Here is a 144,179-nt window from a genome sequence, read left to right as displayed (position 1 = left end):
ATCTTGTGATCTGCAAATAGTATCAGTTTTACTTCTTCCTTTCCAATATGGATGCCTCTTATTTCTTTTTCTTTTTTAATTGCTGTGGTTACAACCACCAATTCTACGTTGACTGAAAGTGAGGAGAGGAGGTATCCTTGTCTCTTTCCTGATCTTAGAGGAAAAGCTTTCAGGTTTTCATCATTGAGTATGATGTTAAATGTGGGTTTGTCACATAGGTCTTTATTATGTAGCAGTACGTTTCCTCTATACTCACTTAACTGAGAGTTTTTAATCATAAATTGGTGTTGAATTTTGTCAAATGATTTTTCTGCATATTGAGATGATCATATGAGTTTTCTCCTTTTTCTTGTTAATGTGGTATATGATGTTGATTGATTTGCAGATCTAGAACTATCCCTGAATCCCTGAAATAAGGTCCACTTGATCATGGTGTGTGATTCTTTTAATGTATTGTTGGATTTGATTTGCTAATATTTAGTTGAGGATTTTTGCAGACTAGATTTTCAATTGGATATTTTAAAGTTAACCTCCAGAACTTTAAGAAACATGGAAGAATGACTCACTGCAATTTCGTAAAGTATTAATTAAGATTGTGAAGAAATCAGTGTCACACAGAGCTGATGGCAGTAAAAGTGGGCACAAACTACTGGAAGGCTAATAAACAATATTTACAAAAGCCTTAATGCAAATACCCTTTGATGTGGCAATTCCATTTTTCAGAATTTATCCCAAAAAAAACCCATGGGATTATCCTATGAATTTGGTTCAAAGACACTCAATGCAACAGTATTTAGGATGGCAGGAAATCTTAAAATTCTAAATGTTCAGTATGGTTTGTAAATAGCTAATGGAAGAAATGATGTTTATTAAAAATGGGTATGATGAGCATTTAAGGGAGATATAACATGTACCATGAGGTATTAGAGATTGAGATGCCTCGTCTTAGTGGAAAGAGATAGTATATCTAAATATCTACAGGCCACCAAATATGATTTCCTAGAAAATATATCCATAGACATACATGCATGTGCACGCATACATATTTGAAAAAATACACATTAAATTGTTAAGAATAGTTATTTTGGGATCACTATCATTTTCCTCTTTTTGTTTGTCCATATTTTATAAATTTTCTAACATAAGTGTTAATTATATTCACAAATACTCACAAAAAGAAAGTAATGTTGACATTAAAGAGTAAAAAAATGGAGAAGTCATAAAAGGTGCCACTCTTATCTGCCAGAGATTTAAAATTGTCTGAAAAAAAATCAAATTAGGAAGGTATTATCAGTTTACTATAAAAAAAATGTCTAGGTCTGGCAACTTTTGTAAGCAGTTATCTTCAAAGAAAACTGTTTCCACCTCTATTATATATATAGGTCAATAAACATTTAACTGAGTCAATATTGGTTACATAGTTTCTGTTTTTGCATTTTAGTTTTTATATACAGCAGGTTCTTATTACTTACCTTTTTAATATATATTAATGTATATATGTCAAGCCCAAAATCCCAGTTCATACCACCACCACCACCACCCCACCCCCACTTTCTCCGCTGATGTCCATGAGTTTGTTCTCCACATCTGTGTCTCTATTTCTGCCTTGCAAACCGGTTCATCTGTAAAAATTTTCTAGTTTCCACATATATGCGTTAATATTCGATATTTGTTTTTCTCTTTCTGACTTACTTCACTCTATATCAAAGTCTCTAGGTCCATCCACATCTCTACAAATGACCCAATTTCGTTCGTTTTCATGGCTGAGTAATATTCCATTGTATATATGTACCACATCTTTATCCACTCATCTGTTGATGGGAATTTAGGTTGCTTCCATGGCTTGGCTATTGTAAATGGTGCTGCAATGAACACTGGGGTGCATGTGTCTTTTTGAATTAGGGTTTGCTCTGGGTATATGACCAGTAGTGGGATTGCTGGGTCATATGGTAATTCTATTTTTAGTTTTTAAAGGAACCTCCATACTGTTCTCCATAGTGGCTGTACCAATTTACATTCCCACCAACTGTGCAAGAGGATTCCCTTTTCTTCACACCCTCTCCAGAATTTGATGTTTATAGATTTTGTGATGATGCCCATTCTAACTGGCGTGAGGTGATACCTCATTGTAGTTTTGATTTGCATTTCTCTAATAATTAGTGATGTTGAGCAGCTTTTCTTGTGCTTCTTGGCCATCTGTCTGTCTTCTTTGGAGAAATGTCTATTTAGGTCTTCTGCCCATTTTTGGATTGGGTTGTTTGTTTTTTTAATATTGAGCTGCATGAGCAGTTTATATATTGAGGAGATTAATCCTTTGTCAGTTGTTTCGTCTGCAAATATTCTCTCCCATTCTGAGGGTTCTCTTTATGTCTTGTTTGTAGTTTCCTTTGCTTTGCAAAAGCTTTTAAGTTTCATTAGGTCCCATTTGTTTATTTTAGTTTTTATTTCCATTACTCTAGGAGGTGGATCAAAAAAGATCTTGCCATGATTTATGTCAAAGAGTGTTCTTCCTATGTTTTCCTCTAAGAGTTTTATAGTGTCTTGTCTTACATTTAGGTCTCTAATCCATTTTGAGTTTATTTTTGTGTATGGTGTTAGGGAGTGTTCTAATTTCATTCTTTTACATGTAGCTGTCCAGCTTTCCCAGGACTATTTATTAAACAGACTGTCTTTACTCCATTGTATATCCTTGCCTCCTTTGTCATAGATTAGCTGACCATAGGTGCATGGGTTTATCTACGGGCTTTCCATCCTGTTCCATTGATCTATATTTCTGTGTTTGTGCCAGAACCATATTGTCTTGATTACTGTAGCTTTGTAGTACAGTATGAAGTCAGGGAGTCTGATCCTTCCAGCTCCGTTTTTCCCCTCAAGACCAGCTATTCAGAGTCTTTTGTGTCTCCATACAAATTTTAAGATTTTTTGTTTTAGTTCTTTAAAACATGCCATTGGTAATTTGATATGGATTGCATTGAATCTGTAGATTCCTTTGGTTAGTATAGTCATTTTCGCAATATTGATTTTTGCAGTCCTAGAACATGGTATATCTCTCCATCGGTTTGTGTCATCGTTGATTTCTTTCAACAATGTCCTATAGTTTTCTGTGTACTAGTCTTTTACGTCCTTAGGTAGATTTATTCCTGGGTATTTTATTCTTTTTGTTGCAATGGTAAATGGGAGTGCTTCCTTAATTTCCCTTTCAGATTTTTCATCATTAGTGTATAGGAATGCAAGAGATTTCTGTGCATTAATTTTGTAACCTGCAACTTTACCAACTTCATTGATTAGCTCTAGTAGTTTTCTGGTGGCATCTTTAGGATTCCCTATGTATAGTATGTCATCTGCAAACAGTGACAGTTTTACTTCTATTGTTCCAATTTGTATTCCATTTTTTTTCTTTTTCTTCTCTGATTGCCATGGCCAGGACTTCCAAAACTGTGTTGAATAATAGTGGTGAGAGTGGACATCCTTGTCTTCTTCTTGATCTTAGAGGAAATGCTTTCAGTTTTTCAACATTGAGAACGATGTTTCCTCTGAGTTTGTCGTATATGGCCCTTATTATATGAGGTAGGTTCCCTCTATGCCCACTTTCTGTAGAGTTTTTATCATAAATGGGGGTTGAATTTTTCATTTATTTCTGATCTGATCTTTATGATTTCTTTCCTTCTGCTAACTTTGGAGGTTTTTTTGTTCTTCTTTCTCTAATTGCTCTAGGTGTAAGGATAGGTTGTTTATTTGAGATGTTTCTTGTTTCCTAAGGTAGGCTTGTATAGCTATAAACTTCCCTCTTAGAACTGCTTTTGCTGCATCCCATAGGTTTTGGGTTGTTGTGTTTTCATTGTCATTTGTTTCTAGGTATTTTTTGATTTCCTATTTGATTTCTTCATTGATCTCTTGGTTATTAAGTAGTGTGTTGTTTAGCCTCCATGTGTTTGTATTTCTTACAGATTTTTTCCTGTAATTGATATCTAGTCTCATAGTGTTGTGGTCAGAAAAGATACTTGATACGATTTCAATTTTCTTAAATTTACCAAGGCTTGATCTGTGACCCAAGATGTGATCTATCCTGGAGAATGTTCCGTGCGCACTTGAGAAGTGAGTGTAATCTGCTGGTTTTGGATGGAATGTCCTATAAATATCAATTAAATCTATCTGGTCTAGTGTGTCATTTATAGCTTGTGTTTCCTTATTAATTTTCTGTCTGGATGATCTGTCCACTGGTGTTACTGAGGTGTTAAAGTCTCCCACTATTTTTGTATTACTGTCTATTTCCTCTTTTAGAGCTGTTAGCAGTTGCCTTATGTATTGAGGTGCTCCTATGTTGGGTGCATATATATTTATAATTGTTCTATCTTCTTCTTGGATTGATCCCTTCATCGTTATGTAGTGTCCTTCCTTGTCTCTTGTAACATTCTTTATTTTAAAGTCTGTTTAATCTGATACGAGTATTGCTCCTCCAGCTTTCTTTTGATTTCCATTTGCATGGAATATCTTTTTCCATCCCTTCACTTTCAGTCTGTATGTGTCCCTAGGTCTGAAGTGTGTCTCTTGTAGACAGCATATATATGGATCTTGTTTTTGTATCCATTCAGTGAGCCTGTGTCTTTTGGTTGGAGCATTTAATCCATTCACATTTAGGTAATTATCGATATGTATGTTCCTATTATCATTTTCTTAATTGTTTCGTGTTTGTTTTTGTAGGTCCTTTTCTTCTCTTGTGTTTCCCACTTAGAGAAGTTCCTTTAGCATTTGTTATAGTGCTGGTTTGGTGGTGCTGAATTCTCTTAGCCTTTGCTTGTCTGTACAGCTTTTGATTTCTCCATCGAATCTGAATGAGATCCTTGCCAGGTAGAGAAATCTTGGTTGTAGGTTGTTCCCTTTCATCACTTTAAATAAGTCATGCCACTCCCTTCTGGCATGTAGAGTTTCTGCTGAGAAATGAGCTGTTAACCTTATGGGAGTTCCCTCGTATGTTATTTGTCATTTTTCCCTTGCTGTTTTAAATAATTTTTCTTTGGCTTTAATTTTTGCCACTTTGATTACTATGTGTCTCGGCGTTTTTCTCCTTGGGTTTATCCTGTATGGGACTCTCTGTGCTTCCTAGACTTGGGTGGCTATTTCCTTTCCCATGTTAGGGAAGTTTTCAACTATAATCTCTTCAAATATTTTCTCAGGAACTTTCTCTCTCTCTTCTCCTTCTGGGACCCCTATAATTTGAATGTTGTTGCGTTTACTGTTGTCCCAGAAGTCTCTTAGGCTGTCTTCATTTCTTCTCATTCTTTTTTCTTTATTCTGTTCTGCAGCAGTGAATTCCACCATTCTGTGTTCCAGGTCACTTCTCCGTTCTTCTGCCTCAGTTATTCTGCTATTGATTCCTTCTAGTGTAGTTTTCATTTCAGTTATTGTATTGTTCATCTCTGTTTGTTCGTTCTTTAATTCTTCTTGATCTCTGTTATACATTTCTTGCATCTTCTCGCTCTTTGCCTCCATTCTTTTTCCAAAGTCCTGGATCATCTTCACTATCATTATCCTGAATTCTTTTTCAGGAAGGTTGCCTATCTCCACTTCATTTAGTTGTTCTTCTGGGGTTTTATCTTGCTCCTTCATCTTGTACATAGCCAGCCTTTTCATCTGGTCTATCTTTCTGTGAATGTAACCTTTGTTCCACAGGCTGCAGGATAGTAGTTCTTCTTGCTTCTGCTGTCTGCCCTCTGGTGGATGAGGTTATCTAAGAGGCTTGTGCAAGTTTCCTGATGGGAGGGACTGGTGGTGGGCAGAGCTGGCTGTTGCTCTGGTGGGCAGAGCTCAGTAAAACTTTAATCTGCTTTTCTGCTGATGGATGGGGCTCGGTTCCCTCCCCATTGGTTGTTTGCCCTGAGGCGACCCAACACTGGAGTCTACCCTGGCTCTTTGGTGGGGCTAATGGAGGACGCTGGGAGGTCTCACTCCAAGGAGTACTTCCCGGAACTTCTGTTGCCAGTGTCCTTGTCCTCACAGTGAGACACAGCCACCCCCCGCCTCTGCAGGAGACCCTCCAACACTAGCAGGTAGGTCTGCTTCAGTCTCCTATGGAGTCACTGCTCCTTGCCCTGGGTCCCAATGTGCACACTACTTTGTGTGTGCCCTCCAAGAGTGGAGTCTCTGTTTCCCCCAGTCCTGTCAAAGTCCTGAAATAAAATCTCACTAGCTTTCAAAGTCTGATTCTCTAGGAATTCCTCCTCCCATTGCCGGACCCCCAGGTTGGTAAGCCTGACCAGGCATTCAGAACCTTCACTCCAGTGGGTGGACTTCTGTGTTATAAGTGTTCTCCAGTTTGTGAATCACCCACCCAGCAGTTATGGGATTTGATTTTATTGTGATTGTGCCCATCTTACTGTCTCACTGTGGCTTCTCTTTTGTCTTTGGATGTGGGGTATCTTTTTTGGTGAGTTCCAGTGTCTTCCTGTTGATGATTGTTCAGCAGTTAGTTGTGCTTCCAGTGCTCTCCAAAGAGGGAGTGAGAGCACGTCCTTCTATTCCATCATCCTGAACCAATCTCTGCATGTGTCTTTTTGAATTATCGTTTTCTCTGGGCCCAGTAGTGGGATTGCTGGGTCAAATGGTAATTCTATTTTTAGTTTTTTAAGGAACCTACATACTGTTCTCCATAGTGGCTATATCAATTTACTTTCCCACCAACAGTGCCAGAGTGTTCCCTTTTCTCCACACCCTCTCCAGCATTTGTTGTTTGTAGATTTTCTCATGATTCTCATTCTGACTGGTGTGAGGTGATACCTCATTGCAGTTTTGATTTGCATTTCTGTAATAATTAGTGATGTTGAGCAGCTTTTCATGTGCCTTTTGCCCATCTGTATGTCTTCTTTGGAGAAATCTCTATTTAGGTCTCCTGTCCATTTTTTGATTGGGTTGTTTGTTTTTTTAATATTGAGCTGCATTAGTTGTTTATATATTTTGGGTATTAATCATTTGTCCATTGGTTCATCTGCAACTATTTCCTCCATTCTGAGGGTTGTCTTTTTGTCTTTTTTATAGTTTCCTTTGTTGTGCAAAAGTTTTTAACTTTCATTAGGTCCTATTTATTTATTTTTGGTTTTAATTCCATTACTCTATGTGGTGAGTCAAAAAAGATCTTGCTGTGATTTATGTCAAAGAGTGTTCTTCCTATGTTTTCCTCTAAGAGTTTTATAGTGTCCGGTCTTACATTTAGGCCTTTAATGCATTTTGAGGGTATTTTTGTGTATGGTGTTAGGGAGTGTTCTAATTTCATTCTTTGACATGTAGCTGTCCAGTTTTCCCAGCACCATTTATTAAACAGACTGTCTTTTCTCCATTGTATATCCTTGCCTCCTTTGTCATAGATTAGTTGACCATATGTGTGTGGGTATATCTCTGGGTTTCTATCCTGTTGCATTGATCTATATTTCTGTTTTTGTGCCAGTACCATACTGTCTTGATTACTGTAGCTTTGTAGTATAGTCTGAAGTCAAAGAGTCTAATTCCTCCAGCTCCGTTTTTTTCCCTGAAGATTGCTTTGGCTGTTCGGGGTCTTTTGTATCTCGATACAAATTTTAAGATTTTTTGTTTTAGTTCTGTATAAAATGCCATTGGTAATTTGATAAGGGTTTCATTGAATCTGTAGATTGCTCTGGGTAGTATAGTCATTTTCACAATATTGATTCTTCCAGTCCAACAACATGGTATATCTCTCCATCTGTTTGTGTCATCTTTGATTTCTTTCATCATTGTCTTATAGTTTTCTGAGTACAAGTCTTTTACCTCCTTAGGTAGATTTATTCCTAGGTATTTTATTCTTTTTGTTGCAATGGTAAATGAGAGTGTTTCCTTAATTCTTCTTTTTGATGTTTCATTGTTAATGTATAAGAATGCTAGAGATTTTTGTGCATTAATTTTGTATCCTGCAACTTTACAAATTCATTGATTAGCTCTAGTAATTTTCTGGTGGCATCTTTAGGATTATCTATGTATAGCATCATGTCATCTGCAAACAGTGACAGTTTTACTTCTTCTGTTCCAATTTGTATTGCTTTTATTTTTTTTTTCTTCTCTGATTACCTTGGTAGGACTTCCAAAACTATCTTGAACAATAGTGGTGAGAGTGGACATCCTTGTGTTGTTCCTGATCTTAGAGGAAATGCTTTCAGTTTTTCACCATTGAGAATGATGTTTGTTTTGGGTTTGTCTTATATGGCCTTCATTATGTTGAGGTAGGTTCCTTCTATTTCCACTTTCTGGAGAGTTTTTATCATAATAGGGTGTTGAATTTTGTCAAAAGCTTTTTCTGCATCTATGAGATGATCATACGCTTTTTATCCTTCAGTTTGTTAATATGGTGTATCACATTCATTCATTTGTGTATATTGAAGAATCCTTGCATTCCTGGGATAAATCCCACTTGCTCATGGTGAATGATCCTTTTAATGTGTTGTTGGATTCTGCTTGCTAGTACTTTGTTGAGGTATTTGCATCTATATTCATCAGTGATATTAGTCTGTAATTTTCTTTTTTTTTTGTAGTATATTTGTCTGGTTTTGGTTTCGGGGTGATGGTGGCCTCACAGAATGAGTTTGGGAGTGTTCCTTCCTCTGCATTTTTTTGGAATAGTTTGAGAAAGATGGGTGTTAACTCTTCTCTAAATATTTGATAGAATTCACCCTGTGAAGCCATCTGGTCCTGGACTTTTGTTTGTTGGAAGATTTTTAATCACAGTTTCAATTCCATTACTTGTGATTGGTCTGTTCATATTTTCTATTTCTTCCTGGTTCATTCTTGGAAGGTTATACTTTTCTAAGAATTTGTCCATTTCTTCCAGGTTGTCCATTTTATTGGCATAGAGTTGCTTGTAGAAGTCTCTTATGATGTTTTGTATTTCTGCAGTGTCCATTGTAACTTCTCCTTTTTCATTTCTAATTTTATTGATTTGAGTCTTCTCTCTCTTTTTCTTGATGAGTCTGGCCAAAGGTTTATCAATTTTGTTTATCTTCTCAAATAACCAGCTTTTAATTTCATTGATCTTTGCTATTGTTTTCTTTGTTTCTATTTCATTTATTTCTGCTCTGATATTTATGATTTCTTTTCTTCTACAACTTTCGGTTGTGTTTGTTCTTCTTTCTCTAGTTTCTTGAGGTGTAAGGGTAGATTGTTTATTTGAGATTTTTCTTATTTCTTGAAGTAGGATTGTATTCCTATAAACTTCGTTCTTAGAACTGCTTTTGCTGCATCCCATAAGTTTTGGATCGTCGTGTTTTCATTGTCATTTGTCTCTAGGTATTTTTTGATTTCCTCTTCGATTTCTTCAGTGATCTCTTGGTTATTTAGTAATGTATTATTTAGCTTCCATGTATTTGGGTTTTTTTACGTTTTTTCCATGCAATTTATTTCTAATCTCATAATGTTGTGGTGAGAAAAGATGCTTGATATGATTTCAATTTTCGTAAATTTACTGAGGCTTGATTAGTGACCCAAGATGTGATCTATCCTGGAGAATGTTCCGTGCACACTTGAGAAGTGAGTGTAATCTGCTGTTTTTGGATGGAATGTCCTATAAATATCAGTTAAATCTATCTGGTCAGTTGTGTCATTTAAAGCTTGTGTTTCCTGATTAATTTTCTTTCTGGATGATCTGTCCATTGGTGTAAGTGTGGTGTTAAAATCTCCCACTATTTTTGTTTACTTTCGATTTCCTCTTTTATAGCTGTTAGCATTTGCCTTATGTATTGTGGAGCTCCTATGTTATGTGAATATATATTTATAATTGTTCTATCTTCTTCTTGGATTGATCCCTTCATCATTATGTAGTGTCCTTCCTTGTCTCTTGTAACATTCTTTATTTTAAAGTGTGTTTTATCTGATATGAGTATTGCTACTCCAGCTTTCTTTTGATTTCCATTTGCATGGAATATCTTTTTCCATCCCCTCACTTTCAGTGTGTATGTGTCCCTAGGTCTGAAGTGGGTCTCTTGTAGACAGCATATAGATGGGTCTTGTTCTTGTATCCATTCAATGAGCCTGTGTCTTTTGGTTGGAGCATATAATCCATTCACGTTTGAGGTAATTTTTGATATGTATGTTCCTATTACCATTTTCTTAATTGTTTTGGGTTTGTTTTTGTAGGTTCTTTTCTTCTCTTTTGTTTCCCACTTAGAGAAGTTCCTTTGCATTTGTTGTAGAGCTGGTTGCATGGTGCTGTATTGTCTTAGCTTTTGCTTGTCTGTAAAACTTTTGATTTCTCTGTCAAATCTGAATGAGACCCTTGGCGTGTAGAGTAATCTTGGTTTTAGGTTCTTCCCTTTCCACACTATAAATATATCATACCACTCCCTTCTGTCTTGTAGAGGTTCTGCTGAGAAATCAGATGTTAACCTTTTGGGAGTTCCCTTGTATGTTATTTGTCATTTTTCTCTTGTTGCTTTTAATAATTTTTCTTTGTCTTTAATTTTTGTGAATTTGATTGCTATGTGTCTCAGCGTGTTTCTCCTTGGGATTCTGCTTGGGACTCTCTGCACTTCCTGGACTTGGGTGGCTATTTCCTTTCCCATGTTATGGAAGTTTTCGACTATAATCTCTTCAAATATTCTCTCGGGTCCTTTCTCTCTCTTCTCCTTCTGGGACCCCTGTTATGTGAATGTTGTTGCGTTTAATATTGTCCCAGAGTTCTCTTAGGCTGTCTTCATTTTTTTTCATTCTTTTTCTTTTTCTGTTCTGCAGCAGTGAATTACACCATTCTGTCTTCCAGGTCACTTATCCATACTTCTGCTTCAGTTATTCTGGTATTGATCCCTTCTCATACATTTTTCATTTCAGTTATTGTATTGTTCATCTCTGTTTGTTTTTTCTTTAATTCTTCTAGGTCTTTGTTAAACACTTCTTGCATCTTCTCGATCTTTGACTCCATTCATTTTCCGAGGTCCTGGATCATCTCCACTATCATTATTCTGAATTGTTTTTCTGGAAGATTGCCTATCTCCAGTTCATTTAGTTGTTCTTCTGGGGTTTTATCTTTTCCTTCATCTGGTACATAGCCCTCTGCATTTTCATTTTGTCTATCTTTCTGTGAATGTGGTTTTGGTTCCACAGGCTGCAGAATTGTAGTTCTTCTTGCTTCAGCTGTCTGCCGTCTGTTGGATGAGGTTATCTAAGAGGCTTGTGCAAGCTTCCTGTTGGGAGGGACTGGTGGTTGGTAGAGCTGGGTGTTGCTCTGTTGGGCAGAGCTCAGTAAAACTTTAATCCGCTTGTCTGCTGTTGGGTGGGGCTGAGTTCCCTTCCTGTTGGTTGTTTGGCCTGAGGGGACCCAGCACTGGAGCCTACAGGCTCTCTGGTCAGGCTAATTGCAGACTCTGGGAGGGCTCATGACCAGGTGTACTTCCCAGAACTTCTGCTGCCCGTGTCCTTGTCCCTGCAGTGAGTCACAGCCACCCCCCGTCTCTGCAGGAGATGCTCCACCACTAGTAGGTAGGTCTGGTTCAGTCTCCTATGGGGTCACTGCTCCTTCCCCCTGGGTCCTGATGAGCATACTACTCTGTGTGTGCCCTCCAAGAGTGGATTATCTGTTTCCCCTAGTCCTGTCAAAGTCCTGCAATCAAATCCCACTAGCATTCAAAGTCTGATTCTCTGGGGATTCCTCCTCCTGTTGCCGGACCCCCAAGTTGTGAAGCCTTACGTGGGGCTCAGAAACTTCACTGCAGTCACCGGACTTCTGTGGTATAATTGTTCTCCAGTTTGTGAGTCACAAACCCAGCGGTTATGGGATTTGATTTTATTGTGATTATGCCCCTCCTACCATCTCATTTTGCCTTCTCCTTTGTCTTTGGATGCGGGGTATCTTTTTTGGTGAGTTCCAGTGTCTTCCTGTCGATAATTGTTCAGCAGTTATTTGTGATTCCAGTGCTTTCACAAGAGGGAGTGACTTCATGTCCTTCTACTCTGCCATCTTGAACCCAACTCCTTGGTTGCATATGTTCAGGTGAACATACATGTAGTAAGTTATACCAATATTTAAATTTATTATGTTATGATAGAAAAGTTTTCATTATAATTTTATTACCCCTGATTCTGATTATTTCATTTCTCATGGCTTCTCTTTTATATTTTTTTCTGTTTTCTTGATGAGTAGTGCCAGAGGTAGTATATTTATCCTGCTGTTAGTAAATAATCAATAGAAAATATAGTCCAGCAGTAATAATAATCTATGGTAAAATCTCAGAGATCATCCACTTAAAATCACAAACATGTAAACCATAGTAATACATAGATATTTTTACACAAAATAATTATTATGTACAGAACCGAATCACACACAACTAAGTTTCAACTATGTAAACAACATGTCTGATTACTATCAAATATTACAAGAACAGTATTTTAATTAGCTGTATTTTAGGAAGTCTTTGATTCTTTTTATTTGTTATTTAAATTCATAGTGAAATCATTCATAGTTAAAAAAATAATTCTAGAAAAGGCAAAACTATGGAGACGATAAAAACATCAGTGATTGCCAGGGGTTGGGTAGGAGGTGGGATTAATATGCAGAGCACTGAGAAATTTTAGGGAAATGAAAGTACTCTGCATGATACCATAATGATGGGTACATGTCATTATATATTTGTGAAAACCCATAAAATTTGCAAACCAAGAGTGAACCCTCATGTAAACTATAACTGAGTGATTATGATGTGTCATTGCAGGTTCATCAATTATAACAAATGTAACTCCCTGGTAAGGGATATTGATAATTGGGGAGACTATGCTTTTATAGGGGCATCAGGTATATGAGGAATCTCTGAACATTCCCTTCAATTTTGCTCTGAGCCTAAACTGCTCTAAAAAACTTATCTTAAAAAAATTTTTAAATTAAGCTATTGTTTACCACTCTCTCTTTTATCCCAGGTATATCTTTCTTTGTGGTTTGATGAATTTCTTTGTGGTATCCTTAAATTTCCTCTCTATCTTTTGTGTATTTACTATAGGTGTTTGTTTTGTGGTTACCATGAAGCTTATGTATAACAACTTATATCTGTAACAGTTTATTTTAAGCTGATAACAACTTAAGTTTGATCCCATTGTTAAACTCAGCATTTTTACTCTCTCCTCCCACAATTTATGTTTTGATGGCACATTTTACATCTTCTTATCTTGAGTATTCTTTGAGTAATTGTTGTAATCATAGTTGTTTTTACTAATTTTATCTCTTAAACTTCATACAAGATTTGTAAGTGATTAACTCACTACCTTTACTATTTACCTTTCCCATGAGATTTATCCTTTCATGCATGTTCTTATTACTAATTAGCTCCCTTTCTTTCAGCTTGAAGAAGTCCTTTCAACATTTCTTGTAAGACTGATCTGGTGGCTTTTGCTTGTCTGGGAAACTTTCTCTCTCCTTCATTTCTGAGTGATAACATTACTGGGTAGAATATTATTGGTTGGAAGTTTTTTCCTTTCATCACTTGAATATATTGTGCCATTCCCTTTTGGTCTGCAAAGTTTGTGCTGAAAAACCTGCTGCTGGTCTTATGGAGTTTTCTTGTATGTAATAAGTCCCCACCCTCCAGGTGTGTTAATATTCTCTCATCTTTAAATTTTGACATTTAATTACAATGTGTATTGGTGTGGGTGTCTTTGGGTTCCTCTTATTTGGAACTCTCTGAGCTCCATGGATCTGGATGTCTGTTTCCTTCCCCAGGTTAAGGAAGTTTTCAGGCATTATACTTTCTAATAATATTTCTGTCCCTTTCTCTCTTTCTTCTCCTTCTGGGAGCCCTATGATGTGAATGCTATTCTGCTTGATATGGTCCCATTGGTCCCTTAAGCTATTGTTGTAATCATAGTTATTTTTACTAATTTTATCTCTTAAACTTCATACAAGATTTATGAGCAATTAACTCACTACCTTTACTATATGTTTACCTTTCCAATGACATTTATCCTTTCATGTGTGTTCTTGTTACTAATTAGCTCCCTTTCTTTCACCTTGAAGAAGTCCTATTAACATTTCTTGTAAGACTAAAAGAAAAGCATTTTAGAATGCTTTTTTCTTTTTGTTGCACTGTTTTAGTGAGTTCCACTGCCCTGTGTTCCAACACACTGATTCTTTCTTTGCTTCATCTAGTCTGTGGTTGAGTCCTTCTATTGTAGTTTTCAGATCAGTTATTCTATTCTTTAGCTCTGTAGCTTCTATTTTGTACTTTCTTGTATTTTCCATCTCTTTGTTGGTCTTCTCAATAGGTTCATCCATTCTTCTCCCCAGTTTGGTGAGCATCTTTATGACCATTACTTTGAATTCTTTATCAGGTAAACAACTTACCTTAATTTCATTATTTCCTGAGGTTTCCTCTTGTTCTTTCATTTGAATGCATTCCACTGTTTCTTCATTTTGTTTGACTCTCGGTTTTGATTCTTTACAGCAGATGAAACAACCACATCTCTCAGTATTGAAGGAGTAGTTTCATGTTGGAAATAAACCTTGTTCAACTCTGCCTCAGCTCCTCATTGTCTCTCAAACCTCTGTGCTTGGCCAGAATATCTATTATATTTTGAATAGTTCTCAGTAGTTAAGGATGTACCAAGACATGCCAGTGACCCAAAGGGAAGGATCTCAGCACCTAGATTCAGGCTGACTGGAAGCCAGACTGTCAGGCATCAGCTTTTAAGAGTATGTAAATACATACAGTCCTATGGTACCACAAGCATAAGTTCCACTGTTCGCCAGTGCCAGGCCAACTGGAGGTGTCCCCTGAGTAGCTGTCACAGAAATTGGTGCTCCAGATGTATGTATAAACTCTGTTCTGGGTGATACCAGCAAGCTGAAGCAAGGCAGAAGGGGAGCACCAAGATGATGTATACTGCCTATATTCCCTGAGAGCAGCTCCATAGGCCACTAGATGTGTGCCGAACCTGAAGACTGTTCCTCAGACCAGAGCTCCAGGACAGGCACAGAGGGCTTCTTCACAGGAAGTCTGGGGAGAGTGCCCCAATCCACTGTCTGTGCAGTGCCTTGGGAGTGGTAGCCTGCCAGAACCGTCTCTCCAGTTGCCACAGTGCTGTGGGACCCAGGATGCAAGACCCCCAGCCATCAGAGCCAGGTCTTCAAGGGGCATCCCCTGGGAAGCAGCCACAAAAACTGGGCCTCTAGACAAAAAGCACGGCACCAGTCACACATAAAGCTTCCCTCCAGGAGACACTGGTGCACTGGAGCGTGGCAGAGGGTGACCCTAAAGCTAGTGTCCACCCTCTAAATTCTCTGGAAAGGATTACAATAAGCCCCAAGAGCCTGCCTAATCAGAAGCCCACCCCTCGGGCTGCAGTCAGGATGATCAGTTAAAAAACCTTCACAGAAAAACCAAGCTCCTGAGCCTGTTTCCTCTTGCCATGCCCAGGGGATGGTAGCTGTTTAAAACTCTCTCTCCATTGGTTACAGTCATGTGATACCCACAAGTGTAAGTCCCACTGGTCCCCAGAGCCAGATGATGTAGAAGTGGCCCCTGGCAGCAGTCTAAAAAATTGGGGCACCAGAGAGTGGTATAAGATCCTTTCTGGGTGACACCAATTTTTAAAGAATCATGGGAACAGGAATACAAGATCCCCTGGTATCCAGAGCCATGGATGAAGAGGTGTCCACTAGGAAGAAGCCACAAAAAGTTGGGGCACTAGACACATGCAGAAGTTCCCCTCCAGGAGACAACAGTGCTCTGAAGCATGACAATAGAAGAGTGTGAAGATGGCATGCACCAGTCTATGTCCCCAAGTGTTTGAGCAGGCTCCAAATGTGTGTTAAATAAGATGCTTCCCCCTCAGGCCAAGGCTTTAATCTAAGCAGATGAGCCTCTTTCACTTTATGTCTGAGCACTACTGGCTGCCTCTGAGCTGGGCCCTGGGGTGGGCAAGTCTGAGCAGGAGCCCTTTAAGAGTGGTCTCTCAGATCGCTATCATCTTGTGGGTCTTGGGAAGTGATCCCATTGGTTTTCAAGGCCAGATGTTTAGGGGTTTCTCTCTCAAGTGTATGTCCCCAAAGTTAAAATGTCTGGTGTGGGGTCTGAAACCCTTGCTCTTCAGGGAGAATCTCTGGGTTCAGAGTTCCCTCCTAGTTGTGGGACATCATGGTGGGATAGGGTTTATGGCGAGATAGTTTCCCAGGTTCTGCTACCCACCTCGATGTCATTTACATCTTGTTTGGACAATGTGCAGTTCTCACTCAGCCAGGCTTTCAAACGATTTAAGAGGAAATTGTTCCATACGTAGCTGTAGATTCAAGGGTGTCCATGGGAAGAGCTGAGTTCAGGACTTTGTATGTTTCCATCTTAAAATAGAACCTACTTCTTATTCATTTTTAATACATTGTATATCGTTCAGATTGAGGCTCAAATGTGTTCTGATGCCCTGAGAACACACCAATTGGGCTGTGAATGGAGGCAGCCAAAATCTGAGTCACAATATGCTCTACACAATATATTCTCTAAGTCTATACCTTTTACTTTTATGGGGATTTTGTTCTTGATGGTTTCTCTTGTCTTCTTATGCTGAAATGGCTGGCTTAGCAGTGGAATGGGAAGAATCCAGGCTGGCACATAGGGACCAAGCAGAGGCTTATAGTTCTGGAGGAGGAGTTGGGAGAAAAGATGAAGGGGGATGGGTGACTAACTGTACTGTAAGCTAGGTGAGGGGTCTGTTGGATGACACTTGGGCAAAGCTATTCCTTGTTGAAGCCAGAAAGGATAGCTTTCTAGGAAGTGTAAGAGTGCAACAGTCCACCAGCGCTCACAGCCCTGTACTGGATGGCCAGTCCTGGAAAGCAAAGGAACATTCTGCTTGTAGTCTTAGGAATGTTTTAGTAGAAAAAACACAGACAAGGTGTTGAAGAGACGTTTATTCTACTCACAGCTCTGCCCTGTGGCCTTAGTTTGCTTACCAGTAAAACGTGGGTACTGAACTAGCACATCTTTTAAAATCCACACTCTCTTCAGTAGGATTTTTAAGCTCCCTGGCAAGCACAAGGTATAGCAGAAGATATTTCCTCCTAACCGACAGGTACTTTGTTGTTTTTTCCTCAGTATGTCAACCACCTCCAGAAATCCTGCATGGTAAGCACGCCCCAAGGCACAAGGATGACTTTTCCGCTGGGCATGAAGTGTTCTACAGCTGTGAGCCCATATATGATCTCAGAGGGGCTTGTTTCCCTGCCCTGTACACCCGAGGGAGACTGGAGCCTGGCAGCTCCCAGATGTGCAGGTGCCTATATTCTTATCTGGTCTGAGGATCAATTTCTTTGTCCCTCACATGGACATCTAACTCCTGTGGTTTTTTTCCTAGTGAAATCATGTGCTGACTTCCTGAACCCACTCCCTAATGGACATGTGCTCTTTCCACTTAATTTCCAACTTGCGATAAAAGCATCCTTTTTTGTGATGAGGGGCTGAGGGACCCTAGAAGAGAGACCAGGGACTCTGTGATGGATAGTGACTCCCTTGGGTTCAGGGGTTAATCCACAAAGGGAAGCTGACCTATGGAATAGAAGTACCCAGAGAGACTAACTGCTGGGCAGTTTTGAAATAAGTGCCACGACTCGGGAGCACCACTATCAAGGAGATGAAGAAAATGGCATATGTAATTCAGTGTCAAATACAAACATAAATATAGACAGTGATCTTGAATTCATGGTTAGAACTTGAAGTAAATGGGGAAATAGTTGTTTGGAGGCAGGAAAATGTAACTTTCTAGGGAAATCTGCTAGTAAAAGGCTTGACATATAAGACAAAAATTGTTTGCAATATGATAGATCAGGCAAAGGTTGTTTCAGAAAAGTAAAAACCAATCAAGAGTGGAATTTGTAATACTGTATGGATAAGAATTAATTCAATCATATATCTTTGCATCTGTAATATCTTGGTCTTTGGGATCATAATGGCCAATGTTATTGTTTCAGGAAGTATTATTAATGGTTCATGTGGATCTAGTACTCTCAGTAGAATGCACTGTCTGTGGGAGGTAACAAGACTGGGTAATATAGTAGTTACTTTAAACAATTTCCAAGGAATCTTTGATGTTTACAAAGTCTGCCACCCAATAATGATGAGCAGATTTCATAAGGACCATAGGATCTAACAATAATCTGGGCATTTCAGTGGCAGAGGCCTCTGTGAGCCTCTTCTGGCCATTACAGCTCTGGTGGCAAGAAGAACAATGTCGGTTCTATTTCCAGATGTTCCCTGCTTTGATTCCCCAAGTCAGGAGCCGATCTTGCTCAGGACCTACTAATTAGGATAAGAGGAATGTCAGAGGACTGTCAGTGAGAAATGCAGAATGGGTCTAGGGCACTGGGGAGAGTCCAGCTCTGTGTTCAGGGACTTCTGAGGTGACACTGGGCTATGATGTCTGTTTGACTATTAAGTGTACAAATTCTGATTGCTTTGTCTGTCACAGGACACCGCGATACTTTAGAATAATTTGGCTTCTGAATTTCTGCCAGCTACTGAATGCAAATCCTTAATGAAATGAGACTTCTGGCTTGTTCTGAACCTAAGGAACAAATGGTATTTAGGCTGAAGTGAAAAAGCTGAGCATCTATCAATGAAGAGATGAAGGGAGAAATGGGAATTGCTCACCTATTTGCTACCCTTTTTTCCCTTAGGTTCTGATTAAAAGACAGCTCTGCTAGTCATTGTGTCTTAGTTGGAATGAAAACCCCTTGAAGAGCAGTATTACTGTGTGTGAACGTGAGTACAAATAATTCTGCAGCCTGGATATATCCCCTTATTTTTTTCCTAGTGTGTTTCACCTCATTGAATCACCTGTTGTCTGGATCTTTATTTAACTAAATTACTGGTAAAATACTTCTTTGTTGTAAGAATTTTTACAAGGTCTGGCAGGACTTATACATCATGTGTTCACGTTACTAATCTGTAAGTAACTAGTTTAATGTTGGTGTTGAATTTTGTGGGGAATATGTGGGGAGAAAGTAGGTGACATAAAAGTATGCCAAAATTTATTTATTCATTTACTTTTTAAGTTTCACCACTGAGGACTAATCTCTCTTAAATTTGTATGTGCTTTTATCCCTCACATAGGTGAACTATTTTTTCAGCCTCTCATTTAGTCCATAGTATTTACGAGGAAGGCTTCCCATGTGCCAGGACTTTCCATGTAAGGGGGGTGCTGAATAGGAAAGCCTTATCCCTGCTCTCATGGAGTTCATTTTCTATTTGGGGTGGCAGACAATAAACAGGAAAATAAGTCAGTAAACAAATTAAAAATAGAATATATAAAATAGTATGTTAAAAAGTGATGTGCCATGGGACTTCCCAGGTGGCGCAGTGGTTAACAATCCACCTGCCAATGCAGGGGTCACGGGTTCGAGCCCTGGTCCGGGAAGATCCCATGTGCTGTGGAGCAACTAAGCCCGTGTGCCACAACTACTGAGCCTGCGCTCTAGAGCCCACAAGTCACAACTACTGAGCCCGCAAGCCGCAACTACTGAAGCCCACGCGCCTATAGCCCTTCCTCTGCAACAAGAGAAGCCACCGCAATGAGAAGCCCGTGCACCACAACGAAGAGTAGCCCCCACTCACCACAACTAGAGAAAGCCTGCATGCAGCAACGAAGACCCAACACAGCCAAAAAAACAAAAAGGGATGTGCTATAGAGAACAAAAACAGATTTATATGATAAATTAGTATGGTTCAGGGAGGTGAGTCAATATTTGAAATGTTGATCTGAAGTGCCTTAAATTTCCAAACGACCTGTTTAAACAAAACATACCAAAGACTCAGAAATTAATAAATAGGTAAAAATATTTTATATACCAAGACATTACTGATGTATCCTACTCTGTTTACTAAAACAAGGCAAGATTTTTTTAAATTCCTTCTTGATGATTAGAAAATGTTTTGTTTTGGATTTCATTAAAGTACTTTGCTCGAAATCTATTTGGACATCTTATGGGATTATGATGGAACTTTTAAGAACACTGGATACATATAAAATTCATATATACAACAAACAACCTTCCTGAAACACAAAAAGCTGAAAATAAGTTAGGTAAGCTTTAGAGAAACATAAACACACAGATAAGAGTCCAGATACGAGGAGTCAATCATTGTTTGATGCACTGAGGCCCTCATCTGGAGACATTCCCTATGGAAAAGAAGTACAGTGGACCAACTGTATCTACAGGTCCTGCATCCGTGGATTTAATCAACTGAGGATTCAACTAACTTTTTTTACTGAAAAGTAAAACTTGACTTTCCCCCATACTAGCAACTATTTACATGGTATTTACATTGTATTAGCTATTATAAGTAATCTAGAGATGACTTAAAGTATACAGGAGGGGGTACTTAGGTTATATGCAAATGCTACGTTAAGCCATTTTATATAAGGGACTTGAGCATCCATGGACTTTGGAATCCATGAGGATTCTGGAACCAATCCCATGTGGATACTGAGGGCAACTTTATCTTACAAATGTGACCTCCCCCTCCAAGACAGAAAGATGACCTTCAGCCTCACTGGGGACAGCACCACCCAGTGCACAAGTGACAGTAAAGGGACGGGGTTTGGAGCAGCGCCGCCCCTCACTGTGAACTTTCTGGTCCAACTGGTCAGTGCACTTTTCCCCATGATCCAGAAGGATCAGTGTATCTAGATGAAACCTCCATGTTTCTATAGTGACAATCGTTTTTGCTTGTGATATAGCTTTGTTATGAATGTCAGAGGCAGAATTACCTGCAAGATGAATAACAGATGTTTTAGATGTGCTACAATCTGTCCCAGTTGGTGGTATTCTGATGACCCTTCCCTCTGGAGTGAGGAGTATAGGATGGTGAGGAGAGGTGGGAGTAGAGAGAATAAGTAAAGGCCAGATTTTATAGGGAATATTTTCAAAGCACTGAAAACAAATGCCAAAGAAATACTCTGTTATGCCATCTCTACTGAGTTGTCCTTATACTAGATAGATGGGTGCGCAGAGCAAAAAGCACATGTTGATGTCAGTAATTTACTTCAGAACTGATGATGTTACTGAGTATAGGAGATGGCAGAGTAGGAAGACCCTGAGCTTACCTCCTCTCATGGGACATCAAAATTATAACTATTTACAGAGAAACTAATTGATGAGGATGACCAGAACCTACTAGAAAAGAGCTTCTACAACTAAAGATATAAAGAAGGAATCACAACAAGATGGCTAGGAGGGGCAGAGTCAAGGTAAATCGAAGACCCATACCCCTGGGTGGTGACTCCCACAAATGGAAGAGTAACTACAATTGCACAGGTTCTCTCCAAGGAGTGAGGGGTCTGAGCCCCACATTGGGCTCCCCAGCCTGGGGGTCCTGTGCCAGGAGAGTGAGCACCCAGAATGTTTGGCTTTGAAGGCCACTGGGACTCTAGGAAATAGAGACTCCACTCTTAAAGGGCGCACACAAAATCTCACATGCTCCAGGACCCAGAGCAGAAGCAGTAATTTGAAAGGAGCCTGGGTGACCCATGTACTGATCTTGGAGAGTCTCCCAGAGAGGTAGGAAGCAACTGGAGCTCATCCTGAGGACAAAGACACTGGCGGCAGCCATTTTGGGGAGCTCCTTCTATCATGTGGATATTGGTGCTGGCAAGTGCCATTTTGGAATCCCCCCATTAGCTTTTTAGCCTCAGGACCCAGGCCTGCATCTACCCACCAGCCTGTAGGCACCAGTACTGAGCACAGCTCTACCCACCAGCAGGCTGCCTTAAGACCTCCTATATCCAAAGATACCCCTGGACACAACCCTGTATGGCAGAGGGCTCAAGACCCAGCACCACACAGGGTGTAGTCACTAGACTTGGGACTCCCAGGGTCCTTGTGGCCAGAGACCCTAGGACCCAGCTTCACCCACCAGTGGGTGGACACCAGCCCTATAATAACTGCAGGTCCACAGCCTGCCATGTCAGGACACAGCCTACCCATCAACAGGCTGGCACCAGTCCCAGGAACCACTGGGCTCCAGGCCCACCCACCAGCAGGCCAGCATCAGCTCTGAAACACTTTTAGCCTCTCAGCCAACCTCAGTGGATCTGGCCCCACTCACCAGCTAGTCAACACAAGCTTCAGGACAACCCAGACCCCACAGGCAGCTGTGTCAGGACCTGGCCCCACCTACCAGCAGTTCGACACCAGCTCTGGGACCACAGTCAGAGACCACAGATCCCAGTTCTGCACACCAGTAGGCTGGCACTAACCCCAGGACCTGGTTTCACCTACTGGACCTACTGGTGGGCAGGTACCAGTTCCAGGATCTCCTGGGCCCCACCCCACCCACCAGACACTGGTCCCAGGACCACCACAGCCCACAGCCTGCCTTGTAAGGACCCAGCCAATGTACCAGCAGGCTAGCAACAGTCCCAAAACTGCCCAGGCTCTAGCTCAGCCCAGCAGCAGGCCAACGCCACCTCAGGGACACTATGTGACCCTCAGCCAATGGCCCTGGATTCTGGCCCTATGCACCAGCGAGCTATAACAAGCTTCAGGATTCCCAGGGTGCTCTGGCCAGAGTCCCCAGGAAATGGGTCCACTCACCACTGAGCCAGCACTAGTCCTGGGAACCCATGGGCCCTGGACCCACCCATCATCATGGCATCAGCAGTTATGAGACACCTTAGTCACTTTAGCCAGCCACCCCAGGATCCAGCCCCACTCACCAGTGGGCCAGCACTAGCTTTCGGACACCACAGGACCTGCAGCCAGCCATGTCAGGAATCAGTCCCACCCACCAGAAGCCCAACACTAGATCCAGGAACCCCAACCCTGCAACCACCCACCCTGGAACCCAGCCAACTCTGCCAGTTCTACCAGTGAGCCAGCACTAGACCTGGGACCCACTGCAAAGCCAGCCAAGTCATAACCTAGCCCCACAAACCAGTGACTAACAGCCTCCACACAAGGCAGGGCCTGGCAACAAACTGAACTGGGGGCCAGCCATGACTACCAGGCCACCCACAGTAGTCAGTCCACCACAAAAGAAGGACTCATGCAACTCACATAAGGGGCAGCCCTAGAGCATATACGCTCTGGTGACCAGAGGGGAGTGTGCTACAGGAACACATAGGATGTCTCCAATGAAAGGCCACTTCTCCAATATCAGGAAACTTAAACAACCTACCAGATATATAGAAATAAAGACAGCAAATTAGGCAAAAATGAGGCTAGAGAGGCATGTGTCCCACACAAAGAAACAAGATAAAACCCCAGGAAAAGAACTAAATGAAGTGGAGATAGGCAATCTACCCAAGAAAGGGTTCAAAGTAATGACTGTAACAATGATCAAAGAACTCCAGAGAAGAATGGATAAATAGCACAAGAAGTTAGATGCTTTTAACAAAGAGGTATAAAATAGGAAGACTCAGACATGAAAAACGCAATAACTGAAATGAAAATTACACTACAAGGAATCAATAGTAGATTAAATGATACAGAGGAATGGACCAGTGAAATGAAAGACAGACTAGTGGAAATCACTAATGCTGAACAGAAAAAAGGAAAAAGAGTAAAAAGAAATGAGGACAGTTTAGGACACCTCTGGGACAACATAAAACATACTAACATTCACTTATAGAGGTCCCAAAAAGAGAAGAGAGAGAGAAAGGGGCAGTAAACATATTTGAACTCATAATAGCTGAAAACTTCCCTAACCTGGGAACAGAAATAGACATCCAAATCCAGGGAGCATAGGGAGTCCAAAGCAGGACTGACCCAAAGAAGACCACACCAAGAAGCACTGTAATTAAAATGGCAAAAATAAAGAGAGATTAAAAACAGCAAGTAAAAAGCAACAGGTTGAGTGCAAGGAACTCCCATAAGACTATCAGCTGGCTTTTCAGCAGAAACTCTGCAGGCCAGAAGGGAGAGTCATGATATATTTAGAGTGATGAAAGGGAAAAACCTACAACCAGGAATACTCAACCTGGGAAGGGTTTCATTGAGATTTGATGGAGAGATCAAAAGTTTTACAGATAAGTTAAAGCTTTAGTACCAACAAACCTGGTTTACAAAAATATTAAAAAGACTTCTCCAAGTGAAAAAGAAGAGGCCACAACTAGAAACATGAAAATTATGAAAGGAAAAAGCTCATTGGTAAAGGCGAATATACAGTAAGGGAAATAAATTAACCACATACAAAGCTAGTAGGAAAGTTAAAAGACAAAAAGGAGTAAAATTATCTGTATCTACAATAATCATTTAAGGGCTACACAAAACAAGTAGATGTAAAATACAAGGTCAAAACCAGTAATGATAAGAGGAGGAAAATACAAATGCAAGGTTGTTAAAATGCATCAGCAACTTTAAATAATCATGTAAATATATACAGATTGCTATATATAAATCATATGGTAACCACAAACCAAAAATAGATACACACACAAAAAAGAGAAAGGAATCCAAACATAACACCAAAGACAGTCATCAAATCACAAGAGAAGAGAGCAAAGAAAAAGAAAGGAATGAAAAAGAACTACAATAACAACCCCAAAACAATTAATAAAATGGCAATAAGTACATACCTATCCATAACTACTTTAAATGTAAATGGCTTAAATGCTCCAGTCAAATGTTATAGACTGGTTGAATGGATACAAAAACAAGACCCATATATATGTTGCCTACAAAAGACTCACTTCAGATCTAAAGATTCACAGAGACTGAAAGTTAGGATATGGAAAAATGTATTCCATCCAAATGGAAATCAAAAGAAAGTCAGGGTAGTAATGCTTATATCAGACAAAATAGACTTTAAAACAAAGAGATAAAGAAGGACTTTACATAAAGATCAAGGGGTCAATCTAAGAAGATATAACAACTGTAAATATATATGCATCCAACGTAGATTTAGGAGCACCTAAATACATAAAGCAAATATTAACAGACATAAAAGGAGAAATCAACCGCAACACAATAATAATAGGGGATTTTAACACCCCACTTACATCAATGGACAGATCATCCAGACAGAAAATCAATAAGGAAACACTGGTCTAAGTGATCCATTATACCAGGTGGACTTAATAATATATACAGAATATTCCATCCAAAAAGCAGAATACACATTCTTTTCAAGTGCACATGGAACAGTCTCCAGGATAGATCACATGCTAGACTGCAAAACAAACCATGGTAAATTTAAGAAAAGTGAAATCAAATCAAGCATCATTTCCAACAATAATGCTATGAGACCGGAAATCAACTACAACAGAAAAACTGCAAAAACACAAACAAAAGGAGGCTAAACAATATGCCACTAAACAACCAATGGATCACTGAAGAAATCAAAGAAGAAATTTTAAAAATATTTGGGGACAAATGAAAATAAAAACACAACAATCTAAAATTTGTGGGACACAGCAAAAGTAGTTGTAGGAGGGAAGTATAGTAATATGAACTTACCTCAGGAAGCATGAAAAATTTCAAATAAGCAACCTAATCTTACACCTAAATAGCAAGAAAAAGAACAGAACAAAACCCAAAGTTAGGAGAAGGAAAGAAATCATAAAGATCAGAGGAGAAATAAATGAAAGAAAAACTAAAAAGACAACAGAAAACATCAATGAAACAAAGAGCTGGTTCTCTGAAAAGATAAACAAAATTGATAAACCTTTAGCAAGACTCATCAAGAAAAAAAGGGAGAGGGCCCAAATCAATAAAATCAGAAATGAAAAAGGAGAAGTTAGAACTGACATCACAGAAATACAAAGGATAATAAGAGACTACTACAAACAACTACATGCCAATAAAGTGGACAACCTAGAAGAAATGGACAAATTCCTAGAAACGTACAATCTCCCAAGACTGAACCTTGAAGAAATAGAAAATATGAACAGACCAATTACCAGTGATGAAATTGAATCAGTAATTTAAATAAAAAACTCCCAACAAACAAAGGCCAGGACCAGATGGCTTCACATGTAAATTCTACCGAACGTTTAACTGTGCTGTCTCCAAAACTAACAGCATAGTATTGCTTGACAGCTTAATGTAAAAACTAAGAGACAACTTTATTGGAATCTCTCAAAGAGGCTCAAAGAAAGATTACACTATGTGATGCTCATAAAAATGTCCTAAAATCCACTTTACCCATTTATGTCCCCCAGGGTTCCATTCCTTAAAGCAACTGCTTTCCTAAAACCTAGTTTCTCTCTCTTCCACTCAGACTCTCTCTCAAAAGCGCCAGCTAAAGTTGGCTTATCTGTCTTCTACTATGCCCTTACCATCTGAATCTTCTAGTTTATCAAAGTCTCCATGACATTTCTAAGGTAAATTGTGTTTCTTCTCTACAGCTCAACAAAACACAACACTGAAAGGGGTGCAGGGAAGTGCAGAAAATATCTTAGAATGTGGGGTTGGGAGAAAGGATGCAAATATATGTTTATGCTGGCACATAAATATCGGGAAACTGTTTAACCTCACTAAAACTGAAAGAACTGCAAAAGAAAAGAACAAGGTACCATTTCTTTGCCCATTAACTTGTCAACAACAAAATGTTCTTATGTGACCCCCAGTAAAAAGCAAAATGTGATGAAACTGATATCCTCATATGTTGAAGGTACAATTATAATTGGCAAAAACCCTACGAAAAACAGGTATGCAATATATGTAGACAGTAACACAAATACTCATGCCAATTAGCCCTCCTAGAAATCCGATCTAATGAAATAATGTAAAATACAAAAATATTTCGTGCATTTTTATCAAGGATTTCATTACAAAACTAAAACTTGAAACAGCTTAACTCTACAATAGAAATCTTGGACTACACTATGATACATTCACTAGAAAAGTTTATATTACTTTGCCTCTGTCATAATATTCATTCCTATTGTATAACTATGTAAACTTTAAATGCATGGAAAAATTTACCGGAAAGGAATGTACCACAACATTTCAGGGTAGTAGGATTATGGATGATATTTTTCTTTTGCTCTGTTTTATAAATCTTCTGCTGTAGTTATATTATTTTTATGACAAAACAATATTACATTAAAAAGAAAAAAACAGACTTCTCTTAGTACACAAAATGAGATTGTGCGAGTAAAACCAATGGCTTTTTATATCATAAAAAGCTTTTTATATCAGAAAATATTAAGACTATGTACTGAAAAAACATCAGGATGAATTATAACTGACTGAGAGTTCCTGTTTGATCATATTGTGTGCCAGACAGACTTTTTTTGTGGCTTTTGCTTCCTTTTAGACACAAGTGATAATCTCATAGTTGGTAAGTTTTATGAAGAGTTTCAAGGAAACCTAGCATCCTTAACAGTAAGTGTCCACTTATAATAAATGAAATGTAAAAAGAGAGATCAAAATATCCTAGACTGCAATTTTAATTAGAAAGAAAAGAATAATGAATTCAGGCCATAGTGTAGCAAAACTGGTATCCTTATATGCATGTAGGGTGAGTGTCCTTTATCAAAGTTTCTATACTATCTTTGAACCATTATAAAAAAGAATCGTTCTTCCTATTTTAATGTGTCTGGAGAAGACAACTTGCTCTTTGGTTTATAACCTAGGAATAGTCTTCAGGATGGTAGTCGTGCCCATTTGCACAAATTGAAAGCCACAAAGACCAATTTTCTAAGCCCATTTCTGTGATCTGCCTATGTGAGAGGAATAGTTTTGTGGTAGAATTTCTAAGAGAGTCAGTAGAGTCTGCTGCATAGAGTAACTCACGCCTTGTGCCTCACACAAGAGATGTGTGCAGGGTCATGGCGAGCTGAGCAGAGGCGCTCCAGTGCTTGTTCTCACCCACTTGTTGAAAGGCTGCTGTTGGACAAAGGTCACAAACTGCTCTCTCACAGCTTATCTGTAACCCTGTGGTAATAAGACTAATATGCTAGATTAAACCAGGAGCAGAGGAGAGTTCTTAAAGATAAGTCTGTGCGGGATGTTTTTAGTAGCAGAATTTGCAGTTACATTTTTTTTAAACATCTTTATTGGAGTATAATTGCTTTACAATGGTGTGTTATGTAGTTATATTTTAAAAATTCTTTGGCAATCTCTAATGGGACTAGATATTAAGATAGAGTTTAAAACCTGCAGGTTAGGGACTTCCCTTGTGGCGCAGTGGTTGAGAGTCCACCTGCCAGTGCAGGGAATGTGGGTTCGAGCCCTGGTCCAGGAAGATCCCACATGCCGCAGAGCAACTAAGCCCGTGTGCCACAACTACTGGGCCTGTGCCCTGGAGCCCTTGGGCCACAACTGCTGAGCCTGTGTGCTGCAACTGCTGAGGCCCATGCGCCTGGAGCCCGTGCTCTGCAGCAAGAGAGGCCACTGCAATGAGAGGCCCATGCACTGCGATGTGGACTGGCCCCCGCTTGCTGAAACTAGAGGGAGCCTACACGCAGCGACATAGACCCAATGCAGCGAAAAAAAACAAAAACAAAAACCAAAAAACTCCTGCAGGTTAAAATATGTCATGACCCCTAAAACTCCTATAAGAGTACATCGGCAAAACACTCTCTGACATAAATCGCACTAATGTTTTCTTAGGCCAGCTCCTAAGGCAATGGAAATAAAAGCCAAAATAAACAAATGGGACCTAATCAAACTTATAAGCTTTTGTACAGCAAAGGAAACCATAAACAAAACAAAAAGACAACCTATGGACTAGGAGAAAATATTTGCAAATGATGCGACCAACAAGGGCTTAATTTCCAAAATATACAAACAGCTCATACAACTCAACATCAAAAAAACAAACAACTCAATCGAAAAATGGGCAGAAGACCTAAATAGACATTTCTCCAAAGAAGACATACAGATGGCCAATAGGCACATGAAAAGATCCTCAAGCATTGCTAATTATTAGAGAAATGCAAGTCAAAACTCCAGTGAGGTACCATCTCACACCAGTCAGAATGGCCATCATTAAAAAGTCTACAAATAACAAATGCTGGAGAGAGTGTGGAGAAAAGGGAACCCTCCTACACTGTTCATGGGAATGTATATTGGTGCAGCCACTATGGAGAACACTATGGAGGTTCCTCAAAAAACTAAAAATAGAGTTACTATATGATCCAACCATCCCACTCCTGGGCATATACCCAGATGAAACTATAATTCAAAAAGATACACACACCCCCTATGTTCATAGCAGCACTATTTACAATAGCCAAGACATGGAAACAACCTAAATGTCATCAACAGATGAATGGATAAAGAAGATGTGGTATACATATACAATGGAATATTACTCAGCCATAAAAAAGAATAATGCCATTTGCAGCAACATGGATGCAACTAGAGATTATCATACTAAGTGAAGTAAGTCAGAAAGAAAAAGATAAATACTATATGATATCACTTATATCACTTAAAATATGACATAAATGAACTTGTCTATGAACCAGAAACAGAGTCACAGACATAGAGAACAGACTTGTGTTTGCCAAGGCGGAGTGGGGGTGGAGGAATGTTGGATTGGGAGTTTGGGACTAGCAGACACAAACTATTATATAGAGAATGGATAAACAACAAGGTCCTACTGTGTAGCACAGGGAACTCTATTCAATATCCTGTAATAAACCATAACAGAAAAGAATAAGAAAAAATATATATATATGTGTGTGTGTGTGTGTATGTATGTATATGTGTGTGTGTGTATATATATATATATATATATATATATATATATATATATATATATATATATATATCTGAATCCCTTTGCTGTACACCAGAAAGAAATATAACATTATAAATCAACTATACTCCAATTAAGAAAAAAAACCGTTCGGAGCCACGGAGGAGAGCGCAGCAACAGGGGTGCGGAGGGCAAAGCGGAGAGATTCCCGCACAGAGGCTCAGCGCCGAGCAGCACTCACCAGCCCGAGAGGCTTGTCTGCTCACCTGCCAGGGCGGGCAGGGTTGGGAGCTGAGGCTCGGGCTTCGGTTGGATCGCAGGGAGAGGACTGGGGTCGGCGGCGTGAACACAGCCTGAAGGGGTTAGCGCACCACAGCTGGCTGGGAGGGAGACCGGGAAAAAGTCTGCAGCTGCCGAAGAGGCAAGAGACTTTTTCTGGCTTTTTTGTTTCACGGCGGGCAAGGAGAGGGGATTCAGAGCGCCGCCTAAACGAACTCCAGAGAAGGGCGCGAGCCACGGGGATCAGCGCGGGCCCCAGAGACAGTCGTGAGACACTAAGGCTGCTGCTGCCGCCACCAAGAAGCCTGTGTGTGAGCACAGGTCACTCTCCACACCGCCCCTCCCGGGAGCCTGTGCAGCCCGCCACTGCCAGAGTCCTGTGATCCAGGGACAACTTCCCCGGGAGAACGCACAGCACGCCTCAGGCTGGTGCAACGTCACGCTGGCCTCTGCCGCTGCAGGCTCGCCCCACCTCCTCCGTACCGCTCCCTCCCCCCGGCCTGAGTGAGCCAGAGCCCCCGAAGCAGCTGCTCCTTTAACCCCGTTCTGTCTGGGCAGGGAACAGAAGCCCTCAGGCGACCTACACGCAGAGGCGGGTACAAATCCAAAGCTGAACCCCGGGAACTGTGCGAACAAAGAAGAGAAGGGGAAATCTCTCCCAGCAGCCTCAGAAGCAACGGATTGAAACTCCACAAACAACTTGATGTGCCTGCATCTGTTGAATACCTGAATAGACAACGAATCATCCCAAATTCAGGAGGTGGACTTTGGGAGCAGGATATATTAATTTTTCCCCTTTTCCTTTTTTTGTGAGAAGTATATGTATATGCTTCTGGGTGAGATTTTGTCTGTATAGCTTTGCTTTATAATAGCTTTATTTTATTTCACTATATTATAGCATCTTTCTTTCTATACTTTCTCCCTTTTACTCTGAGCCGTGTGGATGAAAGGCTCTTGGTGCTCCAGCCAGGCATCAGGGCCGTGCCTCTGAGGTGGGAGAGCCAACTTCAGGACACTGGTCCATAAGAGACCTCCCAGCTCCACGTAATACCAAATGGCAAAAATCTCTCAGAGATCTCCATCTCAACATCAAGACCCAGCTTCACTCAACGACCAGCAAGCTACAGTGCTGGACACTCTATGCCAAACAACTAGCAAGACAGGAACACAGCCCCATCCATTAGCAGAGAGGCTGCCTAAAATAATAATAAGGCCACAGACACCCCAAAATACACCACCAGATGTGGACGTGCCCACCAGAAAGACAAGATCCAGCCTCATCCACCAGAACTCAGGCACTAGTTCCCTCCACCAGGAAGCCTACACAACCCACTGAACCAACCTTAGCCACTGGGGACAGATACCAAAAACAAGGGGAACTAAGAACATGCAGCCTGTGAAAAGGAGACCCCAAACACAGTAAGATACGCAAAATGAGACGACAGAAAAACACACAGCAGATGAAGGAGCAGGGTCAAAACACACCAGACTTAACAAATGAAGAGGAAATAGGTAGTCTACCTGAAAAAGAATTCAGAATAATGATAGTAAGGATGATCCAAAATCTTAGAAATAGAATAGACAGAATGCAAGAAGCATTTAACAAGGACGTAGAAGAACTAAAGAGGAACCAAGCAATGATGAAAAACACAATAAATGAAATGAAAAATACTCTAGATGGGATCAATAGCAGAATAACTGAGGCAGAAGAACGGATAGGTGACCTGGAAGATAAAATGGTGGAAATAACTACTGCAGAGCAGGATAAAGAAAAAAGAATGAAAAGAACTGAGGACAGTCTCAGAGACCTCTGGGACAACATTAAACACACCAACATTCAAATTATAGGGGTCCCAGAAGAAGAAGAGAAAAAGAAAGGGACTGAGAAAATATTTAAAGAGATTATAGTTGAAAACTTCCCTAATATGGGAAAGGAAATAGTTAATCAAGTCCTGGAAGCACAGAGAGTCCCATACAGGATAAACCCAAGGAGAAACACACCAAGACACATATTAATCAAACTGTCAAAAATTAAATATAAGGAAAACATATTAAAGGCAGCAAGGGAAAAACAACAAATAACACACAAGGGAATCCCCATAAGGTTAACATCTGATCTTTCAGCAGAAACTCTGCAAGCCAGAAGGGAGTGGCAGGATATACTTAAAGTGATGAAGGAGAAAAACCTACAGCCAAGATTACTCTACCCAGCAAGGATCTCATTCAGATTTGATGGAGAAATTAAAACCTTTACAGACAAGCAAAAGCTGAGAGAGTTCAGCACCACCAAACCAGCTTTACAACAAATGCTAAAGGAACTTCTCTAGGCAAGAAACACAAGAGAAGGAAAACACCTACAATAACAAACCCAAAACATTTAAGAAAATGGGAATAGGAACATACATATCGATAATTACCTTGAATGTAAATGGATTAAATGCTCCCACCAAAAGACACAGGCTGGCGGAATGGATACAAAAACAAGACCCATATATATGCTGTCTACAAGAGACCCACTTCAGACCTAGAGACACATACAGACTGAAAGTGAGGGGATGGAAAAAGATATTCCATGCAAATGGAAATCAAAAGAAAGCTGGAGTAGCAATTCTTATATCAGACAAAATAGACTTTAAAATAAAGACTATTACAAGAGACAAAGAAGGACACTATATAATGATCAAGGGATCGATCCAAGAGGAAGGTATAACAATTGTAAATATTTATGCACCCAACATAGGAGAACCTCAATACATAAGGCAAATACTAACAGCCATAAAAGGGGAAATCGACAGCAACACAATCATAGTAGGGGACTTTAACACCCCACTTTCACCAATGGACAAATCATCCAAAATGAAAATAAATAAGGAAACACAAACTTTAAAGGATACATTAAACAAGATGGACTTAATTGATATTTATAGGACATTCCACCCAAAAACAACAGAATACACATTTTCTCAAGTGCTCATGGAACATTCTCCAGGATAGATCATATCTTGGGTCACAAATCAAGCCTTGGTAAATTTAAGAAAATTGAAATCGTATCAAGTATCTTTTCCGACCACAACGCTATGAGACTAGATATCAATTACAGGAAAAGATCTGTAAAAAATACAAACACATGGAGGCTACACAATACACTACTTAATAACGAAGTGATCACTGAAGAAATCAAAGGGGAAATCAAAAAATACCTAGAAACAAATGACAATGGAGACACAACGACCCAAAACCTATGGGACGCAGCAAAAGCAGTGCTAAGAGGGATAAACCCAAGGAGATTGTATTGTATAGCAATACAAGCGTACCTCAAGAAACAGGAAACATCTCGAATAAACAACCTAACCTTGCACCTAAAGCAATTAGAGAAAGAAGAACAAAAAAACCCCAAAGCTACCAGAAGGAAAGAAATCATAAAGATCAGGTCAGAAATAAATGAAAAAGAAATGAAGGAAACAATAGCAAAAATCAATGAAACTAAAAGCTGGTTCTTTGAGAAGATAAACAAAATTGATAAACCATTAGCTAGACTCATCAAGAGAAAAAGGGAGAAGACTCAAATCAATAGAATTAGAAATGAAAAAGGAGAAGTAACCACTGACACTGAAGAAATACAAAAGATCATGAGAGATTACTACAAGCAACTCTATGCCAATAAAATGGACAACCTGGAAGAAATGGACAGATTCTTAGAAATGCACAACTTGCCGAGACTGAACCAGGAAGAAATAGAAAATATGAACAGACCAATCACAAGCACTGAAATTGAAACTGTGATTAAAAACCTTCCAACAAACAAAAGCCCAGGACCAGATGGCTTCACAGGTGAATTCTATCAAACATTTAGAGACGAGCTAACACCTATCCTTCTCAAACTCTTCCAAAATATTGCAGAGGGAGGAACACTCCCAAACTCATTCTACGAGGCCACCATCACCCTGATACCAAAATCAGACAAAGATGTCACAAAGAAAGAAAACTACAGGCCAATATCACTGATGAACATAGATGCAAAAATCCTCAACAAAATACTAGCAAACAGAATCCAACAGCACATTAAAAGGATCATACACCATGATCAAGTGGGGTTTATCCCAGGAATGCAAGGATTCTTCAATATACGCAAATCAATCAGTGTGATACACCATATCAACAAATTGAAGGAGAAAAACCATATGATCATCTCAATAGATGCAGAGAAAGCTTTCGACAAAATTCAACACCCATTTATGATAAAAGCCCTGCAGAAAGTAGGCATAGAGGGAACTTTCCTCAACATAATAAAGGCCATATATGACAAACCCACAGCCAACATTGTCCTCAATGGTGAAAAACTGAAACCATTTCCACTAAGATCAGGAACAAGACAAGGTTGCCCACTCTCACCACTATTATTCAACATAGTTTTGGAAGTGTTAGCCACAGCAATCAGAGAAGACAAAGAAATAAAAGGAATCCAAATCGGAAAAGAAGAAGTAAAACTGTCACTATTTGCAGATGACATGATACTATACATAGAGAATCCTAAAGATGCTACCAGAAAACTCCTAGAGCTAATCAATGAATTTGGTAAAGTAGCAGGATACAAAATTAATGCACAGAAATCTCTTGCATTTCTATACACTAATGACGAAAAATCTGAAAGTGAAATTAAGAAAACACTCCCGTTTACCATTGCAACAAAAAGAATAAAATATCTAGGAATAAACCTACCTAAGGAGACAAAAGACCTGTATGCAGAAAATTATAAGACACTGATGAAAGAAATTAAAGATGATACAAAGAGATGAAGAGATATACCATGTTCTTGGATTGGAAGAATCAACATTGTGAAAATGACTCTACTACCCAAAGCAATCTACAGATTCAATGCAATCCCTATCAAACTACCACTGGCATTTTTCACAGAACTAGAACAAAAAATTTCACAATTTGTATGGAAACACAAAAGACCCCGAATAGCCAAAGCAATCTTGAGAGCGAAAAATGGAGCTGGGGGAATCAGGCTCCCTGACTTCAGACTATATTACAAAGCTACAGTAATCAAGACAGTTTGGTACTGGCACAAAAACAGAAATATAGATCAATGGAACAGGATAGAAAGCCCAGAGATAAACCCACGCACATATGGTCACCTTATCTTTGATAAAGGAGGCAAGCATAAACAGTGGAGAAAAGACAGCCTCTTCAATAAGTGGTGCTGGGAAAATTGGACAGATACATGTAAAAGTATGAAATTAGAACACTCCCTGACACCATGCACAAAAATAAACTCAAAATGGATTAAAGACCTAAGTGTAAGGCCAGACACTATCAAACTCTTAGAGGAAAACATAGGCAGAACACTCTATGACATACATCACAGCAAGATTCTTTTTGACCCAGCTCCTAGAGAAATGGAAATAAGAACACAAATAAACAAATGGGACCTAATGAAACTTAAAAGCTTTTGCACAGCAAAGGAAACCATAAACAAGACCAAAAGACAACCATCAGAATGGGAGAAAATATTTGCAAATGAAGCAACTGACAAAGGATTAATCTCCAAGATTTACAAGCAGCTCATGCAGCTCAATAACAAAAAAACGAACAACCCAATCCAAAAATGGGCAGAAGACCTAAATAGACATTTCTCTAAAGAAGATATACAGATTGCCAACGGACACATGAAAGAATGCTCAGCATCATTAATCATTAGAGAAATGCAAATCAAAACTACAATGAGATATCATCTCACACCGGTCAGAATGGTCATCATCAAAAAATCTAGAAACAATAAATGCTGGAGAGGGTGTGGAGGAAAGGGAACACTCTTGCACTGTTGGTGGGAATGTAAATTGATACAGCCACTATGGAGAACAGTATGGAGGTTCCTGAAAAAACTACAAATAGAACTACCATACGACCCAGCAATCCCACTACTGGGCATATACCCTGAGAAAACCATAATTCAAAAAGAGTCATGTACCAAAATGTTCATTGCAGCTCTATTTACAATAGCCAGGACATGGAAGCAACCTAAATGTCCATCAACAGATGAATGGATAAAGAAGACGTGGCACATATATACAATGGAATATTACTCAGCCATAAAAAGAAATGAAATGGAGGTATTTGTAATGAGGTGGATGGAGTTAGAGTCTGTCATACAGAGTGAAGTAAGTCAGAAAGAGAAAAACAAATACACTATGCTAACACATATATATGGAATCTAAGGGGAAAAAAAAAAAAAGGCCATGAAGAACCTAGTGGCAAGACAGGAATAAAGACACAGACCTACTAGAGAATGGACTTGAGGATATGGGGAGGGAGAGGGGTGAGATGTGACAGGGTGAGTGAGTGTCATGGACATATATACACTACCAAATGTAAAATAGATAGCTAGTGGGAAGCAGCCGCATAGCACAGGGAGATCAGCTCGGTGCTTTGTGACCACCTAGAGGGGTGGGATGGGGAGGGTGGGAGGGAGGGAGATGCAAGAGGGAAGGGATATGGGAACATATGTATGTGTATAACTGATTCATTTTGTTATAAAGCAGAAACTAACACACCATTGTAAACCAATTATACTTCAATAAAGATGTTTAAAAAAAAAAAGAAAAAAAAGAAAAAAGAAAAAAATCCTGCGGGTTATATTTTCCATGCATTCAGTTACCTCTTGCTGCCTAGGCATGTTCTTTGTTATGATCTTCTTTATTTTGCCCATCATTGTTTCCTGTTGCATAATTCTAAAGCACAAAAAAAAGGGTAAGTACAGCCATAATCTCCGAGAAAATGTTTAAAACTGTACTTGCCTCTTCTTGTGAGCCAAAGAGAGGTAAGAGAAAGCCTCAAAACAAAAACAAAAACAAAAACCTACATAAACAGACGCAGTCATTCTTATAAAGAAGACCTTTGACACACATTGTGGATAGAGAAGTATTTACATTAAAATAAATATGTATGACATTAAGAATACTTTTTTTAAAAAAGTTTAGAATTTTAAGGACTCGAGTTTTACAAAAGAAAAAGGACGTGTAAGGGATTTTTCCAAAGGTGTTGACGAGAACGTTGGTATCTCAGTCTTACTGAGACACTTCAGTCTCTGACCTCTGTACAAAGACCCGATCAGGGCACTAGAAGTTAGATCGTGTGTCTCACTGACATATATACCCAGGCTGCCAGTGTGAAATAGTTGATGTTTTGCTTTGGGTATTAAATAAATAATAAACCTTTTATAAACACCATTTACTAAATAAACATTTTCACTGGGAAGAGAACATATATAAGCTTTTGTACTAGTTGATTTAATTATAACGAAATCAGTGAGGTCAAAGTCAATGAGATCAATTTTATAAGCTTGATGGGCAAACTCTATAACCATGAGAAAGTTTTTAACTTCAAATTAACAGTTTTCTATAGCAAACATGCTCAGCACATGCAGTCTCCTAGGGAAGCTTTACAGAAATTGAAGTTTTGATATTTCACAGAGGATGCCAATATAAACTTTTAATAAGGAATATCACAGCAGGACTTCTTACAAACAATCTAGTCAGGAACTCAATTTCAAGATAGAATAATTAGTAGAGATTTAAATTTAAGTTAAATCTTTATCCTTCCTAACTAACATCCTCTATATTCTGGCTTGACATGTAAATATACTTTGCTGTTCTTCACTACAAAAAGAAAGTGAAAGTAGCCCGATGCTTTACATTAGCAAAAGTCCTTGTGCCAATAAGCTTTTCCCCTTAAAGTTCCTCATTTAATACCACTATAATTAATGAGGTTTTAAAAATTTTAGGCTTTAGAAAAATTAAGGCTGAATTAAAGTAGTTAAGACTTTTAACTTTCTATTTCTGTACCAGTCTGAAGTTAATACAATCTAGGGCAAATGATTCTCTCTTTCTCTTAGAGATAAATGATCCTCTCACCTCCTCCCTTCCAACTACTTCATTCCTCATCCCTATACCTTACTCATCAACTGGAGGGTAAAATTCCCAAGTCTAACTATTGATTTGTTTCACCCAGGTAACTTAAGATCGTATGCTCATATTAGTCATCCACAAGCATAAATAAGATTCAATAACCATTTCATAAAAAAACATTTCTTTAGAAATCATTATCTTGTCTAATCTAAACAATCTTAGATCACACACCATTTCTTCGTGTATTCCATCTCTTAAAACCTGCCTGCTGTTTTTCTTCCACGTTCCATAAATGTGTAATGTCCATGGCAGGAGCATTCTCTCTCTGACCAATGGCAAACCAGATGGTGGCAGGGGAAAAGATCATGGTCCTCTTTAATCTTAAAGGTCAGGGAGCAAACCTCCCAAACATGTAAGCAACTCATAATAAAACCTATTGTGTGTAATTTATCAAAATTTCAAAACATTTTAAAAACGTGTATTTTTCGCTTGATTCACTTCTTGGAATAACAAGCTACTCACAATGAAACCTATTAGGTGTAATTTACGAAAATTTCAAAACATTTTAAAAACTTTTATTTTTGGCCTGATTCACACCTTGGGATAACAAAATGCCATTTATTTTCATCTTAGAAATAATGTATAACTATAATTAGAAAAGGAAGTTCTAAGCTTAAGTAATCAGAATGCAGAAGTCCCTTCTCTGCCTGGAAGGAATTTGCATTCCAGTGGAGGAAGAGACGACGATAAACCAGACACTCAATGAATTACAGGGGATAAAGGCTATGATTTTCTTTGTCCATTTCTGAATCTGATTTTGTGTCACTGAAATTCCGTATCCGGAACTGTATAGTACAAAGCTGAATTAATTCCTTTTTTTCTTTCAATATTCCTTTTTTTCTTCCCTCTATTTTATTGGATTTGTATTAGCTTTCTGGTAGATTGAACCAGTGTCTTTCTGGAGAACAGTATGCAATCTTTCCTCTTTCACTCTATTCTGAGTTATTAGCCTATAAGAAAATTACAGTATTTCTATAAGGGTATCTGTCCATATTAAGGTTTTGTGAAAACTTTCCTGTTTGTTTGCACAGACTTGCAAATTCTTTGTGATTTAACCTCACTGGCTTGACATTTCACTAGTGAAAAGAATACTATTATCAGCACATTTGATATTTTACTGTGTATTTACTACATCAATAATTTGTAACAAATGTTAAACAAGATAAGTCATGCACCGATCACTGAGAAACAATATTGTTAGACTGCTCCACAGAGCCCATTTATCCCTGCCTCTCTGTTTCTGTCTCTAATCCACTCCCGTTTCTATACAAAAAACCTTCTTGTCCACAGTCAGATAAAGCCTTAAATTTTCATTAGTATTATGCGTAGTTCAAAACTATTAAGGCCACTCTCTGGAAAGGCTTGCTGCATTACCCTGTATTCACATTAGCCACCATCAACCACCTGCACAGCCATTCTTTGAACACGTACTCACTAAGATTGTACCCTCTCATGCCCCATGTACCACTCAGCATCCAAGACCACTTTCAGGCCATTACTCACCTAACCACCTAGTCACTGCTCCTTGGACGCCCATCCAGCGTGGCTGTCCCGCCCTCTACGCTTCCTCATGCATGAATCTCAAGTTGCCCTTCCTCATCCTGTGGACACTTTGCTCCTGACTCACAGTCTCCTCTTTGTCTCAAGTGGTGCCGTCATCTAACCTCCATGAGAGGGTAAAGAGGACCTGAATAATGAGGAAGTACTGGGAAGTGGTGGAGTGACTGAACTCTTTGTGCTTCCATTCTTAAATCCCTAATACCAACCTAGACTTGAAATCTAAAGGTAATGGTATTGTATGATTCATCATTTCATTTATGTAAAGTGAAGTGCTTATTAAATGACCCACAAAGAGGCAAAGGAGCATACCCGGTAAGACCCTGGGCTTTGCAATGGGTAAGACCTGTGTTCACACTCACTTACTACTATGAGATCCTCAACAAGATACTTATCCTGTCTAAACTGTACTTTCCTTCCCTGTAAAATAGGGAAAATAAGAGCTTCTACCTCACTTAACACAGTGCCTCACTTATGATGAATGCCAGAAAATTTTAACGATTGTTATATATGCATGATTATTATTACTGACATTTAAAAGTCATTAAATACTTCTATTTACTGTCAGTTCTCATATACCTTCATGACAACTACCGCTGCTCTCCTAACTGTGGGTATTAATTGTACAGAAAACAGAACTTATATCTTCACTACAGGGGAGGAAGGAAGTCTTGCATAAGATTGCAGTGCAAAGACATTCACATTGTGAAGCCTAAATGTCACAATGTTGTGGTGAACAATAGTCAGTAATCAAAATTACTTTGGGAATGGTGAAATGTGTTGTTTTAAGGCATGGGCCCTTGTCTAATAGGCAATTTAGATTCTTCTGACATGATGGATAGGATGGTTTTATTATTATTTCCTAATAAGTTTTTACTTAGTCTTGAAAGTTGGGATTTAGTTATGTTTTTCCTTTTAGATACCTTGCAAACATTTCAAAAACTTGAGGCAAATTATGCTCTAAATTTCAAAATTAAAGCAACTAGTTTCTTTCAATACTGAAACATATAACTGAGATACTTTCCCTATTTTTTCCCCATTGCCAATTAGCAATAATACAGATGAAAAATCTAAAAAAGTGATTATCCATTTATATTCCCAAGAAGGCAATGGTGTTCATCCTCAAAATCTGCACACAAATCAAGAAAATAACAAGTACCTAACACACATACTGAATTAAAATTTTTTTCAACAACTCAAATGTTGAAAGTGGAAAAAGAATTTGAGTATGGTACTTCACTAGTTGGATCACTGGTACCAAAGAAGTTGGAATGTACTTCAGGAGGTGGAAACACCTTTGTTGTTGTTGTTGTTTTTGGATTATTGTTGCTTCTAGTGATTTGGGGTGATGACTCTGTCAGGGCTGTGCACAGGCACTGTCTTTTTCAAAGCAAAGACTAAGGCTTCTCCCAGAAGAAGGAATTGAGCCCCAAGACTGCAACATAGAAACCTTGCCTAGTTTCCAGCCTGCGTGTCTTGCCCAGTGGAGTTCAGACTCAAGACTGCAATATCATCTCTAACCTGAATCCCCAGCCTTCTGTTCTGCCCCGAAGATTTCAGACTTGTCTGCCCAACAACCTCATGAGCCAATTGCTTAAAATAAATCTCTCTCTCTATATGTAGATATCATATTGCTTCTGTTTTCTCTGGAGAACCCTAGTAGAGTTGCCATTGGTCAAAATAAATAAATAAAGTAGTCTTACCCAAGCTGTTGTATAATAAACGTGTAGCTGTTTGCATAAGGTTTGGGGTGAAAAGGAAAATTATGCTACAGCCAAAAGTGGCACACGACCTAGACTGAATAGTAGAAGTCACTGAACCAAACATAACTGTTTCGTAAATAGTTATACTGGAACACAGGCACACCCATTCCTTACATAATGTCTATGGCTCTTTCATATTACAACAGCACACTTGAGTGCATGCCACAGAGACCCAGAGACTGCATGGCACACAAAGCCAAATATTTACTACTGGCCCATTAAAGGACGAGTTTGCTGACCCCTGAACTACATCAGACTGTGAGGATTTTCTCACAGGCTGGTCCCCCTTTAAGTTTTGCTTTCCACCCTTTTTTCAGGCCTCTCTCCCATTAGACACTCAACCCTTCAAATCTTTACTGCAATCTCAGGGTGCCTCATTTCAACTCAGGGTTTTCTTGCAAATTCAAAACTTCAGTTTTTCGTACAAAGTCATTCACCTGGTCCTTGCTTACCCTGGCTATGTCCAGGAGTCCTAAAATTTCCTATCCATAATATCCTTAGGGCATTTTCAGAAACACCACCACCAAAAGCACTAGAAAGGTATTAGGCCATTCCTGTAGAAGCAGAAGCAAAATCATCACATTTTTTAGAAAATTTCTTTTGTTTCTGACCTATCTCTTTCCCTTATCAATGTGCATTAATCTAAATCTGGCATTTTATATCTACATACATGTCAGAAGTTACAAATTTAATAGAGAACAGTGGAAGGGGCCACAGGAAAAGGTAAGGAAGTGGGAGAGGCATTTTATAGTTAATTAAGTTATATGCAATTCAAATTTTTCTAAACAAAAATATACAGGATAAGGTCAATCTTCTCCTAAATAGAAATGAATTTGCAAAGCCCTATGTTTATTATCTGGCTTCTACTCACTTTGCTTCTGTCAAACAGCTTGTTTTTCATGACTGTTAATGGAAGCAAATGAAATGTGCATTGCTTTTTAAAAATTCAGAATTGGTAATTTATTTTTTGAAGCTTTAATGATCATCTAGCCTGATGCTTCTCCAATGGGCATTTGCATATGCCCTGGGGATGCTTGGCTGGTATATCAATAGGATATAGAAGTCATGAGATAAAAATAGCAAGGCTTCCTAGGAGAACATTTTTCCTAATGTTATTCCAATAGTTCAAATGGAAAATAGCATTATATTAACACAAATACATATGTAAGAGAACAGAAGACAAATAAGGCAGGATATTTTAAGATGAATAAGACAGAGAATATTGTACTTTCAGGGATGATTTAAGGCCTCCAAGGCTCATGGGTGATGCATACTTTTTCTTTGCTATTGGGGTACTGGGATGGAAAAGTTGTGAAAAAACTGTTCCATAGCCAGCCATGTTGCCTCCAAATATAAACAGCAGACACAATGGTTGTTTTTTCAAGAGTTCATTTAAAACATAGTCCATAAGAGTGCTTAAAATATCATTTTATTTGGTCTCATTCCTGCCAGGTTACCTGTCTAAAACACGTTTCACCTTTCTTCCCATCTAAGTTGCATTAACCTAGCTCAGAATTCACTCACCCAACAAGCTCTCCCAAACAACTCCAATCCAAAGTGATGTTTTTCTTTGGAACTCCAGCACTTCCTTTCTATACCGTTTTAAAATAATCTAGTTTCTTTAAAAGTAATGTGTGTTCACTATTGAAAACATATAAAACACAGAAAAATATAAAGAATATTAAAATTGCCTATAAGAGCCTCCACCCAGTGGTTAGTGTTTTTAAGCTTCTTTCATAATATTTTACATTTGCAAGGTTATACCTTGAGATTATATTGATGGTATACTATTTTTTTTCACCAAATGACAACCATTTCTCCCATCATTTCCCCCAAGCTTTATCTAAACACATCCCATAGTATTAGACATTTCATGTCTTGTTTTTTACCTATTAACTCTATTACAGTCATTCACCTGCTCATGCATTCATTCTTGTAACACTCAGTAGTCAACTATAATGTACCAAACTTTGTGCTTACATGTTTTCTTTCCCATACTAAATTAACTTATGGATAATGACCACTTTTTAAATTGTCCCCATATTTCTGAGTATAGATTTAATCAAATGAGAAGTATACAGTATGTATTTGAGAATGAGCTTACCAAAATTTCATTTATCCTCAACTTTTTGGAAACATTCTTTTACATCAAGGTGCATCTCAAATTGTGCATGTTGACTACTGACCACCTTTTAATAAAAAGGTAGGAAGTCCTTAAAGAATTGTCTCAAATGTTTCCTTTTAAGCTTGCAATTTAAAAAAAAATACATTTATTTATTTATTTTTGGCTGCGTTGGGTCTTTGTTGCTGCATGCGGGCTTTCTCTAGTTGCGGTGAGCGGGGGCTACTCTTTGTTGTGGTGCGCGGGCTTCTCATTGTGGTGGCTTCTCTTGCTGCGAGGCACAGGCTCTAGGCACGCAGGCTTCAGTACTTGTGGCACATGGGCTCAGTTGTTGTGGCTCACAGGCTCTAGAGCACAGGCTCAGTAGTTGTGGTGCACGGGCTTAGTTGCTCCGTGGCATGTGGGATCTTCCTAGACCAGAGATGGAACCCACGTCTCCTGCTAAGAATCCGGGAAGCAGATTCTTAACCACTGTGCCACCAGGGAAGTCCCTAAGCTTGCAATTTTGATCACTGTCTATCAAGGGATCAAGGTTAATCATTTGTGGCAACATATGGTAGACAAGGAGTCAAAGTCTGTACCAAGCTTAACACCTGTGCACCCAGGCCAGGTGCAGGAGCAGAGAGGGCAATAAAATTAATGAAGTAGACTCCAAAGAAACCGCTGTGTTTTGAAGGCCATGACAATCTTCAAAGATTATGCAGGTAACACATGATGTTGGGAAATCTTGTGAGGTAGAAGGAGAACAACGATGAGGAATCAGTAGTAACTGGGGGTGTCAGGTAAACTGACAGGCCTCATCAGGGATTTGTCCACTGGTGGAAGGACAGTGTTCCTGGCCTTATGAAACAGGAGAGGCTTCAGCATGTCCAAGGGAACATTCTGATATCTTGTATTATACAATAACTTCTTTCAATCCTGACTATGAGTAGGGGAGGAGGACGTGCTATCTGAAGCTGACCCTCCTCCAAACTACCAGCTCTTGTTTATTTCCTCTAACAAAATCATCGTTCAGAAAAAAGAGACTCAGGAAATATTTTTTGTATTAAGAGGGGCCTGTATGTGTTCTGGAATGGGGCTTTTTTTATTTAGTTGCTCAACTCTGAGAACAAAAGGAGCAATGTGAAAAGGTCAAGTTACTCATTACCCTCTCTTATCTACTCAGTGTCTCAATTTATGCCATACTTTCTTGTGCCCAAAATAGCAACCACCACAGAAGGCAATAAGCACTTCCTTTGAACTTGTAATCTATGTGTAATGCTTGCGTCATGATTATCAGCATATAAATTCTGGGTAGTCCAGTTGTCGACCATGCTGTCATCTAAATAAAAATATTTTGTTATTTCAGTGTCCTTCCTTGACAAAGTACTATAAAGCTAGAGAACACCTCAAATTAAAATGTTGATTGGAAAAGAGCCAATTCATTTCAACAGAATAAGATCTGAGACTCATAAAATCTTTTAAGTGACTTCACAGAGATGCAGACATGTGCACTTGAAGATGCTGAAGCTCTCCCAGTACCTACTGAAGCACCCTCTTCTTAGCTTGGATTACGGTCACCCCCTCACTCTCCTCTCTTGTGCTGAAAGCACACATTACCTAGTCAGGGGAAAACTACACTTAGGATTTATAAGTAGTCTCAATTACTTAAAGAAAGAAACGTCACCCAGCATTTCTGTTTACATGTTTGTCATTTTTCTTTCTTATTATCAAATGTATATAATATGGAATAGGCTCATTGAGGAGAATTTGGAAAATGCAGGAGGAAGATATGAAAAACTGATCAGTCACATAAAAATATATTACCTAGTGATAACCACTGTTAACATTTCAATTCATTTTCTGCTAATCTTTCTTCAAGTATATTTCTTTATACACACAGATAGCTTTCTTTTTTAAATACCTTCTTTTGCTTTTATAGAGCAGAACCCAATCCTTATAGATAGACTGTGGTAAAATGTATGCTATACCAGTTTTCACTTTCTCTAGAAAAAAACTAATTTCTGTTTAGTAAAAAGGCATTAAATGATTACAGAGAGAGGGGTCAAGGGAAATATCTGGAACAAAATAAGGAAATTAATATTTCCTAAGCTCTAGTTCAAAAGTACTTTGTACTATGTTCTATATAAAAAACACTAAAATTTAAATAAAAGAATAATTTTTATTACAAAAGTAGCTAGATTATTTTTTATGGATTCAGAATAAACTAAATTCACTAAGAAAGCATGACTTTTAAGAATTTATCAAATTAATAAACATGTATTGATACTTTCTAAATAAGTGGCCCTGGAGTCTCAACTGGTCCACATCTTTATAGATCAAAAATTTATTTGGGGCACTTCCCTGGTAGTCCAGTGGTAAAGAATCCACTTTACAATGCAGGGGATGCAGGTTCAATCCCTGTTAAGGGAACTAAGATCCCACATGCTGCAGGGCAACTAAGCCTATGCCCCACAACTACTGAGCTCATGCACCTCAACTAGAGAGCCTGCATGCCATAAACTACAGAGCCCATGGGCCCTGGAGACTGCGCACCACAACTAGAGAAGAGAAAACCTGCACGCCACAGCTAGTGAAAAGCCCACGTACCACAACTAACACCTGACGCAGCCAAAATAAATAAAATTAAATAAATAAATAAATAAATAATAAATAAATCTTTAAAAAATTTGTTACGATATTATGAGTCTTGCTAATGATCTCTAGAAAACATCAGGATACTTCTGAATATTTAATAATAGATTCGCATATGACTACTGCTAACTTCTGTGTAATTATGGGTTTTAATAGTTGCTTTTAGAGTGTATTCTGCCATATATACTTTGATAAATATAAAGAGTGAGCTGGACATCAACCTGAATTTCAATTTAAAATTAATCAATACAGAAAAACAAAAAAACAGCATAAGCAAAGTCAACTGACAAACTGTGACCAAAAAATTGCAACTTCTATCACAAATGAAGGGTAACTGGCTTCTTTAGAGAGTTAAAAATTCAAAGACCAACCCTCCCCCAACTTCCCAAAGTATGGGTAAAGGACATACACCCAGGTCACCCAAAAAAGAAAAGCAAATAGTCCACGGATATATGAAAAGATGCTCAATGGCTTTGCTTAGTTGAACCTCTATTATTATTTGCATTATTTCTTGGGTTTCTGGAGAAGAAACTTTTAAAGGAAAAGACCCCGAATAGCCAAAGCAATCTTGAGAAAGAAAAACGGAGCTGGAGGAATCAGGTTCCCTGACTTCAGACTATACTACAAAGCTACAGTAATCAAGGCAGTATGGTACTGGCACAGAAACAGAAATATAGCTCAGTGGAACAGGATAGAAAGCCCAGAGATAAACTGATGCACTTATGGTCACCTAATCCATGACAAAGGAGGCAAGAATATACAATGGGGAAAAGACAGTCTCTTCAATAAGTGGTGCTGGGAAAACTGAAAAGCTACTTGTAAAAGAATGAAATCAGGACACTCCCTAACACCATACACAAAAATAAACTCAAAATGGATTAAAGATCTAAATGTAAGACCGGACACTATAAAACTCTTAGAGGAAAACATAGGCAGAACACCCTTTGACATAAATCAGAGCAAGATTTTTTTTTTGACCCACCTCCTAGCGTAATGAAAATAAAAACAAAAATAAACAAATGGGACCAGTTAAACTTAAAAGCTTTTGCACAGCAAAGAAAACCATAAACAAGACGAAAAGAAAACCCTCAGAATGGGAAAAAATACTTGCAAATGAAGCAACTTACAAGGGATTAATCTCCAAAACATACAAACAGCTCATGCAACTCAATATCAAAAAAACAAACAACCCAATCAAAAACTGGGCAGGAGACCTAAATAGACATTTCTCCAAAGAAGACATACAGATGGCCAAGAGGCACATGAAAAGATGCTCAACATCACTAATTATTAGAGAAATGCAAATCAAAACTACAATGAGCTATCACCTCACACCCATCAGAGTGGCCATCATCAGAAAATCTACAAACAATAAATGCTGGAGAGGGTGTGGAGAAAAGGGAACTCTCTTGCACTGTTGGTGGGAATGTAAATTGAAACAGCCACTATGGAGAACAGTATGGACGTTCCTTATAAAACTAAAAATAGAATTACCATATGACCCAGCAATCCCACTACTGGGCATATACCTTGAGAAAACCATAATTCAAAAAGAGTCATGTACCACAATGTTCACTGCAGCACTATTTACAATAGCCAGGGCATGGAAGCAACCTAAATGCCCATCGGCAGATGAATAGATAAAGAGGATGTGGTAAATATATACAATAGAATATTACTCAGCCATAAAAAGGAACAAAACTGGGTCATTTGTAGAGACATGGGTGGACCTAGAGTCTGTCATACAGAGTGAAGGAAGTCAGAAACAGAAAAACAAATATCATGTATTAACACATATATGTGGAATCTAGAAAAATGGTACAGATGAACCTATTTGCAGGGCAGGAATAGAAATGCAGTCGTAGAGAACGGACGTGTGGACACAGTTGGCGGAAGAGAGGATGGGATGAATTGGGAGATTGGGATTGACACATATACATTACCATGTGTAAAACAGACAGCTAGTGGGAACGTGCTGTATAGTGCAGGGAGCTCAGCTCGGTGCTCTGGGGTGATCTAGATGGGTGGGATGGTTCGGGGTGGGAGGGAGGCCCAAGGGGGAGGCGATATATGTATACATATAGCTGATTCACTTCGTTGTACAGCAGAAACTAACACAACATTGTAAAGCAACTATACCCCAATTAAAAAAAAAAAAAGGAAGTAGATATTAAATGCTTGGAAATAGGCCTTTCTTAGAATTAAAATTCTCCATCACAAGAAAAAATGTGGTTTTTTTCCGGTAATGGAGTTGGTAGGTCACTGAGCAATATGATTAACAAATATCTGATGCCTGTGACTTTTTAATTACAAGAAATCTGTGAGATTTTTTTCTATCACATCAGTTATCTATGGGAAATAGTGTATATATTAATGATGTCTAAAACATTATATAGCCTAACTTGTATTATTGAGCAATTCTTTTCACCCCTGGCCTTACATTTTTCAGCTGAAAAGCAGGGACTGGAACAACTGGTCTCCAAAGCTATTCCTAGTGCTAACATTCTAATTTTGTTTTGTTTTGCTTGACTTTCTGTACAGTTAAGTGTGAGATGTAAGTTAGTTTAAGTCTGTGATGTTTAAATGTACTGTCTCCACCATTATAATGAAAGGAATAAAAAATTTTATCTTTGCAAATGTACTTTTGGAATATGGTTTGTAATATATTTACTTTTTAAAGCCTTGAAAAGCCAGGAGGAAACAAAATGAATATGTGATCCTTATGAGAAATGCCCTCCTTTCTGTACCTGACTGGGTTCAGAATACCTGTGTTGGATGTGGCACCACAGTAATGCTCTTGAGGTTAACAGCCAAGTAAGAAGGTCAATTTGCTGGCAGGTGCCCACCAGGTGCAAGTAGAGGTGGCAGAGCTCCCAGGACCAGCATCAAAAAGGTGGCTTAACTATCCTCTGTTTAGCCATTCTCTTTCAGGTTTTCACAAATAACTAACCTGTAAAGCAGCATGACAGGGGAAAGCCTCTTCTGAGAGCATTCACAGGCCCCTTCATGCTGCTACCCTCACCTCTGAAAAGCATAATGTAAATATACCAATTTAGGAGGCAAAGGATCATCTAACATTGTTTTATTTAATGAAGTCTCCCTTGGGTTAATGACATCCACAGACACCTCCCTCCACCTTACCCCCATTCCTAAAGCTTACAGGAGAGCTACTACATAGCTCAAAACCTGGTCTACAGTCATATTCTTCATTCTCTCCCTATTTTCCTGTTGGCAGTTTTACAAAATCTTTAGGGGGAGTTGGAGGAACCACTAGGGTTTAAGCCCCTACTTCACTCAAAGCCTCGACTCTTGAGTTCTATTCCTCTCAGCACCTTAGGAAGTTCACAGTCAATACTCTCCCTTTGAACTCAGTCACTAAAATGATCTCAAGGCTAAGGGTTAGACAGTAGATCCACTTCATAGGTTAGCTTGCCATGCCTGATTTAGGAAAGTTTTCTTGGCATACAGTTGTAGGTCATTCCTTTCAGAGACAAATTCTGCTTTCTCCCAGTGCCTAACATTACTAAAATCAAAATTTCTCAGAACTTTTCCAGCATTTGGTACATCCATGCTGGGGAGGATTGGCAGAGACACGTTAAATGCACTTGACAGCAATGCCCATTTATTTCATTCAGTATTTAATGGGTATTTGTTATGCACCTGGTATAGGTCTAGAACTGTTTCAGCACTGGAGATACAGCAAGAAAACTATCTCTGCCCCATGGAGCTAGTCCAGAAAAATAGGAAATAAGGCTCAAAACCTTTCAAATGGAGCCTCAGTTGGGTCGAATCAAAGTAAGTTAAAGAAATCTATGTGAAAGTCTTCAATTATATTAAGAATGGCTTGATAAAACACAGGTATAGAAATTTCACTGATTGAAATAAAATTCCAGTAAAGCCCCAGTTCTTGAATCTAATCTAGCATTTGTAACTAGGAAACCAAATGCTAGTCATATTTTTTTCCCTTTTAAATGTTCTCATGAGAAATAAAAACTTACTTCCAAGACTAGAAATAGATGGGAAAGTTTTTTTCAACTTTATTCAGATATAACTGACATATAACATCATGTACCAATAGTTACAGAGAACATAAATAGATCCGTTTTAAGTGCCAACATTGAACCACAGAACATTTCTGTTATATCACTGTTTTACAACTATAAGAAATAACAGAAATGATAAGTCTCCCTCATTGAGTTTTCTATTCACTGTCTCCTTAATTGTACCTCCTTTAATTGTCATCATGGAGTGTCTGGATTTCATAATCCAAGACACTAAGGTGTTTATTTTATACATCACCTCCACACCTAGTATCTTGTATGCTAGATACAAGAATCCAAACATTGTGTCGGTCTGGGAGGAAACGGAAATTCCATAGTTTGTTGAACCCAGAAAATCTTTAGTACATCTCAGATATAAAGTTGTTTAAATACATATAAAGTTCTATAATTGCAGAAGATGCATTTGAGGTTTACACGAAGAGCTTCCATTTCCTTACCATCCTCTCATACCTTAACCCTATGTGATACAGGTTCTATTCCCACCATTCTATGAACAAAAGAGCAGGTGATATACAAGCTGACTTTTAAAAAAAATGTTTCTTTACCTGATTCCAAATGTAACAAAGGTCAATACAGAAAAAAAAAGCACACAAAAATGAAATATAGATAAGCCTATGAACTGTTAGTTAATTTTGACTTATTTCCAACTAATGTCTTTTTAAGTGTATCAATATACTATTTTAATAAAAGTAATGACAAAAGGCATACATCAATTTGGAGTTTGCTTTTTCTACTTACGAATATACCATAATTTCTCATATTTTTTTTTACACTGCTTGCTGCATAGAAATTCATTCCATAAAGCTGCCTATCAAAAACTCTTATACTTCTGCTAGACATTTAAGAGTTTATATTTTGTCCAAAATTATACATCTTTGCTCACAGCTCTGATGATATCTTTGGGATAAACTCTACATGAAACTAGTGGTTTAAAAGTCAGGTCCATTTAAAATTGTAACGCATGAAAAAGTTATGTAAACTAAAACTTTGAGGGTGCTGCCCCCCACCCCACCCCGTCCCCAATATGTTTACACACTGGTTGATGTTTTTATTCTTTGCCAGCTAATACGAAGAGAATGTCAGCTCCTTTGTTTGCTGTTTAATACCGATCATGTTACTTTTCTTTCCTTTTACTAGTCATACAGGTTTACTCACAACTCTACAAATAAATCTTACTCATTCTTAATTTTCCAGCATTGAGAGATTGGTTCACCAGAAAAGTTGTCACTCATCAATTCCTACCCATCCCAACTCTAACGACATTCATTGCTTCCAGAAATATGGTACTTAATGCACCCTTGTCCTTACCCTTTTCATGCATGTATATGTCATCGTCAATAAAACATTTAGTCGTTCGAAGGCAAGGCCGTAGAGTTGAGGCCCAATATGCTAATGGCCCGGTGTTGTTTAATAATTTACCTTCCCAGGGGTGCTCTCCTGGGAATACAGGTGACACTAATTGACTTTAGCAGTTGGGAGAGCAACAGCCAAACCTTACATGTTTTTGAAATCTATCAGGCCATGAGAGGCTTCAGTAGCAGAGGCTCAACCACGGAAATCTCAACTATTGTCCCGAATTATGCCTGACTAATGCCAAAGATTGAGCAAGGGCCCAGGTATCCGGACAGTCTGGAGTGCCCCAGGTCCAGACTGGAGTCCTGAGGGTGTCTGCCCAACAGTGACCAACTGCCTGGGCTCTAGGTTTCTATCTTCAGCTCGATGCGTTTTATTCTTTAATCTAGCGTTCCGGAAAACTGACAATGCTGACCTCGCCAACCCTTGCTTCCTTTCCACCCTTCCTGCATAGGGTGGTAACAGTCTTTACGAACAGGCGGTGAACAAGCCGTTTCTCGCAAACCGCAGCTGTGCTTCCGTGTAGGTCTGCAGAAGGAGGAGCCAGCTACAGCCAGGGTCCAAGAGTGAGGCGTAAAGCGGCCCGCGCACAGGGACTGTTAGACCCTGGCAAGCGCCACGCCCCGCCTGTCCAGGCCTAAGGGCCACCCCCGACACCGAGGCCCCGCCTTACAGCCCGCCTATTGGCCCGGCAGGCCCCGTCCGAAGAGTCACTTCCGCCCTGGGCACGGCCCAGGCCATACCCAGCTGCGTGACCGCGGTTGACGGTTTGTGAGTGTGCGGATTCTTATCTCTGGTAACTGGACTCAGGAAGATCTCTGCTGAGCTGTTTCAGGTTTCTCGCTGATCTCCCGAAAATGACGGCGTCTTGCTCCTGTCGCAAGGCACCCCCCTACCGCTGCGAGGGTCCCTTTTCTTCTAGGTGCTTCTTTGGGATTCTTTTGGTGGCGCTACTGCTCCTGCTTCCCATATCCTCCGGTAAGAGCCTGGAGAGGGTGTCCGCACAGGCGGCGAACTGGAGCGGGTGGGGGGGGGGCAGGCCGGGTCGGGGGGCAGGCCCACTGGAGCCGAGGGTCGGGGGAGCTTTGCTTGGTGGCTCGGGGCGGAGGCGCGGGGCTGAGTCCACCCGAGGTCGTAAGGAGTTAGGGTAGAAGGCGTGGCCCCGGCTCGTACCGTGAGGGGACCCCGGGGGGTGGGGAGCACGTAGTGGCCGCAGAGAAGGCTTGCTTGGTGGCGTGGCTGGAGTTTACCCGGGGCCAAGCTGGGTCTCTAGCAAAAGCTTGCAGGGTGTTTCCGGGACTGATCAAGTCGATAAGGGAGCGCCAACCCGGGGCTGGTGGTGACGGCTTGCTCTTGAGTTGCCCAGGTGCCTGGGGTTGTTGCTAGGCTGGTGCTGTGCTCGTGGGGAGAGTTTGCCCTGTGTTCCCTGGCCGGGATGATGCCTTGTGCCCTGCTGGGCGTGGTTAGGGGAGCCCAGGCCAGGTGTACGCAAGTGTGTGCTTTGAGGAAATGGCCAGCGCAGCCGAGCCGAGTGTGGAACAGGGAAGCTTACTACTTGCTTTAAGTGGGCCTGCGGAGCAGATGTTGTGCCTGTAGCACTCCGGTGAGAGCAGGCTCTGGGAGCCTGGGGTTTAGAGGGTTTGGAAGCGGGCAAGGTGCTTTTGGTAAATAAAGTTAACAGGAAACTTGGTACTCGAGAGCGTATTGATATTGATTTGCAGGTTCTTCTTTTTTTCTTTTTTTTTGCAATAGAGTTATCTTCCTGTTCTCATCCAATACACAGTATTCAGTTCTATTACCGAATGGCTTTTTGGCATTGCTTTCCTTCTTTCTGAAGGTTGGGTCATGTTTGAGGGGATATCCGAAGCAACCTAAAAAACAATGGTAGCCAAATCTACCGAAAAATGAGTATCCTAAGAAATGAACCAGAAATGGTGGTAATCTGGTTTTCTCCTATAGCTCATAAACTAAACCTGAAGGCCCAACCACTAAGTTTGTTTCATGTTTCACAGAAAGCACTTTGAAATACATATATTCTAAAAAAGCATGCTTATTGTATAAAACTTAGGACAACCATTTTTAATACTTTGGTAGATTTCCTTTTGTCTTTATATGTACATATGTTTTCATGCCCAAGTTAATTTTAGGATCCTATTACATATACGGTTTCATTAGCAGCATTCATTCAACAAATACTTGCCTTCTATATGCCAGGTCCTGTACTGGTCCTGAGGATGCACTGGTGAGCAATAACACACCATTCCTATTTTCATGATCGTTATTTCACTATTTGTCTGTCTGCCTACACACCTGAGTATATGCAGGGACTGTGTTTTGCTCACTGTTATACCCCCAGTGCCAGGCACACATCAGGAAATCAAATATTTGCTACAATTTATTGGGAGTGGTAGACAGTAGCCAAAACATAATACTAATGAATATGTTATAACCCAAGAGAAGTACCCAGGAGGAAAGGAGCATGATTCTCTGACAGCGTTTAACAAATGACTGGTGGAAGGGAAGACTTTTCTGCTCATCAAACAGGCCAAACTCTGCCACTTTGCCTTCTGTACTTGCTGTTCCCTTGGCCTTGGGACATTCTCCTGCCTCTAGCATAGTTGGCTCCTTCTTATTCTTCAAATTCACTTGTGATATTATCTTCTCAGAGGGACCTTCTCTGATCCACGATTTCCAGTAGACATACATATTCCAGCTCAATTCCCCCCCTAACTGGTAGTCACTCTCCCAAACTGTTTTCTGTTCTCTCCTCACTAGAATGCAGAGATCTTGGCTGTCTTGTCACACTTGTGATTCCAAGTGCCCAAGTTTTTGCCTAAGTGTCAACACTCTTGTATAACTCTCAAGTACCAGAAAATTAAAGGTAACATTCGGCTGGGGCTTAGAGCCCAGGAAAAACTTCTCTTGCTTCCAGGAGGAAACAAGGGAGCCATGCTTAGGATGGCCTTTCTTTGGTGCCTAAAAAGCTAAGGCAGGAGCAGCTGGGGGTCAATCTATCTTCTCCTGATAGTAGACTCCTCAGGTCTCACCATACTCGTCTTGCTTATTACGGATCATTTTAAGAGTTTATTTCTGTGCCGGAGAGGTGTGGGGAATGGAACAGCAGCGCTAACAAGAAATTAAAAGGAATTTTTTAAAAAGAATAATAATGTTTACAATAGACTTAAAGCTAGAAGTTGAAGGATATGATGAGAACTATTTAAAATAGAGGAAAATAGAGGGACTTCCCTGGTGGTGCAATGGTTAAGAATCTGGGACATGGGTTCAATCCCTGGTCTGGGAAGATCCCACATGCCACGGAGCAACTAAGCCCGTGAGCCACAACTACTGAGCCCGTGTGCCACAACTACTGAAGCCCGTGCACCTAGAGCCTGTGCTCCTCAGCAAGAGAAGCCACCGCAATGAGAAGCCCACACACTGCAATGAAGAGTAGCTTCTGCTCGCTGCAACTAGAGAAAGCCTGTGCGCAGCAACGAAGACCCAGTGCAACCAAAAATAAATGAAAATAAAATAAAAATTTAAAAAATAAAATAGAGGAAAATAGATAAATAAAATGAATAGGACGGGGGCTTCCCTGGTGGCGCAGTGGTTGAGAATCTGCCTGCTAATGCAGGGGACACGGGTTCGAGCCCTGGTCTGGGAAGATCCCACATGCCGCGGAGCAACTAGGCCCGTGAGCCACAACTACTGAGCCTGCGCGTCTGGAGCCTGTGCTCCGCAACAAGAGAGGCCGCGCTAGTGAAAAGGCCCGCGCACCGCGATGAAGAGTGGCCCCCGCTTGCCGCAACTAGAGGAAGCCCTCGTACAGAAACGAAGACCCAACACAGCCAAAAATAAATATAAAAATAAATAAATAAATAAAAGAGCCTTCCCTAAATTAAAAAAAAAGAAAGAAAGAAAGAAAGAAAAGCAGCTTCAGTATAAAAAAAAAAAAAATGAATAGGACGTATTGTGGAAGGTAACAAAACTAGAAATGGAGGAAAAACAAGGTGAAGTTTAAGGCTGAAAGGTAAAATCAGTATAGGTGGGAAACATAGATGAGGTACAAATGAGAACTTACTATACTGGGCAGGGAAAGTATGTGGATAAAATAAATATTTCACTGAAGCAGCTCATGAGGAGAAGGTTTTGTAAGTGGGCAGTGTGTGCTTGGGAGGCTTGCCATCTCAGAGGTAGTTGCCAAATGGTAGGGGATCACAGAAGGGACCAGTCTCATTCCTCCAGAATGGGTCTGCTTTTTGGAACAAAACCTACAATTTCCTTTTATGGGTGGTCTCTTCTGCCTGTTTTAGGTCTTTTCTTTGTTCCTAATGAAAGAAGCCAAGATCAATAAGTGCTTACACAGTAGTTTCTTACTCTACATATTACAGTGCAGGGAGAACAGTCCTTATCTGGTCAGTTGCTAGGTTACATATACTGGGAGATATGAGACAAAAGAAATTAGGTGGTCAAATATTTCTCCAGTGCATAATGCTTTAAGATGATTATTTTCAATATTAGATTCATTATACTATATTCTTTACCATTGGTTTGTTTGACAGCAGTGGTTCTTTGAGAACCAAAGTTTTTTGAATAGCAGCTATGAGGGACATACTGTGTGAGGTGTTGTGGCCACATGGATGGCTGGAGTCCACTGGTGAGCTGAGAGATCCATGCAGAGGAGAGTCCAAGAGAAGGAGACTGGTCACTGCCTCCCCAGGAGAAGCAGAAAGTACTTCCCAGAGGAGATGTTGAGTGGATTAAGTCAAGGAAGACAAGAGTTGAACAGGAGTTGCTCCTGAGCAGGAGGAAGGGTGTTCAGAGCAGAGGGAGCATTGTGAGCAAAGGCTCAGAGATGTGGCACAGCTCAGGGCAGTCATGGACTGCCTAGTTACCCTGTGTGGCAGCAGTAGAGCAAAGGAGGCAAGAGGAAGGCAGTGGTGTAGATCACAGAGTGAATCATTGTGAAAAGAACAGGATAGGTAGCAATGAACAACCATCATAATAAAAATCACCTGTTGTTTTTGGGCACCTTGACTTGACTTAGCAGAATGCAAATCTAAACTAGGGTTGCTTTAATTTCTCTAGGCTCAGTATAAGACCATTTCTTGAGGACTAAATTGCAGACAGAGTGTATTGGTGTAACCATGCAAGGGTTCCAGTTTAGAGACAGTGATGGGAAATGGTGTTGGCAGTAGAACTAGGCTGCCTGGCTTCACTCCTGGGTCTGGTACTTTCTGGGAATGTATTCTTAAGCAAGTTACTTCATGGCTCAGATTGCTCATCTTAAAGAGGGTGAAATAGTACCTAACTCATAGGATGTTTATGAAGAGTAAGTTAGTTAAAAAGGACTTAAAATATAGTTGGTACAGGTAGTGCTTAAATGTGCTATTTCCAAAATAATTAATATCATCTCTTTTGTTGTTAGAAACAAGTTCTGGGATCTTTCATACCATACTTTAGGAGAAAAATGTAACCCACAGTATTTGGAGTTCTCCTTTGAGAAAGTTAAAATGCCATTTCTAGTCATAGCAGTAGTGGAGAATGGGTTCAAATAAATAAAGCACAAATATTTTGACTTAAAAAAAAACTCTGATAACGGGAAACATCTGTAACTAAACCAATGGAAAAAATTTGAGGAAAGGCATACAAAAGCAAAGAAAAATGATGATTTGTAGATATCTCTGGAACAGGTTGGCTGAACAGTACAAAGAATTTGAATTTTGATCCAAGAGTTTATGGAACTGATAACAGTGCTCCTTCAGCTCTGGCACTAGGAACTAGAAATGCAGTGAAGAATGAGACATGGTCCTTAAGGTTACAGTCTCCTAGGGAGTGTAAACAATGAACAATCACAGTATGAAAATTGCTACGAAAGAAGTAAATTGGGGCTCATGAGGACACTTAACTGACTTTTTGGGTGAGAGATGTTAAGAGCCTCCAGGAAGAAGTGGAATCTGAGATAAAACTGAAGGATGAGTGGGTGGGAGGAATGGCAGGGTCTCTGGTCAAAGCTGAAGTAATATGATGCATGGAAGTCTAGAGCGCTACAGTAAGTTGAGTAATTTAATGGGCACTACTAGTGGAATTGAATGTGGCTTAGAAGAGTGTGCAAGAGTGAGCAGATATTAAAGCTCTGTTAGCCATGTCATGGAGTCTTAGACATTATCATGAGGGAAACAGGGAGCCATTGAAACGTATCTGACTTGGAAGGGCCTTGGTCCTAATATCATATCAGTATTACTCTGGTGGCAGTGTGAAAATGAACCGAATGAAAGGTGGCAAGACCAGTAAGGAGACCTATTCAGAAACTCTTGTAGCAATCCAGATAAGAAATGATAGTGGCTTGAATTAGAAGTAAAGGTGGAAACAGAGAGAGGGAACAGGCATTTCAGTTGTGGAAACCATGTATCTTGTTTGCTGGCTTCATTATGTTATTTGAGATAGGGTGACACATTCCAAGTAGAGCTGTGGGGAGGAAGTTGAACACATAGACTTGGCACCCCAGCTAAGATCTAGGATGGAGAGAGGGATTTGGGAGGCAGCTCTCATCAGTTGTAATGATGTCATGAGAGTATACATTCTGACCCAGGGGGATTTGCAGAATGAAAATAAGGAGAGCTCGTAGAATAACCCATGAGGAACATCACATTATGCAATCAGACAGAGAAGGAAGAGCAGCCAGAGGACAGGCTGAAAACCAGGCTGGTTTGCTACCTGGAAACCAAGGAAAAGAGCTTTTTAGGCACAAGAGAGCAAAGAGAGAATGAACAATAGCTCCAGATGTTATAGACAGGGTAATTAAAATTACTGAGGGAAAGAGTGTTAGGATGAATTTACTTAGAAGGAGGCTACTTAATTACTTCGAACATGATTTGTGTGATTTTTTTATAGGCCTAGAAATGAGTGGAATGTGAGAAATAAAATTGACAGGTATAGATGTTAGAGCCTCCATTTTGAGGAAGCAAAGAAAATTTAAAAATAGGTTGTGTAGAGTGAGAAAAGGGGAAGATTCGTCAGGTTTCATTGAGGTTCCGGTTTGGGTCAGAGACCATGATTTTCTAAAGGTACCACCTGGGCAGGGGTGTGGATGTGTGCTTATGTCAGAGAGTTATTTTTAATTTTTGCAAGCAGGTAGAGAGTGCTTGCATAATTTTTGTAAGTGTAGAGAAGGTGAACAGTTTTCTTGATCCATATTAGAGACTATTTCACCTTCCTGAAACTCATCTGGAAAATTGGGGAATTTTCTGAATGCAGCCTATCATATAATATAATGGCATCTGTTATTAAAGTATAGCATTGCAGCCTAATAATAATTATATTGTAAACTCTCTAGAAAAAAACTCAGTCCAGATACTATTTTTCTGATGCTGGGAATGTTTAGTTTGAAAATCCTCATAGGAAAAAAGAATTCAGTATTCTGAGCAAGAGAAGAAGATATTTGATTATAAAACAAGTATGATATTGGACCCAGTTATTACAGTGTATAAAGCTTGTAATCAACTGATTGCCAAAGCAAATGTTCTAAACTGCACATTGTTGAAGGCATGTCTTTCGTGATGCATGTTATTGGGAAGAAATACTTCAAGTTAGTTGAATAGATTGAACCATCCAGTTGACATTTCTTTTTCATACACAGCACTGTATGTGAGAGTCATATTAGGAATTCTCTCTTCTTTTTATACCTTCAAGATAGTTACTGAGGGCTTCCCTGGTGGCGCAGTGGTTAAGAATCCGCCTGCCATTGCAGGGGACATAGGTTCGAGCCCTGGTCCAGGAAGATCCCACGTGCCACGGATCAACTAAGCCCCTGCGCCACAACTACTGAGCCTGCGCTCTAGAGCCCATGAGCCACAGCTACTGAGCCCACGTGCCGCAACTACTGAAGCCAGCACGCTTAGAGCCTGTGCTCTGCAACAAGAGAAGCCACCGCAATGAGAAGCCTGCGCACTCCAATGACGAGTAGCCCCCACTTGCTGCAACTAGAGAAAGCCTGTGTGCAGCCATGAAGACCCAAAACAGCCAGAAATAAAAAAATAAATAAAGTAAATAAATTTATTTTAAAAAAAGACCGTTACTGAAATTGAATGCATAAAACAAAGAACCCTTGCATAATTTAATCACATGCATGCTGTTACTTGATTTCTTTCTTGGTGCTTCCAGGATATTCTAGAATGATACGTGTTTTTACCTAAAATGGAATTATATAGCATTTCTAGCCCATTTTCTTTCCTAATGTAAAATGAGAATGTATGGCTCAGGGTATTCAGTAAATTTAATGTTATTAATAAAATTCAACTCTTTACTAATATTTTAAAAAATGCTTTTAATAACTCTGGCTTTTTGTTTGTTTTTTGCTTTTGCCTTGTTTTGGGCAGTTGATTGAGGAGCATTCAGGTAACAAGATCAGCATAGTGGAAATGTTCAAAACATTTGCTAAATGCTGAAACAATTTCAGCACATGATGTAAATGGAATTTTGGACAGTGTATTGAGACAGGAGTTTAGAATATAGAATAAGATGTAAAATATTTCACTTGTTTAGATTTCTCTCTTGACCAGTCTCAATCTGAAGACCAAGATCCAGGGAGTTAGAAAGAAAAAGTTCCTCAGGGACCAGAATAGGTCTCTCTCGTTTCTCCTTAGGTTCTTTTTATTTTTTATTTTTTTAACAACTTTATTAGAGTATAGTTGCTTTACAATGGTGTGTTACTTTCTGCTTTATAACAAAATGAATCAGCTGTACATATACATATATCCCCATATGTCCTCCGTCTTGCGTCTCCCTCCCACCCTCCCTATCCCACCCCTCTAGATGGTCACAAAGCACCGAGCTGATCTCCCTGTGCTATGCGGCTGCTTCCCACTAGCTATCTGTTTTACATTTGGTAGAGTATATATGTCCGTGCCACTCTCTCACTTCATCCCAGCTTACCCTTCCCCCTCCCCGTGTCCTCAAAGCCATTCTCTACATCTGCGTCTTTATTCCTTTCCTGCCCCTAGGTTCTTCAGAACCATTTTTTTTTCTTTAGATTCCATATATGTGTTAGCATACGGTATTTGTTTTTCTCTTTCTGACTTACTTCACTCTGTATGACAGTCTCTAGGTCCATCCAGCTCAGTACAAGTAACTCAGTTTTGTTTCATTTTATGGCTGAGTAATATTCCATTGTATATATGTGCCACATCTTCTTTATCCATTCATCTGTCAATGGGCACTTAGGTTGCTTCCATGTCCTGGCTATTGTAAATAGAGCTGCAATGAACATGTGGTATATGACTCTTTTTGAATTATGGTTTTCTCAGGGTATATGCCCAGTAGTGGGATTGCTGGGTTGTATGGTAGTTATATTTTTAGTTTTTTAAGGAACCTCCATACTGTTCTCCATAGTGGCTGTATCAATTTACATGCCCACCAACAGTGCAAGAGGGTTCCCTTTTCAACACACCCTCTCCAGCATTTATTGTTTGTAGATTTTTTTGATGATGGCCATTCTGACTGATGTGAGGTGATACCTCATTGTAGTTTTGATTTGCATTTCTCTAATGATTAGTGACGTTGAGCATCCTTTCATGTGTTTGTTGGCAATCTGTATATCTTCTTTGGAGAAGTGTCTATTTAGGTCTTCTGCCCATTTTTGGATTGGGTTGTTTGTTTTTTTTATGTTGAGCTGCATGAGCTGCTTGTAAATTTTGGAGATTAATCCTTTGTCAGTTGCTTCATTTGCAAATATTTTCTCCCATTCTTAGGGTTGTCTTTTCGTCTTCTTTATGGTTTCCTTTGCTGTGAAAAAGCTCTTAAGTTCAATTAGGTCCCATTTGTTTATTTTTGTTTTTATTTCCATTACTCTAGGAGGTGGGTCAAAAAGGATCTTGCTGTGATTTATGTCATAGAGTGTTCTGCCTATGTTTTCCTCAAGAGTTTTATAGTGTGTGGCCTTACATTTAAGTCTTTAATTCATTTTGTGTTTATTTTTGTGTATGGTGTTAGGGAGTGACCTAATTTCATTCTTTTCCATGTAGCGGTCCAGTTTTCCCAGCACCACTTATTGAAGAGGGTGTCTTTTCTCCATTGTATAGTCTTGCCTCCTTTATCAAAGATAAGGTGACCATATGTGAGTGGGTTTATCTCTGGGCTTTCTATCCTGTTCCATTGATCTATATTTCTGTTTCTGTGCCAGTAATATACTGTCTTGATTACTGTAGCTTTGTAGTATAGTCTGAAGTCCAGAAGCCGGATTCCTCCAGCTCTGTTTTTCTTTCTCAAGATTGGCTGGCTATTTGGGGTGTTTTGTGTTTCCATACAAATTGTGAAATTTTTTGTTCTAGTTCTGTGAAAGAGGCCAATGGTAGTTTGATAGGGATTGCATTAAATCTGTAGATCGCTTTAGGTAGTAGAGTCATTTTCACAATGTTGATTCTTCCAATCCAAGAACATGGTATATCTCTCCATCTGTTTGTATCATCTTTAATTTCTTTCATCAGTGTCTTATAGTTTTCTGCATACAGGTCTTTTGTCTCCTTAGGTAGGTTTATTCCTAGGTATTTTATTCTTTTTGTTGCAACGGTAAATGGGAGTGTTTCCTTAATTTCTCTTCCAGATTTTTCATCATTAGTGTATAGAAATGCCAGAGATTTCTGTGCATTAGTCTTGTATCCTGCTACTTAACCAAATTCATTGATTAGCTCTACTAGTTTTCTGGTCTCATCTTTAGGATTCTCTATGTATAGTGTCATCTGAAAACAGTGACAGCTTTAATTCTTTTCCAATTTGGATTCCTTTTATTTCTTTTTCTTCTCTGATTGCTGTGGTTAAAACTTCCAAAACTATGTTGAATAATAGTGGTGAGAATGGGCAACCTTGTCTTGTTCCTGATCTTAGTGGAAATGGTTTCAGTTTTTCACCATTGAGAACGATGTTGGCTGTGGGTGTGTCCTATATGACCTTTATTATGTTGAGGTAAGTTCCCTCTATGCCTACTTTCTGGAGGGTTTTTATCATAAATGGGTGTTGAATTTTCTCAAAAGCTTTTTCTGCATCTATTGAGATGATCATATGGTTTTTCTCCTTCAATTTGTTAATATGGTTTATCACATTGATTGATTTGCATATATTGAAGAATCCTTGCATTCCTGGGATAAACCCCACTTGATCATGGTGTATGATCCTTTTAATGTGCTGTTGGATTCTGTTTGCTAGTATTTTGTTGAGGATTTTTGCATCTATGTTCATCAGTGATATTGGCCAGTAGTTTTCTTTCTTTGTGACATCTTTGTCTGATTTTGGTATCAGGGTGATGGTGGCTTGGTAGAATGAGTTTGGGAGTGTTCCTCCCTCTGCAATATTTTGGAAGAGTTTGAGAAGGATAGGTGTTAGCTCTTCTCTAAATGTTTGATAGAATTCGCCTGTGAAGCCGTCTGCTCCTGGGCTTTTGTTTGTTGGAAGATTTTTACTCACCATCTCAATTTCAGTGCTTGTGATTGGTCTGTTTATATTTTGTATTTCTGGTTCAGTCTCGGAAGGTTGTGCTTATCTAAGAATTTGTCCATTTCTTCCAGGTTGTCCATTTTATTGGCATATAGTTGCTTGTAGTAATCTCTCATGATCCTTTGTATTTCTTCAGTGTCAGTTGTTACTTCTCCTTTTTCATTTCTAATTATGTTGATTTGAGCCTTCTCCCTTTTTTTCTTGATGACTCTGTCTAATGGTTTCTCAATTTTGTTTATCTTCTGAAAGAACAAGCTTTTAGTTTTATTGATCTTTGCTATCTTTTCCTTCATTTCTTTTTCATTTATTTCTGATCTGATCTTTATGATTTCTTTCCTTCTGCTAACTTTGGGGGTTTTTTTGTTCTTCTTTCTCTAATTGCTTTAGGTGTAAGGTGAAGTTGTTTATTTGAGATGTTTCTTGTTTCTTGAGGTCGGATTGTATTGCTATAAACTTCCCTCTTAGCTCTGCTTTTGCTGCATCCCATAGGTTTTGGGTCATCGTGTTTTCATTGTGATTTTTTTTTTTTATTTTGGCTGTGTTGGGTGTTCGTTTCGTGTGAGGGCTTTCTCTAATTGTGGCAAGCAGGGGCCACTCTTCATCGCGGTGCGTGGGCCTTTCACTATTGCGGCCTCTCTTGTTGCGGGGCACAGGCTCCAGACGCACAGGTCAGTAGTTGTGTCTCACGGGCCTAGTTGCTCCGCGGCCTGTGGGATCTTCCCAGACCAGGGTTCAAACCCGTGTCCCCTGCATTGGGAGGCAGATTCTCAACCACTGCGCCACCAGGGAAGCCCCTTCATTGTGATTTTTTTCTAAGAATTTTTTTTCCCCAGGAAGATTTTTTTTTTAACATCTTTATTGGAGTATAATTGCTTTACAATGGTGTGTTAGTTTCTGCTTTATAACAAAGTGAATCAGTTATACATATACGTATGTTCCCATATCTCTTCCCTCTTGCGTCTCTTTGCATCCCTCCCTCCCACCCTCCCTATCCCACCCCTCTAGGTGGTCACAAAGCACCGAGCTGATCTCCCTGTGCTATGCGGCTGCTTCCCACTAGCTATCTATTTTACGTTTGGTAGTGTATATATGTCCATGCCACTCTCTCACTTTGTCCCAGCTTACCCTTCCCCCTCCCCATATCCTCTAGTCCATTCTCTAGTAGGTCTGTGTCTTTATTCCCGTCTTGCCCCTAGGTTCTTCATGACCTTTTTTTTTTCTTAGATTCCATATATATGTGTTCCATATGGTATTTGTTTTTCTCTTTCTGACTTACTTCACTCTGTATGACAGACTCTAGGTCCATCCACCTCACTACAAATAACTCAATTTCGTTTCATTTTATGGCTGAGTAATATTCCACTGTATATGTGTGCCACATCTTCTTTATCCATTCATCTGTTGATGGACACTTAGGTTGCTTCTATGTCCTGGCTATTGTGAATAGAGCTGCAATGAACATGTGGTATATGACTCTTTTTGAATTATGGTTTTCTCAGGGTATATGCCCAGTGGTGGGATTGCTGGGTCGTATGGTAGTTCTATTTTTAGTTTTTTAAGGAACCTCCATACTGTTCTCCATATTAGCTGTGTCAATTTACATTCCTACAAACAGTGCAAGAGGGTTCCCTTTTCTCCACACCGTCTCCAGCATTTATTGTTTCTAGATTTTTTGATGATGGCCATTCTGACCGGTGTGAGGTGATTTCTCATTATAGTTTTGATTTGCATTTCTCTAATGATTAATGATGTTAAGCATTCTTTCATGTGTTTGTTGGAAATCTGTATATCTTCTCTGGAGAAGTGTCTATTTAGGTCTTCTGCCCATTTTTGGATTGGGTTGTTTGTTTTATTATATTGAGCTGCATGAGCTGCTTGTAAATTTTGGAGATTAATCCTTTGTCAGTTGCTTCATTTGCAAATATTTTCTCCCATTCTGAGGGTTGTCTTTTGGTCTTGTTTATGGTTTCCTTTGCTGTGCAAAAGCTTTTAAGTTTAATTAGGTCCCATTTGTTTATTTTTGTTTTTATTTCCTTTTCTCTAGGAGGTGGGTCTAAAAGGATCTTGCTGTGATTTATGTCATAGAATGTTCTGCCTATGTTTTCCTCTAAGAGTTTGATAGTGTCTGCTCTTACATTTAGATCTTTAATCCATTTTGAGTTTATTTTTGTGTATGGTGTTAGGGAGTGTTCTAATTTCATACTTTTACGTGTAGCTGTCCTATTGAAGAGGCTGTCTTTATTGAAGAGGCTTATTGAAGAGGCTGTCTTTTCTCCACTGTGTATTCTTGCCTCCTTTATCAAAGATAAGGTGACCATATGTGCATGGGTTTATCTCTGGGCTTTCTATCCTGTTCCATTGATGTATATTTTTTTGTGTGTGCCAGTACCATACTGTCTTGATTACTGTAGCTTTGTAGTATAGTCTGAAGTCAGGGAGCCTGATTCCTCCAGCTCCATTTTTTGTTCTCAAGATTGCTTTGGCTATTCGGGGTCTTTTGTGTTTCCATACAAATTGTGAATTTTTTTGTTCTAGTTCTGTGAAAAATGCCAGTGGTAGTTTGATAGGGATTGCATTAAATCTGTAGATTGCTTTGGGTAGTATAGTCATTTTCACAATGTGGTTTCTTCCAATCCAAGAACATGGTATATCTCTCCATCTGTTTGTATCATCTTTAATTTCTTTCATCGGTGTCTTATAATTTTCTGCATACAGGTCTTTTATCTCCTTAGTTAGGTTTATTCCTAGATTTTTTATTCTTTTTGTTGCAATGGTAAATGGGAGTGTTTTCTTAATTTCACTCAGATTTTTCATCATTAGTGTATAGGAATGCCAGAGATTTCTGTGCATTAATTTTGTATCCTGCAACTTTACCAAATTCATTGATTAGCTCTAGTAGTGTTCTGATAGCATCTTTAGGATTCTCTGTGTTTAGTATCGTGTCATCTGCAAACAGTGACAGCTTTACTTCTTCTTTTCCAATTTGGATTACTTTTATTTATTTTTCTTCTCTGATTGCTGTGGCTAAAACTTCCAAAACTATGTTGAATAATAGTGGTGAGAGTGGGCAACCTTGTCTTGTTCCTGATCTTAGTGGAAATGGTTTCAGTATTTCACTATTGAGGACAGTGTTGGCTGTGGGTTTGTCATATATGGCCTTTATTATGTTGAGGAAAGTTCCCTCTATGCCTACTTTCTTCAGGGTTTTTATCATAAATGGGTGCTGAATTTTGTCGAAAGCTTTCTCTGCATCGATTGAGATGATCATATGGTTTTTCTCCTTCAATTTGTTAATATGGTGTATTACATTGATGATTTGCGTATATTGAAGAATCTTTGCATTCCTGGAATAAACCCCACTTGGTCATGGTGTATGATCCTTTTAATATGCTGCTGGATTCTGTTTGCTAGTATTTTGTTGAGGATTTTTGCATCTATGTTCATCAGTGATATTGGCCAGTAGTTTTCTATCTTTGTGACATCTTTGTCTGATTTTGGTATCAGGGTGATGGTGGCCTCATAGAATGAGTTTGGGAGTGTTCCTCCCTCTGCTATATTTTGGAAGAGTTTGAGAAGGGTAGGTGTCAGCTCTTCTCTAAATGTTTGATACAATGCGCCTGTGAAGCCATGTGGTCCTGGGCTTTTGTTTGTTGGAAGATTTTTAATCACAGTTTCAATTTTAGTGCTTGTGATTGGTGTATTCATATTTTCTCTTTCTTCCTGGTTCAGTCTCGGCAGGTTGTGCTTATCTAAGAATTTGTCCATTTCTTCCAGGTTGTCCATTTTATTGGCATAGAGTTGTTTGTAATAATCTCTCATGATCCTTTGTATTTCTCCAGTGTCAGTTGTTACTTCTCCTTTTTCATTTCTAATTCTATTGTTTTGAGTCTTCTCCCTTTTTTTCTTGATGTGTCTGGCTAATGGTTTATCAATTTTATTTATCTTCTCAAAGAACCAGCTTTTAGTTTTATTGATCTTTGCTATCGTTTCCTTCATTTCTTTTTCATTTATTTCTGATCTGATATTTAAGATTTCTTTCCTTCTGCTAACTTTGGGGGTTTTTTGTTCTTCTTTCTCTAATTGCTTTAGGTGCAAGGTGAGGTTGTTTATTTGAGATGTTTCCTGTTTCTTAAGGTAGGATTGTATTGCTATAGACTTCCAACTTAGAACTGCTTTTGCTGCATCCCATAGATTTTGGGTCGTCGAGTCTCCCTTGTCATTTGTTTCTAGGTTGTTTTGATTTTCTCTTTCATTTCTTCAGTGATAACTTGGTTATTAAGTAGTGTATTATTTCACCTCCCTGTGTTTGTATTTTTTACTGATCTTTTCCTGTAATTGATATCTAGTCTCATAACATTGTGGTCAGAAAAGATACTTGATACGATTTCAATTTTCTTAAATTTACCAAGGCTTGATTTGTGACCCAAGATATGATGTATCCTGGAGAATGTTCCAGGAGCACTTGAGAAAAAAGTGTATTCTGGTTTTTTTGGATGGAATGTCCAATAAATATCAATGAAGTCCATCTTGTTTAATGTATCCTTTAAAGCTTGTGTTTCCTTATTTATTTTCATTTTGGATGATCTGTCCATTGGTGAAAGTGGGGTGTTAAAAGTCCCCTGCTATGATTGTGTTACTGTCGATTTCCCCTTTTATGGCTGTTAGTATTTGCCTTATGTATTGAGGTGCTCCTATGTTGGGTGCATAAATATTTACAATTGTTATATCTTCTTCTTGGATTGATCCCTTGATCATTATGTAGTGTCCTTCTTTGTCTCTTGAAATAATCTTTATTTTAAAGTCTATTTTGTCTGATATGAGAATTGCTACTCCAGCTTTCTTTAGATTTCCATTTGCATGGAATATCTTTTTCCATCCCCTCACTTTCAGTCTGTATGCGTCCCTCGGTCTGAAGTGGGTCTCTTGTAGACAACATATATACAGGTCTTGTTTTTGTATCCATTCAGCGAGTCTATGTCTTTTGGTTGGAGCATTTAATCCATTTACATTTAAGGTAATTATCAATATGTATGTTCCTATTCCCATTTTCTTAATAGTTTTGGTTTTGTTATTGTAGGTCTCTTCCTTCTCTTTTGTTTCCTGCCTAGAGAAGTTCCTTTAACATTTGTTGTAAAGCTGGTTTGGTGGTGCTGAACTCTCTTAGCTTTTGCTTGTCTTTAAAGGTTTTAATTTCTCCATCAAATCTGAATGAGATCCTTGTTGGGTAGAGTAATCTTGGTTGTAGGTTTTTCTCCTTCATCACTTTAAATATGTCCTGCCACTCCCTTCTGGCTTGCAGAGTTTCTGCTGAAAGATCAGCTGTTAACCTTATGGGGATTCCCTTGTGTGTTATTTGTTGTTTTTCCCTTGCTGCTTTTAATGTGTTTTCTTTGTATTTAATTTTTGATAGTTTGATTAATATGTGTCTTGGCGTGTTTCTCCTTGAATTTCTCCTGTATGGGACTCTCTGCACTTCCTGGAGTTAACTATTTCCTTTCCCATAATAGGGGAGTTTTCAACTATAATCTCTTCAAATATTTTCTCAGTCCCTTTCTTTTTCTCTTCTTCTTCTGAGACCCCTATAATTCGAATGTTGGTGCGTTTAATGTTGTCCCAGAGGTCTCTGCGACTCTTCTCAGTTCTTTTCATTCTTTTTTCTTTATTCTGCTCTGCAGTATTTATTTCCACTATTTTATCTTCCAGGTCACTTATCCGTTCTTTTGCCTCAGTTATTCTGCTTTTGGTCCCTTCTAGAGAATTTTACATTTCATTTATTGTGTCGTTCATCATTGTTTGTTTGCTCTTTAGTTCTTCTACATCCTTGTTAAACGTTTCTTGTATTTTCTCTATTCTATTTCCAAGATTTTGGATCATCGTTGCTATCATTACTCTGAATTCTTTTTCAGGTAGACTGCCTATTTCCTCTTCATTTATTAGGTCTGGTGGGTTTTTACCTTGCTCCTTCATCTGCTGTGTGTTTTTCTGTCTTCTCATTTTTTGGGGTCTGTGTGTTTGGGGTCCCCTTTTCACAGGCTGCAGGTTCGTAGTTCCCGTTGTTTTTGGTGTCTGTCTCCAGTGGCTAAGGTTGGTTCAGTGGGTTGTGTAGGCTTCCTGGTGGAGGGGACGAGTGCCTGTGTTCTGGTGGATGAGGCTGGATCTTGTCTTTCTGTTGGGGAGGTCCACGTCTGGTGGTGTGTTTTGGGGTGTCTGTGGTCTTATTATGATTTTAGGCAGCCTCTCTGCTAATGGATGGAGCTGTGTTCCTGTCTTGCTAGTTGTTTGGCATAGGGTGTCCAGCACTGTAGCTTGCTGGTCGTTGAGTGAAGCTGGCTCTTGGCATTGAGATGGAGAACTCTGGGAAATTTTTGCCATTTGATATTACGTGGAGCTGGGAGGTCTCGTGTGGACCAGTGTCCTGAAGTTGGCTCTCCCACCTCAGAGGCACAGCACTGACTTCTGGCTGGAGCACCAAGAGCCTTTCATCCACACAGCTCAGAATAAAAGAAAAAATAGAAAGAAAGAAAGAAAGAGGGTAAAATAAAATAAAATAAAATAAAATAAAAAAGTTATTAAAATAAGAAATGAAAAATAATTATTAAGAAAAAAAATTTTTAAGTTAAAAAAAAAATCAGCGGACAGAACCCTAGGACAAATGGTGAAAGCAAAGCTATACAGACAAAATAACACACAGAAGCATACATATACACACTCACAAAAAGAGAGAAAGGGGGAAAAGTATATATATCATTGCTCCCAAAGTCCACCTCCTCAATTTGGGATGATTCGTTGTCTATTCAGGTATTCCACAGATGCAGGGTACATCGAGTTGATTGTGGAGATTTAATCCTCTGCTCCTGAGGCTGCTGGGAGAAATTTCCTTTCCTCTTCTTTGTTCACACAGCTCCTGAGGTTCAGGTTTGGATTTGGACCCGCCTCTACCTGTAGGTCGCCTGAGGGCATCTGTTCTTTGCTCAGACAGGACAGGGTTAAAGGTTAAAGGAGCAGCTGCTTCGGGGGCTCTGGCTCACTCAGGCCAGGGGTAAGGAGGGGTACGGATGCGGGGCGAGCCTGCGGCATCAGAGGCTGGCGTGACATTGCAGCAGCCTGAGGCGCGCCGTGCGTTCTCCCGGGGAAGTTGTCCCTGGATCACGGGACCTTGGCAGTGGCGGGCTGCACAGGCTCCCAGGAGGGGCGGTGTGGAGAGTGACCTGTGTTTGCTCACAGGCTTCTTGGTGGCAGCAGCAGCAGCCTTAGCGTCTCATGCCCGCCTCTGGGGTCCGTGCTGATAGCCATGGCTCACACCTGTCTCTGGAGCTCCTTTAAGCAGCGCTCTTAATACCCTCTCTTCACGCACCAGGAAACAAAGAGGGAAGAAAAAGTCTCTTGCCTCTTCGGCAAGTCCAAACTTTTCCCCGGACTCCCTCCCGGCTAGCCGTTGCGCACTAGCCTCCTTCAGGCTGTGTTCACGCCACAACCCCAGTCCTCTCCCTGGGATCCGACCTCCGAAGCCCGAGCCTCAGCTCCCAGCCCCCGCCCACCCCGGTGGGTGAGCACACAAGCCTCTCGGGCTGGTGAGTGCTGGTTGGCACCTATCCTCTGTGCGGGAATATCTCTGCTTTGCTCTCCGCACCCCTGTGGCTGCGCTCTCCTCCATGGCTCCGAAGCTCCCCCACTCCACCACCCACAGTCTCTGCCCACGAAGGGGCTTCCTAGTGTGTGGAAACCTTTCCTCCTTCACAGCTTCCTCCCACTGGTGCAGGTCCCGTCCCTATTCTTTGTCTCTGTTTTTTCTTTTTTCTTTTGCCCTACCCAGGTACGTGGGGAGTTTCTTGCCTTTTGGGAGGTCTGAGGTCTTCTGCCAGCATTCAGTAGGTGTTTTATCGGAGCAGTTCCACATGTAGATGTATTTCTGATGTATCTGTGGGTAGGAAGGTGATATCCGCATCTTACTCTTCCACCATCTTATCCTAATCTTCTAAGTATTTTTTGATTTTCTCTTTGATTTCTTCAGTGATCTCTTAGTTAGTTAGTAGTATATTGTTTAGCCTCCGTGTGTTTGTATTTTTTACAGATCTTTTTCCTGTAATTGATATCTAGTCTCATAGTGTTGTGGTCAGAAAAGATACTTGATATGTGATACGATTTCAATTTTCTTAAATTTACCAAGGCTTGATTTGTGACCCAAGATATGATCTATGCTGGAGAACGTTCCAGGAGCACTTGAGAAGAAAGTGTATTCTGTTGTTTTTGGATGGAATGTCCAATAAATAACAATGAGGTCCATCTTGTTTAATGTATCATTGAAAGCTTGTGTTTCGTTATTTATTTTCATTTTGGATGATCTGTCCATTGGTGAAAGTGAGGTGTTAAAGTCCCGTATTATGATTGTGTTACTCTCGATTTCCCCATTTATGGCTGTTAGCATTTGCCTTATATACTGAGGTGCTCCACTGTTGGGTGCATAAATATTTACAATTATTATATCTTCTTGGATTGATCCCTTGATCATTATGTAGTGTCCTTCCTTGTCTCTTATAGCATTCTTTATTTTAAAGTCTATTTTATCTGATACAAGTATTGCTACTCCAGCTTTCTTTAGATATCCATTTGCATGGAATATCTTTTTCCATCCCCTCACTTTCAGTCTGTATGTGTCCCTAGGTCTGAAGTGGGTCTCTTGTAGACAGCATGTATATGGGTCTTATATTTGTATCCATTCAGCCAGTCTTTGTCTTTTGGTTGGAGCATTTAATCCATTTACATTTAAGGTAATTATCGATATGTATGTTCCTATTACCATTTTCTTAATTGTTTTCATTTCTTATTGCAGTTCTTTTTCTTCTCTTGTGTTTCCTGCCTAGAGAAGTTCCTTTAGCATTTGTTGTAAAGATGGTTTGGTGGTGCTGAATTCTCGTAGCTTTTGCTTGTGTGTCCAGGTTTTAATTTCTCTATCGAACCTGAATGAGATCCTTGCTGGATAGAGTAATCTTGGTTGTAGGTTCTTCCCTTTCATCACTTTAAATATGTCCTGCCACTCCCTTCTGGGTTACAGAGTTTCTGCTGGAAGATCAGCTGTTACCCTTTTGGGGATTCCCTTGTATGTTATTTGTTGTTTTTCCCTTGCTGCTTTTAATATTTTTTCCTTGTATGTAACTTTTGATAGTTTGATTAATATGTGTCTTGGCATGTTTCTCCTTGGATTTATCCTGTATGGGACTCTCTGTGCTTCCTGTACTTGATTGACCATTTCCTTTCCCATATTAGGGAAGTTTTCAACTATAATCTCTTCAAATATTATTTCAGTCCCTTTCTTCCTCTCTTCTTCTTCTGGGACCCCTATAATTCGAATGTTGGTGCATTTAATGTTGTCCCAGAGGTCTCTGAGACTGTCCTCAACTCTTTTCATTCTTTTTGCTTTATTCTGCTCTGTAGTAGTTATTTCCACTATTTTATCTTCCAGGTCAATTATCCGTTCTTCTGCCTCAGTTATTCAGCTATTGATTCCTTCTAGAGAATTATTAATTTCGTTTATTGTGTTGTTCATCATTGTCTGTTTGCTCTTTAGTTCTTCTAGGTCCTTGTTAAACGTTTCTTGTATTTTCTCCATTCTATTTCCAAGATTTTGGATCATCTTTGCTATCATTACTCTGAATTCTTTTTCAGGTAGACTGCCTATTTCCTCTTCATTTGTTTGGTCTGGTGGGTCTTTACCTTGCTCCTTCATCTGCTGTGTTTCTCTGTTTTCTCATTTTGCTTAACTTACTGTGTTTGGGGTCTCCTTTTCACAGGCTGCAGGTTCGTAGTTCCCATTGTTTTTCATGTCTGACCCCAGTGGGTGAGGTTGGTTCAGTGGGTTGTGTAGGCTTCCTGGTGGAGGGGACTAGTGCCTGTGTTCTGGTCGATGAGGCTGGATCTTGTCTTTCTGGTGGGCAGGACCGCATCCAGTGGTGTGTTTTGGGGTGTCTGTTGCCTTATTATTATTTTAGGCAGCCTCTGTGCTAATGGGTGGGGTTGTGTTGCTGTCTTGCTAGTTGTTTGGCATATGGTGTCCAGCACTGTAGCTTGCTGGTGATTGAGGGGAGCTGGGTCTTAGGGTTGAGGTGGACATCTCTGGGAGAGCTTTCACTGTTTGATATTACGTGCACCGGGAGGTCTCTGGTGGACCAATGTCCTGAACTTGGCTCTCCCACCTAGAGGCACAGGCCTGACACCTGGCCGGAGCACCAAGACCCTGTCAGCCACACGGCTCAGAAGAAAAGGGAGAAAAAAAGAAATAAATAAATAAAATAAAATAAAGTTATTAAAATAAAAAATAAAAAAAATTATTAAGAATTTAAAAAATTTTAAAGTAATAAAAGAAAGAAAAAAAAGAGAAAGAAAGAAAGAAGAGAGCAACCAAACCAAAAAACTAATCCACCAATGATAACAAGTGCTATAAACTATACTAAAAAAAAAAAAAAAAATGGACAAGCACAACCCCAGGATAAATTGTAAAAGCAAAGCTATATAGACAAAATCACATAAAGAAGCATACACATACACACTCAGAAAAAGATAAAAAGGAGGAAAATATATATTTTTTTTTTTCATAAAAAAAGGGAAGAGAGCAACCAAATGTATAAACAAATCTACCAATGATAATAAACCCTAAATACTAAACCAAGATAAACATGAAACCAGAAACAAATCAGATGTAGAAAGCAAATCCCAAGTCTACAGTTGCTCCCAAAGTCCACCACCTCAATTTTGGTATGATTTGTTGTCTATTCAGGTATTTCATAGATGCAGGGTACATCAAGTTGATTGTGGAGATTTAATCCGCGTTCCTGAGGCTGCTGGGAGAAATGTCCCTTTCTCTTCTTTGTTCAAACCGCTCATGGGGTTCAGCTTTGGATTTGGCCCCGCCTCTGCATGTAGGTCACCTGAGGGTGTCTGTTCTTCGCTCAGCCAGGACGGGATTAAAGTAGCAGCTGATTCGGGGGCTCTGGCTCGCTCAGGCTGGTGTGGGGGGAGGAAGGGGTATGGAATGTGGGGCGAGCCTGTGGCGGCAGAGGCCAGCGTGACATGGCAACAGCCTGAGGCATGCCGTGTGTTCTCCCCGGGAAGTTGTCCCTGGATCTCGGGACCCTGGCAGTGGCGGGCTGCACAGGCTCCCAAGAGGGGAGGTGTGGATAGTGACCTGTGCTTGCACACAGGCTTCTTGGTGGTGGCAGCAGCAGCCTTAGCATTTCATGCCCCTCTCTGCTGTCGGTGCTGATAACCGTAGCTCACACCCATCTCCTCCTTAGGTTCTTAACTTTATAAGAGAGGCCTCTGAATTTCTTTAGTCCTTTAGGACTTAATATGTCTCCATCACATTATTTTACATAATTTTTCTAACAGATTTGTTAGGTTATCAAAGTGCCCAGATAGTTAAAAGCAAGAGGACTTGCTGAGGTAGAAATGACATTATTCTAGGGAGTAAAAAACTCCTTCCCTCAACACCCCCCAAAAAAATCCCAGAAGTAAAAAATTCTAAAAGCATAGCAATATAATAGCTTTACTGTTGGGATATATTGGATAAACAACCCAAACAGCTACCTCAGGGAGCTTCTGAGGAATGAGCAATCCATTGATCTGTGAAGGAAAGTTAAATTATATTTAAAGTAATGTCAAAGACAGCAAGTTGTTTTTTCATGTAATGCTTTTCAGATAGTACATTTTGATATTTACATGGTGTCTATTCATCACTTTTAAAATGCTCAATTCACTACTAGGAAACAAATGAAACAAAGTATTATTTTTTGAAATACTTTGGTCCATAATTATTTTGATTTATGAATCCCACAAGGCACATTTTATATTCATCTCTTACCATAGCATGTCTTGAGTATCAACTGAGTATAGAGTGTAGTAGAAAAAGAAGGCATATGATCCCTGCCCTCTAGGACCTTGCCTTCTGAGAGGAAACTGAGCCTGAAATGACAAGTGATCATATGCTTGTGTTTCAAACTATGGAAAAGTAATCTGAGCAGAGTGCTGTATACTGTAGGAGACTTCTTAGAGGAGAGGTGAGTTTTGAAATGAATTTAGAAAAAAGTGGGGAAGGATACATACCTAAAATGTATTTATATTTCAAAACTAAAAACATTGATGCTATCTCTTCAATTTACTGTTGAATAAAAATTCATCTTATTCCCTAACAAACCAAAAGCTAATAGGTTGTTATTTAATGTAAGTAAGGCACATACTCCACTACTACCACCAGTTGGGTAAAAGCATGGCACAGTCGTTTAAAATCTTGCTAAGAACCTTTGCATTTATTCTGTACTACCTACCTGATACCAGGCCATAGTCCCTGGCTGGTGAATGAGATAAAATATTTTGATGCTCTTATTCTCTTATACCTAGATGCCTGTGGTGAGCCACCAAGGTTTGAAACTATGCAGCTCCAGAATGTTTCTAAACCCAGTTATAACCCTGGGGACAAGATAGATTATGAGTGTCGCCCAGGTTACCAGCCCAAGCATCCTTCTCTTCCCACCTCTGCTGTTTGTCAGGCTGATAATATGTGGTCATTTCTCCAGGAGGCCTGCACAAGTAAGTAAACAAAACTTTTTTTTTTTAATTCAAAAAACTTTTTTATTACTCTAGAGATTTTTCACACATTTTAGGGTTCATATTTTACAACTGAAATGGTGGTTTTCTCATGTGAATGTAGGTTTTAGATAGCAGTGCATTCAGGCTTTGAAAAATCTCCAGGGAACCTTTATTTTCACAATCGGTTGCCTGGGTAAATGTGAATCTTCTTGGATGTTATAATAGTTAAAGAAAGAAAATAATAAAAGATAATAATATTCCCATGAATTCAAGTGAGCAATGTAGAATTTTGAATTTGATTCAAATCTGTTTTGAAACTGGTATAAAACAACGAATTTGAAATTTTCCTTTTAGGAAAACAGTGTCCTAACCTAGGGGATCCCGCAAATGGCCAAATACGGTACCCAAATGGAAGTATTCTGTTTGGCTCACAGGTTCACTATGTTTGTAATGATGGGTAAGTAGGATGCTCCTTAGAGGAAATAATGTTATATGTTACTAAATCCGTTTTCATTTTGCCTCTCTTCTTAAGCATTCCCACAAAGTTGATTTCATTTTGCTTTCTGTGTGACAAGTCATACTGTAGCCAAATAACTCTTGGGCTTTTTATGGAGACTGAAAAGATGTGTAACTAGTAGAAAGAAATTTAAATTGAAGGGAAGTAAAATTGTATAATACTTAGTATATGTATTAATAAACCTCTCATAAGCATTAAAAATGTGTTAATCATGGTGACTTTATCCTTGACAACACAATACACCCTATTTAAAATGCCCAATTCTCAGAGGTGACATAGGTTTATGGAACTGGGAGGTAGAGTTGCCAACTGAAGATATTCTTATATCAAAGTAATCTGTAAGATGTCACGAGACCAAAAGTGACCTGGTAAGCTTAGACAATAATGTTGATCAAGATCTCTTAGTTGGAAAACCTTATGTTTGAAACTACTACAAAGGAGTGAAGCATCTCAAAAAGAGGTACTGAGGATTTAATAATAGCCTTTGTTTTACAGGGCTCTTTTAATAGCATATGTTAGGGATACTGAGCATTTATAAAAAATGTGAATTTAAAAGGTAAATGTAATATGCTATGGAAACACAACTGGTTTTTCAATATTGTCTACGTATCCTGGTAGTTTACTGAGTTTATTAGTTCTTACATTGTGTGTGTGTGTGTGTGTGTGTGTGTATGTGTGTAATCTTTAGAGTTTTTTATGTAGAAGATCATATCCTCTGCAAACTGTGATAATTTTACTTCTTTCTTTCCAAGTTAGAAATATATTTCTTTTTCTTGCTTAATTGCTCTGACTAGAACTTCTAGTACCATGTTGAATAAAAGTGGTAAAAGCAGTTGTTCATGCCTGTTCTGATCTTAGGGAAAATTTCCAGATTTTCACCATTGAGCATGATGTTTGCTGTTGGATTTTCATGTACGGAGTTTATTATCTTAAGGCAGTTTCCTTCTGTTTCTAGTTTGTTAAGTATTTTTATCATGAAAAGTATTGAATTTTATCAAATGCTTTCTCTGCCTCAATTGAGGTGACCATGTGCTTTTTTTTCCTTTCGTTCTTTTGATGTTGCATATTACGTTGATTGATTTTTATGTGTTGAGCCATCTCTTGCATTCTAGGAATAATTCCCACTTGGTCATGATGTTTAATCCTTTTAAAATGCTGCTAAATTGTTTGCTAGTATTGTGTTGAGGTTGTTTGCATCAGTGTTCTTAAGGCACAGTGGTCTCTAGCTTTCTTTTCTTGTAGTACCTTTATTGAATTTTGCTATCATGGTAATGTTTGTCTCATAGAATGAGTTTGGAAGACTTCCCTCCTTTTCAGTTTTTTGGAAAAGTTTGAGAAGGATTGGTATTACTTCTTTAAATGTTTGGTAGAAATCACCAGTGAAACCATCAGATCCAGGATTTTTCTTAATTGGGAGAATTTTGATTACTGATTCAATCTCCTTACTAGTTACAGATCTATTCAGATTATCTGTTTTTGTGATTAAGTCTTGGTAGGTTTTGTGTTTCTAGGAATTTGTCCATTATATCTAGTTTATCGATTTGTGGCATAAAATTGTTCATAGTACTCTCCTAATAGTTTTTATTTCTGTCAAATCTATAGTGATGTTCCTGCTTTCATTTCTGATTTTAGTAATTCGAGTCTAATCTCTTTGTTTTAGTCAATCTAAGGGTTTGTCAATTTTGTCACGTTTTTTGAAGAACCAACTTTTAGTTTCATTGATATTCTCTCTTGTTTCGCTCTTTTTGTTGTTGTTGTTTATCTCTGTTCTAATCTTTATTATTTGCTTCCTTCTGCTAACTTTGGGTTTGTCTTTTTCTGGTTCCTTAAATTGTAAGCTTAGTTTTTTTTTTCAGAGCTATCATTTCTTAATGTAAACATTTATAGCTATAAATTTCCCCCTTAGCACTGCTTTTGCTGAATCCCATAAGTTTTAGTATGTTTTCATTTCCATTCATGTCAAAGTACGTTCTAATTGCCCTGATTTCTTCTTTGAGCCATTGGTTGTTTAAAAGCATATTGTTTAATTTTCACAATTTTTTGAATTTTCCAGTTTTCCTTTTGATATTGATTTTTAAATTCATCCTATTGTGGTCAGAGAATATACTTTTTATGATATCTGTCTTTTAAAATCTATTTATTAACATTAATTTGTGGCATAAAACAATTATATTATTAATTATTTATTAAATAATTAATTATGTTTTGAATAACATTAATTTCTTTTCTAATTTGTCACCTAACATATGGTCTATCCTGGAAAATGTCCCACATGCTCTTGAAAAGACTGTGTATTCTGTTGTTGTTGGCTAGAGTGCTTTGTATATATCTGTGAGATCAGGTTGTTTTAATGTGCTGTTGAAGTCCTCTGTTTCCTTATTTATCTTCTGTCTAGTTGTTCTATCCATTATTGTGAGTGAGGTATTGCAGTCTCCAACTATTATGTAGAAATGCATATTATGTAGAAATGCATATTTCTCCCTTCAATTCTGTCATTTTTTGCTTCATATATTTTGATAGCCTGTCATTAGGTGCATAAATGTTTATCATTGTTATATCTTCAGTACTGAATCCTTATTAATATAAAATTTCCTTCTTTGTTTCTTGTAACCTTTTTCATTTAAAGTCTATTTTGTCAGATTTTAGTATAGCTACTCTACTGTCTTTTGGTTACTATTTGTGTGAAATATCTTTTTCCAGCCTTTCATTTTCACCCCATTTGTGTCTTTGAATGTCACGTGAGTCTCTTGTAGACAACATATAGTTGGACCATGTGTTTTTATCCATTCTGCCAATCTCTGTCTTTTGATTGGAGAGTTTATTCTGTCTACACTTAATATAATTTTTGACGAGGAGGGATTTATATCTATCATTGTGCTACTTGTTTTCTATATGCTTTATAGCTTTTTTCTAGTCCCTCATTTCCTGCATTACTGTTTTCTTTTGTGTGTAGTTGATTTTTGTAGTGAAATGTTTAAATTCCTTTCTCATTTCCTTTTGTGTATATTCTATAGTTATATTGTTTGTGGTTACCATAGGAATTATTATACATTTAACATTGTACATGGGAATTCCCTGGCGGTCCAGTGGTTAGGACTCTGCGCTTCTACTGTAGGGGGCACGGGTTCAATCCCTGGTTGGGGAACTAAGATCCCACAAGCCTCACAGGGAGGCCAAAAAAAACCAAAACAAAACAAACAAACAAAATTGTACAGTTATAACACTCCAGTTTAAATTTATACCAGCTTAAATTCAATAAATTACAAAAACAGTCCTTTACAGCTCCATCCTTACCCCTTTTGGTTGTTGATATCATACTACCCTCTACACAAATAATTGCATACTAGCTTCTACTTTAATTATTTATTTATTTATTTTAAAATTTAGTCTTTTAAATCACATATAGAAAACAAAAATTGTAGTTGCAAACCACTGTTTCAGTAATGCTAGCTTTTATCATTGCCTTTGTATTTACTTTTACTGAGATATTTATTTATACATAGGGCTTTGAGTCCCTTCATTCCTTTTTCAGTACTCCCTTGAGCATTTCTTCTTGAGAAGCATAGTGGTCACAGACTTGCTAAGCTTTTAATTCTGGGATTCTGGAAATGTCTTAATTTCTCCCTCACTTTTGACGCTCAGTTTTGCTGGGATAGAGGATTTTTGATTGACAGTTTTTGTTTTTTTGTTTTTTTCTTTAAGCACTTTGACTATATCAATCCACAGTCTTCTGGCCTCTGAGTTTCTAATGACAAATCTTAATTAGTATCCCTTGTATGTGATGATTCACTTCTCTCATGCAGCTTTCAGCATTCTTTGTCTTTTGAAAGTCTGATTATCATGTATCTTAGTAAGATGAATACAAAGAGACCCACACTTAGAATTTTGAGCTTTTGGCATATTTGTTTCTTTTATCAAATTTGGGAAGTTTTCAGCCATTATTTCTTCAAGTATTCTCTCTGTCCCTTTTGCTCTATCTTCTCCTTGTGAGAGTCCCACAGTGTATATGTTGGTCTGCTTGTTGGTGTCCCACAGATCCCTTACGCTTTGTCACTTTTCTTCAGTCTTTTTTCTTTCTGTTTCTTAGAGTCAATAATTTACATTACCCTATCTCAATTTCACTAATTCTTTTTTCTTCTCAAATATACCTTTAATTCTTTCAGTGACTTTTTCATTTCCATTAATGTACTTTTCAACTCCAGCATTTACTTTTGGATTCTTTTTAGGTTTTCTAGCTCCTATTGATATTTCCATTTTGTTCACATATTGTTCTCTTGACTTTCTTCATTTCTTCCTTTGGTTCTTTGTGCACCTTTATCCAGTTATTTCTTTCAAATTTTACTGAGGCTCCAAGGTTGGGCTTAGGCAGGGGGCAACCCTGTGGGCAGAAGAGCCAGTGGAGAGGATGTATCTGACCTTCTTCTTGGGGCACAGGTTGTTGGTTTGGCCACACTTCTTGTGGCAGTTGACAGCACTGGTGTGCAGGTGAGCATAACACTTGCATCAGATCATTTTGTCGCAGTTGTACTTCTGGGAAAGCTGGCGGAGGGAAGACTTGATACCACCATGCAGGTGAAGCACCAAGTGTATGGTGGATTCTTTCTGGATATTATAGTCTGAGAGAGTACGGCCACCCTCAGCTATTTGTCTGCAAAAATCGGACTGTGTTGGTGTGGCAGGATGTCCTCAGTGTCTTTGATTTTGGCTTTGACATTCTCAATGGTGACACTGAGCTTGACCTCAAGAGTGATGGTCTTGCCCATCAGGGTCTTCACAAAGATCTGCATCTCTGTGTCTGCTGTTTTGCTGCTTCGTTGAAGAAAAATGGGGTGGCAGAACTGGCATCCATTAATTTCCATTGAGAGTGCCTTCACAAGACATTTATTTTAAAGTCTTTGTTTGCTAGATTTGTCATGAGGTCTCCTTCAGAAAAAATTCTGTTCATGTATTTTTCCACTGTATGAGCCATACTTTTCCTTTTCCGTTTCTTTGTATGCCTTACAACTTTTTTGTTGAATCAATATTTGAATCTAATAATGTGTTAACTCTGGAAATCAGATTTTGCCCCCTACCTAGAGCTTACTGTTTTATGGGTTTTTTTGTTTTGGTTTGGTTTTTTGATTGTTGTATGGTGACTCTGTGCTGAGGAGCAGCCTGACATATAAACTTGAAGGTCGTCTCAGTTTTTTTCTGAGCCTTTCTCTGGGCAGGCGGAATCATTTTCTAATTTTTTTCCACATAGCAGTTATTTTTGAATGTCCTAGTGTTTAATGCCTGGCTCCTGTTAGTGGAAAAAAAGTAAAAGTGAAGGGGAGGGGCAAAGGATGCTGGATTTTAAGTCCCTTGGATATCATTTGTCCAGTGTTGAAGGAGCTTGAAAAAGTTGGGGGAGGTGTGACAACAAAGGCTGCCCCCCTCTTTTTCTACTTCTCTTTGATCAGAAGCAGCAGTGATAAGAACACAAATCCCTGATACTTGGAGGGCAGATTCCTTTTTGCCCACCCTAGCTCCCACAGGCTACTTATAAGCTGCTTTAGCAACACGTGTACAGATGCCAGCTGGGGTGGGGGGATAGGTAGCTGCCACTGTGCTAAGAGCTAAAATTGACTGAAATCAAGCTAATTTACCTAAGTCTTCTCCTAGTAATTGCAAGCCATGAACAGATTCTAGACTTCCAAAATAGTGATATCAGGCAGATTCTGTCAGTGTCGTCATCAAGGTGGGGAGACAGATTCCTGTTGCCACTTATTTTGCCACCATCCCAGAATCCTCTCCTAATGCATTATAATCTAGAATCAATGAATTAGCCTTTGGGGAAAAGTCCTCTGGAAGTGGGTGCAGGCAGTTACACTGAGTATTTTTTAACTTGATCAAGTAAAAATAGTGGAATATCCAGTGAATGTTCTGCTGGAACATATAGAAGAGGCTACTAGGCACCAAAAGTTTAAGATGTAGAGTCAAGGAAGTTGTAGCCCTCTTGAGAAACACAGTATATAGAGAGAGGCATCAGAGCAAAATAGTAAATGAAAGGTACCAAATAGATAGAATCATTCATGATCATTACAATGAGAGTCCAGAAGGAGAAGAGTGTATTATGAATTTGAATCATTGGAGAATATTTCATTGAGTAGTATTCCTGAACTACTACTAGAAAGGTACAGGCATACCTTGGAGATATCGCAGGTTCATTTCCAGACCACTGCAATAAAGCAAAGCAAATCAAATGAGTTTTTTACATACATTTCTACTATACTGTAGTCTGCTAAGTGTGCAATAGAATTGTGTCTAAAAAAATGTATATACCTTAATTTAAAAATACTATATTACTAAAAAATGCTAACCATAATCTGAGCCTGAGAGTCATAGTAGTAACATCAAAGACATTGATCACAGATCACCATAACAAGTATAATAATAGTAATAAAGTTTGAAATATGTGAGATTTACCAAAATGTGACACAGAGACATGAAGTGAGCAAACATTTTTAGGAAAATGTCACAAATAGAGTTGTTTGATGCAGGGTTGCCATACACTTTCAATTTGTTAAAAACTCAATAAAGTGAAGAGCAGTAAGGTGAGGTATGCCTGTATTCTGAATATTAATAAAGAATCTAAAGAATATTATCTAAAGAATGTTAAAAAAAAAGCTACAACTTACTTAATACTCACTACATGCCAGATGCTAACTCATCCAATCCTCAAAACAGTCCCATGAGGTATGTACTGTTACCCACCCCCCCTTTTCATAGATGAGGAAACTGAGCAAGAGAACCTTGCCTAAGGGGCTTGCCCAAGCTCAAATAAGTCAGTCTTAGAGCTGGAACTTGAATCCAGGCAGGCAAGCTCTAGGGCCTGATCTCTCTGCTCAGTCCGTACTGAGCAGAATGGTGTGAGCAAAAGGGTAGAGAAGTGAACGTGTGATGCATTTGCCAGAGATAGCAGAGGGGCTACACTGACAACATGACAGAGTAATTTAGACATTTTGCTGTGGGCCAATGTGTGCTCACATGCAGAAACTCTATTTAATTAAGTTGCATATTTAGTTAGCACTTACATTATATTTTGTTTAAGGAACTTCTCCTTCAAATTACTATAGTGCAGGAAAACAACCATATAAAATTGTTTTCATTATTATGTCCATCTTGTAACTACTAAGGAACATAGTAACTTTTCTTTTCTCATTTAGTTATTTCTTAATTGGACCAAGTATTCTATACTGTGAGATTTCTGGAAGTACTGTGAACTGGAGTGATAATCCTCCAATATGTGAAAGTAAGTGTATTCTCTCTTTAGAATATAGAGCAGCAGTTCTCAAACTTTGGGCCTCAGGACCCCTTTATGCTTTTAAATTAACATAGACACCAATGGACTTTTCTTTATGTGGGTTATGTCTATTGCTATTATTATATTGGAATTAAAACTGAAAAGTTTTTAAAATAATTATTATTCATTTTTAAGAAGAGTAAGCACAATACCTGTTAGTATATACAACATACTTTTATGAAAAATCAAAAATTTCCGAAACAGATAGTGGCATTGTTTTACAATTTTGCAAATTTCTTCAATATCTGGCTTACAGAAAGACGTCTGGATTCAGTCTCTTGCAAAATCACACAATTTATAGCCTCTGGAAAATTTCACTGTACACTTGTAAGGATGAAAGTGAAAAATGACGATAATACTTGGTATTAATGTGAAGAACTGATTTAGTGAATAGATATATTTATAAATTATGAAGTGTTTCTCAACCAGCCCTGAGTTCAGTTTTTAATCATAATTATATTATATCATTAAATTGTCACCATCTCTTATGATGAGAACAAAACTTAGTATGGCCTTGCAGATAAATAAATGTGTTTCATATAGATTTTTAATGTCGTTATTTAAGAAAATTAGTTTTATTTTAAATAATTCACTTCTAAATTAATAGTTTTAATTTAGGATAGTACACTTTCTCATAGAAACCTTCTAAATGGATATTGGCTTCACAACTAGCTTGTAGAAATCATATGTTAATGAATTTATTGAAGGCAATTCATAGACCTTTACTGATTGCTGTTTAATCTTTTACCTTTCCTTTTGCCTTTTATGTCTTCTTTTTTTCCCTTTCTAAGAGATTTTGTGTAAGCCACCTGAAAAAATTCTAAATGGAAAATACACAAATAGCCACAAGGATGTATTTGAATACAGTGAAGTAGTAACTTATAGTTGTGATGCTTCAAATGGAACAGATCCATATTCACTTGTTGGAGAGAGCAAGCTTGTTTGTATTGGAAGTGACAAATGGAGTAGTGACCCTCCTCAGTGTAAAGGTAATAATATTTCCATTTATTTCCTTCTTAATTTGTAAATACTGTAGAAGTGCTTTGTAAATTGTTTTATGTACAAGTAAAAACAGCCATATGTGCTTGATCCTCCTGTTAAATTGGTTTCTAATTTAATTTAATATCGGTCAAATCAAGTAAAAAATACTTCTACTTGTAGAGCTTCCCCCCTCTCACCCCACAGGTTCTTGGCATTCCAGTTTATACATTGTGAACTACTGTGTATATGCATGAGTTAGGACTCTTTTCCATGAAAAGTGTCAAAAAGTTCAACACACACTTTCTTAAACATAAGAAAGTTGTTATCTTGTATTACAAGAAGTCTGACAGTTTTGGCTACAGGAAATCATAGTGTACATTGTAAAAGATTAATTGTCTTACAGATATGATTTATAAACTCTGGGCAAATCTTACTTAAAAACAATGTTTAAGGCATTAGAGCATGATCAAAAGCAGGGAGACACTGGAGGGATTTTTACTCTTGAAAGAAAGGGTCCACTGAATAATGGAAAATATTTACTCTTCTCAAGTGAACATGGAACATTCTCTAATACCATATTCTTGGCAATATAATTTTTAACAAATTTCAAATAATTGAAATCATTCAGAATACATTATCTGATCAAACTGGGATGAATGTAGACATCAAAACATAAATCTAGAATATCCCCAAATATTTGAAAATTATGCAGACACTTACAACTAATAAATGAATCAAAGCCAAAGTATTAACAAGGGAAATTACAAAGTGCTTCGAATATAATAAAAATGAAACACAGCATATCAAAATATCAGAACTTGTTGGATACAGCGAAAGCATTGCTTAGAAGGATATTTAAACCATGAAATACTTATATTGGAAAAAGAAAAGTCTCAAATCAATAATCTGAACTTCTACCATAAGGAACTAAAATAAAAGAGCAACTTAAACCCCAATAGGAAATAATAAAGACAGAGAAAAAAATCAATGAATGAAAAGAGAAATAACATAGAATCAAATCAACACCTGCTTCTTGGAGAAGATTGATAAAATAGATAAACCTATAGGTAGTTTGACAGGAGAACAGAAGATACAAATTACCAGTATCAAGAGTGAAAAAGAGGGCTTCCCTGGTGGCGCAGTGGTTGAGAATCTGCCTGCTAGTGCAGGGGACACGGGTTCGAGCCCTGGTCTGGGAAGATCCCACATGCCACGGAGCAGCTAGGCCCGTGAGCCACAACTACTGAGCCTGTGCGTCTGGAGCCTGTGCTCCACAACAAGAGAGGCAGCGATAGTGAGAGGCCCGCGCACTGTGATGAAGAGTGGCCCCCGCTTGCCACAACTAGAGAAAGCCCTTGCACAGAAACGAAGACCCAACACAGCCAAAAATAAATAAATAAACAAAAAAAAAAAGAGTGAAAAAGAGGAGATCACTAAATATACTGCAGACATTTAAAGAACAGTAAGGGAATAAAACAAACAGCTTTATGCCTGTAAATTTGACAACTTAAACCTTCTTGCATGTAGATTTTGTCTTTCCTTTTGTTATTGTGGTATATCACATTGATTGATTTCCGTATGTTGAACCATCCTTGTGCAGAAGGAAATTTTGTCAAATGCATAAATAGCATTTGACAAAATTCAACATCCATTCATGATAAAAAGTCTCATGAAGGTGAGTATAGCAGGAACGTATTTCAACATAATAAAGGTGATTTATGACAAACCCACAGCCAACATAATACTCAAAGGTGAGAAGCTGAAAGCCTTCCTGAAATTCAGGAACAAGACAAGGATGCCCACTCTCATGACTTCTATTCAACATAGTATTGGAAGTCAGAAAAGAAAAAGAAATAAAAGCTATCCAAAATAGAATGGAATAAGTAAAACTGTCACTATTTACAGATGACATAATACTCTATATAGACAATGCTACTCTACACAAAAACTATTGGAACTAATATATGAATTTAGCAAGGTAGGAGGATACACGATGAATATACAGAAATCTATTGTGTTTCTTTACCCTAATAATGAAAGGTCAGGAAAAGTAAGTTAAAAAAACAATTCCATTTAAAATTGCGTCTAAAAACAAACAAACAAAAAAGACCCTAGGAATAGACTTAACCAATGAAGTGAAAGTCCTATACACTGAAAACTATAAAACATTGATAAAGGAGTCTGAACATGATTCAAAGAAATGGAAAAATATACTGTGCCCTTGGATTGGAAGAATTAATATTGCTAAAATGGCCATACTACTCAAAGCAATCTACAGATTTAATGCAATCCCTATAAAAATACCTGTGACATTGTTCACGGAACTAGAAGAAATAATCCTAAAATTTATATGGAACCATAAAAGACCCAGAATTGCCAAAGCAATACTGAGAAAAAAGAAGAAAGCTCAAGGTATAACCCTTCCTTGACTTTAGACTATACTACAAAGGTACAGTAATCAAAGCAGCATGGTATTGGCACAAAAACAGACATGTAGATCAATGGAGTAGAGAACCTACTCCATTGTAGTTCACTGGAACAGAGTAGAGTACCCAGAAATAAACGCATGCACCTATGGTCAATTAATCTACAACAAAGGAGTCAAGAATATGCAATGGAGAAAAGACAGTCTCTTCAACAAGTGGTCCTATGAAAGCTGGACAGCTGCATGTAATACAATGAAATTAGAACATTCCCTCACACCATATACAAAAATAAACTCAAATTGTGTGAAGGCCTAAATGTAAGACACAACACCATAAAACATAAGCAAAACACTCTGGCAAAAGTTGTAGCAATATTTTCTTAGGTCAGTGTCCCAAGGCAAAAGAAACAAAAGTGAAAATAAACAAATGGGACCTAATCAAACTTAAAAGCTTTTGCACAGCAAAGGAAACCATCAGCAAAACCAAAAGACAACCTATGGAATGAGAGAAAATATTTGCAAATGATGCAAATGACAAGAGGTTAATATCCAGAGTACACAAACAGCTCATACAACTCAATATTAAAAAAACGAACAACACAATCAAAAAATGGGCAGAAGACCTAAATAGACGTTTCTCTAAAGAAGACATACAGATTGCCTACGTGTATATGAAAAGATGCTCAACATCACTAGTTATTAGAGAAATGCAAATCAAAACCACAAGGTGTTACCACTGGTCAGAATGGCTGTCATCAAAAAGTCTATAAATAATAAATGTTGGAGAGGGTGTGGAGAAAAGGGCACCCTCTTGCACTGTTGGTGGGAATGTAAAGTGATGCAGCCAGTAAAGAAGACAGTCTGGAGGTTACTTAAAAAACTAAAAATAGAGCTATGATCCAGTAATCCCACTCCTGGGTGTATGTCTGGAAAAAGCGAAAACTCTAATTCAAAAAGGTACATGCACTCCCAGTGTTCATAGCAGCACTATTTACAATAGCCAAGACATAGAAGTAACCCATGTGCCCATCAACAGGTGATTGGATTAAGATGTTGTGTGTGTGTGTGTGTGTCTGTATGTGTGTGTATTGGCATATTACTTAGCGTTAAAAAAGAATAAAATAGTTACATTGTAGCAACGTGGATGGACTTAGAAAATGTTATGCTTAGTGAAGTAAGACAGACAAATACTATATGATATCAGCTGTATGTGGAATCAAAAAAATAATACAAATGATTCTATATACAAAACAGAAACAGACTCACAGATGTAGAAAACAAACTTATGATTACCAAAGGGAAAAGGGAGGGGGGCGACAAATTAGGGGCATGGGATTAACAGATACAAACTACTATACGTAAAATAAAAAAGCAACAAGTATTTGCTATATAGCACAAGGAATTATATCCAATATCTTGTAATAAACTGTAATGGAATATAATCTAAAGAAAAACCAAACAACAAATCACTATGCTGTACACCTGAAACTAACACAATATTGTAAATCACCTATACTTCAATAAAAAATTATAAAAAACCTTCTCATGAAGCATACTGCAGGCCCCATGTCCTCACTGGGGAATTATACCAAACGTTTAAGGAATAAATAGTATTAGCCCTACACAAAGTTTTCAAGAAAACTAAAGAGATAGGAATACGTCTTAACTCATTTCATGAGGACAGCACTGCTCTGATACCAAAACCAGACAGAAACACTGCAAGAAAATTACAGACAATATCCAAAATGGGCATAGAACTAAAACTTCTTAACAAAACATTAATAAATCAAATCCTCGCCTATAAAAAAATAAGAATACATCGTAATTAAGTAGGATTTATTCCATGAATGCATGGATGATTCAAATTTAAAACTTAATCAGTGCAATTTACCATATCAAGAAACTTTGAAGAAGAAAAAAAAAACACTTGCATTCCTATACATTAACAATGAAAGATCAGAAAGAGAGATTAAGGAAACAATCCCATTCCCAAATGCAACAAAAAGAATAAAATAACTAGGAATAAACCTACCTAAGGAGGTAAAAGACCTGTACTCAGAAAACTATAAGACACTGATGAAAGAAATCAAAGATGACACAGATGGAGAGATGCACCATGTTCTTGGATTGGAAGAATCAAATTGTGAAAATGACTATACTACCCAAAGCCATCTACAGATTCAATGCAATCCCTATCAAATTACCAATGACATTTTTTACAGAACTAGAACAAAAAATCTTAAAATTTGTATGGAGACACAAAAGTCCCCGAATAGCCAAAGCAATCTTGAGGGAAAAAAATGGACCTGGAGGAATCAGACTCCCTGACTTCAGACTATACTACAAAGCTACAGTAATCAAGACAATATGGTACTGGCAAAAAAAACCCCAGAAATATAGATCAATGGAACAGGATAAAAAGCCCTGAGATAAACTCACACATCTATGGTCAACTAATCTATGACAAAGGAGGCAAGGATATACAATGGAGAAAAGACAGTCTCTTCAATAAGTGGTGCTAGGAAAACTGGCCACCTACATGTAAAAGAATGAAATTAGAGCACTCCCTAACACATACACAAAATAAACTCAAAATAGATTAAAGACCTAAATGTATGACCAGGCACCATAAAACTCTTAGAGGAAAACATAGGAAGAACACTCTTTGACATAAATCATAGCAAGATCTTTTTTGACCACCTCCTAGAGAAATGGAAATAAAACCAAAAATAAACAAATGGGACTTAATGAAACTTAAAAGCTTTTTGTACAGCAAAGGAAACTATAAACAGATGAAAAGACAACCCTCAGAATGGGAGAAAGTATTTGCAAATGAATCAACGGACAAAGGGTTAAGCTTCAAAATATATAAACAGCTCATGCAGCTCAATATTAAAAAAACAAACAACCCAATCAAAAAATGGGCAGAAGACCTAAATAGACATTTCTCCAAAGAGGACATACAGATGGCCAAGAAGCATATGAAAAGATGCTCAACATCACTAATTATTAGAGAAATGCAAATCAAAACTACAATGAGGTATCACCTCACACCAGTTAGAATGGGCATCATCAGAAAATCTACAAACAAGAAATGCTGGAGAGGATGTGGAGAAAAGGGAACCCTCTTGCACTGTTGGTGGGAATGTAAATTGATACAGCCACTATGGAGAACAGTACGGAGGTTCCTTAAAAAGCTAAAAATAGAATTACCATATGACCCAGCAATCCCACTACTGGACATATACCCAGAGAAAACCATAATTCAAAAAGACACATGCACCCCAATGGTCATTGCAGCACTATTTACAATAGCCAGGTCATGGAAGCAACCTAAATGCCCATCGACAGACGAATGGATAAAGAAGTTGTGGTACATATATACAATGGAATATTACTCAGCCATTAAAAGGAACAAAATTGAGTTACTTGTAGTGAGCTGGATGGACCTAGAGTTTGTCATACAGAGTGAAGTAAGTCAGAAAGAGAAAAACAAATATCATATGTTAACGCATATATGTGGAATCTAGAAATATGGTACAGATGAACTGGTTTGCAAGGCAGAAATAGAGACAGACGTAGAGAACAAAAGTATGGACACAAAAGGGGGAAAGTGGGGGGGAGGCGGGCGGTGTGGTGTGATGAATTGGGAGATTGGGATTGACATGTGTACACTAATATGTATAAAATAGTAAGTAATAAGAACCTGCTGTATAAAAAAAATAAATATAATTTAAAAAAAAAAGAGAACTAATGAGAGCTTAGAGTATGCTGATATCCTCCCTTATTTGAGCCCAGAGCCATTTGCTTAGACAAACCTTCCCTTGAATATATTGGACAATTCTGTCTCCACTTCTCATTAGCTCTGTAAGTTATTTAACTTCTTTGAATGTCAGTTTCTGCTGCAAATAGAATGCCTAATGTAATGTTTATTTTAAAGGTTAAATCTTCTAACGTGTCAAAAAAACAAAAATAAAATAAAACCACACACGATCACCCTAATAGATGTAAAAAAAAAAAGTATATGACAGAATTTATCATCTTTTCATTATAAAACTCAGCAAATAAGGATATAAGGGAACTACCTGAAGCTGACAAAAGGCACCTATAAAAATTCCCCAGCTAACATTATACTTAATAGTAAAAGAGTAGTTTATTTTTACTTAAAGTGGAACAAGACAAGGATGTCTACTGTTAACCATGCTATTCGGCATTGTATTGGAGTTCCTAGACTGCACAATAAGGCATACATATTGGAGAGTAAGAAATAAAATAGACTTCATTCACTAATGATGATTGTTTTTGTAGAAAACTTGAATGGCTGAAGTTTTAGCAAGGTTGCAAGATACAAGATCAACATACAGAAATCAACTGTATATCTATATACTACTAAAACACCATTAGAAATTGAAATTTTTCAAGTACAGTTTATACCAGCTCTAAAACATGAAAGAAATACTTGCATATAAATCTAGCAACGTATGTGAAATATTTAAATGGTAAAAACAACTAAACACTTATAAAAGAAATTAAAGAAGACCTTAATAAATAGAGAAAATTCAGTGGTCATGGATTGGAAGACACAATATAATAAAGGTGTCAGTAATTGACCTGTAAATTCAGCACAATCCAATAAAATCCCAGCAGAACCTGACAAACAAGTTCTACAATTTATTTAGAAAGATAAAAGAACTAGAATAGTCAATATAAATTTGAAAAAAAAATTATAGACGTTTCATTCTACCTGATGTCAAGACTTCTTATAAACCATGCTCTAAGGAATATAATCAAGACAGTGTGGTATTGGTGAAAGGATAGCCATGTAGAGCAGTGGAACAGAATAGTGTCCAGAAATAGACCCTTTCAAATATGTGCACTTGATTTCATCACAGATATACAAACAATTCATTGGAAAAATGGTAAAATTACAGGCTCAATTCGATATACATTATGCACAGAAAGAAGAAAGCACCTCAACCTATGTTAGCACCATAGACAAACATTTACTCACAATGAACCAAAGACTTAAATGTAAAACCTAAAACCATAAGGCTTTTACTAGAAAACGTAGAAAATATTTCTGCCTTAGCCAAAGATTTCTTAAATCAATGCTAAAAGCATGATCCTTCTTCTTTAAAGAAAAAATATTAATTGGACTTATTAAAAACTCAAAACTTCTGCTTCAATTACACTGTTCAAAGAATGAATAAAATGAGCCACAGACTGGGAGAAAATATTTGCAAAATACATATCTGCTAATGGACTTGTATACAATATATAAATAACTCTCAAAACACAATAAGAAAAGAACCCAATTTTTTCTTAGATGGGCAACATATTTGAATAGATCTATTTCACCAAAGAAGACATATGTATGCCAAAAAAGTACATGAAAAGTTGCTTGATATCATTAGTATTACAGAATGGAATTTAATACCATAGTGAGGTATCACTAAACAGCTATTAGAATGGCTGAAATTTTAAAAAAAAAACCTAAAAACTAACAATACCATTAACTGGCAAGTATATGGAGCAATTGGAGCTCTAATACATTGCTTGTAAGAATGCAAAGTGGTATGAACATTATGGAACACAGTTTGGCAATTCCTTATAAGGTTAAATATACATTTACCATACAACTCAGCAACATAAATAAAAAGGTATGTTTATATAGAAAGCTGCATGAGAATATTCACAGCAGCATTAGTCATAATCGTTCCACACTGGAATTAGTCCACATGTCCTTCATCTGGTAATGGATGAACAGCCTATACCACATCCATACAATGGAGTAATACTCTGCAATAAAAAGAAATGAACTCCTGAATCATGCAACAGCAGGAATGAATCTCAAATGCATTATGCTAAGTGAAATAAGCCATACTCAGAGGCTGTGATCCCATTATGACATTCTGGAAAAGCAACATTATAGGGACAGAAAACAGATTAGTGGTTGGCTGGTTGGATAAGGTGGTCGAGAGGTGGGGAGGGTTGATTACAAAGTGGCATGAGGAAGTATTTGGAGATAATGGAACTTTTGTTATTGTGCAGGTAATTACATGATTATTTGAATTGATCAAAACTAATACAGCTGTACACTTAAAAGGGTGAGATTTACTGTATGTACTTTGTTATCTAGTAAACCTAACTTAGAAGAAAATCATTAGGTACAATTAAGAGCATATTGGCCCAACAGTGAAAAATATCAGTGACAGAGCAATAGAAATCCACCATGATTTGAAAAGAAAGATTAAAATAAGAAACAGAGAGAAAGACCTTTGGGAGAAAAAGCAAAGAGTCAAACATACATGTAACTGGAGTTTCAGAAGAGAGGAGAGAGGAAAATGTAGAAAATCATTTCAATAAATACTGGCCAAAAATTATCTAAATTTGATCCAAAACAACAACCGCACAGGTCTGGGAAATTCACTGACCCTAGCAGAATAAATTTCAAAAATTTACCAAGAAACCGCCACTAAACTAAACACAACATGGTAAAACTACTGAGAACAAAAGAAAAAGCCAGTGAGAGGGAAAAACAAAAAACAAAACACAAACATATTACATCCTCCCTCTCCTCACCCCAAAGTAAGAATGACATGACAGCTGACTTTTGTTAAGGAACTGTTGAAACTACAAGGCAATAATTTCTGCTAATGTGCTGAAAGAATAAACAGCCTAGAATTCTCTGTCAAAGAGAAATCTTTCAGAACTGAAGGTGAAATAAAAACAGTTTCAGATAAACAAAAGCTAAGAGAATTTGTCATTAGCCAACCTGGACTATAAGAATTGATAAGGAAGTTCTCCTGGCTGAAGAGAAATAATACCTGATGGAAATTCAGACCCAAAAGAAAGGAGAAAGGACACTCTTCTGGTTTAAAAGGCAGTGTATTATCTGGCTCTCATCTATTACTCAGATTTAATCTCATAAGATATTCTCTTGAACTCACTGCCCAGCCCAGTGTTTCTTGATTTTGTTTTTTCCTAAATTCTGTCAAACCCATTAATGGATCCTGAATCCTAGAGGGTCAGAATGAGTATTTTACTTTTTAAGAAGTAGAGTAGAATGGGAAATATCAGAGTACACTGGTCTGAGGGCTAAGTAGTAACTTTTAACGTTATCTCAGGCCTGTTTGTTTATATACTGGTTTACAATGTAAAATGTATTTCTTTTTTTTTTAATTTTTAAAAAAATTTTTATATATATATATATATTTTTTTTTTTTGGCTGTGTTTCTGTGCGAGGGCTTTCTCTAGTTGTGGCAAGCGAGGGCCACTCTTCATCGCGGTGCGCGGGCCTCTCACTATGGCGGCCTCTCCCGTTGCGGAGCACAAGCTCCAGACGCGCAAGCTCAGTAGTTGTGGCTCACGGGCCTAGTTGCTCCGCAGCATGTGGGATCTTCCCAGACCAGGGCTCGAACCTGTGTCCCCTGCATTGGCAGGCAGATTCTCAACCGCTGCGCCACCAGGGAAGCCCAAAATGTATTTCTTGATCTCTGGGTTACAGTCCAGAATGTTTGGAAAACACTGCCCTAACTCCACTGGCCTTTGTACTTCTTGAACATCCCAGTTCCTGTGTGTTGTTGTCACCTGAGAACTTTCTTTTTCATATCTTGGCATGGCTAGCTTCTTTTCAACTTTTAAATTTGAGCTCAAATATTACCTTCTAAGAAAAGTTTTTGCTGCCTTTCTAAAAGAGCAGGGTACCGCAGTTAGTGTCAGCATGATCTTAAAAAAATCCTAGAGCTAAAGAGCATTGAAAGTTTCTTTTGAACTTACCCTGAATTTGTGTCTGGTACTCAGACCTTTCTCAAAACTTGTCAATAATGGAAAGAAAATGTAGGAAAGCAAATAAACTATAATGACAGCCTGTTTTAGGTGGGAAAAGGTTATTAGATTTCTCCAGATCTCTTCACCTGGAATTCAAATGCACAAAGTCTTTTTTTTTTTTTTTCAATTAACATCTTTTCATTCCTTTCCTCTTTCTTTCCACTGGAAATTATTACTTTGCACTAGTTTTTCTGGTCCTATGTGAAAGCAGCTTTCCATTAATTCTGGAATTTCTCCGTTTTTCAGTGGTCAAATGTGTATATCCATACGTTGAAAATGGAGTGATAGTCTCAGGACTCGGACCAAAATTTTACTACAAAGCGACGATTGTATATAGATGCAACAAGGGTTTTAAGCTTAATGGCAGCAACAAAATTGTCTGTAGTGCGAACAGTACTTGGGAGCCTGAGATACCAACATGTACTAAAGGTATAAATATTGTCGTTTTCCTTTGTTGTTTTTTTTTTCTTTGAGATTAAATATCAATGATACAGAATAATAGAAAAGAAACAATTTTCGTATTTAACTGTCTTGTATTCATTTCTATGATAGTTGTACGACTTCAAATTCACAAAGAAATCTGCTGTTGCAATTTTGGATGTCTTTATAGGGTCTTAGCATTTCATGTACATCACACACGTATATAAATTTCTCTTGTTTGGCATTTTTTACATGTAAAAATGAATAGCAATCGTTTTTCAGAGTAAATAGAAGCATAGAAAGTTTTACCTAAATAAGAGTGAAAGGCAGAATTCATATTAATGAAAAGAAAATAATAATGCCCAAGTTTTTTATTCAGTCTACATTATTTTGTTTTCCAGAGTCAACTACTCCTAGTACCCAGCCTCCAATTTCCAGTGCCTCAGGTTTAGTAACTACCTGCATATATTTTTTCAAAAGTCTTTTAAATTCCTGGTGAAAATGCCAGCAGTAACTCCCAAGTGTTTGATCCAATCTACATTTTTTTTTGTTTTCCAGTGTCAACTCCTCCCAGTTCCCAACCTCCAATTCCCAGTGTCTCAGGTCTAGTAACTTCCTGCTTATATATTTCAAAATCGTTTACATTCCTTGTGATTTTTTTCAAAATCTTTTAAATTCCTATGATTTACACTCATTCATCAATTTTAGGAATGAAAGGAAAAAGAACATATTAACAGCCATTTTAGTTGTTACATTTAGTGACTTTAAAATTATTTGCAGTAGTCTGCAGATGTAAGCAGGTGGCAAGTTAAGTAAACTTTAAACATGTTTACTTACATGTAAAAAGATTAAAAGATGTTTTTTTTGGTGGATGATTTAAAACCTTCCTTACTGAGTGATAGTAAATTTCAAATGGGATCCATTTAAAGCACTTAGCACAGTGCCTGGTATCTAGAAAGCTCTTAAAGGTAGCTTGTATGCATTACAGCATAACTCAAATTAATATTAATGCAGAGGAAGGTCCATGGCGTCTGTTTTTTAACATGTATGTTTTCTGTGTCATCGACATTGATAATTTATTCATTTTAAAAGTGATCTGTTGACACCTTTACAGGGTATCTTCTGGGTCTAGGACTATGTTTCTTTTCCCAGACCGTGACCAGTTTGGTTCTGCAGGGACTACTGATTAGCTGCTCTGCCTAAGACTTGACAGACTATTTTGATATGGTGGAAGGAATTATCTTCCTGATTTCAGGGCTGCTATCTCTGGCTTCTTCTCTTTGGTTGCAGCAGAAGCAAGAGACAAGAGGAAGAGAGGAAGAGCATTAGCCTGGGCAGACTGCACTCAGGGTCCCAGTGTGGCTCTGCTCACTAAAGTAACATCATTTCTATAGGTTCCAGTGTCCCATTGTTTAATGACTCAAACAAATGTCATCTACTGGCTTTTAATTTGTTTACTTCCTATTGTCCTAATATTTTAAGGACTGAGGTTAATTTTTCATGTTAACATGGTAATTAGAACACCTTTTTATAATTCCTGTAAACCTGGTATCCAGTAATCTCCTTGAGTACCTTGGTGAGGGCTGTGAAGTTTTGGGGGGGAAAAAGATGTTTTTTTTGGTGGATGATATTGACCCATCCTTGTTTACTCACATGGTCCTATTGGGACTATGCACTGTGGTATACTATGTTTGTTGATAGGCTCTTTTGAAAGAATTGACCATAAGCATTTTATAAAGGATTTATAAAACACTGATACAGTTTAGTGTTTGAAGAAGAGAGAATTGTGAGGACAAATTTATAAAGAAGGTAAACTACAGGGGTTTTTTTTTAAATATCAAAAATCCAAATTCCTCATGAGACTGTCAATCATTTTTTATCATCAGTTAGAGAGTATGAAAAGGATCATTAGCGACATACAATGGTGATAAGGTAGATCTGATTATGCAAATATGAAAAAAATGTGGACAAAATACTACGTGGAAAAGAAAAGGATACAAATTATGTAATAGGATACTATGTGGATGGTATTTTTTTAAAGATTCATATCTTTATTCTGAACACATATTTTTATGGTTTATTATTAGTTAACTTCTAGGATTTCCATTATATAATACAAAGCCATAGTGAACATCCCATAGTGAACATTCTTATGGATACATTCGTATGTACTTGTGTAAATATATATTTTAGGTTAACTTCACAGAAGCAGAATTGCAAATATTAGGAAGTATGTGTATTTTTCATTTTGAGAAATAATTCAATTTGAGAAATAATCTTTTTAAAATATCAAAAGTAGATCCATAATTTTGTATTGATAAGTCTGGAGAATTGAATCAAATTTCTTTTTCCAGATTCCAAGCCTACTCATCCAACTACGACTCTGGGATCAAGTCATCCAGGTTCAGCAGTTCTTTATTCTACATATATTGCTTAGAACTTTTTAGGGTGATGAGTGAAAAATGATGTCACATATTAATTTGCATTTATTTAATTATCAGTGAAGCTGAGCTTTTTTCATCTACAGTTATTTATTCATGTCCTTTTTTCATTTTTCTATTTGGTTTCTAAAATATTTCTTGTTGATTTGTCAGAACTCATCAAAGCCTGTTTAAAGTGAACTTTTTTTCTAGGTTTTTTTTTTTTTTTTTGCCTTATATTTACTAGTCAGTTTTCTTTTAAAATTTTATATTATTGGGTATATATATTGCTTTTTATAACTTTTAATTACATAAATAGTATATGAATATGAATTTGTAAAATTTCAAACATTATGAAAGCATACAGAGTAAAAGATTACTTCTCCTCCTCTTTCTCTAGTCCATTTCCTGAATCATCACTTAATAGTTTAGGGTATCTTTTATTATTTATTTATTTATATTTATGGCTGTGTTGGGTCTTCGTTTCTGTGCGTGGGCTTTCTCCAGTTGCGGCAAGTGGGGGCCACTCTTCATCGCGGTGCGCAGGCCTCTCACTATCGCGGCCTCTCTTGTTGCAGAGCACAGGCTCCAGACGCGCAGGCTCAGCAATTGTGGCTCATGGGCCTAGTTGCTCCGCGGCATGTGGGATCTTCCCAGACCAGGGCTTGAACCCGTGTCCCCTGCATTGGCAGGCAGATTCTCAACCACTGCACCACCAGGGAAGCCTAGGGTATCTTTTTATTTCTGTACATCAACATCTTTATATGTGTACTTATACATATTTTGGCATTTTTTTTTTCGTAACCAAAAATGGCATTAGGCTGCTCATATTTTTCTGAAACTTTCACTTTTTCCATTTAATGTCTTGAATTGGGGTTGTTTTTAGATTTACTCCCATCCTTTTTAATGATGACTTTAATATATACCATATTTGACTATTCTCCTATTTTCTCATTTACATGTGCATTTTACATTGATAGGTAGCTAGCTGGGTGTACTGATCTTTTCCCTAATGGCTATGACTGTGTATCCTTCTTATAAAAGCTTCAGGACTTCCCCATGCTGAAATTATATGAACATCTTAACCATACATCCTGATTGCATTATTTGCATTACATCGTTGTTTTATCTGAAATTCATTGTGGTATGTGGAATGAGATTAGGTTCATCTCCATTCCACCCACCCCATCTAATGGCTAAGTAGAACTATTTGTTGAATAAGTTGTCTTCTCTACAGCTGTTTTGAAGTGCCAGTTTTTATCATACATTAAATAAAGTCATAGGTGCTCTAGTCTTCTCTCTGTTCCCTTGATCTCTGTCCATTCCTGTGCCCCCACTAAGTCGATTTTTTGATGGCGGTACTATGATATGTTTTAATATCTGGCAGAAGACATCCTTTTCAGAAATGTTCAGACTATTTTCTATGTTAATTTTTCTAGATAAAATTTTTTTTTGACTATTTCAACCATTTTAAGTGTACATTTCAGTGGCATTAAGTACATCACTACTAGCTATCATCACAACTCTTTCATCATCTCAAAATGAAAGATTATATCCATTTAATAATAACCCTCCATTCTCCCTCCCCTCAGCCCTGGTAACCAATATTCTACTTTCTATCTCTATGGATTTGACTATTCTAGGTCAAGAAGTAGAATCACTTCTGACTTATTTCACTTAGCATGATGTTTTCAAGGTTTGTCCCTCTTGTAACATGTAGCAGAACTGTATTCCCTTTTATGGCTGAATAATATTGAATTATTTGTATATACCATATTTTGTTTATCCATTCACTTGTTGATAGCCACTTGGGTTGTTTCCACCTTTTGGCTATTCTGAATAACACATTGGGTTATATGGTAATTCTGTGTTTCCCTTTTTGAGGAACAAACTTAGTGTCTTCCTCAGTGGCTGCACCATTTTACATTCTAACCAGTGATACACATAAGTTCTAATTTCTCCACATCTTTGTCAACACTTATTTTTCTGTTTTTTGATAATAGCCATCCTTATACATGTAAAGTAGTATCTCATTGTGGTTTTCTTTTTTTAAATTTCCCTAATGATTAGTAATTGATCATCTTTTCATGTGCTTATTGGTCTCTTATAGATCTTCTTTGGAGAAATGTCTGCTCAAGTCCGTTGCCTATTTTTGAATTGGTTTTTTGTTGTTGTTGAGTTTTAGGAGTTCATTATGTATTTTGGATATTAATCTCTTATCAGATACATTATTTGAAGATGTTTTCTCCCATTCTGTGTATTGCCTTTTCACTCTGTTGGTAGTGTCATTTGAAGCACAAAGGTTTTTAATTTTGGTAAAGTCCAATTTATCTATTTGTTCTTTTGTTGCCTGTGTTTTTGGTGTGACATCCAAGAAATCATTGCCAGATCCAATATCATGAAGATTGTCCTCTATGTTTTCTTCTAAGCATCTTACAGTTTTAGCTCTTAAGTTTAGTTCTATGATCCTTTTTGAATTAATTTTTGTATATGATGTAAGTGTCCAGCTTCACTATTTTGCATGTGGATATCAGTTTTCCAAGAACCATTTGTTGAAGAGATTGTCCTTTCCCCATTTTTCCCCATTGAATGTTCTTAGCACCCTGTTGACAGTCATTTAACTATATAAGCAAGGGTTTATTTCTGGGCTTTCTACTCTATTCCATTAGTCTGTGTGTTTGTTTCTATGCCAGTACCACTCTGTTTTGATTATTGTAGCTTTTTAGTATGTTTTGGAACCAGGAAGTATGAGCCCTCTCAACTTTGCTCTTCTTTTTCAAGATTTTTCTTGGCTATTGCTAGTCCCTTGATTCTATATGAATTATAGGTTTGATTTTTCTATTTCTGCAAAATGGATTTTCAAGATGGTGATGGGGTTGCATTTAATATGTAGATTGCTTTGTGTAGTGTTAACATCTTAATAATATTAAGTCTTCCAATCCATGAACACAGGATGTCTTTCCATTTATTTATGTCTTTAATTTTTTTTCAGCAATGTTTTGTAGTTTTCACTGTATGAATGTTGCACTTCCTTGGTTAGTTTATTCCCAAGTATTTTATTCTTTTTGATACTATTGTAAATGGAATTGTTTCCTTAATTTTCTTTTTGGATTGTTCATTGCTCATGTATAGAAATGCAACTGATTTTTGTTTGTTGATTTTGTAGCCTCCAGCCAACTTTGCTGAATTCTTTTATTCTATCAGGTGTGTGTGTGTGTGTGTATGTGTGTGTGTGTGTGTGTGTGTGTGTATGTGTGTGTAATGTTTAGAGTTGTCCTTTTATAAGATCATGTCATCTGGAACAGAGATCATTTATTTCTTCTTACCCAATTTGGACGCTTTTTATTTCTTTTACTTGCCTAATTGCTCTGTCTAGAACTTCCAGTGTTATGTTGAATAGAAATGGCAAATGCAGGCATCCTGGGTTGTTTCTTATCTTAAGGGAAAAACTTACAGTTTTTCACCATTGAATATGATGTTAGCTATGGATTTTTTATAAATGGTCTTTATTATGTTAAAGTTTCCTTCTATTACAAATCAGATTCTAAATTGTTTTTAAGCCCTCCTGTACCTTTTAGTTTTTTTGTTCTGTTGAGATATAACTGACATAGGGCACTGTATAAAGTTTACATTTTACATCATAATGATTTGGCTTGCATACATCATGAAATGATTACCACAGTAAGTTCAGTGAACATCTGTCATCTTATATAATACAAAATTGAGGAAATAGAAAAAAACTTTTTTCCTTGTGATGAGAACTCGTAGAGTTTACTCTCTTAACAACTTTCTTACATAACATACAACAGTGTTAGTTATATTTATCATGTTGTACATTACATCCCTAGTACTTATTTATCTTATAACTAGAAGATTGCACCTTTTGACTGCCTTCATGCAATTCCCCTTTCCTCCCACCCTCTGACTCTCTTAACCACAAATCTGATCTCTTTCTATGAGTTTGTTTGTTTGTTTGTTTTTGAAGTATAATTGATCTACAGCACTATGTTAGTTCCTGGTATACAACATAATTAATATTTTCATACATTTCAAAATGATCACCATGGTAAGTCTAGTTACCATCTGTCACCATACAAAGATATTACATAACTATTGACTATATTCTCCATACCTTACATTTCATACCCATGACTCATTTATTCAGTAACTGAAAGTTTTTACCTCCTAATCTCCCTCATCTATTTCTCTCCTCCCCGTACCTCGAATCCTCTCCTCCTGGCAGCCACCTGTTTGTTCTATGTATGACTCTCTTTCTGTTTAGTTATGTTTATTTGTTTTGTTAGATTCCACATATGAGTGAAATCATATAGTATTTGTCTTTCTCTGTCTGACTTGCTTCACTTAGCATAATACCCTCTAGGTCTATCCATGTTGTCGCAGTTGGCAAGATTTCATTCTTTTTTTATTCCATTGTATGTGTGAATGTGTGTGTGTATATATATATATTTATGGATAAAGAAGATGTAGTGCGTGTGTACAGGAGGGCTTAAAACCAATTTAGGATCCAATTTGTAATAGAAGGAAACTTTAACAAAGTAACATTCATCTATGGATGGGCACTTAGTTTGCTTCCATATCTTGGCTATTGTAAATAATGTGCCAGTGAACATAGGGGTGCATATACTTTTTGAATAAGTGTTTTCATTTTCTTAGGGTAAATACCCAGTGTTGGCTTGTATGGTAGTTCTATTTTTAATTTTTTGAGGAATCTCCATACTGTTTTCAATAGTGGCTGCACCAATTTACATTCCCACTAACAGTACACAGGGGTTCCCTTTTCTCTACATCCCTACTGGTATTTGTTATTTGTTGTCTTTTTGATGATAGCCATTCTGACAGGTGTGAGGTGATATATCATTGTGCTTTTGATTTGTACTTCCTGATGAGTAGTGATGTTGAGCATCTTTCATGTGCCTGTTGGCAATCTGTATGACTTCTTTGGAAAAATGTCTATTCAGGTCTTCTACCTATTTTTAAACTGGGTTCTTTGTTTTTTTTTGATGTTGAGTTGTATGTGTTCTTTGTATATTTTGGATATTAACCCCTTGTCAGATATATTGTTTGCAAATATCTTCTCCTATTCATAGGTAGCCTTTCTTTTTGTTGATAGTTTTCTTTGCTGTGTAAAAGTTTTTTAGCTTGATGTAGTCCCATTTGGTTTTTTTACTTTTGTTTCCCTTGCCTGAGGAGACATCCAAAAAAATATTGCTAAGGCTAAAGTAAAAAAAGGGTATTTGCTATGTTTTCTTCTACAAGTTTTATGGTTTCAGGTCTTAAATTTAAATCTTTAATCCATTTTGAGTTTATTTTTGTATATTTTGTGAGCAAGTAGTTCAGTTTGATTCTTTTTCATGTTGCTGTACAATTTTCCCAACACCATTTATTGAAGAGGCTGTCTCTTCCCCATTATGTTTTCTTGTCTCCTTTGTTGTAGATAATTTTCCATATAGGTGTGGGTTTACTTCTGTGCTCTCTCTTCTGTTCCATTGTTCTATGTGTCTGTTTTTGTGCTAGGACCATACTGTTTTGATTATTTTAGCTTTGTAGCATAGTTTTAAGTCAGGATGTGTGACACCTCTAGCTTTGTTATTCTTTCTTAAGATTGTTTTGGCTATTCGGGATCTTTTTGTATCCATACAAATTTTAGAATTATTTTTTCTAGTATTTTGATAGGGATTGCATTGGATCTGTAGATCACCTTGGGGTGTATGGTCATTTTAACAATATTAATTCTTCCAGTCCAAGCACAGTATATCTTTCCATCTGTGTTGTCTTCAATTTCTTTCATCAGTGTCTTATAGTTTTCTGAATATAGGTCTTTTACCTACTTATTTCTTGGTATTTTGTTCTTTTTGATTTGATTGTAAATGGGATTGTTTTCTTTTTTTTTTTTTTTCTTTTCTTTTTTTTTAATAATCAGTAGGATGTTACCACAGGATAATGGTTCTTTTTTTTTTTTTTTTTGGTTTATTTATTTATTTATTTTTGGCTGTGTTGGGTCTTCGTTTCTGTGCGAGGGCTTTCTCTAGTTGCGGCAAGTGGGGGCTACTCTTCATCGCGGTGCATGGGCCTCTCACTATCATGGCCTCTCTTGTTGCGGAGCACAGGCTCCAGACGCGCAGGCTCAGTAGTTGTGGCTCACGGGCCTAGTTGCTCTGCGGCATGTGGGATCTTCCCAGACCAGGGCTCAAACCCGTGTCCCCTGCATTAGCAGGCAGATTCTCAACCACTGCGCCACCAGGGAAGCCCAGGGATTGTTTTCTTAATTTTAGTTTTAAGTATAATCACACTGAATCCATAGGATAATTCTGACAACACACTAATGATTAATTTGTTTGCTGTACCACAGAATATTGTCCCAGGAAATGTTACTGGACAGGAAGAAGAATGCTTTGATACTGAATATAAATTTATAATATTTTGATACTACTTTTAATGAGAAACGTTAATATAGTTTACATAAGGAAAATGAAATTTTAAGGGTTTTTGTACAAAGTCAAAAAATCAAAAGCTATGAATTTAGAGGACTTTAAGCTTTATTGTTTTTTCTCCTTTTTTTTACTTCCATTTTTTTCTTTTTTTCTAGGATATCCCAGTCCCAGTGATGAAACACCACCTAAAGATGCTGAGAGTTTAGGTATTATTTTGGTTGTTAATAACCCTGCATCATGAGGCCCTAGTTTTCAACATGGAAATATTACCGTTATCTGTAGTTAGAAAAGAGACAACATGTCACAAATTGGTGATAATTGTTCAATGTGTAATTGTAAAATTGTACATTTTAAGTAATTTTAAAGGTGAAGATACCATGACAAATATAAGTGGTACTATGTATAGGCACATGTGGGTAATACAGTTTTTAAGAGGTTCCCCAATTTAGGCTTCCTAGCATGATAAGTTTACTTTCTTAAATAATACAGTTATATGTAGTTTAATATACATAAAACATAGCTTGTTTTCCATGTGATAGTGTTACTATGTAATGGCAATTTTTAGATAAATTTTCCTTCTACTGGTACCTTGTATGTACAAGCCTTAAAGTACTACTAGTTGGGTTAGTTTTTCTATATCAAGCTGGGGTAGCACACTTAATGTTGGCTCACATAGTTCACACATATGTGTTAAAGAACTTGATGAAGTATAGTTGTGACAGTTAAATGAAATATAAAGATTTACTGATAAGGAAATGAAAAATAGCTATTACTTTACTTTAGACTAGTAAGGTTAATCTTTTTATAAAATGTACTTTAGGCTTGTTATGTTTTCCCTCTGAAAACTGGTCAAATTGCCACTGTGTCAAGTGAATCCAGTACCATCTCAAGATGCTTACACTTGATAATATTTATGAAGTAAAAAGAACAGAGCTGAACATGACATTTTATGCTATGAGTTATAGATAATAAAAGTAATGGCAGTTTAGAAGCAGAGGTACTACTGACAAACATTTCTAAGAATTAAGATTTGGTAGTATTATTTATTGCTCTTTGGATAGTCAAAAATGCATGTTTACGTTTCTGTGCATAGGTTTTATCCATGTGCCCTGGTGTTCCCTTTACATTCTTAGAGCAAATCTCCTTGTAGTCTTAATCTGGGGGGAAAGGGGAATAGGAGCTGTGATGATACAATGATGTATTGTTTGTGAAGACTCTGCAAATAACGTCTATATGATAGATTAATAGCACTCTATTTATGACTTATTCTACAGACCCACTTAGGGAAAAAAATATATGTTAAATTTCTAACAAAATCATAAGTAATAAAAGACTGAATGTTGAACTAAACGAACTATAGTGGGCTACTACATTTCTAAAATGATTTTCCTCTAAACTAGTAAATTCTAATTGTCTTAGTTACCTTTACTAAATAACCTAGTGTGGTAGCTACAGCATACAACAATGAAAAGTGAGGCTCCTGTTAGGAGTTTCACAAGGTGTGTCCTAACCCTGGAATGTGATTAGAAGGGTTCTGTGATGAAAATAACCTGGAAGCACTAGCAGTCATGCTAAAACTAGATTGATAATTTTTTCTTTGTAGTTATAGATGATCTGATCAAATTAAAATGCAGCTGCTACCTGGAGACCCCTAGGTACTTATCTCCCAAACTGTTTTCATTTTTTCTCAGGTGCAGGAATCATTGTTGCAATTGTCATTGGTGCATGTACGTATCCCAAACTTTGATACCAATTAAATCAAGACATTACTCTGAAGAAGTGCAATCGTTTTTTAAAAGATTTTTCAATTTCTGTGGCTTTATACCTTGAAATTAAGTAAAACAGGAAAAACCTGACCTTTTATATAATACACTACCTTGTATTAGTGTTTGTCTATTCCTTTGTATTCTACATGTCCAGTTACTAACAAACCTTAAATAATACAAGTTGTTTCAAGATCATTGCTCGTATGAGTTTGCATCCCAAATATGCTTTGGGTAATTTTCTCAATTAATCAAGGACTCTTCTCTGACTTACTCTGTACTGTTTAATGCAAAGAACTGGACTGATACTGAAGAGTCCAGAGGGAATGTAAATGTATATGTGCTTAAATAAGATAACATTTTCTAGCCATGGAAATCTGACCATCATTTATTTCTTCTGCTAGATTTTGAATCTTGGCAATGATTTTTCACAGTTACATATCATTTGTTTCCTGATTTCTTGTAGTTTTTGGCGTTGGAGTAGTTGTCTGCGGCATCTGCTTCTCTTTTTGGAAAAAGAAGAAAGGGTAAATTAAACCATGTTTTTTTATTTATTGGTCCTTCTCACAGTTGACATAGTTCTGTGCAGTTTTTGTTTGTAGTCTGTATTGCATGTTGTTTTTTCAAAAAATGCACCTGCATGAGTGTGTTGTCTGAATTACATTTCTTTACTAAAAATGTTTTTCAGCTGCTTTCCATATCATTGCAACAAGAGTAATCTGTGCAGGTTGCTTCAGCTAATTATGATGTAAGAAAAATTTCTGTGGGATTTGAGGTTTAAGTGCTGTAGTAAATCATGGACCGTTTTGGGGCTTTCTCTATCCTAGGTGTACCCAACTTCCTAGATTGGACTAATGGCCAAGATTAAATATTATAAAATGGTTCACTGTGGAGACTTTGACAGCTGTAGCCACTGTAATTTTTATGGTGAAAGTTTTCAGTTGTCTGTATAACTTAGGTAGTAGTAAGAAGCTACATAGATGGCTCATTCAGATACCCAGTTTGCTTTCTTTTAGATTTGTTATTTATACAAGTTAAACTGGGGAATTTTAGGCAACACTATTTGATTTCCCTCTTATGTTCTCTTAATTTACTAGGTCGCGGTAAAACTGATTGGGTTAAACTAAAAGTTGCTGAGAGGGTAAGATTTATAAGGCACTTTATGAACTTTGTCTTTTTATCTATAAAAATGAAATAAGGGGGGGGACTTAAAATTGAAAAAAAAGGTACAAATACATATCTTCTAAGGAGAATAGAGTTTTTAAACATCATCTTAAATTTTAATGAAATAATTTAAAATCTAATGAAAGACTTAGAATAAAACTGGAGCATAGAGCAAGATTAGGTGCTTTGATATGTCTGACTTTTAGTGATTTTTTTCCCCCTATTACTTTGGAAATATCTTTGAAATCGAACTAATAATTAAAAACAATTGGTATTCATGGCTTTATGATATATATTCCTTTTATATTAATCACTGGGTTTGGACTACATAATAAAAGTACATTCGTCACTCATAAAGAGCTAAAACTCTTTTTATATTTCTTGGTTATCTTTTAAAAATATCCACAGTGCCTTCATTTGAATCTTAAATCTTATATTTGTAGAACACATAGTATGCATATTTGATTTCTCTATCAGCAGTATATTTTTTAAATTACATGTACACAGCAATCTGAGAAGGAAGTACTATCAGTGAAATATTTGACAAGTCTAAAAGGTTTATCTAGAAATAACCTGTAAAGAAAGCAAAACAAAATAGCTTTCTGCTCCTCACTTTCCTTCTTTGTTTAAAACATCACTACACCAAAATAAGGTTCCCTAACAAGTATTAACCAAAAACTCTCTCTAGCTACCAGTTAATGAGTCTTTTAAAGCCAAACAATTATCTGAGCATCGTATCCCCCAGCTTAAAGTTTCAGTAGCGTTAGAGATCTGAGATCCCATTTCTAACGCGTTCCCAAGTGATGAGGCTGCTGGGCCTGGACTACACTTTGAGAAACCAGGGTGTAGACCATTCCTGATGTGCCCGTGCTCTTTAACTTGAAGAAACACCATCAAGCTTATTGGGAAGTGTTTTACCTGTTTAAGATTATTGGATTTTTTAAAGACTCCTCATTTATGTGTATGCTTCTTTAAAAGAATGTGAAGTAATACCTAGCTTTAGTTTGCCTTTCTTTTAAAAAGGTAAATATTTTTATTATATTCTTTGCATTGTTTAATGTCCATATTTTCCCCCCCAAATTGCTTTTGTTGCTTTAGAAACTCCTTTACAAGACTGTAAAATATATGCAGTTGCTTCTCTATTCCTAGGGATAACTCTGGAAGCAGGATACCAGGCACAGTAATCCAGAATTGCTGTTAATGGGAGTTCCCTGGCGGTCCAGTGGATAGGACTCAGCACTTTCACTGCTGTGGGCTGGAGTTCAATCCCTGGTTGGGGAACTAAGAACCTGCAAGCCTCGTGGCGCGGCCAAAACTAAAATAAAAAAACACACATTTGCTGTTAAAACTTGATACAAAATGGATTTGATATAAACTTGTATTTATGATAATTTGGGAACACAATTACCCTGCTACAATATTTATACCAAAGCATGAAAATAGTATAAGTAGTCATTTTTAAGACCATTAAATTATGATGAAATATGGCCACAGGGTTAAAGTACTCTGTTATAGTTTCCTGTTTCTTAGCTCTCAACTAAGACTAGAATAGGATCCCAGTTGGTCTGATGGGCTCCATCTACACCCTCCTTCCTTTTCCCTTGCAGTCTCCTTTCTTAACTAACTCTTCAGCTAAACTTTCCAGCCTTGGAATCCATAGCCCTTGCCCTCTCCTTTGCTGTTGCTTGAGTCCTGTCTTGCATGTCCTGACTGTGTGGTTCCAAAAAACAAATACCTTTTGTTTACGTAATGTTTTCAATTATTTGTTGTGAATATTTTTTTCATAAATGCATGCTTTTCTCTACTCGGGTTAAATCATCACTGGATAAGTGAGAGTTTTTTAAGTTCATTAGAATTATTGCAATAATTTATGTATTTTAGTAACAGTGACTGAGTACTTTTTCTTTTTTTCCATTAAGGATATTTATTATTTGTTGTAATTTTAAAATATTTTCATGTTATATTAATAATGACTGATCCAGTAACTGTAATTTTTAAGCTGTCTGCTTAAATTAATATTACTGAAGCATTTTTGGATATAATATAAATGGTGAATCCAGTTCAGGTGGTGGGGAGTACAATGACATGGGTAAAAACTTGAATGCTCAAATTAACTTGAACATTTTTCTACCTGGTTCTCAAATTCTTGAGCATTGAACAAAGGCTTTAAAAAATTTTAAACAAAAACTAGTAAATAACAAAGATGTTGTAACAGTTGAGAGAGCATATTTACAAAATTTAGAGCCATCCTAGAAAAATGGGAAGTCATGTAATAAGTTTTACAGAGATCTTCCCTCAGGTGAAAACAATTGTGCCACAGGAAGAAACTGTCCTCGATGCAAAAGATCCATCTGAAAATATATGATGTCATAAAATCGATTTCTGAGACAGTATTACATGGAATTAATACATGCTCTGTGTATTGCCTCAAAATCTAAGGTGCTAGAGACCAGGACCATTTCTCCTCATACAATCTTATTCTGTGAAAGAGAGTTTACATTATTCACTTCAGGCGAAGAGGTTTCAGAGGTAAACAGATTGCACACAAATTTAGAATCTGTTTACCTGCTGGATGATCTGTAAGACTTCAAAGGTAAAGTAGCTTCTTGCACCAAAATCCTGTTTCAAGTTCCTAATGAGAATCAGGAGAGCCATAATTTATGAACCTAATTGTCAGCTTTACTTCCCTTCTCCTCCATCATTGATTTTATCCCATTTTTATGCCACTCTTGCTTCCTTTTGGTTTGACGTCACTATTTTATTCATCCCTGTTCCCTTCCTTTGTTCAGCACACCCTAACTGGTGAGAGCCACAGACAAGTAAATTTTATTTCTCTCTGAGAAAAGATGAGAGCAAGGTTTGCTTTTATCATGAAAACATATCTGCTTTCTGTTGCGTTCCTTTTTAGAGGTGTCCTTTCTTCTGAAAAATATTCAATGAATATTTAGATATTGATAAACTGAACTAAGATAAGTGGGCAGTAGACATCCAAGAGGACATTTGAATTCCTGTTCCCTTTGCTAGATTATTGATGTTTTCTCCTACCTTCCCTGTTTTAATGTAAAATAATGTGCATTGACAGGCTCTTGCTTTGATATAGGCGCCAACAGAGTAACGTCCCTCTTGTCCTTTCATCAGACTGTCTAGCTGCTCTACCTTCTAGCAGCTATGAATCCAAAGCTGGGGGAATTTTTCAGCCCAATGGGAAATAATCACAGAATGTGTTCATTTTAAGTTCATTTTGGTTTTTTGACAGAAACCAAAATACATTTCACTTAATTTTGTAAAGAAATTCAATTTCCACTTGTAAATATTAATTCTTTAAAGGCATTTATCTGTTTCCCCTGGCCAGGATATTTTTAACATATAAAAGAGAAACCACCACCAACAAAAAATCCTCAGATTTTGGAAAATTATGGAATGCATTGCCTTAAGTCTTTTAACCCCCTCTACCTTCTGTCTCTGAATGAAATGAATTGGAAGTTCCTCCTTTTGTGCCAGAATGTGTGTCTGCATGGCCAGGAAAAGAGGAGTTATGTTTCCCACCACTTATAATGTGAGGCGCTACCCTAGGTTACAGTCATGAGTTTGGGAGCAGATTCTACAATGGCCAATACGAAGGGCAATTTCTTAGTAAAAGCAAAGTGGTGACTTTGATCACAGGGGCAAAGGGGAAGACAAAACATACCAACTAGAATGGCACTGTGGGCCTACCCAGCCCTATGTATCTGCTTGGTTCTCTTAGGATTCCTTTGAGGCTAAAGCCAACCAGGAAACTAGTTTTCAGATGGGCCGTGGGCTTCAAGTTGTCTGTAAACACTTGAAGTTAACTTAATGAATGCTGAAGGTAATATGACATAACTGTAATTAGTACAATAATTCACTTTCACATTTTAATCATCTTCAAATAGCTTTGTTGTTATATCAAATTAATGTTTCTTTAAGTTTACATTAATGCAGGGACTTCCCTGGTGGTCCAGTAGTTAGGACTCCGCACTTCCATTGCAGGGGGCATGGGTTCAGTCCCTCGTTGGGTAACCAAGATCCCGAAACCTAAGGGGTGTTGCTGAAAAAAAGAAAGAAAAAAAAATTTTTTATATTAATGTTTATTTATCCTTCTCATATATTGGATTTCTATTTAAAATTCTACTTAAAGAAAAGCATTTCACTACTACAGAAAAAAAAAAAAGTACTGACCTCAAAAACTAGTAAAATATAGTGGTCTTAGAGGATTCAGGATAGGCCTAAGTATTGAATCACTCCCCAGAATAGTCCTGAGGAAACTGCTATATAACAAGTATTGTGCTGTGACAGTGCTGGTTCATCGTGATGCCTCCCCCACCAAGAGAAATGTGAAAGTCTCCAGAATTAACACGGTTAGCTCTTACATGGGGTAGGCACCCTGAAGTGTTTGCTGGGGCAGGCATACTGTAAATAACTGACTGGTCCCCATTTGGTTGTAGTCTGTCTATTGTAGTCAGTTTCCTAAGCAGGGACTGGAACTGCGTTTTCCAGCTCCAGAGTCAGTAGCCCTGAGTGGCTGCCGAGGACATCAAAAGTGGCTCATCCTACTTAAGGTGAGCTTCAGTGCACACTACACACCAGATTCAAAGACTTAGTGCAAAGAAATGTACAATCTGTGGATATCAGGTTAAGTAAAATATGTTAAAACTAAGTTTCCTGCTTATGCTTTTTTTGATGTGGCTTCTAGAAAATTCAAAATTACCTGTGTGACTCGCATTATATTTCTTTGGAAAACACTGGACTTGAATAACAGAGTTTAGAAAGATGTCTGTTGTTACCAAAAAAAAAGTGTTATGTGAGTTTTAGTTACTTAGGAGACTCTCCAACCAGAACACATGATTTTCCTTGACTGTGAGGGGTAAATGAGGCATTACTCACTGATCTTGAACGCTGCTGGAATCATTAGCTGTTTAAAGGTTTCATCTCAGAGTTAGATTTTAAATTGCAATATTAGGAAAATGTGTGTTTCTCTGTAGTCTTCCCCATTAGCCCTAAATTAAGATAAGGGAATATTTACTAAGTATATGCAACTGCTCTATTTCTTGTCTTGGAGGGAATCAAAACTATAATATAGCAATAGAAGAAGGGTTTCTAGAGTGAGACTGGTTGAACATTGGAATTATTTTAAAAGAATCATTTAATTCCTAGTTCAGTGACTCTTACTAGTATATAGTTTTTTTTTTAATTGTCCATGTTCTAAATGGGCTTCTGGAATTTAATTTTTGTACTTAACTATGTTCACCTCTGACCCTATTTTCTTACCTTGCTTCGTAGGAAAGAAAGTATTGCTACATACAGCGCTTACCAGGATAAGGCAACCACTCCAGCAGAGTAGATGAACTAAATGGTTTCCACAAACCCATGTATCATTAAGCCATGAAAATGAAGGAAATCCTGCCATTTGAGACAATACAGATGGACCTTGAGGGCATTATGCTGGGTGAATAAGTCATATAAAGAAAGACAAGTACTGTATGATCTCACTTATATGTGGAATCCAAAAAACCAAGCTTATAGAAAAAGAAATCAGATTTGCCTTCGTCAGAGGTGGTGGGCTGGGGGTGGTGGTTGAGTAAAGGCGGTCAGAAAATATAAACTTCCAATTATAAGATAAAAAGGTACTGGGATGTAATGTACAGCGTAGTGACTACAGTTAGTAACACTGTATTGTATATTGGCAAGTTGCCAAGAAAGTGGATCTTAAAACTTCTAATCACATGGAAGAAAAAAATTTTTTTGTGGGTTCGTGAAGTGATGGATGTTAACTAAATTTATCGTGTAATCATTTTGTGATATATACATGATCAAATCATGCTGTACACCTTAAACTTATGCAGTGTTATATGTCAGTTATATCTCAATACTAAAAGAAAAAAAAATCTATAAAAATTATTTGCTAGTTTCTTACACTGTCAGGAATGGAACTGTTAAGCCATAGTGCTAACATTTTAATGTGGCTTAAGTATAGTCACCATCCTTTAATGCTTCTTTGAAATGTGTATGAATTTGTGTTTGAATATCTTGCTTGTTTTTCCTTAAATAACGCTTGTATTTATAGGGCAAGTCAACACAGTATCCCCACTAGTGTTAAGGTGGGGAAATATTTTTTCTATAAAATTTCCAAACTCAGAGAAATATAATTCAAAATGACATTACATTTCATTTGTAAAGAAAGTGATTTTGAAATCTTTTCTGTTCAAAGATGATTGCCAACTCTTAAGATTCATTCTTCAACAATCCCAAAATATGCATTATATATTGTTTATTATAAAAGTTTGATTTCCTTAACTAAGAATATTACCGGAAAATACTCTTACAGTTAATAGGTTAAAATACTATTTTTAAAAATTTGTAACCTCTTGGTGATTTAGAGACGCTATAAAGTTTATTTCTGGCATTTGTTCCTCGCCCCTTTTAATAACAATAAACCAGTCTAAGAAATCCAGAAGAATTCAGCATCAGTTGCATGCTTCTGTACAAAGTTAGAGGGCTCTAACACCCATAGCAGGAATGCCAGCTCAGGACAAAGTGAACACTGTGGGCTTGTAGTTTTCTTAAAAAGAATTCCACTCTTTAAGAGAATTAGAATCCACTCTAAATTCTGTTTTTCTCTCCCCACCTGAATAAAGAGATGTCTTACTTTAAACATGTCATCTGAATGTAGGCAGTTTTGTAGGGAATAAATTCATCAGATAACCTCAAGTTGCATCAGAATCTGAGTCTCACCTCATCTGCAAAGGGCAGAGTAAAAATGAAGCCCCATATTTCAGAAAAGCAAACTTAACTCTCTGGATTTGCTGTAGGTCATGCAAAGGGACAGGAAGAGGAAACAGCAAAGGTAGCTCTTGACGCTCAGGTGGGACAGATCCCAGCCCTCTTCTCTGTCCTCACACCAGGCAGCGCCTCCTTCAAATGAGCCAGCGGCCAAAGAGGAGGGAGTGTCTCTCTAACTCCAATTACATTTTTACATGTTTTGTTTCACACTTTTATAGTTAGTAGCACAAATTGGGCCAAAGAAACGTTGCCTTAGAAATATATGAATAAAGAATCAAGAGTGAACCAGAGTAAATATTGTTTTACTCCCTAAGGACATGTTTGTAAGGCCATGTAAGTGGCTCTTCCCTTTGTAGTCTCTGATGAGGCACTTTAGGAAGATAAATTTGAGGAGAATAAATTCAGGAATTCTGAGATAAATATAGAGTTGAAGTTTTGCTGTACCCTTTTCCACATAATTTTCGAGAATCTAGCACTTGCTTAGAAGCAAGGGGATGGCTCTAGTACATATTTTTTAAACCCTCAAAGAAGTGTTTTCAACCAAAGATTATTATGCTTACCAAAATAAATTGACTTTCATAGTATAGTTTCCACTTCAAAATTAGTTTTTCTAATTTAATATATTTATATGTAAGATTGAAATATGTGTGTACATATAAATGATGTTCTGTTTGTCAAATAATTTGTCAATTAAATATATGGGGACACCATTTTTCTCTAGAAGTGTTTATTTAAATGAGAGAGGGAAAAGTGTATTTGAATTTAAAGGTTTCTTAAAACTGCATTTTGAGAATTGGACCTTCAGATCTATTAAAAAAATAAAATGTCATTATGGAGAAGTTTCATTTGTGATAATGCATTTATTTCCAGTGTGTTTTATCTCAAATCGGAGTACGCTGCTAATCGGGGCCCACCTTCTGTAAGAATTCCCCTCCAACAATCACCACTCCTGCCCCTCCCATCTCAGAGCCTTAACTTAAACATGTCCAGGCTTCTCCCCTCCGCAGCGGTCACGTGCCTCCCCTGCTCAAAGGTGCTCAGTCCTACCTCTGTTACCCACAGCATAAAGTCCATTTCATGATAGATACTTGAAAGCTTTCTACAGTTAATTCCCAACTTTTCTTCCCAAGCCTTCTCTTTCTGCAACACTTCAGATAACCTGCTCTCAGTCAAGCCAGACCATCCGTCCTGTGCTCTCTGCTGTATTCCTGGTTCACTATTGGCTGAAGCGCCTCTGGTCTTGTCTGATCCTGGGCATCTTCCAGGGCCCAGCTCACAGAGCCCATTCTGTGCAGAACTTCCTGATTTCTGCCCAGCTCTCAGCCTTCGTTATTTCCTGGCCTTGAGTTCACCACATTCAAGTATCTGTATCCATGTGTGTGGGAGAAGACATATCTTCCACATCACTTTAATGCGTGGGTGTGGCTAATGAAAAACCCAAGTCCCAACCATGAAAGCATAACATGTTTCTGAACCATGGCTGCACACTGGAATCCCCTGGAGACTTTTACTGATGCCTGGGTCCCACGCCCCCAAAATTTGTCATGTCATTGACCTGGGGTGTGGCCTGGGCAAGTAATTCTAATATGCAGCTAAGTGTGAGAACCTCTGCATTAGTGGTCCTCCAGTCTCAGAGTCCACTTCTACACATGAACTTATAAAGACACAAGGTGAATGCTTACACTTACAGAATAAAATCATGGTTTTGTAATTCAGCCTATAAAGAAATCAGAAAATATCTAAAACTTGAATTAAGGTCTTATTGCCTGCCTCACCAAAAGAGGCTATCTGTGGTTTAAAAACAAAACAAAAACAAACAAAAAGCAATCTTTCTAATACCAACACTGGATGAAAATTAGTTTGACTATAACTAAAGAATGCATTTTATCAAATTTTGTCTTCTAACTTGAGACTATAGTATATTTTTTAAATTGGCATAAAATAAACAGGGAGAGCTTTTAGGGTGACTAACAATAAAAGTCCTCTACAAGAATTCTGAAGACAGCTGAGGTAGGCAGGAGTTTAAATTGTTCAAGAATGTTCTAGGTTTAAGGAAAATAGGCAACTCTGGTATTCTAAAACTTAGTAATTGCTGACAATATTGTAACCAAGAATCAATATTTTTGCATATTAAACATTTTATGTATTTGTACTCAAGAGTAGGATTTAACATAGTCTATTGACTTTCAGAAACAATGCAAAATTGAGAGAGCGTACACATATTTTTTTTGTCTTCTAAGCTGCATTGCTTTCCTCATTTCCAGGCTCATCCATCCAGAAAAGGTTACCCTAGAATGAAGTGGTCCACCTTTATAGTATTAGCACTGCTGCCCTCCTGTGGACTGTAAGGGCATTTGACCATGCCTTTCTTAGTTTTTCAAACTTTGTCATTATTCAGAGATTTTAGTCATTGCTGAGTCCCAGAAACCGTTTTTAATTTCATTTTAATTAACTAGCTCTTTTCTGCTTGCCTTCTAGGAAATTAACTTTTGAAAAAGCGCTAACCTCTGTCCCTTATGGCATACATATGGAGGAGCATAATATTGGGGTCTGCGGTCAGTAACTATTTTTCCTTCCCTCCGGCTTAAATACCAGCAGAACGTGACCAAAATTGCCTTAAGTATGCATCACATTGAGAAAGCTACCCACCCTGATTCCTGACTTGTCAGCCCAAGAAAACTTGTTTGGGATAGTAAAACTCATATTTGCCAGGCAGTCACTTAAGTTTCTATCGTTCACCACCTTTACGTAGCTTTTAGAAGCAACTATGGTACGTACGTATGACACAATGGCAGGCCTTGTGCAAAACTAGCAGAAAGAATCAGGGCACCTGGCATCCTGGTGCTTAGGGTTTGTGGCTTCGTTGAGAATTCTGGAGACTACTATCATTTATATGAGCACTATTCATGGTGTTCAGGAAAATGATTGGTCTTCTGATCACCCACTGCCACCTGAAGAGGATCCAAGGGAAAATATTCCTTTCAATCTGTCTTTGACGTGGACTCAATTATTGGAGAATCCTAGGGTAGGATCCCATACAACCACGCTTCTCAAATTTTTGTGTGCAGGTGAATCACACGATGATCTTGCTAAAATGCAGATTCTTGAAGCAGTAGGCCTCGCGTGGGGCCCGAGCTTCTGCATTTGTATGTGTTCCACATACTGCTGTTTGTGGAGGCTGTATAATGGCCTCCAGAGATACTGGAGTCATAATACAAGTATCACCCTACTTTTTAAAATCCACTTTATGCCACTTAGTGCTTTTACAAAAGACCTGCATTGGTACCTGCTTCCATTAATCAAAAGAAATCCGAAGAGGATTTTTGCTTTTATGAAAAAAAAAGTGAAAAGCGAAAATATCGTTCAGCATTTATTTTGCAGCGAGCTGTTATACAGGCAGCCCACACAGGAGGTGAGAGTGGCACCCCCAAGCTCCTTCCTGGGAACTAGACTCAGCATCTCAGCATCAAGTTGCCATAGGTCTAAAAGTATCTGTGCTTTATCTCCATTTATTTTGTGCATCCCTTTGCAAGGTATGCCCTTAGGCATTTGCTTCAATGCTTTATGCCAAATCTGCTTATGAAAGCTTGCATAGGAACATTCTACTTTCAGATACCAGGGGAAAGCAGTACCTGGAACCTGTGAATGTGGCTTTGTATGCAAAGGGTCTTTCTTTGCAGATGAGATTTTGGGCGGGGAGATTATCCCCCCCAGGTGGGGCCCTGAGTGTAATCATATTTAATCCTCAGGAGAAGAAGGCAGAGGAAGCCTTGACTACAGCAGAAGGCAATGTGACCACTGATGCAGCATGCTATGGTGTTGGCTTTGAGGGTGGAAGAAGGGGCCACAAGCCAAAGAATGCAGCTATGGAAGCTGGAAAAGGCAAGGAAACTGATTCTCGGACAGTACATCTGGAGGGAGCATGGCCCTGCCTATAACTTGATTTCAGATTCTGACCTCCAGAACTAAAAGAATACAGGTGTGTTGTTTTAGACAAGTTATTGTGTAAATGTTTATGTCCCACCAAAAGTCCTACCTTAAAATCCTAACCCGAAGGTGACCGTATTAGGAGGTGGGGCCACTGCGAAGTGATTAGGTCATGAAGGTGGAGACTCCATGAATGGGATTAGCGTCCTGATAAAAAGAGACCCCAAATCCTTTCACCCCCCTGCCCCAGGAAGTTACATGGCACTGTCTACAAACCAGAAAGCTGGCTCTCACCAGGCACTGAATCTGCCAGCACCTTGATCTTGGCCTTCCCAGTCTCCAAACCATGAGAAGTAAATCTGTTGTTTATAAGCTGCCTTGTCTGTAGTGTTTTGTTATAGCAGCCCGAAGAGACTAAGACACCAAGTTTGTTGTAACTTGTGAAAGTGGCCACAGGAAACTAATACACCGACGCCACGAGTCCTCAGGTCACATTTTGTGTAGAAGCAAGACCCAGAGGGGGAGCTCTCAACCCTGACTGCGCAGTAGAATCCCCTGGGAGACTTTCAAAAAACACATGTCCAGACCCCATTTCTACAGCAGTATAACCAGAACCTGTAGGGGTGGGATCTGAAAATCACTATTCTAATGGCTCCTTGGGTGAACGTAATCAGAAGGTGGGTGGAGCTGTATCACGTTAGAATAAACACAAAACATCGCTTTCCTTGTGTTCAAGGAAAACTCTTAAACTGCCCTAAAATGTAGACACACCAGTCTGCTAGGCAATTCCATGAAACTATACACCAGCTTCTCAAAGCGCAGGGCTGAGCCAGCATCTTACATGAAGACTTACCAGGTTGGAGATTTAACACGCTGTTTACCCTAAGCTGGTAAAAGACTTGACTTGTCTCATAGTTACTAAGATTCACCAGCACTTAGTTCCACAGGTGGGGATTCTTTGCCGGTACAACTTGCATGAGGCTGGAGGTGCCTTCAGTCCAACTCGCTCTCCACTGACACGCTTACAGTAAATGGGTGGCAAAACTCAGGGAAGCGAGCTCCATGCCTGACAAAGCATTTTCTATATCTGGGTGGAAAGCATGGCCTCAAAAACCAGACTCAAGATGTCTCCAAAAGAAACATTCTGCTTAGCAATTTATAAAGAAAGAAAGACCACCCTGGAATGCCAACTTTAGGTAAAGACCTGTCAGCCTCCAGAAGAATAAAGCAATATAATCCTAAATGAGGGGCATGTTAATTACTTGGGGGTGTGCATTGTGCATCTCATAACCCAGCCATAAGCACTATTTAAGTATTCATGGGAGCACCAGAAAGTACTTTTACGTAAAAGATGTCTCAAGTCATTGTTTTTGTGCTTTGATGCTAAACTCCATCTTTTGGCACTTTCTTATTTGGGGACTGGAATCACAGCAACCTGCTGGCAGAATCCATGAGTTATTTGTTTTATTTGGAATACATAGGCTGGAGCTAGGGACACAGTAGGTGAATCAAAAGTTGTTCAGTTTGTTACAACTGACCCAAAGCTGTTATGCCCATAGGTCTATTGTAGCTACCTCAGCAAAGAAGTGAATAAAACAATTCAGGGTCTTAACTGTACCCACCACCACATCCTGGGGATTAGAACATGAATTCTCCAGTTAACAGCCTGAAACAGCATTGCAGCTGCAGTCAAAGGATGCATCCCATTCACCTGGAAGTTTTCCCAACAGTTGCTTCACCTGTCCCACCTCCACCCGATTGGGCAGGGCAGCCAGCTGGGGGAGGACAGGCAGGAGGTGGACTTAGAAAGGCTTCCCAGGTGGTTGAGATGCCACCACTTATGGAGAACCACTGGCGTGAAACAAAAGTCCTGCAGGTAGGTCAGGTCTGGCCTTGCATCTCCTGTGCAAAATGGTCAATCAAGGGGACACAGCCCTCCTACCTGAAGAATCCCCAAGTTTAATCCCCTGTGAAATCAAGCCTGGCTCATCCCTGAATACCTTTACAGAACTGGTTCACTCTGTCTTCAAGAGTTGATAGAAACTAAGAACCAAAAGTAACAATACTCCTGAATCTCTTTTAACGCAGCTGAATTCATCAGTGCTCCTCCAAGGGCCATGTGAGTACAGGCTCAGTTATGCCAATATTTCTGAGGGAACACTGACTGCAGAGGCTCCAGGGCTGCAGCCCACTGGGAACCGAGGTCAGTTTCCCGTTCAATAAGCAGCATCCTTCAGCCCAGGTCTGCAACATGTCTCTCTTCTGTAATCCTTTTTTCTCATTTTATTTCTTGGCTCATAGAATTTCATTCCTGTCTTCATAGGCTACATTTTTAATATGTTTGCTGTAACCGACTTCAAATTCTTTACGAAATAGGTAAGATCTGCACAGCAAATTAACTTTTCAGGACCCCACTTATCATCATCATACAATTATGAATGGAAAATAATCTATGAAAAACGAAGACATGATAAATTGTATACAGTAAAGCATTTATTAAGGTCAGGATGCATGACAGAAAGATAATTTAACAGCAACCAATTTATAGTTTACATCACTACCACATTTCAGCAAACAGAGGACATTAGGTAAATTATAGTGATTTGTTTTTAAAAATCCATTAACTGATCTATTATCCGTGCATAAAGTATTGTAGATATAGTTAAAGAAGCTAGTAGGAAAAAGCATAACCTTCCTCCCCCTCTCTCTGCCCATCCATCTTCCAGGAAGCCACAGGCTGTTGCTGACCAGACTTGGCATGAGGCCTCGAGGCTGCTGCTTTTCCCCCTACATCATAACCGATTTCAAATGGTGCTAGACAAAAACAGACTCTGAACACCAGGAGAAATCGGTCAGCCTGTGTAAGAGATGGGTCCAGTGGTGCTGGGTGGGGTCCGGCACCTTGACAGTGCAGGTGGCAAGTTTGATTTCAGCTGCTCGGCAACTGTTGCTGAATGCTCCACGGCATCTAGGAGCAGGTGGACAGTGCTGAAGTGATGAGATAGTCCTCCTGGGACACAGCCCTCCCCTTGCCTATTGCAATCAAGTACCCAACCCAGCATTGCCCAAACATGTGCTCAAAGGCCCTACCAAAAGGCTACTGCTGGTGGCTGCCGCTCCCTGTCAACAGAAAGACTATCACAACCTCTGGCTCTGCTCAAGCCTCTGAGTTTCTTTTGAACACAACCCCATCCCTGCACTGTCCCCCTCCGCGGCCCAACACACTCAAGAGTGTACTTTGCTTCTCAAGTTCTTCCTTTCTTGAACCGGCTCAGGTGGCAGGAGGAGGGGAGCTGATCCCACCAACAGCAGCTCCTCTGCGGTTGGCCTTTTGCTGTGCTGCAATTCTTACTCCTAAAACACTGATTTCAAATGGTGCTAGATACAAAGATGGAAAAATCTAAGCCACCATGTGAAACCAGCTTCCAGAAGAAGAGAATCTCACTGAAGAAAGAAGGGAGATGCGATCGGAAGACCCAGCCTCTGATCCGAGCAGAGGTGTCTTCTTGCAGTTCCACTTGTGACAGGACATAATATATGGATCCATTAGAAAGGCACAGAGAAGAGTTACAAAGTGATGCTCAAAGAACATGAAAGTCAAAGTTGATAAATTACATAGACAATCGCAATTCACAACTCATGATTTCCAGGTTATTTAATTCCATAACCAGTCCCTACCTATTATTATATATATGACAAAATAAAATAGCCAAAGCTGTTACTAAACTGGGTTAATATTTACATTAGTATTGCCCTGCTTTGTAAACTATTTCACAGTATGCAAAGCATTTTCCGATATTATCTCACGTCATCAGGAAACAAGCACCCTTTCTGCCTGTGAGGCTCTAGCCACTACACAAAGGTGGGTTTCACCTGAGCCAGGGCAACTCTTCCATGTGCCCTAGTCAGGAAGATCATGGGCTCCTCCTTCCCAGCCACAGGTGAGTGGTCAGGACATTCAAATATGACCCCGTTAATTGCCAATCTTATTTATTCTCTACTGTGACACAAAAAGATCAGTGTCTTATAATTGTACTAAGTAGATAATCCTCTAATAAAAGAATGGAGTTTTGTGTTGTTTTCAACTTCTGCCTGAAAATTAGGTTTGCAAATGGTGTTCAAATTAGATTTCCCATCTCCTAATGGCACCATCTTTTTTGGTTGTTTGAAGCTAAGAAAATATGTCTGTATTTCCTCTGATACCATAACCAAGAGAAAGAAGAATCTGTATCTCTCAGGTTCCCTACCAATTCTTCAGGACTCTAGATAAACCCTTATGTTTTTTATTGCCTCCTGGAAATAACACCATGTGTTGCTCTAGGGAAGAGAAGGAAATAAAATTTGAACACCAAGTTGTGCTCTTGAATTCTCACAACAGTCTTGTGAAGTAGGTATTATTCCCTTTCTTGCAGGAGAAGAAACTGATCCTCAGTGTGGTTCAAAAACTTGTCCACAGTCCCATGACTAGTGAATGGTGTCGATTCCAGGTCTGACTCCAGAGTCTGTGCTCCTACCCCTCTACCCATTGCTGCCTGCTTTGTAGTTTGACTATCGTCTCATTCTGTTCTTGAACTTAATTATGAGCAAGACTGAGGGTTACGGAAATCCTAGGCAATATTTCTGCATAGATGGGGGGGTATTACTGACTGTACATGTTAAACTTGGGTGGAGATGAGAGCACACCTGGTTCTGCAAGGAGCCGGTGCTTCAATACTTGCTTTGTTCTCCAGCACCCTGGTGCCTCTGTGGTCTCCACTGCACGGCTGTGGGAGGGGAAGACGCTGGGGATGAACTGCCCTACAGTTCCTGTGCTGGACGCCTGAGCAATCCTGACAGCAGGCAGCACTAGGCTCTGCAGCCCGTGGGGCTCTGCGGGGCCTCGGCCACAGATGGGAGAGCCAGGGCTGGGGATCAGCGCTGCCTGCAAGGGCTCTAAGTAAGGACACCTGCAGTCAACAGCGGAGGGAAGGTCGGTGTGCAGGGGGGCGGGGGGGTGAATCTAAGGCTTTAAGGTCACCACTGAGCGTTAATGATAGTCATTCCAGTAGAATATGAGCCCTATAAAACGTGGGGTTTGGAGACCTACATTTGCTAATTCTCAACTTTGCCGCTCTGTACTTCAGCCAAACTCTTCTTCCTTTGTAACTTCCAACTGCCACTCTCCACAAACCCCTTCCTAAGGTGTCGTCACAGGAGTCCTTTGGTGATCCAGACTGCCTCTTTCTCCACCAGAAGGCCTCTGCACAGGCTGTTCCTTCTTTCCGGAACACTCTGCATCGACTCTCCCATAACTACCAACCCTCAATCACTGCCCTCCCCGCCAAGTAAGCCTGGTGGTCTGAAGTCCTCCTTCAGGTCTCAGCTGGGCCACCCCGTCCGCAGGAAAGCTCCCCAGTCTAGCCTGGCTTTGGGTTAAGCTCCCCTCTCACACCATCAAGCTCTTGTCCTTCAGAACACACTCAGGTCATCTAGTCATGAGGGTGATTAATCCATGTCTCTCCTGCTACCCAGGAAGCGTCAGCTCTGAGTGCAGAGGAGGGGATGCACACAGCAGAGGAGCAACTGTCACCCAGGGAACTAAGGGACATGAACCTGAGTGTGGGCTCCAACTCTTGAGTTCTAAAATACTCTCAGTGTTCTGGAAGAAGAGACAAGAAATCATTAGCAATGCATTGCTGTAAACACTCTAAGAGTAGAGGGCGTAAAAGTCATCTTAGTATCCAAACCTTTCACCCTTCCAATCCCGCCAGATAAAAGGGTCTGCTGAGGTCTCAGACCTCCCAACAGAACCAGGCTTCTCTCTTGAAGTCAGCCGGGCAATGAACGACTCATTTACCTGAAACCAGCTGCTGATTTTGTCCCCTAGTTGCATGTAGCCAGGTGATTTCATGCGGCTGGAAGCAGCTTGCTCTCCCTGGCACCCAACCTGAGGGCCTCCTTGATCTGGAAGAAGGCAGCCTGGTAAAACCCCAGCCTGCTAAGGGCTCTGTCGTCAAAGGCGGGACGCTGGATCCTCCCACCTCAGCCTAGCGGCCCCACGCAAGCTGACCAGTGGAGAAGGGCTTAGAGGGCTGCCGGGAAGGAGAATCAGCCCCTGAGGAGCGGGTATGTCAGCCCTGGGAGGTGCCACAGCGCAGGAAGAGGGTTTGGGGGCCACAATGCCGCACCAGTCCAGTCTGTGCCCACATTCTATTTGGAGGTTTTTCCACCCCCTCATGCCTACGAAACTCCTCTGCCTGGGCAGGGACCCGAGGGTGGAGGAAAGGTCACCAAACAGTGAATCAGAACACAGTGGCTTTAATTCCTGCTCAGCCAAGCTCTGAGAACTGGGGCCTGCACTTTCCTGGAATAGGCCTCGGAATGTCCATCCGAAAAGAGAGGGGCTGGTGCAGACTGGTCACTGCACGTTCAAATGTGCGGAGGGGTCAGGCAGGAAACTTAAGACAGAGAAGCAGAGACAGTGTGCAGCAGAAGTATGGGGACCCGGAGGGGCCGTGTTTAGTCTAAAGGCATGCAGAATCAGATACAGCCGAAAAAAAAAAAAAAAGAAACAAAAACTCTGCACAGGCCAAACAAAAACACCTGAGTGTTAAATACAGTTCATGGGCCGTTGCTTAAAGAATAGTCTGGAGATTGCAAAGAGAGCTTCTACTGCATTCTATAAATGATGCTGTGTCATTTAAAGTCCTAAAAATCCCATGCCCAGCACGGTGTCCAAAAAATAATATGGGAGGAAAACAGGAAGGAGAGGAATCCTTGTTTATGAAATCCGTAAGCAAACCCACGGAACAAACAGATATTTGCCTCCAGGAACCGAATGCTGCTGGCTTGTTCTGCGCTACCACAGCGTGTTCAAATCCAGAACGCTTGGGAAGGTTCCTGCGAGGCAGCAGCTTCTCCCTCCCTCCCAACCCAGCTGGGTGCTGAGTCACAGCTACTTACATGACTGACGCAAGTTCCAGCCAGGGTGGGGGAGGAGCGCCGGAAGTGGAGCCCAGATCATCCATCTTCCTGCCGCTGGGAATGCTGGTTTCAGGGCTCCTGGCAGTGAGGAAGAGTCATGTTGGTGAGAGAGGGGGCCTAGAAAAGGCCCTTTTGAAAAAGGGGAACAGTCTGCCCTTGAGTTAGTCCCAGACCATTGTACGTCTGAACAGAGAGGCCCAGCCCAGCTTCCTGTCACTCTCGGCTCTAGCCCTGGCCCAGTGTCCTGGACATTTTGTCTTAAGCTGTCAGGGTGGGACCTGTTGCCAACTAGCTGTGGTTAATGAATCAGAGGAAAGGGTGATAAAATGAAAGGTATATATACAGGGGGCCGTGGAGGAGGGGAACGTGGAGCTGGCTCTCTCTCTCTTCCTCTCTCTCTCTGGCAGCTTGGCCCCCATGAGGGCTCAGCATCCAGGAACCACCACACTTCACAGGCCCTAGATCCCAAGGTGGGGATGACATACTCCAGACCCACTAAACCCCCCCAGATGACCCCTGAGGTAAAAAAATCACCACGTTCTCAGCTTGTGTGGGCCCAGCATCAGCAGTTCTGGTTTCTCTTGGGGCAGGGGTATGGAGGCCTAGCTTCCCAGGCCTCTGTCCCTTCCTCAACACCACTTGGGTCTGGAAATCGCCCAACCTCCCAGACTCAGGACAGGGCATGGAGGCCCTAATCGGGATGACTGGCTGGCCGGGAGGATGCACATGGCTATCCTGCCCTGGGGATGCCATGGGGCCTGGGGGGTAGCAGGAGACAGTGGGCAGCAAAGGGGAGGAGGAGGGATGGCGTGAAGACGGGATAAAGGACGCCTCCCTGTTTCCCAGAGAGTGACTTAGGCTGGGCAGAGGATGGGCACAGCCCTGAACTGCTTTCAGGGAAGCTGGTGCTTTCCACAAGAGGAAAAGCGAGTGTGCCTTTGGTCTATTACACACACGCAATGTCCACCAGAGTTCACAGGTCCAAGCCAACGCAGATCCAAAGAAAAACCACCAACACTGCTCCCTTGTCACTCCCAAATCATCTACTTGACCCAGTGAAGATGGACTCAGACGTGAAACTTCAGGCTCAGGTGAAATCTAACTCTGGAGGTCGGGGGAGAGACACCCAGAGCCCGGCTTCCCCACCTCCCAAGGAGGAGCTGGGTCACCCCCTCCTGCAGCCACCAGGAGTAACTAGTAGGCACAGTATGCCGCCAGGAGCCCCATTCAGAGGACCGCATGCCTGCCTGCTGGGTGAAGCACGTTTCTGTCCCCAGGAACCTTTCCAGAGGCCTGCCCAGCCTCTGCAGTACTGCCCCCTCTCCTCCTGGAAGGAGAGCAGAGCATGTCCCCAAGTCAGACATCCTCCCAGGAGCACAGTCCCGGCAGGCACCAGGAAGCCCGGGGCGCACCCACTAACCTCCGAGTGGCGGTTCTACCCAGTACCTGGGCACACACCTGGCGGAGCACTTGGACCGGGTCATGCCCATGACCTGGTTCCACTTCCCTAGGTGGGGGGTGGGAGGCTGGGCAGACAGAGGGTAGGTCTGGAGTCCAAAGCCAGCTTGGAGCACCTTTCTCTCCTGCTTCCCCTGCAGCTGGCCCGGCTGGTGGCTGTACCTTCACGGCTATGCCAGCCTCATTCTGTTATCAGGACCTCTGTCTGCCAGTCTCAGGACCTGGAACAGTGCATAGTGGGAGGAGGCAGGAAGAGGAGGGAGGGGAGGGAGGAGGAGGAGGGAGGGAGGGAGGAGGAGGAGGAGGAGGAGGGGGAAGGGAGGGAGGGGGAGGAGGTAGTTTCACAGTCCAGTGCATTCCCATCAGATCGGAGAGGGGAACACGTACAACTTCCCCTTTTCAAGAGCTCCGCTGCCCCCACTTTCGTTTCGGTTCCTTCCCCTCTGGACTGGGGATGGCACGGCTGGTGGGCTGGGCAGGGGCGGGCACCCAGGTGCCCAGCCAACTGGGCTCTTGCCTGGCTCCATCTCGGGCCTGGCAGGCTCCCTCGCCCATTACCCGGCATGCCCTTCTCCTTGTCAGGGAGGCCGCACCCTCTTGTTTTCAAAGTTTTATAACAGTATTGTTTGTTGTCCAGCAGATTAAATTCTTTTGGAGGCGGGTTGGCGGGGGCAGGGGGGGGAGGTTAGGGAGAGGGAGGAGGGAAAAGAGAGAGGGAGAGAAAACACAAATAACTGCTATTAGGGCCAAAAGATTAAATGAGTTCCTTTCTGAACACAGAGTTCACCTGTCTTGGAGAGAGGCCAGTGGCCAGGAGCCCATGTTCCCTTCCTCTCTGTCCCTGTCGCTCTCTTCTCTCTGCCCCCTCCTCACCTAGCAAGGTGACATGTGGTCTCAGACTTTCCAGGCCACTACTCAGGGTTCAAGCTGAAAAGAAGAAACAGCTAATAGGGCTGGGGGGGATTCATGCCTGAGCAACTCCCACCCCAGATAGGAAGCACGACATGGTGCCGAGCTGCTCCTGGCAAGGAGACCCTGGATTCTCATCTCCTCAGGGCTTTGGATGACCTTCTCCAGGACCAGACGGGGAGCTGCCCCATTTCAGAAACGGTTCATCTCTGCAGTGAGCCTGTGCTGTGTTCACATGTGAAATAAAAGTGATACATTCTATGATGTCAGAGACACGGGAAGAACTGGACCCCAAGGAAATGGTAACACTAACGCAGGGACAAAAATTCCCATATACCTAAGGAGTGAGTGAGGGTGAGAAACAGAAAAGAAGGGAGATAAAAAGCTGATATAAAATAAGCATGATCTTACAAAGAGGGGGAACCAGTGAAAGGTTCCTGACCTGTCAGGCCTTTCGATGCTAAATCTGCAGGCAGTAACAATACAAAAGGATATATGATTCTCCATATTTAATACAACCCTCATTTAGATGTTAACTGATTGACTTTGGACTTTGGTCACCTCTAAGTAGTATGCTCACTTCAACACACACCCGTGCCTTTAGAACAGCAGGCAATGCTGGTGGTCCCAGAGCTGTGGACCTGCCCTGCGATATTCCTCTTCCATCTTCTGCCTTTCTCCAACGACTATGCATGGCCCTGCCTCATGCACCCCTCTCTCTCTTTCACACACACACACACACACACACACACACACACACACGCGCGCGTGCTCCTTCACATCTCTGATGCCTATCAAAGATCCCTAGGGCTAGGAGGAATTGGCGGGGGCGGGGGGGGGGGGGGGGGGTGATACAAATCAGGATTAGAGCAGTTCAGGGCTCTTTCCTGCCAGGGATAAGGGGAAATGTGCCTTTCTCCCTTTTTTATTTTCAAATATTATCAGTCCTATACGGTCAGTGGCAGGAGCTCTCTCTGCAAGGAGAAACAATGCTCATGTGTCCGTCCCTCCCCACCCCCCGACCCCGCCCCGGGCTCAGGCGTGCCTCAGAGGCAGAAAGGAAAGATGAAGCCTGCAACGGATCCCAACCCACACTCATGCTGTTCTGGGGTGGCCTCAGAGTTCACAGACTCAGGCCCAAAGGCCCCTGTCCAGGACCTCCAGCCTCCCCCTCTCAGATAAAGAAGCCTCATCTTTCCTTGGGAACCCTCAGCAAAGGGGATGCCGCAGTCCTTCCCAAAGTCTAGCCTAAGCCACCCTCCCTGCTACAGGTTCAGCCATCCTCTTTCCCAACCTCCAGGCAAACAGGGTCTGATATGACAAATCTTCACACGTAAAGTTACTGAAGCCTGCAGCCACCAAAACAATCCCCCGGTAGCTTCCCCATCACGGGGTTTATCTACAAGCCGAGGCTGCATTCAGGGGATACAAATGGACAAACGTCCAATCCCAATCCTTCTTCAAGGAACACCCCGGGATAAAGCCTAAGCCACCGTGGCTAAATGTGTTGTAAATAAACACTTCTTTCCCCTTCAAAGAGGTTCTGGCCTATTTGAATGAAGATCACACACAGAGGGCCACATGGCCAAGAAGATGCGCAGCTCTCACTCTGCCTCAGCACCCTTCTAAAGGGTGAGGGTTGTGCTCAGTATTCAGAAAACACTGCCACCAAGAATTCTCTGACCACCTTCTCCTCCGTGGGAAAGGGCTACTTGGTCAAGTCAATAGTGATTCAAACAATCAGAGCTGAAGCCAGCGTTTCCAGTATCTTACTTTACCATTGTACATCAGCCAATTCTTCCAGCAGGTGCTGTACACTAAGTAGCTAACAAACAGGTAACATACACACAGTGTGCATCCTGGGCAAAGCTCCGTGTGTACCTTATAAATCCGATGGTAAAATCTCAAAGACCCCACAGTGAGGCCTCATTTCTAAGAGAGCTACTTAGCAGAAGCATGACCATAGGCACAAGCATGAAGTGCCATAGACGTGTCAGAACTGTCTGAAGCACTGCATATTCCAGAAGCTTCCAAATGTAAGAAACCTCACCAGAGACACATGACGCATGCTTGGCTTCCCAGCCAAGGAGTGCAAGCCAGTCTTCACAAGAGCGCCAGGAAGTTGAAAGAACAGAGAATGGGAGAACCCAGATATTCTGAGGTTTCCTGCCCCTTCAATATATAGAGAAGGGATCAAGACCTAGAGAGATCAAGTCAACTGCCCAAGACCCACCCTGATCCCTGCCCCGCTCCATGGGTCCCACAACTAGAACCCAAGGAAATGACAACCAGAGTCAGGGGGCCTGGGTGGGTGTCCAAAATTAAGCGTATACAAGCAGTTAGACCCTGGCAGGATTCTCTCTGGTTCAGTGTCATCAACTACAGGGCTAATACCACCCACTTGCCCTCACAGGGCTGTGTGAGGCCAAAAGAGCTCGCAAACGTGAAAAGAACTGTGAAACATCGCACGGCGCATGTGAGACAATGGTTACTAGTCAATTCCTCTCCTGCCTGCATCCTAGCCCAAATCCCTCTTCCCACCACCCTCGTGGGAGCTGGGGAGGCTGGGCTCAGAGTTACAAATCCCAGGTAAGTGTCCTGCAGAGTGGCAAGCAGACGGCATCTTGGAGAAACGTAGCTATTTGTAAAGCTCTGCATTCTGTCTAGCGGGTTGCACAATGTGTGCCTCCGCCTCAGGGCTCCTACCCACGCAGCCCAGGAAACATGGTGGACGTCAGGGACTGAGGCTGCCATGGAGAAGTGAGGCCAGGACCCGGCCACTCCTGGCCACAGCCTGGCTTTGCACAAAAGCCCGGAAGGGCCTGGGACCCTGGGCTTTGCTGTATGTGTTTCATTTTTGCTGTCTTTTAAAGAGTGACTCAAGACTAAAAAGCCAAAATGGAACTGGTAGCTCTGAGACATTTCTGTTTTTGTTTTCTTTTGTCTTGTCTTTTTATCGTTTTGTTTTTGTTTTTTTAAATAGAAGGGCTTAAACAACCACATGAGAAAAGAACGCTAAATATAAAGGGAAACTTCCTGACAGCAAAGGGGCACAGACCCTGAGGATAAGTCTCAGGGAATGCACAGGACACAAGGGCCCTGCAGTCCCATTTTCTCTCCAGGATTTAGGGCCAGAAAGGATGGCACATCTTTCCTGGGGCACGGCATGTCAAGTCACCCCCTGCAGCACAGCAAGCCCCCAGCAGCTCCCACATGGCCCATCTCCAGACAAGCCTCTTGGTGGGAGCCAGAGTCCACGTCCTTGGTCACCTGGAGGGTCCTCATCAGCCACCTTCGTGCAATCTTCACCCTTCACACTTGCTTTCGGGGGTCTTTCGAAAACTGTCTCCACCCACCCGCCCTAATTCATGCCGACAGTGTCCCTTCAGAAAACACGATTACAGCTGCTCTCAGACGGGTCTTCAAGGTCCCACCCCTCTCTTGTGATGCAGATCCTGAGTTTCGGGCTAAGAAATACCTCCATGAACATCCAGGGAGCCCCCATATGGGAGTTGGCAGGAACCTCCAAAAAGATTCTGATTCAACCCTCTCATTTTACAGATAATGAAACTGAGGCCCAAAGAGGTGAAGGGGGTGAGTGAGTTTTTACCAAGGGAGCCAGAACCCAGGCCTGGTGACTCGTCTACAGGCTCCCTGGGCCCCCACAACCATACGCCACCAAGACCCACACGGCCCCCTGCCAGCAGGTGGCAGTCTCCATGGTCAGGGTGGGCCAGGCGGCAAGAACCATGGCACCAAAGAGGGAGAATCTCGTGGCCCGACTCACCCTGGGCCCAGCAGACACTGCACTCCTACCATGTAAACAAGTCCTGAGCCCTGAAGTTGCACACAGGAAATGTCTCCTCCCCCGTCCCCAGCCACCGACCTCTCAAGATACAGAGCTCGTCCAAGCGTCTGATACAAGGGGACTCCCCTCCCTTAGCCTCTGCCTGTCACTTCCCTACTGCGAAATCTCGCAACCACGTGTTCTGGCAGGAGAGGCTCAGCTGAAGTCTGCCTCCTGCAGACATATGTTTTACCAGTGACTTGGCAAAGACTGAACCCGAGTGTCCCCCTGTGCTGCGTGGACCAGAGGTGGCCATGGTGACCAGGCTGAGGTGGAGATGCCAGCTGGCGCCTGGTGAGGGTGGGAGATGGAAGGTCAGGAGCAGCCACGGCTAATGGAAAAAACCCTAGTCTGCTGGTGACGAAACTACAGACTACTGCCACCTTGATTCCTGACTCACTCCAAGTTCCTGTGAGCTCTGTGGACCTTGGATGGATTTTCCCAGCTGTTAGGAAAAGAGAGGGGTTAGTCTGTGTATCAATTCTCTTTGGAGGCTCAATCAATATGGCTTCCCCAGGTGGCCGAGGTCCTTCTGTCTCTCAAATTCCCTCCTTGACCAACATCTGGATGCCTCTTCTTATGTAGGAGTGTCCTTCTTTTCCATATATGTCTACTTTATTTTTAAATTCTATTTATTGTTATTAATGATCTCTCCCCACGCTAGAATATACACCCAACAAGAGCAGAAACTTGGTTTCGTTGAATTCTGCATCCCTAGCACCTAGCACAGTGCCTGGCATATATACAGCAGAGGCTGAAGACATATTTGTAGAAGGAATGTATTTGCCTGCCTATCCACGGATACCAAAGGGTATCTGCCCCTGCCCTGCCTCCCTCAAAAGGGATGTAATGCAGTCATCCCTGTGACAGCAGAGTCCCCTGGGTATCTGGCCTTTCACTCTGGGTCACATCATTTGCCTATCCTCTGAAGGTCTTAGCTCCCAAAAATGTCTGGCTTCAGCCTAAGAGGGTGAAGAAAAAGTACAGGCTTTGGACTCAGAAGTGCCTGAGTTTAAATCTCAGTAGTGCCACCTACCAAGTGTGTGACCTTGGTTAAGTCACTTAACAATCACAGTGTCTTTAACCATAAAAGGGAAGTAACACCTACTGCATATGGTTGTTCTGAGCATGAAATCAAATAAGCAAAAGGAGGCCCTAACAAAGGTCAGTTTCCCTTTCCCTGGCCTGCATGCTGAGACCAAGAACTCTGATGCCTATCTCTGGGCTCCATGCACACACGTGTTCACTCAGGCCACAGCAGGCAGCCCTGGCTGAATGCTGGACACCTCCTCCAATCCCCTCCTGGCCTTGATCTTGTGGTCAGACGCTGTACAACCACCTCCCCGCATGGCCCTCTCCATCCTTGTCCCCCTGCTCCTCCCCTGCCCAGGCTCCACACTATTGCATCAGGCTCCGCAAAGGCCCGGGGCCTGGAGGCGTTCTCTGGCCTTACCAGCCCACGAGCAGCTCCTGTGGAAGGAGCTACCAAGGAACCAAACCCAGTCTCTGCTTTCCTCACAGACACTCCAAGTCCCAGAAAAGCAACGCAAGATGCGGGCCTCCCACAGACAGCCGGCTAGTGGAAAAGGCACTCTCTCTCGCATATTTCAGAGGGAGGCAACGTGTCCAAAAAAGTGACCAGCATGAGGTACAGATCCTCTCTAAAGCTGCAGCTGCAGCCTCGGGGGCACTCGTGCCGGGGGATAGAGCTAAGATATGCATTAAACAATTCACAGCCCTGACCACACCAGGATTCAATGGAATAGGAAGGTGCTGACCAATCGCATCCTCTGGCAGGGCCCCTCCCCCATGCCTCCTGACCAAGCCACACCACCACGGCTCCAGTGCCACCAGCTCTGTTAACCGCTGCCGGGCCCCAGCTGGAAAGGCCACGCTGCCTCCTGGCTCCCAGACTGCAGGGATTCAAAGGTCGAGAAAGAAGTGCCGGCTACGCCTGGCACCCCTCTCAGGGGATGCCAACTATTCTGCTAGCCTGGCTTCTGACACGTAACGTTCCATGTCATGTCTGGAGAAGCCAGGCTGGTGAACAGGAAGGAAAGAACTAGATGAGGGACAAAAGTAGGAGAATCAGCAGGCGAGCACCAACCCCAATTCTGGGAACACCAGAGGCCACAGAGGCTACTACATCTCAAGGAGCAAAACCAACTTCCCCACCCTGGTGATATCAATCTAGCCGAGGGCAGGGCTGTGAATGGAGGCAGCGGTCACCTGGAGCCAGGCCCGGGGACGCACTGCACACAGGACAGCGAAGGCTCCCGAGCATGGCCAGCAGCTCCATCTGGCTCCAGCCTGACAGCCAGTGCTGGCCAGACTCTAGCTGACACATCTTGAGGGACTTGGCCAGCTCCTCTTCATCTCCCCAGCTGCACCAAGGCTGATCTGTCTGCTTTATTCATGTTCCAGGTCCAACACCCCTAGCCATCCCTCCCTTCGTTACTGCTGGAGGGGCTGAGACTTGTCAAATTCCTTGAAGGAAGAGACATCGGACTCTTCCAAACAGCCCTGGATTCCTCACTCAGCGAGGATCTCAGGCTGCTCACAGCCAACTCAGAGACTCATCTCGGATGGGAAGAGGAGAAGATGAAACACTGGGAGGCAGGGTACATCAGACTTCCCTGGGTAGGGGTGGGCGGGGGGAGTGGGGAGGAAACAACAGCCACATCCACTAGGCAACGGCAGAGAGCTGGCATCCCGCAGGTGCCCCCTGACATTAGCCGAGAGCGTCATAAAATTACCCAGCACCATCCCTTTTATCTTTAGACCCCAGACAATCTGCTGTCAGCTCATTCCAACCGGGCCTATTGGCCCAGAATGTGGCAGGAATCTACTTGATAGGAGAAAGATTTCCTGGTAATGTGGCAAGTGCCTCCAGTCTGCCTTCTAAACCATCTCTGTAATGTGACGGACCTCCCCAGTTCTGCAGGCCCTCATCGTTTTTAATCACGATCGCTATTATTGTGACCAGCAACAGGTGACGCAGAGAAAAAAACATTTCTACGTCAAACTGCCTGGAGATCTTTGCAATGGTTTACTGAGCCAGGATTTTTCTTAAAGTAAAGGCAATGAGGGCCTAGAGGAAAAAAGTTATTCACTCAAAAAAACAAAAAAACAAAAAACAAAACAAGAAAAACCCAAAGTAGGGGGAAAGAGCCCCAAAGTCCACTGCCCAGCCCACAGTCTATAAGCTCCAGACCACAGCCCTAGACTAAGCGAGGCTAAAGGCGTCCAGACGACACAGGAAGAGAAGGCCCAGTTCCCAGGCAGGCTCCAGCCCCTCTGAGGGATCAGCACTCAGAATCTCGTGCTATTCGTAGGGGGTCAGGGAGAGCGGCTGGTCAGTTACTGCGGGAGGCCCAGCTGTTTTGCCAACTACCACACCCCACCATCTCCCACATGGCCAGTGCCTGATCGCTTAGGCTGGCCGCCCTGCCCCCGAGCCTTCGCTGGTTACTAACCCCATTCACAGAAAAGCCAGGAGGAGGAGAATGGAAAGAAGGGAGCAATTGTCTGGGAGATTCTGAATGGAGAAGTTTGAGGCTTCTCCACTGAGTAAGGGAAACGCCCTCGTGGGAAGAGCAGGGGGTGGGGAGGGCCCGGAACGGGTGGCCCACACCTGACTTACCTGGGAGGCAGGGAAGGAGGGCGTTGAATCCTATCTTCCTTGCTGCACCTGGTTTCCAATAAGCAGCCTGGTAATGGTTCACCGACAAGACTGGGATGGCGTCACATCCATCAGCACTTGTGGTCACAGAACCACACAAACTGGGGGCTCAACAGCACCTCTGAAAGGGAGGAGGCAAAGACCCAGCCCACTCTGCCCTGTACCTCCCAGCATGACACGCTCATGCTCTTTCACCACCAGCTCCTCTGAGGACAGCTGGCCCCTTGTGCCGGTCAAGCCAGACTTCCGGAAGCCCCAAACGAGGGTGAGGGCGGGGAGCAGACAAGCTCCCGGATGCCCATAGCTGGGTCTGCCTCATATATCCCAAAGAAAATCAAAGGACGAGGGAGGGCTGGAGGAAGGCAGGAAAGGCAGCAGGTTCAAAAGAAGGAAGAGAGAGGTCAAAAGACATCCTCGGGCAAAGCAAGGCAAACCGGAAACCAGGAAGACACACCGGAGGCCACACTGTGCTTTCAGCCACATCATGTGCCCAGCCTCTCCTCCAAACCCAGGATCCAGGATCCTTCAAGAAGCACCAGCCCCTCCTGGCCCTCAGCCTACATCAGCGCCCTCCTCCACAAGATTTTGAATCTACTAGCATCTGAAATAGGGGGAAGGAGAGAAAGCTTGGCAGCCCTGAACCAGACACAGACACGTATACACAGATACACATATGCACGCATGTGTGTGCATGCGCACGCGCACACGCACACACACACACACATATACCCTCCCCAGTATAAAAGGCCCCATGGAGATGGCTCACACTCTCCAGGTTCTGGTTCTCTGATAGAAGCGCTCCTCTCCCGCAGGGGAGGGCAGACACGTCTGATAAGAATTGCTTAGCACAACGCTATATATAGTCTAGGTTCCTAGCGGCCTAGAGATCTGGAGCTAGAACTTGGCAGAGAACCATGCTAGATGCTGGCAAGGCCCACCCCCCTCCCCCAGCTCCTCCAGCCAGCCAACTGAGAGCCTCACCTCCCTGCTGGGGGCAGTGAGCACAGGCAGGGCCCTTCCATTCAGCCCATGAACACCCTGCTCTGAGGGCCCCGGCCTTTTGGCTCTGTGTTAGGGAGAATCCACTTCTCCTGAATGTGAGGGGGATGTGCGGGGGCTGAACACTGAGTTCTAGCCTCTCTGCAGCTCTCCAGCAGCATGAGGAAATCGATCCAGTCCTCTCTTCTGGAGGACCAAGGGCGGCAGTGTGCAGGAAAGAATGGAGAAGGCACAGCAGCTGGCTAGGTTCAATAAACATCTATCCACTTCCGATGTTTGAAGAGATAAAAGAATGCAAAAAAATACTTACTGCAGAAAGCCAGGCTGCCAGGCAGCTCCTTTTTTTGTTCCAAGTAAATGCAAACGGGCACACACTTATCCCACAGGATGACAACTGTCTTCTGCACACCAGCACAACCGTCAGCTGAGTCTCCAGGAGTTTGTCACCTACTCATGGAGCTGAACTCCTCTGAGTTCTCTGTGGGGAAGAAGCGAAAGGTGGGCTCAGTTCCCAGGGCCAACCAAGCAATGCACATGCAGGCCCCAATCCGGGTCCCTTCTGGGCCCCCAGACATGGCCCTCCGCTGCGGCTCACCATCCACTGACAGAAGAAACACCACGCCGGGCCCAGCATCCTGGAGAAAGGCCAGTCCCAGAGGGCAGGCAGTCTCATCAAGGAGGGCCCATCCATCACATCTTTCTGAAAACAAACCTGAAGAACAACAGTTCCCTGAAGTACAGAACCTGGGCTCTCATCACATGCACAGCTTCTGGACAAAGAGACACAAAGGATCCGACACCCACATATATACAATTTTTTTAGGTCAAGTTGCTCTCTGCTCAGGCTGAAAAAGATATGACGCAAAGGGGCCGGGGCTGCCTTTGCGCTTGGGTGGGGTCGGCCAACTCCCACCCTTCGCCCGTCACACAGTCCGCTGTGACCTGGGCCGGGTCTCCCTGTCCCCTCTGGCTCCCAAGGCCCCAGAGCCACTCTTTCCAGATCCCAAAAGAGTCGCGCAGGGAAGTCCTTGGGGAGACGAGGTGCGCGGCGACAAATGTCAGTACTGGCATCATCCATCCGCAGGAAAGCGTGAGGCTGAAAAATGGCACACGAGGAAAGGAGGCAGAGAGCTCCAGGCCAGGCTGTCCCTCCATCCCCTCCCACAAGTTGTTTGCTCCTCCACCCCCAGACACTGGCCGAAAGCGGGGGAGGAGAGAAGGGAGGCCAGATGCTGGGGATAACGGTTTGGCTGAGATTCAGTGGCAATGGAGGCCCATGTTCTCTCTTGCTCCGAAGAAGGCATGGCGGGGCGGGGCCGGGCGGGCGGGGCGGGGCCGGGCGGGGCAGGGGGTGTCACGCGCACAAAGCGCAATGCTGCAGATTCAAGAAAAGCCTAGAACCCTGAGCCGCCATGATGACGCACACACAGACGCAAAGGTCAAGGACTTCAGGCCCACTACTGCGCCTAAGAAGGAAATGAGGAAGATGAAGGGGAGAAGATAAGGCTTTGATTTGGGATAATAAGGAAAGGAGAGGCTGAAGTGGGCTGCCCAAGAGCCGGTCTTCAGCTCAAGGCCTGTGATGTGGATCCACCATCTTCACGTGATGCCAGAGGGAACCTATGACTCCAAATCCCCATAACGGGCACTAGGACTGCCAGGCCCACCCCTGCCCCCTAGAAGGGACCTGCCCTCCATCCAAGGCAATAAGCCACAACTGAGAAATCCCAAGGGGTTTTCTGAACCTGGGAAGATGTCTCTTGTTGGGGACCGGTGAGAGGAATTCAAGAAGTGATCCTGTTTGCCAAGCTCATCTAATAAAACATAAACAGCTGATTTTCTTTTCAGATTCTAAAATTCAAGGGTCTACAGGGTCCTACTGAGTTATCCGACGTCGCCCCCGTGCCTGGCAGTGGTCTTTCGTGTGCCAAGCCCTTCCTGAAAATGACCCCAGCCCAGGGTCAGCGCTGAGCCCCGACAAACTGTTTTTGCTGCTTTCATGTTGACAGAACGTCCTGGCCACTCGGCTGAGTGCTCCATCTCCCAGCTCCCGACACACTGAGTCATCATCCGAAGAGGAAAAAAACAACAAAGCAGCCGTCACCAGGGTCCCCGCTGCCGTCGGCTGACGACTCACGGGCTGTCGTCACTCTCTGCTCTGCAGCCCCGGAACTGGTGACAGGGGGCTTCGGGGTGCCCAACTCCCCTCCCACGGGATGCAACAGCATCAGGAAGCAGGTAGCCACTGCTGCGTTCGGAAAGAAGGGAAACTAACCTGGCATCAAAAGGATCCCAGGAAGGCTCACTGTTTAACCCTCACTCCGCCACCACCAATGCTCATGGCGTTTCCATGGTGTTTTCCTGATGCCGAAGTTCCTAATGCAACAGAGGGTACTTACGCCAGGTGGGGGAAAGGCACTACCTCACAGGCTTCAGGTGCATACTGCCTGGTTACCTCCTCCCCTGCCCCTGCTTATGATACCACTGAACGCACATAAGCTGCCTTCTCCCCCAGTTCTTCTCGAGCCACCTGCTATGGTCCTTTCTTAAGTCCCCACTAGACAACTGGGCAGGGGGAATGGAGCTGCACCACTTTCTCTTGGGAACCTATTTGCTTGGCAATATATCAGGCATTTCTGTGTAGTAGGTATAGAGGCTCCATCTCACTGACCGAGGAGGACACTAAGACTTAGAAAAATCAAGTAACTTGTCTAAAACCACCCACCTAAGATGAGGCAGAGTCAAGATGCAAACCTAGGTCTGCCCAAGCGCCATGTCTCTGCTTCTATGGTCTCCACTGATCTCTGGATTCCGGAGCTTATCCTGCTCTGAAGATGCTACAACCTATCCCACCTCTGCCTCCTCTTTCGAGGGGAAGGAGACCAGGAAAACTGAGGTTTGTTAGCCCATCAATTTCAGCTACAAAAAAATCCCCATTGTCTTGGGTGAACCTAGCCTCAAAGAAAGAGGAGAAAGTTAATGAGGCAGCAGGGAGGGTGGCATGGAAGAGCCAAGTGACCCAGACCTTGGGCGCAGGAAGATGAGCCACCCAAACTCTCACAGAACATCAGGGACTTACAAAACTCCTTAAATAGACACATTTTGGGGGATCTACCTCGTAAGCGGCATTTTGCAGACACTGACGGCTGAGAAAAGAAAAATGCAAAGGCTTTCACAGACCAGGGTTCTAATCACGATCAGAACACTTACCGGCCATGGGACACTCCTCGCAGGGTTGCGGTGAGAAATAAATGAAATAACCGTCGTGAACCAGATGGATGTGGTACCTGGCAAACAGAAAGCACCACACAGGTACATGTTTCCCTTCTCTTCCCGAGCTTCCTGGGGCTCACAATCTAATAGGTGACAGACATAAGACTTATACACGAAGAACCAAAGCACATCTACAGTAGCACAAAAGAGGCATGAAGCGTATGGGAGTCTGGCCGGATGGGAGGAGGACTGCTTCTTGTGCAGGTAATCTGGAGAGGTCCACGGAAGACGGTGGGACTGCCGCAGGTGGGTGCAGTGGAGAGGAGGCGTGGAGAATATCACTAGTGAGAACAGAGAGATAGGAAAAGCAAGAAAAGGTAAGTCGCCTGCTTTTTCTGGAATACGTGGTCCACGTAGGGAAACTCAGAGAGGTGAGACCGAGTTTAGGAAAGCTAAGACAAGACTAGTTACAGACAAGCCTCCAGCATCCTGCTAAAGGGAAGGAATCTCCTTCTGGAAACGATGAGAAACCATTTTAAATTTCTGAGCAAGAAAGACAAGATGGCCACTGCACGCAGAAGGGCCTGGAGAGGAGAGGGACGGGCAGCAGGGAGCCTCACTGGAGGACTACAGCTGGAACCATGGCACTGGCAGGGGGCGTGCGGAGGAACAGAGAGGAAAAAATGGGAAAAAGGCAGGGCCATCCAAACAAATCCTCAAAGCTGCCATGGACCCCACCCCCTGTCCCCACGGGGAGACTGCCAGAGACAGAACCTATTTGGGGAACACAAACCACAGGTCCGACACGTCTGAGATGAGCTGCCGTATCTCTGCCTCCACCCTCCCGCCCCAAACTCGGCTTTTCCCCGGACTGCTCTAAGCCTCAGGCCGATGAAGGCATGGGAGACCCAGGCCTTCCGTGAGCAATGCCCACGCTCTGGCAAAGCCAGGGCTGTGTCCGAGGGTGGGACTGGGCGGTCCTGCCCCTGGGGCCACCTTCACTGCGGCAGCCACCGCTGTGCCCGCCTCTGCTGCGCTTCTGCCCCCCCGCACCCCCCTCGCCGCCGCCGCCTCCGTCATAGCCCCCGCCCCCCGCCCACTCTGCGGAACTGGCACAGCAGGACCAGAAAAACCAACGCCACCATGTCGGAGACCAGCAGAAATGCCTCCAAAATGGCAGCCTTATGATAAAAAGGAGTCCAAAAATATTATCAACCCACCCAGGGAAAGGGAAGCCATAGACAAGGGGAGAGAACTGTCAACCACCTCCCAACTGCCCCCCTCCCCCGCAAAACCCTTACTCTCACAATTGTCACATCTTTCCCTTCAGAAACTTCCTCTCAAAAAGCAGAAAGCATAAGAGAGAAAGAAGGGCATCATCCCATCCTCCTGAGAGGTCCTGGGGGCCATAGGTGACATAGGGCATTCAGAAGGACATTCTGCGTTTCATATCCCAAGATGGGGGTCAGCAGTCCATTTCTGTCTTCAAACCCAGCCCCTATCGCTGACTGGACAACAGCTAGCCCTCCAAGGGAGTGAAGTCTTTCACAGCTCACCCACCAGACCCTCCCCAGCTCTGTGGGCCCTGGGGAGCCAGGAGATAGGGTTGCAAGAAAGGGCCGAGAAGGCACAGCCGTGCCCTCCGTTATGTAATAAGAAGGGCGGTGCTGTCCTAGGCCAGAGACCCAGAGCGCATTGCGTTCCCAGATGCGCAGTCACGGGCGGGGGCCACTGCGCAAGGTGCAGGGCTTGGAAACCCCCTCCCCACAGACATGGGTACTGCAACAAGGACCAGACGGGGAGCTGGGACCCTGATTTTTCCAAGTCCTCCTCCCCCAACCAGAGGCGAGCAGCCTGCTGCCCTAGTTTTGCTCTTACTCTCTTCACTCCCCAGGATGACAAACCCTTCTAACCTGGGACCTCCAAGCCTCTTGTGGCCCCGTGGCTTTCCGGAAATCCCACCAAATACGCAGTTTCTGAGCAGCGTCCTGGGGTCCGCTCCCGTCCTCACCTTTCCAAGCACCGGGGAGCGGCAGCTTCCAGAAGGCAGGTCCTTCCCATAATGGGCTCAGCTCTGGACAGTCTGGGACGTCAATGCAAATCTCGTGTCCCCGGGGAGGAGCCCGGAGTCAGCAGGAAGCCCAGGGTGGCGGCAACAGCAGCAGCAGCTCTGCCCTACCTTGCCCATGCGTTTCCAGGGGAGCCAAGATTTATTTTGCCGCAACGCTGAGGTGTGGCTGATCGGAAAATTCCCACTAAAGAACAAGTCTTTTCTTCCAGTTTGGTCAACCCTCTGCGTGCCCATCTCCCCAACCCCTGCCCCTCCAAAACAAAAGTTTGGGGAGCCCTCAGCTCCTCTTCCTTATAGTGCATAAAGTTAAAAAGGCACAGGAAGAGGCTTTAACTGGTCAGTCAGAAGCAGGCACAGACACAGGAGCATACGCACACCCCTAAACAGATTTTAGAAAGCTGCTGGGCTTCTCCCCCCTCCCCTTTAAGCAAGTGAAATGCAAATTCAGATTTGATACCCTTCCCTCAGCCAATCAAAAACAGGTTTTCACCTGCCATTGGTCCACCCACCAATCAGAGGAAGTGTCTGGAGTGAGAGCCCTCCCCTGGCCAATGGAAGGCCAGCTCAGTCACTTAGTTAATGATGCAGCAGTACAAGGAAGGCCATCACATGTGAACTGGAAGGGTGCCAACATGGAGACACAGAGAGCACAAGGTAAACAACTTTCCAAAGCCAAAAGGATGACATTTAATCTCTAAATGCTAGCTTCCCTTCTCAGCTCATCGTCAACCCCTCTCAGCTGGCCCTGCAGATCCTGGGACCCTCACTACCTGTCCCCCCAGAGCCCCTAACAAGATCCAAGAGTGACTGCGTCACCATTCCCCACTTTCCCCAACTACGCAGTGACAAACCTACCAGCTTTACCCCACTTCTCGCAGCCCACGCCCCATCCTGCCCACCTGCTCCCCAACAGCCCCAGATTCCCAGGGCCGAATGTTTCAACAAGGCAACCCCTAGAAAGCTGCCCCTCTCGCCTTCCTCTCAACACTTCTCCTCCTCACTCCGTACCTTCTACCTGAGAACCATACGGACGGACACTGATACCCAAACAACTTGGAAAACCAGCCTGTCTGTCTGTCTGTCTGCCCGATAGAAGGAAATGGGGGCAAAGGCTGGGAGGTCAGGTGGGACACCAGGGACGGCTTGCTCCTCTTTCCTCTACCTCGGTCAGGCTTGAGCAGCTGACACTAAGGGAAAAGAAATTAAAGTGGAAAAAACCCCTCCCTCAGAAAAAAAAAAAAAAATAGCAAAAAGCAAGAAAGAAGGTGAGAAAGACAGAGCACCCACATACGCAGAGACATCGCCCCCGATCCCAGCAAATACGTACGTGGGGGAAGACGGGGGTTACGCCATCAAGTCCTGAAGCCCATCGGACCACCCATCGTCGCCTGCGCAGACCCAAATCTCGGTTGGCCGTAAGGTGCCGCAGTCCCGAATGTTCCAGAAACTGGTCCCATTAAACCTTCCACCATCGCCCCGAAACCTCTTGCTCCCACCCCTGCCCCCCACCGCCACCCTACCTCCTCCCCGCGGGAACCGCCCGTGCCACCTTGCGTGTCATCTCCTTAGCCTAGGCTACCCAGAGGCCTCCGGCCCCTGACAGATTTCTGAACGCTTGGCAAGTGAGCTGGCAGAACCTGGTGCCCGGTGTTGCTATGACTTGTTTCTTGATTTCTCTCTCTCTCTCTGCTGCAGCACGGCTGTTGCTAGCAGACCTATCGACGGAGCGCTCGCGCTCTCTCTCTCCCTCTCTCTCTCCCCTCTCTCCTCTCTCTCTCTCTCTGAGCTCTGTGACGCAGATCTAAATTCTCCAGTCTGCTCCTTGTGTTGCAAGAGCAGAACTGCAGCTTTTCCCCTGGAGAGCCAGAGGGCAGTGCCAAGGCTGGTCAAACAAGGCAAAAAAAAGTTGGGCCTACACTCTGCTTTCCTGGCCACACTTCTCAGCCCCTCTTTTACCCCAGACCTCACTGCTCTGGGGCAGAGAGGGCCTGGTCCCTACAGGCTCAGGCCTTCCCTGAGGGCTCCCCAGCCATAAGACTAGCTTAACTCTTTGAGTGACAGCGCCCAGAACCCAGACAGGGCTGTCCCACACTAAATGTGGCGTCATCTTTTCTTGAACCATATGAGCTTCTCCTGGACCCGAGAATATAATGGCCCCCACCCTGAGACCACCGTCCTATTAACTCTTTCTGCCACAGACAAGTCCAGAATTACAGCCGTAGCTGATTGTTGTTGTTTTCTGCTTTTTTGGCCACAAACCAGGATCTTTTTTCTTCCTGGAATTTCCTAAGGACAAAAAGCATAATTAAAACATTGCCTGCTTACCCCATGAGTTAGATCCTTCTATTGGGGCAGGAATTGGAGAAACCAAATTGAATGGCAGCCTGAAGAATCTAGAGTAAAACCAGTCCGGATCTCCACTCTTCCTGGGCTCAGAATTTTAGGGCCTGTGTAGATAGGTCCAATCACTTCTCAAAAGGCACTTGGGCTACTCAGTCCCAGAGATTCAGGTTGCTGAGTCATTTGTTCCCAAGAAGATCCTCTGACAACATGAAAAGCAGCAAAACAGAGCAGCAGCCAAGCCTGGACCTGCAGTGGCCAATGACTGGCTTCTTCTCTCCAGGGCAGGTGGCCAAGTGAGATGAGCACCCATAAGCCCACCCTGCACTGCCCCTGCCATGGTAACACATGGGCATTCACACCTGGAAACTCTCACAGGGAGGGGGGGTTTCCTACCAACGCTCTGGAGACTGACTGGGATTGTTTTTGGATACTGACAGGTCTCCACTGCAGCAAAGCACATAGCTCCCAACATTTTCCTGCCCCCAGACCCAAAAAAAGTTCCAGAGCAACTCAGATGCTAACTCACTGGACCCCATACACTTAGACAGACTCAGGAAGTCTGGGGTTCCCACAACGCCACATCCAAAGAATGCAGACCCGCAAAGGTTTCTGGCGACCAGTTGTACCACAAGAGCCTAGCCCTGATCGGAAGTGAGAGATGTACTTAGGTCCTGGGGCAGCTGACTCAAAGTATATCACATCGAGATCACTGCAACTTCAAGATGGCTTGAGAATGAGAGGCCAGGCAGCAACCTTATCCTGTACCCCAACTCCCAAGCAGCCTTCTTCAAGCAACTACTCTGGGTCAAGGTTTCATCCAGCAGAACGAAGACCACTTGGAAGACAACCATGGTACTCCATGGCTTTAAAAGAAGTCCAGAGCATCTGTGCCAAGCTCTCAGCAGGGGAGAAAGTGCTTCAAATTCACACCTTCTGGGCTCCAGGGTAGAGCATGCCAATAAAGAAGTCACCTACTGGTCTGATGACCAAAGGAATGTGGCCTTGATGGCACCAACGCAAGTCCCCCGGAATGGTCCTCTGCCTACTTAAATACCATTTGCCGTAGTTTCCTTTTCCATGGAAGAAAAACATGCCTAAGTTCATGTCAGGACATTCCTGATTTATCCAAGACGCCCAGGATCAAATAAACAAAGGGCTTTGAGCTCTGCCAGGGAGCCTCCTGCTTCAGGAGGGAGAACTAGAAGGAAGTAGGGCTCAGCACAGAGTTGGCCCATCACCCCGTGAACTTGGTGAAT

At 40.6% G+C, this 144,179-nt stretch overlaps 1 protein-coding gene and 1 pseudogene across 3 annotated transcripts; one reads left to right on the top strand and one right to left on the bottom strand.

Moving 5' to 3' along the window:
- The first annotated feature begins 52,063 nt into the window (after nt 1-52,063).
- LOC137762947 (membrane cofactor protein-like) lies at nt 52,064-114,350 on the top strand. 3 transcript variants are annotated; one of them, XM_068541520.1, is made up of 14 exons: nt 52,064-52,332; nt 75,229-75,417; nt 75,772-75,874; nt 83,122-83,207; nt 84,050-84,247; nt 94,741-94,923; nt 95,316-95,360; nt 95,473-95,517; nt 97,269-97,316; nt 103,942-103,992; nt 105,478-105,513; nt 106,016-106,076; nt 106,647-106,690; nt 112,012-114,350. In XM_068541520.1, the coding sequence occupies exons 1-13, from the start codon at nt 52,212-52,214 to the stop codon at nt 106,654-106,656; spliced, it is 1,176 nt and encodes a 391-aa protein (XP_068397621.1). In that variant the 5' UTR covers nt 52,064-52,211; the 3' UTR covers nt 106,657-106,690; nt 112,012-114,350. The 3 variants fall into 3 exon arrangements, with proteins under 3 accessions (XP_068397621.1, XP_068397620.1, XP_068397622.1); XM_068541519.1 differs by lacking the exon at nt 106,647-106,690; XM_068541521.1 differs by lacking the exons at nt 95,316-95,360; nt 95,473-95,517; nt 106,647-106,690.
- Nucleotides 80,273-80,754, bottom strand: LOC137761734 (ubiquitin-ribosomal protein eL40 fusion protein-like; annotated as a pseudogene).
- Nucleotides 114,351-144,179: the final 29,829 nt, after the last annotated feature.

This window comes from Eschrichtius robustus, chromosome 3 (assembly GCF_028021215.1).
Source record: "Eschrichtius robustus isolate mEscRob2 chromosome 3, mEscRob2.pri, whole genome shotgun sequence".
NCBI classification, from domain to species: domain Eukaryota; kingdom Metazoa; phylum Chordata; class Mammalia; order Artiodactyla; family Eschrichtiidae; genus Eschrichtius; species Eschrichtius robustus.
Note: the sequence above shows the minus strand (reverse complement) of the source record. Positions and strands in the feature narration are given on the sequence as shown.

What these genes read in the sequence shown, in the direction of transcription:
- LOC137762947 (XM_068541519.1), top strand. Translation starts at nt 52,212, where the DNA reads ATGACGGCGTCTTGCTCCTGTCGCAAGGCACCCCCCTACCGCTGCGAG. An exon ending in TCTCCAGGAGGCCTGCACAA is followed by an intron (nt 75,418 to 75,771) that starts GTAAGTAAACAA and finishes TTTTCCTTTTAG; the next exon opens with GAAAACAGTGTCCTAACCTA. An exon ending in GATACCAACATGTACTAAAG is followed by an intron (nt 94,924 to 95,315) that starts GTATAAATATTG and finishes TTTGTTTTCCAG; the next exon opens with AGTCAACTACTCCTAGTACC.